Source organism: Zootoca vivipara, chromosome 2, assembly GCF_963506605.1.
Source record: "Zootoca vivipara chromosome 2, rZooViv1.1, whole genome shotgun sequence".
NCBI lineage: Eukaryota > Metazoa > Chordata > Lepidosauria > Squamata > Lacertidae > Zootoca > Zootoca vivipara.
This window is the reverse complement of record NC_083277.1, coordinates 106,368,553-106,492,655: the sequence shown is the minus strand read 5'-3', so window position 1 is coordinate 106,492,655 and position 124,103 is coordinate 106,368,553. Positions and strand designations below refer to the sequence as shown.

The following is a 124,103-nucleotide window of genomic DNA, read 5'->3' as shown; positions in this document are numbered from 1 at the left end:
GTGCCTGCTATACAGGGCTGCCTTCAGATGTCTTCTAAAGGTTGTATACCAGTAGTTACTTTTCTTCTTGGCTTGGGGAGTGGTACAACTCCAACATTTATCTGGTGAAAATAGGGAAGTCCTAAGAAAAAGTGGGACATTCCAGGATCAAATCAGAACCGGGACAGCACATCTGTAAGTCCAGGACTGTCCCTGGAAAATAGGGACACTTGGAGGGTCTGTCCCATTCATTTCCATGGAGGAGTAAATTACATGTTTTGATCTCTCCTACTAGAATAAATGGCAGTTTAAAGTACAGTGGCTGCAGAGTAGGTTCTCCAGATTCCACTGAACTCTGACCTGGGCTTGGACCTTCCAATCTCTCAAAACAAACTTTTATTGTAAGCACAACCCAATAATGTGGATTGAGCAAGACGCATTTCCTTGGCACTGTTTTCCTCCAGCAGATACCACTTAAGTCTGCCCCACTGGAACTGACACCACCGCCCTGTATTAAAATAGATATTAGCTAACTCAGATCTAAAGACTCCGGGCAGTTAATTTTTTTTGAAAGAAATCACCCTGTACAACTATGAAATATGACTTGAACAAAGGAGTTGGAAGAATTGTGGCATCACTGAGCATCACCTTAGGAACAATGATTTTCAATTAAATGCCAGCTCACATGCTAAGTAGGCAGCACAGTAGTCAAGTTTAGAAAAGAAAAGAAAAACAAATTAAGTTCATACAAATGTGAAGAAGTAGCTTCTAAACACTCCAAAAACTAACATCAATGGGACTTCAGCAGACATATATTAAGTACTAAGTCACCTTATTATGCTCACTAAAAGATATATAATCCGGACAAAACTTTTGAGCACGTAGCCCATAATGTCTTATTTAAAGGAAGGGCTGACACATGGTCAAGAAGTAGCTATGAAAACTTTCAGAGAGGCAGCCATGTTTCTCTGGCCATTGTGCCCAAAATCAAGAAAAGGTCATGTGCCACTTTAAATTATTATCAAATTTATTGTGGCACAAAGTGTCAGGGATTATTGGCCACTATATCAGATGCATGACATGTTGTCCCTTCAGTCAACAGTGCTCTCTCTCTCTCTCTCTCTCTCTCACACACACACACACACACACACACAATGTGGAAGAGCAAACCATTGTCTCAATTCGGGTCTAACTGAATGGAATAAAAACCATGTTAATTTGTTACCTGCTGGACAGCTCAGTTGGTTAGAGCATGGTGCTGATAATACCAAGGCCACAGGTTTGATCCAGTTGCATATTCTTACATTGCAGGGGGTTGGAGTAGATGATCCTCAGGGTCCCTTCCAGCTCTATGATTCTATCATTCTAATATTCTTATGTAAACTAATGGCTTCTTCTTCTTCTTCTTCTTCTTCTTCTTCTTCTTCTTCTTCTTCTTCTTCTTCTTCTTCTTCTTCTTCTTCTTCTTCAATACCTGGCTTGTCTATGTATAGATGCTGAAATCTATCTGAAACACTTTGAGTTGGAGAGGAGGGGCAGTGACAAATAAAAGTGGATAGATGTGTCCACTGGTCATTTTAAACCCTATTTCCATTTCAAGGCTAGGCAATCACATCTGCTTGTAATAGATGGAAGCATTCCCAAACTGGTTCCATTGAGCACTGACTTCAACTCAGTTTCTAATTGGATTGGAGCTGTCCCCAGTTTAAGGTGGCCAACAGTGAAAATGGAAGGAATCAATGGAAAACAACTGCAAGAATTAAAACAACTGGCACCAGGGTAAAAGGGTAAAGGACCCCTGGATGGTTAAGTCCTGTCGAAGGCAACTATGGGGTTGTGGCGCTCATCTTGCTTTCAGGCAAAGGGAGCCAGCGTTTGTCCACAGACAGCTTTCCGGGTTGTGCGGCCAGCATGACTAAACTGCTTCTGGCACAACAGGACACCATGACAAGTGCCAGAGCTTTCAAACTGCTAGGTTGGCAGGAGCTAGGACAGAGCAACGGGAGCTCACTCCATCGTGGGGATTCGAACCGCCGACCTTCAGATCAGCAAGCCCAAGAGGTTCAGTGGTTTAGACCACAGCATCACTGGCTCCCACAAACACACCTCATGACCCTGAGATGTGTGTTTTCAGGGGCCACCCTATTCTACAATTGCAATCTGTTTTATTTACTGTATTTATTTTAAATACTGAATTATGAATTGTAACACTCTGTGGGACCTTGCTGCTGAAAGGCAAGTAATAAATGGAACAAATGGGGAGTCACTACAGAGAAGGCCCATTCCCGTGTTGCCACCCTCCGGACCACGCGTTGAGGAGGCACATGAGGGCTTCAGATGATGAAGGCAGAGTCCGTGGTGGTTTATATGGGGAGAGGGGGTAATTGAAAATAAATGAATTCTGGGTTGACTTGACTGACGATCAAAATCCCAGATGAATAAGACTCCACCACTTGAGTCCGCCTTCTTTTTGAAGATATTTTAGAATGCAGTAATACCGGGTATATACAGGTAGGCTCTGGGCATGCATTCACACAACCTTTGTGCACGCCATAAACAAAAAGGGGGGGAGTGTCATATTGCACTGCGGTTCCCGTGGTTGTCTGTGCTTTAAAAACATGGTGCGTGAATCAATCGCACGATATAGATCGACTTTGCTACTGCTCAGAGGGCGGGGCACGCGATTCCGAGGAGAACCCTGGATCTCCGCAGCTTTTACCACTAGGAGGCAACCTCTCCCCTTTCTTGCAGCCGAAAGGCAGTGAGACCGAAGCGCGGGTGGGGAGGGTGTGTGGAGAGAGAATCACCCTGCTCTTGAATGCTCAGATGGCAGCAAAGGGGGGCGGGCGAGAGGCGAGAGCGGGGAATACTGGAAACACGAAGGTGGTGTCAAGATTCCGCCCGAGGGAGCGCGGCATTCCGACGCGACTGTCCTGCCGGATTCCTCGCGAGGACCCAGCCGTGTGTCTCATGGAGCGCGGCGCGCAGGGCGTGAGCGCAAAGAGGCGCTCGCTCCTTTTGGATGGCGGGCGGCTCCACTTTGCAAATGTGCCAGGCGGAATTGCACCATCGGAGCGGGCTCCCTGCAGGGGGGTGGGGACCCGAGGGCGCTTCCTTAAACAGGCACCAGAAGGAGAGCGGGCGGAGGGAGGCCAAGCACGCCGCGATCCTCCTTCCTCCTGGGCGGCTGCAGTCGCTGCCGCCGCTGGATTTGCTGCTGCCGCTGCTGCTGTCGCCCAGCCCTGCCCTGCCCAGCCCAGCTGCAGCTCAGGCTTCTCTGCATGTGTCATCGAACACGTGGGGCTCTTTTTGCGCCGCGGAAACTTTCGAGGGATACTTGCTTCCAACTTGGACTCGCGCACGGCGACATCGGAATGGGGAGGCGCGGGGGGAGAGAGAGAGAGCTCTTCGATCTACTGCACCGATCCAGACGCCTCTTTCCTTGACGTGGTCGCCTCGCTGCCTTCCCTTTCTGCTCGCGCTTGGAATTGCGCTCCCGCGTCTTGAAACCGCGTCTGGACACGCCAACCCGCTTCTTCCTCCTGTCCCTTGCCCTCTTCTTCACGTGTGGGAAACGTGGCGTGCGTGTGTTTGGAAGGAATGGGCTCTGGGTATTGGGGTTTTGCTGTCTGTTGTTTTTTTTACCCCGAGTGGTGAACCTCGCCCTCCCTGCACCTCCCTCCTTTAGTTCCTTCCCCGGTCCGTTTTATAGTTTCGAGAAGATCTGGAAGGCCATGCAATTGACGCCCAGGAGACCCACTTCGTTTGCTTCCACCCCCCGGACCTAAGGTAAGCGGCGAGGGCTGGGGTGGAGGGAGCGTGTTTTGCGTGCGCATGTCAACTTTTCAGCTGCGTTCGCTTCGAGACTAGGCGGTCGTTGTCACTGCCCCGTTTGATCCGTTTCCTCGCAGCAGACGGCGATTAGGGAGACCGGGTCCCTTGCGAAGGGTTGGGCGATCAAGCGTGCGCACGTTCCGACGACCGGGGCGTGAGGAGACGCGATCGAGGACCGGTGTCTCGTCGGAATGCTCAGGGCGTGCTCGGCGAACCTGGCGCGGACGCGGGTCCTCCTTTCGGAATTAAAAGGACACCAACACACGCCCCTCTCTGACTCTGTCGCAATAGTGCTCTGTTTTGGAGAGCTGCCCGTGCCAATTCAATTTTGCCCCAAACACGTTTCCTAAACGGGGAGATAGCGAGTTAAAAATTAACACGCGTTTGAAACAAACCGAAACGAAAACAGAGTTGACCCCCATAACATCAGTGAGTTGCGCGAGGCTGGAGTTTGTCTCAAGTTCTCCAGAACTTCCTGATCGAAATATCTGGAGTTGGCCTATTTGTTTTTCTGCCTTGACTATCTTTCAATCGTTTTTTTTATTTTAAAGAACAACAACAGCAACAAAATGTTTCAAGACCTCCTGAAGGTGCGTCACGTGTGAACGATCGAGCGGCGAGTGAAATGGGGAGTTTGGGGCTGGGTCTTTGCGGGCGAGATGAGAAGTTTCTGCCTTCAACTGGCCTACAAAGTCCCATTTCTCGGCTCCCAAGTCTGCGCTCTTGTCTGCTGCCAACCTGAGGTCCTCTTCCCTCAGCGGCTGAAAGTTTTAAACGTGGGGAGCTTCCTAATATTACAGGCCGGGGTGAGAGGTGTGGGGGGGGGGATCTAATGCATCTTTGCAAACGCAGATCCCCAAACGAGATCTCCCCTTCCTTCCCATCCAAAGCTGGCAATGGCTTGGCGTGCTTCTGCTCCAACCACCCTAACACTTGGGGCAGGGCATACAGTATTGATCAAGGACATGATCCAGCCACCGTGGAGCACTTTTAAGAGCACTTGCTAAGCTGTCAGTGGGTTTCCACTCCGCTTCGTTTTGACTCTAGTTTTAGCAAATGACCATAGCTGTAGTGACCGGCTCCAAACCAACATAGAAATCAAAGAAAGTATAAGAACAGATGCCAACGTTTCAGAGGTTACACTTAAAAAAAAAGTTTTAAAAAATATTTTAAATTAAACTTGCTCAGAGACCAGACTTGTTTTTTTTTTTTGCCCTGTAATTTGCTATTCAAAATATTAAGTACAGGACCAACAGGGTGTCGCTGTCAAATGAAAGTTCGAGGTTGTTTTCCGCTAAAACTGATTTCGCAGGCCCATGAGGAAAGATATTTATGTCTCCTCAATCTGCAAGTCATGCTAATCAAATCTGGTTCAAGGCCTTCATCTCTTTACCTATGCTTTTTTACTTTGTCTTTTAAAGAAACTCTTCTCCATATATATATATATATATGAAAATAGAAATTAATTACTACACATGTTGCCTCCATATAGTTCTTTTGGCTAAAAGCACAAATGAGCTGATGATCTCACTTTTACGCCTAGAAAAATTAGGCCATCAAAACTTTATATACTGCCTGCGACAATGAATATCTTTTTGCTTACATACATACTGTATAACGTAAGTATTTTAAAAACAGAAAACCTAACATCCGATCCTTAAAATAGTTAAATTGCTTATTTTAAAGATTGTCTTCTTTTTTTTAAGGTTGTCTTTTATCATTCCTATTAATAACATGAAGATGATTTTTTTAAAAAAATATGCGGCCTGTATTCATAATGATGGTGGCTGTTTCATTTACGTATGTTTGTGTATCTGGTGCAATTTGGAAAACCTTTCACTGAAATGAAGTTACAGGCAACACTTCATTGCTATGGAGGAAAGGCAAAGGCTGAGTCCATGTGTGTTACGCAGAAGTAAGCCTCTCTGAGTTCAGTAGGGAATAAGTAATTGTACGTACGACAGTAGCATTTAAAAGTCTCTCTCTGAATTTAAACCCTGAAGCAAAAGCTACAAATCAGCACGATAAATTATTCTTACCATAACTAATGTGCTCATTACGGTATACTTATCCAAAGTCCCATGACATGTAACTTACATTATGTACATTACTTTTGTACATAAACAGGTAGATAGATGGATAAATAAATAATTTTCCTCAGCCTGGGAGTATTCCCCTGCCCCAAACCCCATCCCATCTTCAGTTAAATATTTCAAATTCCTGCAGATTTATTCTAAAACAATCTTGATGATTTTTCCTTTTCTCCTGTATCTTTATGAGCAATGGAAAAAATCCTGGCCCAATTCCCCTAGATCTGAACTCGCATGTTCAGATGACGCAACCGATGAAATTTGTATCCGGCCTTTGCTAATTAGATTTAAACTGGTGCGTTATGAATTCACCCACACCCCAATTCACGAATAAAACAAAATTAATGTTTCCCCAGCTTTTTCAAAACTAGTCCTCCTATTTGGCCTTCGCTTACCGTGTGTGTGTGTGTGTGTGTGCCCCTGTTAATCTGTTGCAGTCACACATTTCTTTGGGTAAATATATTTTTTTTTCAAGTCCTACACAGTTCAAGAGAGCCATTTATTGTTATGATTATTTTGCTAGGAAACAGTTTATAAATGTAAATAATAAATAATATGAATAAGTTAGTTTGCAAAGGCTTTTAAAAAAACCGTTGGGAGCTTGGGATATGATATTAAGAGTGTCCCATCCTCTGCCCTCCCCCCAAAAAACATAAGGCCAAGGAGCCATAAACATACAGAACGCCCTCTTTAATTAGGAGGCCACCAATGTGACGTTAAGTGGACATGTTTGGAAGACTAGGCCATTGAAATCACAGCAATTCATTTCCAAGTGACACATCACCTTTAGGATCAAAGTGCCAGTTTTTGATCCACAGGATGGAATTTAACATTCTCGTAACGAAATTATGCCAAACGATTCAAAAGCTCTAGATTCAGGTAGGTAGCCGTGTTGGTTGGACGCAGTCAAAATATTAAAAATAAAAATAAAAAATGTCCAGTAGCACCTTAGAGACCAACTAAGTTCTTGGTACAGTATAAGCTTTTGTGTGCATGCACACTTCTTCAGATAACAGATTCAAAAGCGGACTTGGGATACAATTTCTACGCCGTTTCTTTTGGCTTCCAAAGAGCTCCATTTTTTTTTTTTGCAACTGTTTGTTTCAAGTAACTTCTACTAAGATACAAACCTTTTACAGTATATCTTGCCTGTCATTACCTTTTTCAGATGAAGAATGCCAGCTAGATGTGGCAAATACATGCTTGGAAGAAAATCCCACTTTAGTCAATGGGACTTGATTCTGAGTCCACTGCCACAGAACGGCAGGCATGAAGCCCAATTCTATACATTTTTACTCGGAAACTCCCATCGTAGGGCAAGGTGCTGTCAGCTGCATTTAGGCCGCAATTCTAACCCTCTTGCCTTGAAGAAAAACCCCTAAAAATTCAACAGGTCTTCAGTAGACATGGTTAAGATTGTGCTGTTCCTTTGGAATGAGCTGCACTGAATTTATTCAGAAGTTAATAGGCTGGAACGACATTAAAAACATTGCTAGCTCATATATGTTTTCATCCAGACCCAGCGATATAGGTGTGTTCTTGTTCGATGGCCTTTCTTGGACATCACCGGATTGAAAGGCAGGGTGTCAATTTACTTAAATAAATTATTTTTAAAAATCCGAGTTGTATACCAAAGCTAAAGCTACTCGGTTCCAGAGTGGTCTGGAAATCTGTATCTTATGATGTCCCAGACTTAAATTATTTCACGCAAGTCATCTTACAAACGGCAACCAAAACTTATTTTCAAAGCCGTTATCGGCATACTTTAGCGACATCTTATTGAAATAATGTGTGTTCGCGCAGAGTGTCAATGCACAGAGTTGCATACCGCAAACTTATTGCAAAAGGGTCGCCTAATATGGCCTATACAGGGATACATTCCAATGTGTATGAAATGTCGACTATTTCCATTCATAGGCCCCCAGCCTCTCCCTGTTGTATGGACTAGGCATACAGGAAAATGACAGGGATTTTTGCTGCTGTCCAAAATAGCCAGATAGCCTTGTAGCAAAATCATAATAATAATTTCGACTTTTAAAAATCTGTTTCTCTTGCTTTCTTTCCCCCTGATTTAAGTTTTGTTGCTTAACGCAGAAGTGTCGCAGATGTGCAGAAAGGCAGGGGGTGGGTGAGAGAGAAAACGACACGAACTTGGGACACTTTTGCTGAAACACTTCCAAAAGTGTGGATTATAAATTCTCTTTAAATCTATAAGAATGGGCACCATTTATTACATTAGGAATTCTGTTTGGTTCATGCTGTGGTCACAGAAAGGGGAAATGTGCAATGGATTGGGCTGTTGATTATTATTATTATTATTATTATTATTATTATTCATCAAAATAAGGGCATGATGCAGCACATAGTTTACCTGTGTTTAAGTTTCTTTTAAAATCGTCTGCAGCAAACAGTAGGATCACCAGGCCATGGTACTGTAAACCACCCTGTGAGGTACATACATTTAATACAAAATACAGTCATACTTTGGTTGCCGAACACCTTGGAACTCGTACGTTTCGGCTCCCGAACGATCGAAACCCAGAAATGAGTGTTCCGGTTTTCAAATGATTTTTGGAATGCCGAATGTCCAGCGTGGCTTCCAATTGGCTGCAGGACACTCTTGAGTCCAATCAGAAGCCGCGTCTTGGTTTTTTAATGGTTCCGGAAGTCGAACGGACTCCCGGAACACATTCTGTTCGAGGACCAAGGTATGACTGTAAAATAACAAATAATAGGGTAGTGCTCTGGAGCCCCACTCAGCAGAATGAGCAGGAGACACTCCCCCTCCTCTCCCACCACATACAAAACAAGTCATTTATGAACATTACCATCTGAAGAGGGGGAATCCTGACACCCAGAGTCGAAAATTGCCTAAGTGCATGATGGACATCAGAGCAGAGTTCTGTTTTGTTCACTGGCTGCCTGCTTACATGCAGGCCCACTGGTGTGGGGTTTAGGGCCAAAACAGACATGGGGGGTGGGATCTGCAACTAACAGAGCAATCCTATACATGCCTAACTCAGAAGTAAGCACTATTGACTTACTCCCAGTGTGGTGTAGTGGTTAAGAGTGGTAGACTTGTAATCTGGGGAACCGGGTTCGCATCTCCGCTCCTCCACCTGCAGCTGCTGGGTGACCTTGGGCTAGTCACACTTCTCTGAAGTCTCTCAGCCCCACTCACCTCACAGAGTGTTTTTTGTGGGGGAGGAAGGGAAAGGAGAATGTTAGCCGCTTTGAGACTCCTTCGGGTAGTGATAAAGCGGGATATCAAATCCAAACTCCCAGGTAAGTACGTCTAGGATTGCAGCCTGAGGCAGGCACATTTACTTGGGAGTAAACCCTTTTGAGTCCAGCGGGGCTTAACTTTGGAACAAACATGAACAGGATTTGACTATGCACCTCTTTTTTATTATTAACTTCAGTGGCGCGCGCGCGCGCACACACACACACACACACACACACACACACACACACACAGAACTTGCATTTCCAGAAGAGTCAGGAGACGTTTTGCCCCACCTATTTATTAGATTTCTGAAAGAAATAATGGCATTTCATTCCATTCCTATTTTTCTCGGAAGCCAGTCCCGTTGGTTTTGATGGAATGAACTACCGTAAGCATGCTTAGGTTTGCAGCCTTATTTTCATTTCCAGTTTATGAGTCAGTTATAATTTGTATGTGAAAAGTGCCTTTCCTTGAAGTCACCGCAGGAGTCCAGCAATGGAGGGGGGAGGAGTTGCTTGCTCACTCACTCCGTATGTGGCCCATGCTAAACTTTGCAGTAGCCTCTGGTGTTTATACCTTTCCCACCTATGTTGTTTCCCCAGTATAGATCACCCACCGCACCCACCCCCCAAAATTTATCAAATAGAAATACAGGGACGATATGTAGATTCCTCACTGTGAAAAAAATAAACATATTCATTTGGAGTGATGTTCCTGAGAATGAGAGGACTTTGTGCACATACCGTGTTTCTCCAAAAATAAGACACCGTCTTATATTTATTTTTCCTCAAAAAAACCCGTGGTGGCTTATTTTCAGGGGATGTCTTATATTTTTTATTAAGTAGGGTACAGTGTAACCTACAAGGTTAAACTGCCTATCACTATGGCTTATTTTCGGGGTATGGCTTATTTTCGGAGAAACACGGCACTATCACTGGATCAGGGCATTTAGGAAGAAGAAGAAGAAGAAGAAGAAGAAGAAGAAGAAGAAGAAGAAGAAGAAGAAGAAGAAGAAGAAGAAGAAGAGGAGGAGGAGTAGTAGTTTGGATTTGATATCCTGCTTTATCACTACCCAAAGGAGTCTCAAATCGGCTAACATTCTCCTTTCCCTTCCTCCCCCACAACAAACACTCTGTGAGGTGAGTGGGGCTGAGAGACTTCAGAGAAGTGTGACTAGCCCAAGGTCACCCAGCAGCTGCATGTGGAGAAGCGGAGACGCGAACCCGGTTCCCCAGATTAGGAGTCTACCGCTCTTAACCACTACACCACACTGGCTCTCTCAGGTAGATGGATGATCGATAGATATCACACATACACAGAAACATAATTATGACCACCGCTCCAATCAATGGGAAACTCTCTGATGGTCAAAATTACAGAAGATTTATCCATCCTCAGATCATCTTCTCCCGTAGAATAGAAGAGGATTCTCTCCCCTCTCTCAATTATTTCTTTGAAACATTACTTCTTTTCTCCCCTCCAGCCAAAAAGTCTCTCCCAAGCAGCTTACATGAAATCAATAACACTGTCTTGCTCCAGGCTGCTCTTCAGTGTTGGAATCCCTGCCTGGCAAATTTCTCCCTCTATCAGTTACACACAAGACTCTTAACTGGACTCTGGTGGGGGTTTTACTTTCTTTTATTTATTTTTTTAACTTCAGGCAGACGGGCCAAAGGCTTTCTTTATGGGGGTGACATTGCCTTTTGTCTGCTAATGCTGTTGGGCTTCATTCTCTTTCCGACAAACTGTATGTATAAGTTCTGCTTCGAAGTTCTCCATGTTATCGTTGTCATAGACATTGGTTGTAAATAAAACAGGCTGGTGAACCTGGTGGCACTTTGAAGACTAAGGGTGAGATCCAACGTTGTGCTAGTTGATCCCCCTCCCCTTCATCAACCCCTTGTGACTCCCCCCCCAATCTGTCGCAAAGAATGGCCCCCAACTCTCCGGACCAGATCTTGGGAGCGTAAGTCGTGTTTTTGTGCAAGTGAGATATTACAAATGGACATTGCCCTAACAAATTTTTAACATAGCACAAGCTTTGTCCATTTCATCAAATACAGGCAGGATTATACTTGCTTGCAAGTCCAGTGGTACCTTGTTTCTCAAATGCCTTGGTACTCAAACAGCTTGGAACCCAAGCACTGCAAACCCGGAAGTAAGTGTTCTGGTTTGGGAACTTTTTTCCGGAAACCGAACATGCTCCATTTTGAGAGTTGCGCTTCCGATTTGAGTGCCATACTTCCGTTTTGAGTGGTACGCTGAGGTATGTCTGGTTTTGCTTTTTATTTTGCGTTTTTGCTTTGGTGGCTTTTTTTTGTGACAGTGTGGAACGCAGTTCAGCTACTGATTGATTGTGTGACTGCAGTACATTGTTTACTGCTTTCATTTTATGGATCAATGGTTAAATTGCTGTTTTAGGGGGTTGTTTTTAAAAGTCTGGAACGGATTGATCCATTTTGCATTACTTTCTATGGGCAAGAGTGCCTTGGTTTTGGAACGCTTTGGTTTTGGAACGGACTTCCAGAACGGATTAAGTTTGAGAACCAAGGTACCACTGTATGTGGTTGCAGGAAAGGGGGGTTGTACAGAATAAGGTTTGAAGGAAATTAAATGTGGAAAAGGACAGAAGGTGATGTTTATGTCATTATCAATCATCATTGACAAAAGCCAGTTGCTGTTGATAACACAGGTATTCTGGCATCGGTATGCCCATTGACACATGCAGTATGCGATTTAAAAACAAACATAAAGCAACCCTTGTCACAGTTCTGTCCACAAGTGATAGAACTGAACTGCTTGACAAGTTATAGCGCAATAGTTTCATACAGTAGCCTCCCTTTGAAGTTTTGATGTACCAGTATAGCCATTTTAAGATCTGTTACAGGATGGGAGGCTGAAGTGTACGGTTCTGACACATCTTTTGATTCATGACATTTCTTTCTATTTCATACACAATATTCCTTTTGATTCAGATTTCTGGGGATAGTCAAGCTATTTTTATTCGTCGTGTAGTTTTCCACGGTATACTTGATTGCTTGTGGCACTTTGGAGTTGCCAAGGCCCAAATACTTTTAAGAAGTATTTTTATATCATGGGCTTCCATGTGTTCTGTATCACAAGCTGACTTGTCTGCGCGGACTGTGAATGTTTGGACAAAAGAGAAGGCTCTTACTATTAAGCGAGGTTTGCATGGGGGGAAGGTGCCAAAGGAGATCTGTAAACATACAGCGGGGGGCATGTTCCACACACTCTGCAGCAACAGTGCTTGCCATAGCTGAACGGGGGTTAAATTAGCATTTTCTGCAGCCAACCGGCAAAGTGTGAAAGGGAGAAGTGTGTTTCTGTACGACTATTGGACATGGCGGTTGGGGCAGATGGGAGACAGAGTTCATCTCAAACTAGAGGGCTATGGGATCTAGGGTTGCCAGACTCAATAGAGGACAGGACTTCTGTGCCTTTAATTGCCCTGCTCTCTTTTGAGTCTGGAAACCTTAAAGAGAAACCAGCAGACCCTTTGTATAATTTCCAAGCAAAGGGCCTGCTGGTTTCTCTAAGGTTTCCAGATTCAAAAGAGAGCAGGGCAATTAAAGGCACAGAAGTCCTGTCCTCTATTGAGTCTGGCAACCCTAATGGCAGGCACCCCCAAACTTCGGCCCTCCAGATGTTTTGGACTACAATTCCCATCTCCACCGACCACTGGTCCTGTTAGCAAGGAATCATGGGAGTTGTAGGCCAAAACATCTGGAGGGCCGCAGTTTGGGGGTGCCTGCCTAATGGGATCCTCAACCCTGCAGCTAGCAATACTAGGCTAGATCTGCTTTCCCCAAGGTGACTGTGTCCTCTGGGTGACATTGGACTCCAGGGTCCGTCAGCTCCAGCCAGCTCCAGCCAGTTTTAGAAACCCAGATATATAAGCCAGGTGCCAAATGGTGTTACAGTCACCAAAATGGAATGTCCAGTTGCCATTTGGGGGTAAGACAACGGGTAAGACAGCGGGTGGTGCTGTGGTCTAAACCACTGAGCCTCTTGAGCTTGCCGATCAGAAGGTTGGCAGTTCGAATCTGCGTGATGGGATGCAGCGGCGGAGCTTCATGCTCCGCCACCGGGGGCAGAGAGCAGGCGTGCTGCCCCAGGGGCGTGGAGTGCATTTTGGGGGCGGGGCAGGACGCACGATTTGGGGGCGGGGCGGGGAGCCGCCATGGCGCCGCTGGGATCGCGCCGCTCGGGGCAGCCCGCCCCCACCGCCCCTATCTTCCTACGCCCCTGATGGAGTGAGCTCCCGTTGCTCTGTCCCAGCTCCTGCCAACCTAGCAGTTCAAAAGCATGCCAGGGCAAGCAGATAAATTGGCACCGCTGCGGGGGCAAGGTAAACAGAGTTTCCATGCTCTCTGATATCTGTCACAGTGTTCTGTTGTGCCAGAAGCGGTTTAGTCCTGCTGGCCACATGACCTGAAAAGCTGTCTGTGGACAGACACCGGCTCCCTTGGCCTGAAAGTGAGATGAGCGCCGCAACACCATAGTCGCCTTTGACTGGACTTAACCGCCCAGGGGTCCTTTACCTTTTTTTTACCTTTAAGATGGCTCTAAAGTCTTTTTTCCCCAGCTGACTGTGATTGATTCTCAGTTAAGCATCTGGCTAGTTCAGATGAGAACCTTGAACTAGCTTAAGAGCTTTGAGAACTTAAAGGAGAAAAGTTGTTTGATCCAGGGTCGGCCACATATATATTGGCCTATTCCGACATCTTTTTCTTAATGGTGACATGGATCATTCATAACGTGAGAATATTCTTCACAACTGTGTGCAGGGGAGTGGGGTGGGGGAAGTGAAGACAAGTGACAACAATCAACGATAATATTATTCACCACTTCTGCTCAGGCTGCACAGAAAAAGCATTTTGGTTCCTGGAATTCTTTCTGATGGTGCAGATAAAATATAAGCGATAGAATTCTACAGGATGGGTTATTAGTGTGTAAAAACAACCGTGATCCAAGGATCCCCAGATGTTGGAGATACCTGGTGGCATCCTGGCACCTGGGCATCTTCACTTGGTTGCAAGTGGCTGATAGCCAGTTGCAAAATGTGCTTGGCACCTGGCTAATTTTGAACACTGGTCAGAGATGATGTGAATGCAAGGTCCACCACTATCTTGTGGGCACCAGGTTGGAGAACATTGGGCTACATAGACAAAAGGTCTGACAAATAGCTTATTGTCCCTATATCATTGAAGCAAGCCCCAAGTAAAGTTGGGGTAGCAGTTAATTTGTCTTTGGACTTTACAAGGCAAACGCAGATCAGGCCAGGCTTCCCAGATCTGTGTGTAAGAGGGGTTTGCCTAGGCATGTCTCTCACGATTTCTATATTATCTCTGAGAAATAGCAATATAACACCAGGATGCACGCAGCAGTCATGTCTGCCTTGTAAACGGCGGAGCCATTCTGGAGAGGTAGCTTTCCTTAGGTTTTCCATATGTCTGGAATTAGCGTCTGGGGGGAATTTTTTGAAAAATTGGCAAAATGTCTGGGTTTTTGGCAACAGAAACAGGTGTTTGACTCTTTGCCTTTGGGGGGCAATTCCCCCCAAAAATGCTCAACAAGTTTTTGAGTGATTCCCCCCCACCAAAAGCCCAACAACTTTTGTGTCCGGATTTTTAGTTCTTGAAATGTGGCAACCCTATCTCAGCATGCTAGATGCAGGCTTTTGAGTCACACAGGGCTCTTCCTCAAGTTGCATGCTTTTGAAAGGGGGAGCTCCAAAAGCACAGGCGAATAGTGGCGACAGTCCTGCTCAGCTATGCAGCAGGCATAGATCGGCAAGGACTCTTGTAGACTGTATAATGGAGAAGCAGCAGCCTAAAAAGAAAAAAAGTTATTCACTGGAGTCATTCAAGCCCTATCACCAGGGTTTCATTTAAAATGAAGTATATTATGACTCTAGGGTGGTGGAAGTTGCACCTTCTGATATGAATGCCTTTCTGCCTTAGGCTTTAGTTGAGACGATGTTTTGCAGGTAGAGGCTGGTTGCGATTTAGGATGGGCACTTTGATGCGTGAGCAGAAAAAAAGAAGGACGCCGATTTGCCTGAAATTTGAGCATGCTCGTTTGTAAGTACAGATGACACTTTATCAGTAATAATTACTATAATTGAATAGAAATAAGTCTCTTGCTGGGATGCCGTGAGCCATGTGTCTGCTCAATCTTGCTCTTTATTCCGCTGCTAACTGTGGACGGGTAACATAAAGACGTCCTCTGCTTCCTCGCTTCTGATGCTTCTTTAAGAGTAGACAGGGGCCAAAAAGTCCTGCAGATAGAGGGCGGTCTTTTGCAAAGGACGTCACAAGCCCCTCAGCCCCAGTTGTGGTTCTTCAGCAGGGCTACCAATTGACCAGAAAAGAAAGCCATACCTGGCTTTGTTCCTGTGCCTCTCGACAGCGTCTTGATGTGCAAAACTCAGCAGGGGGAAGCTTTTCACAGCGCAGAGACACACATTACCTACATCTGCACGCCAAGCTGCCGTTTTAAAAAAGCAGAAATTGCGAGGCGAGGGCCAGCTGAAAAATGGCCAGCCCTGTGACTTAGTTGGCACCAGTTCAGGTATATTAGAAAACTCCTTCAGAGATAGCCGGCTGAGCAGAGCCACAAAGCTCTGATGCGCAATGCGTGGATATCGAGAGGAGTGTGGATCGGTACACAAGATGTGGTCAATATAGGGGCTGTTTGAGCTCATGCAAGCGTGGCCTTTGGGTGGCGGTGCCCTTTGAAACTTGGCTGCATTAGAACAGAATGATGAGCCGCCTCTCCTCCTCCCAGTATTGTGCTTTCAGGTACAAAACGTTTCATCCTCCAAGGAATGCAGTCTGCACATGCTCAGAGTCACTTCCTATCATCTGATGAGGCTGCCATCTTCTGTTTCCAGAACTCCAGCCGTTTAGCTTGAATGCCTCGTCAAATGTGGGAACACTGGATAGTTCAGTTGGTTGGAGCATGATGCTGATAACGCCAAGGTTGTGGGTTCGATCCTCATATGGGACAGCTGCATAATCCAGCATTGCAGGGGGTTGGACTAGATGATCCTCCGGGTCCCTTCCAGCCCTGTAGTTGCATTTTTCCAAGTTGCCTTGTCCTTTTTGTGATTATAAAGAAGCAAACCAGCATTGAAGCCCAAGTGCCTGTAAGCTTGTGCAGGGCCTTTCCCCCTTCTGACAAGAAGCAGTTTAGCGCATGATGCATTTGAGCATGTGCAGAGTGCACCCTCAAGGTACCACATTTCTCTTTACTTTAAATGCATCTTGTGGTGGTGGTGGTGGGGAAAAAATAAAACCAGTAACCAAATTTCCCCCTGGTTCTTCATCCTCCTGGGCTGGCAATCAGACTAGACAACTGGGGGTATTGGCCTACTGGTGTTGAGCTGGGGATTTTGGAGTTGTTGCAGAGCAGGAGGAGAGGACACAAATATCCCCGACAGCATCCCCCCCCCCCCCGCTCCCATGGTGCAATGCCACTTTGGCCTTCTTGCCCTGCCTTTTCATTTCTCTACTTGTTAAACAGATTCCAGACCTCAGCCCCCTATCTCAGATTAATCCCCGTCATCCAGCTCGTACAACAAGGGATTCTTTCTCTTGAGATAAAGATGCAACCCGGAGTCCTTGGATTGGACCCGGAATGAAATCTAAATAAACAAATAACCTTGTGGTGCTGCAGTTCCCCCCACGTTAGAGCCCTTACGCAACCTGGTCCTAGTAACAATGTGGCCCCAGTAGCAGAATTAATACTGGCTGCTTAGCTCTCTAAACAACAACCAGGAGAATCAGGCTATTAGCTATGTTAAGTAAAATAAAAAAAAATCCTTCAGTAGCACCTTAAAGACCAACTAAGTTTATATTTTGGTATGAGCTTTCATGTGCATGCACACTTCTTCAGATACACTAGAAACAGAAGTGTCAGACCCTATATATATACAGAGGGTGGTGGGGGTGGTTGGGAATGGGTGATGGGCTGATGGGAGTGGTAAACCTGTAGATGGCTGTTAATGGCTGCTGATGGCTGCAATTAGTCCTGGGCTGAGGTGCTAAAGAAAGCTTGATCATGCATAATGAGATAAGAATCCGATGTCTCTATTCATCCCAAGTGCTTCCATGGTTTTAAGCTTGGTAATGATTTCCAATTCAGCAACTTCTCTTTCCAGTCTGTTCCTGAAATTTCTCTGTAATAAAACAGCTGCTTTGAGATCTAGAGCTATGTTAAGTGTTTCACAAAGGGAAGAATCCTAATTATTTATTTATTTATTTATTTATTTATTTATTTATTTATACCTCACCCATCTGGCTGGGTTTCCCCAGCCACTCTGGGCGGCTTCCAACAGAAAAAGGAAATAAAATAATCTATTAAACATTAAAAGCCTCCCTAAACAGGGCTGCCTTCAGATGTCTTCTAAAAATCTGGTAGCTGTTTTTCTCTTTGACATCTGATGGGAGGGCGTTCCACAGGGCGGGCGCCACCACCGAGAAGGCCCTCTGCCTGGTTCCCTGCAACTTGGCTTCTCGCAACGAGGGAACCGCCAGAAGGCCCTCGGTACTGGACCTCAGTGTCCGGGCAGAACAATGGGGGTGGAGACGCTCCTTCAGGTATACTGGACCGAGGCCATTTAGGGCTTTAAAGGTCAGCACCAATACTTTGAACTGTGCTCGGAAACGTACTGGGAGCCAATGTAGGTCTTTCAAGACCGGTGTTATGTGGTCTCGGCGGCCGCTCCCAGTCACCAGTCTAGCTGCCGCATTGTGGATTAGTTGTAGTTTCCGAGTCACCTTCAAAGGTAGCCCCACGTAGAGCGCATTGCAGTAGTCCAAGCGGGAGATAACCAGAGCATGCACCACTCTGGCAAGACAGTTTGCATATTTACTCAAAGAAGTAGGTCTCACTAATAAGCAGGGGTGTAGGAAGGGGGTGGGGGGGGGTGCGGGCCGCCCCGGGTGTCATCCCTGAGGGGTGGAAAAATGGCACACTGCAGGAGGTGGCACTTACTATGGGGCCTGCAGTGCACCCAAGCCACTCATCTCTCTTGGGAGTGACGCAGTGGCTCAGGGCCCCACACTGCCCGAAACAGCAGTGTGGGGCTTGCATCCGGCAGGCGGACTCCGTGGGCAGCTCGCCGCGTGCCCCTGGGTGGATCGCCGCCCCGCCCCCTGCACAGATCGCCCCGCCCCTGCCGCTCCGGGCGCCAGAGCAGTCAGCTACACCCCTGCTAATAAGCCATGCCGAAGCATTCAGGCATACTACTCTGGAAGTAAATGTCATTGAACTCTACATATTTTGGATATTAGCATTTTTTTTAAAAAAAAAAAAAGAGTAAAATGGACTGGCTTCTTGCACAGCAACTGTGGGAATGAATGGATTGCACAAACAAAAGTGTGAATGTTAAAAGATTTATAATTGATTGATTTAAATGCAAACAGGGCGTGTTCGCAATGCCTCGCTCTCCCTGCTTTTTTAGCCCAGCATGAGTCACCTGTCTGAGTGCTGTGAGTGAGGGATAAAAAGTAGAATTGATCCTTGTATGGATCAACTATTCAAGGGGCTGCCAACAGGATGAGTCCCAAATGTTGCTGGCCATTCTGGCTAGAAGGTAAAGGACCCCTGGACAGTTAGGTCCAGTCAAAGGTGACTGTGGGGTTGCGGCGCCCATCTCACTTTCAAGTCGAGGGAACCGGTGTTTGTGCACAGATAGCTTTCCAGGTCATGTGGCCAGCATGACTAAACCGCTTCTGGCGCAACGGGACACCCTGATGGAAACCAGAGCACAGAGAAACACCATTTACCTTCCCGCTGCTGCAGTCCCTATTTATCTACTTGCACTGGTGTGCTTTTGAATTGCTAGGTTGGCAGAAACTGGGACAGATCAATGGGAGTTCATCCCATTGCAGGGATTCGAACTGTCAACCTTCTGATTGGCAAGCCCAAGAGGCTCAGTGGTCTAGACCACAGTGCCACCTGTACCCCATGATTCTGGCTAGAGTCTAGGGCTGGGTGATATATCAATATATTGTCCAAAACCAGTTTGAAGTCCATACAGTAGTACCTTGTTTTGTGACCGGGCTCCGTTCGCTGGCTAAAAAGGACGCTGGACAAAGTGCTGTGTCTGCGCACTTGCACAGAGCGGTTTGTGCTTCTGCACATGCATGAGCGGTGAACCCAGAAGTTCCGGTACTTCCGGGTTTGCTCCGGACGTTCGATGGAATGGGCGCTCGACGAGGTACCACTGTATTGTGATATCACTTTCCTGATTTTTGACCTGGCAATATATCATGATTATTTTGTGTGTGTGTGCTATACAAAAATTACAATGCAGGAAAAACCATGAAGCCAGCCAATGCCGCTACGGAGCTCCATCCTTATTTCAGACATCGTGATATATCGGTATATCGCGATGTTTAGCTCGTGATGTATCACAATGTTGAAAACCAGATATCGCCTGGCCCTACTAGAGTCCAATAACATCTAGACGGTGCTATATTGGTTATAGACTAACCATTTAGAGTGGTGCCTTGGTTCTCAAACGCCTTGGTTCTCAAACGCCGAAAACTCGAAAGTAAGTGTTCTGGTTTTCAAATGTTTTTTGGAAGCCAAACATCCGATGTGGTTGTTGGCTATTGTTTCCGGGGTGTCTGAACCAATCAGAAGTCTTGCCTTGGTTTTCAAACATTTTGGAAGTCAAACAGACTTCCAGAGTGGATTAAGTTTGGCGCTTTTGTTTTTGCTATTTATTCTGCGTTTTTGTTTTTGAGGCTTTTTCGGTTAATTGGTTTTTGTGACTGTGTGGAACCCAGTTCATCGATTGATTGATTGATTGATTGGTTGGTTGATTGCGGAAATGGATTAAAAAAAAACCCATCCAAACAATGACTACCAGCATGCAGGTAAGGGGGGAAAAAGATTTTATCATCTACATTCTACAACACTGTCTTATTTATTTTATAGTACGGTACATTGATTATTGCTCTCATTTTATGGATCAATGGTCTCGTTAGATAGTAAAATTGATGCCAAATTCCTGTTTTGGGGGTTGTTTTTAAAAGTCTGGAACGAATTAATTCATTTTGCAGTACTTTCTATGGGAAAGCGCACCTTGGTTTTGGAACACTTTGGTTTTGGAACGGACTTCTGGACCGGATTAAGTTTGAGAACCAAGGTACCACTGTACAGTGGAATTGCAGATGCAGGGAATGCAAAATGTATGCAGCTGAACATTGCTTGTGAAACTGGCTGCCTGTCCAATGCCAGTGGCTCTGGTTGAATTGCGCTGCAGGCGGGACGAAACCGCCAATCACCTTTGATGGAGTATCTAAGAGTGTCTAAAACTAGCTCCCCCACCCAGTCCCGTTCTGAGCATCTAATTGGTGCTGCTGCTGATTAGTGGCCTGAGGCGATGCACATCTAGGTAGAAACGGAGAGATGCAGCGTGAATGAATGCCATTTCCAAATTGATGCATAAGCAGTAATTTATTCATGCTTATACTTCCAAACTGGCTCAGTACAAATAAATCTCAAAGGGTAATCTCCTCTCGTGACTGTTTTCCTAGACGTAGACAACCTTAGTGTACGGTAGGAAAAATGCATACTTTACTGATATTCAGCGTTTGCAGAACTGAGCACTTAGTTTCGCCATTTTAGCCATTAACGCTACTATAAAATACAGTGGTACCTCGCAAGATGAATGCCCTGCAAGACGAATTTTTCGCAAGATGAATGCATATTGCGATCTGACGGTGATTCGCCAGACGAATCCATCTTGCGGAAAAAATCGTCTTGCGAATTGCGGTTTCCCATAGGAATGCATTGAAATTTAATTAATGCATTCCTATGAGCAAAATAATAATAATTCAATGCACTCCTATGGAAAACCGCGATTCGCAAGATGGATTTTTCACAAAACGAATTGACTCGCGGAACGAATTAAATTAGTCTTGCGAGGCACCACTGTAAAAACAACCTACCCATCCATTGACAGCAGCTTAAAATCTAGTCCGTACAATCCATGATTACAAATCATCTTCCAGCTTCCCTGGAAAGGGCGATTCATGCAATTCATTTTTGGATCTTGCGAGCAGCCCTGGGCAAGCAGATTTTTTTACATGGTGAATTGTATTGTGAAGTAGGCACAATCGAGCTAAAGTCAGCGATTCGTAAAATCCCGTTGAAACCAGTGGGACTCAGATGAGTCCTCCTGACTATCTTTTCCCATGGCTTTCAGTGGACTCAGTCACAGCAAACTTTAGCTAGATGAGGGCTGTTCAGCAACAATTTCCATGTCATTTCCCCCCCAGCTTCCTCAATGTGTATTTCGGATGACCACCCACTTCACACAATTTATTTCCCAAGCACATGTAATACTCGGTTAGGGGATATGCAAGACACTTTGCACATTCCTCAAAATGAAGAATAAAATGTGTAGGGTAACCAAATGCGGGGAATAACCAATCAGTCATATGGCTTTATCCTGATCTATTGAAATAATAATAATAATAATAATAATAATAATAATAATAATAATAATAATACCCTGCCTATGTGGCCACACCTCCCCAGGTGATAGGACACAGCTCAGTCAGTAGAGCATGAGGTTCTTAATTTCAGGGTGGTGGGTTCGAGCCCCACATTGGGCAGAAACTCTGCAATTCTGTGATTCTAAGTCACTGGCTTAAATGTTGCCTGACAGTTATAGGATTGGCAAGATGACCTCCCTACCACTTCACAGCTATATACTTGAATGTTTTTAGCCCCTTAAACAGATGGCACACTGTTATTTGCACTTCGGGCGGCCTTTATTCAGCAAGCTTGCAATCTTCTTTGCCTTTTTTGCTGTCCATAAAGGAGTTTCGCTTTGTTTTCTCTTCAAAACATGACATTGCTTTTGCTAGTGAACAGGGAGGGAGGCTCCCTTCAGCAGCTGTGACAGACAGCTGCCACACCATAATGGTAAGACTTCGGGGGTGGGGGTGGGGTGGGTCAGCTCGTCCTCTTCTCCCTACCTCCAAAACTTAAAATCCTGCAAAGTTTTATTGTGCTGCAAAGGTGACATTTCCAACATTCTGAAAGGATTGGTAAATATTTGGCAGAGCTGGTTCACGGGATGCAGAGGGTGGAGTGGGGTACGGGGAAGGGTTGTATCTTATCTGCGATAAGAGCTGAAACAAAACTATCTGGAGTGATCCAGCGCTCAAATTGGCAACAGGACAGGGGGAGGAGAGGAAAGCTAGGGAATGAAATGTGTCAAGCTGCACAGCATCGATGGGAAAAAAAATTCAGGGGAAGAAAAACTATGGAACATGGAAGTTTTCAAATGCAGGAGAGCAATTTGTTGACTGTTGTGTTTGCTGTTTTTAAATCTCTCTCTCGTTCTCTTTCTCTTTCTCTCTCTCTCCTTCCACGCCTCCTCTTTTTTAAATATTAAGTTACCCTTGAACATTCTTCTGCTAAGTTCTGATATTTTAAAAAATTCCTTCAGTAGCACCTTAAAAGACCAACTAAGTTTTTATTTTGGTATGAGTTTTCGTGTGCATGCACACTTCTTCTGATTTTTAGAAAGTGAAAACAGCAGAGGGTTTATTTAGCCACAAGGTTTGAAACAGTTCCCCCGAGCAAGGGGGATTTGGGCCTCCTTTGGTATCTTTTGATGATACGGGTAAATCTTGAACAAGTCGCAGCTTCTGGCAGAGAAGCCCTAATTTTTTTTAAAAAAAGCTTTTGCATGAAAATAGCTCTTTATTTCAGGATCTCAAATATGTGTACGGCGTAAAATAATGGATGCCTCTCATATCGGGAAACGAAAAAGCAAAACAAAATCCCCATCGACCCCCCTTAGATTTTGAAACTTTGTTTTGGAAAACTTCACAGTAGGGATGCTTCCAGACAACCACTTGATTGAGAATTCATCCTGATTTGTTCTGACGGAGATTAGACAAGCATTTGTTCTGATTCGTTTTGGGGAGGTTAGACGATGATGCCTCTGAGCAACTTTCCCCGGGTACAGCTCCATCACTTTCACCACTGCGAAAAGTTCGGTATTCTAGGAAGCAGGTTTGTTGCACGAGGCCTTGCTATCGACTCTAAACGTGCAACCTGGATTGGCCAGTCTGTAAATCTATTGCAAATCTCAATGTTTTATTGGCAGGGCATGGGTCTGAAGCAGTGCTAGGCCAGCTGAATTTTGTGGGTTTCCACCTTTTTAAATAATGTTTCTTAGCTTTGAAAAAAACACACCCAAAAATGTCATTTATCCAAATGCTATCAATTCAGTTCATTTTCTGTCTGAAAATGAAATTGTAACAGAGTTCAAAAAGTTTTTGGAAGTTCAACAATGAGATTACACAGCTTTAAAATAACACACTGTACCACATATTAGTTAGATTTCAATGTTAATTTTCTCTCCCCATAGAAGAAGCTTCCTTTGAATATAGGATTTCAAATTCAGAGTATTTCTAAGATAGAAAAAAAGCTTTATTAAATTCAAAGTTAACTACAGGGTTAAATTCAAGTATGCAAGTGCAATAATGAAAGGAATAAATTCCAGAAACTGCTAAACCCTCGGCATTGTTACAGAACTGTGATGGGTTTGCCTTGTGCGGGAACATCTGGAATAATATTGTATTTCCACCAAGCGGAATTTTCTTCAAAAAGAGCAATGATGGGCTGAGATTTGAGGGATAAGAAATCCTGATTTATTACCCTTTTAAACTGAAGTACTTCAATTTATTCAGATTAAGGGTATATTCTCTAGCCCACCCTTGCATTCGTTACGTTCATTTTAGCACATTTTCATCACCCGTTTGTATTAACAATCCTGGTGATGCCTAAATAGTTGTGAAAGGGAACAGTAGTTATTCCAGACTACTAATTAAACCTGGCTAAATTAACATGGAGTTGAGGGCATTGTCTACGTCATGGCAGGAAAAAAACAACACAAGTATTTCTTCTTAATTAAGGCTGTGGGGTGATCTAGGAGTTGGGGAAAACCTTTTACATGCTATCAAGTATTGCACGATAGTGATGGTCTGATAAAATGCTCAGGAACGTTATTTTGTATTATTAAAAATGTGTTGCACATTGCCAAGACACCAATTTGGCAGAGAGCGTACCTCTCAAGTCTCCAAATCAGAACAAAATTAATTTGCACATAAAATCTCTTTGGTAACATCAGTGGATTCCAGGGCACGTTCCGACGTAGCAGCCCAAAGGAAGATAGTTTCATGACTCACAATTCAGCACTACTAAACCTAAAGTTTCACTCATTTCAGTCGCATTGCCCTTTTCCAAATCGTCCACTGGCCTGATGAAAGCACTGATGCAAGAATAATCAAACTTCCCCTGTGGCAGGGGTGCCAACTTGAATAAAATATTGGGGAGGGGGGCAGGTAAGCCCTGCCCGGTGTTGGATTAACGGATAAGCTAAACAAGTTATAGCTTAGAAGAAGAAGAAGAAGAAGAAGAAGAGGAGGAGGAGGAGTTTGGATTTGATATCCTGCTTTATCACTACCCAAAGGAGTCTCAAAGCGACTAACATTCTCCTTTCCCTTCCTCCCCCACAACAAACACTCTGTGAGGTGAGTGGGGCTGAGAGACTTCAAAGAAGTGTGACTAGCCCAAAGTCACCCAGCAGTTGCATGCGGAGGAGCGGAGACGCGAACCCGGTTCCCCAGATTACAAGTCTATCGCTCTTAACCACTACACCACACTGGCTCTCCAGTGTTATAGCTTAGGGTCCCACTCTCTTGCCCCCCCCCCAAAAAAAACTAAAGAAAAAAACCTGGATGTACATTTCCAAAATATAAGATAGAAAAAACAAATAAAGGTAAAATCAGCGTCTACTAGAAGGGATATCGGCTTTTGAATTGGCTGTTTCTTAGCTGGAATCTAGACACATACAGAAAAAACACTGTGAAAATGCTTTTTTTTAAGTGTTTGGGGGGGGGAATGAATTTGCCATAAGCTCACCATGGCCATCTGGAGTTATATTTGTATAATGCAATCAAAACGCCCTTAAAACATTATATTTGCAGCTTTATAGCTGAGTCATTACCTTCTGTTCCTTAGGAACGGTATTTAAGAGACACAGATTCCAGACTTAGAAGACTTTCTTACAGCCAGGCTACATGGTCCATTATTGGAATATCTCATTGCCGGCTGTAGGTGTGGGATTGAATGTGTGAAGGCCTGTTTCTCAGGGTAGTGCGCGCGCGCGCACACACACACACACACACACACGGCATGTCAGAGGAAAATCTCTGCCCTTTGCTTGTCTGTGCTTTGCTTAATGTACACATTTTTGTAAGCTTTATTTTTGTTCATTATTTGCACTGCTGTATGCGTAAAGGTAAAGGTACCCCTGACCGTTAGGTCCAGTCGTGTCCGACTCTGGGGTTGCACGCTCATCTCGCTCTATAGGCTGAGGGAGCCGGCGTTTGTCCGCAGACAGCTTCTGGGTCATGTGGCCAGCATGACTAAGCCGCTTCTGGGGAACCAGAGCAGCGCATGGAAACACCGTTTACCTTCCCGCTGTAGTGGTACCTATTTATCTACTTGCACTTGACGTGCTTTTGAACTGCTAGGTTGGCAGGAGCTGGGACCGAACAACAGGAGCTCACCCCGTCGCAGGGATTCGAACTGCCAACCTATGGATCAACAAGCCCTAGGCTCAGTGGTTTAGACCACAGCACCACCAGCTGTATGCGTACTTCCCCCTAATGTACATATTATTACAGTATAAATTTTATTGCACACTAAAATTCATCCCCATCTCTTCCTCCTCATACACCATTTTTTGGGGTGCTGTTTTCTCCCAGCATGCCTCCAAAACAACATGAGTGTGATAGGCTGAGAGGAAAAGTGCTGGCGCAAGGGCGAACAGATCTGAGAAAGGGGGTTCAGTTTCTTTCAACCATGCATTCTTTTTTGTGTGTTAAAAAAAAGAAAACCCGTCCTCGTTGCACTTCCCCAAAGGGGCAGGCATTGCTTGGTATGACCACATCTGTTGCTGCCATCCAGAATGCTGGATGTTGCCTGGGCAAACATGCAAACAAATTCCTGCATCATCAGCAAGCCATTTGTGTCACTGACACAATGAGAGTTAGTGTGGTCTAGTGGCTAGAGTGTTGGGCTGGGATCTGGGAGACCAGAGTTCAAATCCCCACTAGTAATAATAATAATAATATATTTATACCCTGCCCATCTGGCTGGGTTTCCCCAGCTATTATTTTGCTTCCAGCAAAATATTAAAATACAATAATTCATCAAATATTACAAGCTTCCCTAAACAGGGCTGTCTTCAGATGTGTTCTAAAAGTCAGATACCGTGTTTCCCACATTATAAGACACCGTCTTATGTTTATTTCACTCAAGAAAATAAGCCTATGGCTTATTTTCGGGGGGTGTCTTTTTTATTGTTTCTATAAGTACGGTACCTCCTTACTGGGTCCTGCTGGCTCAGGGCTCGGGACGCGCAGCAAGCCGCCTCCTGCTGCTGCCAGATCCCGGAGGCGGCCTACTGGGTCTGGTTGGCCTGCATGGCCCGAAGCTGAGTGGCGGCAGGAGGTCCGCGGGTCCTTCCCTGCCACCAGGGCGCCGGCGGAAGCGCTGCTGGTCCCTTCCGCGCCGCCGGAGCGTCGTGGGCTGCATGGCCCGAAGCTGAGTGGCGGCGGGAGGTCCGCGGGTCCTTCCCTGCCACCAGGGCGCCGGCGGAAGCGCTGCTGGTCCCTTCCGCGCCGCCGGAGCGTCGTGGGCTGCATGGCCCGAAGCTGAGTGGCGGCGGGAGGTCCGCGGGTCCTTCCGCGCCGCCGGGATGACGGATGGCAGTGGGAGCACTGCTGGCCCCTTCAGCCGGATGAAGGAAGCGGCCTGCCGGGTCGGTGCCCAGCAGCGCTGCGCGGAGCACCAGATCGAGTCAGTGCCCAGCAGCCCCGAGCTGGATTGAGGAGGCGGTGCTCTGTGCGGCGCTGCTGGGCGCTGACTCTGCAGGCCGCTTACTCGATCTGGTGCTCCGCGCGGTGCTGCTGGGCACCGACCCGGCAGGCCGCTTCCTTGATCCGGCGGAAGGGGCCAGCAGTGCTCTCGCCGCCCGTCACCCCGGTGGCGCGAAAGGACCTGCGGACCTCCCACCACTGCTCAGCTTTGGGCCATGCAGCCCACGACACTCCATCGGCACGGAAGGAGCCAGCAGCGCTCTCGCCGGCGTCCGTCGCCCCTGCGGGCCTCCCGCCGCCGCTCAGCTTTGGGCCATGCAGCCCACGACACTCCGTCGGCACGGAAGGAGCCAGCAGCGCTCTCGCCGGCGTCCGTCGCCCCTGCGGCGCGGAAGGACCTGCGGGCCTCCCGCCACCGCTCAGCTTTGGGCCATGCAGCCCACGACACTCCGTCGGCGCAGAAGGAGCCAGCAGCGCTCTCGCCGGCGTCCGTCGCCCCGGCGGCGCGGAAGGACCCGCGGGCCTCCCGCCGCCGCTCAGCCTCAGGACATGGAAACTGGCAGGGATGGGGGAGGGGGGAACGCTTTCCCTCCTCCGCATCCCTCCGTGTAACTCTACCCTGCCAGGCGAGCGCTTGCGCTCTAAAGGAACGCAACAAGGTATGGCTTATTTTCAGGGGGTGTCTTAGATTTCACAACTGCTTAAAAATCCTGCCCTGGCTTACTTTATGACTACGTATTAAAAAGGGGGAAACACGGTAGTTGTTTATTTCCTTGACATCTGATGGGAGGGCGCTCCACAGGGTGGGCGTCACCACCAAGAAGGCCCTCTGCCTGGTTCCCTGCAAACTCACTTCTCACAGTGAGGGAACCGCCAGAAGGCCCTCAGAGCTGGACCTCAGTGTCCGGGCTGATCAATGGGGGTGGAGATGCTCTTTCAGGTATACTGGACCAAGGCCGTTTAGGGCTTTAAAGGTCAGCACCAACACTTTGAATTCTGCTCAGAAATGTACTGGGAGCCAATGTAGGTCTTTCAGGACCGGTGTTATGTGGCGCTCCCAGTCACCAGTCTGGCTGCCGCATTCTGGATTAATTGTAGTTTCTGGGTCACCTTCAAAGGTAGCCCTGCATGTAGAGCGTGTTGCGGTAGTCCAAGCGGGAGATAACCAGAGCATGCACCAGTCTGGCAAGGCAGTCCGCGGGCAGGGAGGGTCTCATCCTGCGTACCAGATGGAGCTGGTAGACAGCTGCCCTGGACACAGAATTGACCTGCACCTCCATGGACAGCTGTGACCTTGGGCAGGTTACCACTTCTCATTTTCGTTGTCCCATTGTTAACTCCCATTCAACAGGTATATAGTTCAGACGAATATTCGCTGGAAATTTTAGCTTCGTCTGGACAGTTGTAATTATACAATCTGACACTTTCTCCCCAATCTTAGGAAGTATAGAGCACCGTACAAACGTATGTTTCAGGGAGGCACGAGTTGTGACGTCAGACCGACACAACCACCTTTGCTCTCTGCTTCAGTTTTGCCAAAGCACCAGCTCAAGTGATGAAAGCTGAAGCCCGTTTTCATTTGTCAATGGTCCAGCCACTGTGGTCTTTCTCTGGAGGAACCAGCTTCTCTATCCATCTCAGGAATCATAGGAGCAGCTGTTTCACTTATTAAAGCCTTAGCAAGCCAAGCATGGAGGGTTTGTGTGGGTTTTGTCAGAGAACATATCGAGGAGTTTCCTTTTTTGCCTGTTTTATTTTAGTAATGCAGCGTTGTCTATTTTATATTTTCTTAACGGATTGTTTCAGGAGTTCCGGTGGGAACATCACCACCCCAGATTTATTAGAGTGGTGTGTTGCATTGTTTCCATTTAATATAAAACTTAAATAAATAGAAAACAACCCTGTCGTGTGGGTGTGTTTGTGGGTGTGTTTGTAAGTGGCCCACTGCAAAGAAGGAATAATCTGCTGAAACAAACAGATCACTTCAGAATTTACTGGAGTGTACTAATATAGCTTCTAAAAATGGGGTGTGATCTGCTTCCTTTAACTTTCAAGTTTTCCTTTCTCCTTCCATAGCTGTTGCCTTCCACCAACACCCCGGCGGCTCAGGCAGTACAGGAAACAGTTCGCGAGAGTTAGTGAACCAAAGCTCATTTCCATATTATTTGCAAGAAATTGAGCTGCTTTATATAATTATTTGTGAGTAACTTCAGCAGGTGACATCCTGCCATTGATAGACATATTTGGCCTCTGTTTGTATAACCTGTACGAAAATGTTACCCTGAAAATATGACTCAGCCCTGGTAGAATCTTAACAGAATTTGTAAGAATAGAAAAACAATGGAAATATTTCGGCAAGGCCAGCTTTTAGGCAGCAATTTGTCATTTCAGGGAGATAGAAAGCGCAAAACCCCATTCTAAATCCAGAGTACAAGGTTTCGGTTGGGGTTGCAGATACAGGCAATGTAAAACAACGCTCTTTTTACTTTATTCTTCTTGGTTGCCTTTTAGTGCAGCGAATTTTGGAGGAATCATGGAGTTGTGGAGTTGGATGGGACCCTGAGGATCATCTACGGCAACCCCCTAGACCCCCATAGGACTATAACGTGGGCTGCCATTATGTTTGGAAACACCAAGTGGCAAAGTTATTTGAATGGACTTTGCCGCTTTTAGGTCAAATCATGGATGAAAGTATTGGTGCCTTCCGGCTGTTGGTTGCAACAGTGAGCAGCCTGTTGTTTCTGGGATTGGAAAGCCTACAAGCAGGAAGTTGAGGCAACAGCTATACCTTTTTGTTTATCCATCACAATTGCCCAGCGTATCTCTATGGTGTTTCTGGTCATGAGGACTAGAAACTTGGAGAAAGTTCAAAAATAGTGGCACTTTTTGTTTCCCTGGGGCTATATAGGTATGAACTGCAGAAACTCAAATGAGTTAGAGTGGAAAAAGAGCTGGGGGTTGCTACTTCTATGTCTTCTGGACCAAGGACATTGCAGTGTTGCTCAAGACTTGGACCACTGCAGTAATCTGAACTCTGCTGATAACCTAACAAGAGGCTACTTTGGTAGAAATATTAATTGTGTATACTGTATAACAAGAGGTCTTATGGAAGCAGACATAGGCATTTGGAGAGAGACTCTGGCCACGAGGTTATTCTGCTTTGAAGAGAGATTGTTGATCATATAATAAGCAATTTAGAAATTAGGAGAAAACATTAGGCTACAGTGAGCAATCTCTCTGGCAATGTGATCCCCCGCCCCCCGCTTTCTTGGCCTTAATTCTCTTCCATGACTAAAATGTGCCTTTTCATGAATTTATTGGCAACAAACAACATGTGATTGCTTGGGGGGATGGTTGTTTGAGGAGCAGCCACAATTTATCAATTATGTTCATTCACAACAGCCAGTTGTATTAAAAGATGCTACTTACCAGCCTAGGCAGTGTGTATATTGGTCCTGGGCTGCCCAGACAACAAGACTCTCAGCCTCATTGATGTGGTCTGAAGGAAAACAGAGCAATACATTTGGCACCAGCTGGGCTGCAGGAGTCGCTGGAAGGAGGTGTACAAGGTGCAATCCAACCGTCTTCGGAACTCCACTCTGGATGTGTGTAGGGTTTACACTTTAGGGACGCGGGTGGCGCTGTGGTCTAAACCACTGAGCCTCTTGGGCTTGCCGATCAGACGGTCAGTGGTTCGAATCCCCATGAGGGGGTGAGCTCCCGTTGCTTTGTCCCAGCTCCTGCCAACCTAGCAGTGCAAGTAGATAAATAGGTACCATTCTGGCGGGAAGGTAAACGGTGTTTCCGTGCGCTCTGGTTTCCATCATGGTGTTCTGTTGCGCCAGAAGCTGTTTAGTCACGCTGGCCACATGACCCAGAAAGCTGTCTGTGGACAAACGCTGACTACCTCAGCCTGAAGCGAGATGAGCGCCACAACCCCATAGTCGCCTTTGACTGGACTTAACCTTCCAGGGGTCCTTTACCTTTTTAACTCCTTAGCCTTTTCTACTCCCAAATATGTCCCATAGGTAGAGGGCACAGATTTTTCCTTGGGGTTTACTCCTGAAGCCTTTCTTGAGTATAGGCCCGAGGCAGCATTTTCCTCCTTCTAGTTGGGCTCCCTTCTCAGGTGGACGAGCCCCCACCTGCCCCTCACTTCCCTCTACAGCACGTGCAGTAACCACTTTCTATCTTGACCAGGCATCCCCAAACTTCGGCCCTCCAGATGTTTTGGACTACAATTCCCATCATCCCTGACCACTGGTCCTGTTAGCTAGGAATCATGGGAGTTATAGGCCAAAGCATGTGGAAGGCCACAGTTTGGGGATGCCTGATCTTGACGGTTGGATTCAGTCTTGGTCTCTTTTGCTCAATCCACCAGAGCCTGTCTTTGCATGCAGATCAAGCTGTTTTTTGTTGCTAAGGTGCAGAAGCGAGAGCCAGTAAAAATGTGGTCTAGTGTCTTCTGTCTTCCAGAGAAATGAGAGTAGCCAAAGAAGGCTTTCTCCATGTACCCCTTAGGAGAAGAGGCATTCTCCCCAGTGAATCTGAATTTTAGGTTCAGATGTTACTTTAGGACTTCTTTTTAATTTACCCAAGGATTTCAGTATGTTTTAAATTTCAAATTGAGCACAGGGATTCCAATTGTAAATTTCCCTGATAATACATTACTAAAATTAATAGTTAATGTGTGGGCCAACAAACAACATGTGATTTCTTGGGGGGATGGTTGTTTGAGGAGCAGCCACAATTTATCAATTATTTTCATTCACAACAGCCAGTTGTATTAAAGGAATGCTACTTACCAGCCTGGGCAGTGTGTATGGAGGTCCTGGGCTGCCCAGACGACAAGACTCTCATAAGAAAAGCATTTGAACGTAACTCATAAAATGAGATCAGCATCGGGATTAAAACCATGGCAAAATATGAAAAAGCAAAAACATCAAACAGAAGAAGGGTAAGAACAGCACTATAAAGAAGCGGGATAATGTCATTCAAAATAAACACCAGTTTGCCACCATGCAACAAAGCCAATAGTTAAAGTGTGGGCGGTCAGAATTAGTGGACACAAACTAGGATCAGAACCAAGTTGCACTATTTTTACACGCATAATTTTTAAAGATTCAGTTATGATTTACAAATATAAATTGAATCCTAATTTGAATACATAATATCATGATGTATGATATCGTAATGTGCCTTATTATATATTTGGATAATTTGAATTATACCTATTTTTGTATTTGTTTTGCTTATATATACCGTATAAGGTAAAGGGTAAAGGGAACCCTGACCATTAGGTACAGTCGCAGATGACTCTGGGGTTGCAGCGCTCATCTTGCTTTATTGGCCAAGGAAGCTGGAGTACATGGTCATGTGGCCAGCATGACTAAGCCGCTTCTGGCGAACCAGAGCAGCGATACCTATTTATCTACTTGCACTTTGACGTGCTTTCGAACTGCTAGGTTGGCAGGAGCTGGGACTGAGCAACAGGAGCTCACCCCGCCACGGGGATTTGAACCGCCAACCACACACACACACACACACACACACACACACACACACGGCCCCCTAAGAGGCAAAGCAGTTGTTTTATTTATGTTTCAGTTTTCTTTTTGCTGATAGCAGTGAAGTTAACACCCGGGCAGGAATCAGAAGAAGCTTTGCCTCCCACCGACTGGCTGTTCTGCTGGGTGTTTGTGTGGAATGACTACAAAGAGCCAGTGAAGATTTGCAAAGGCTTTTTGCTTTGCGTTTAAAACTAGGCCGCCTAGTTATGTGGTATCCCCATAAACTTCCCTGCCACCCTTTTACAGGAATCCCCTCATGGCAACCCCTTCGCACAACTGCGAGGTGGTGTTTAAAAAGTGTGGGACCACAACCTGTTAAAGTGTTAACTTCACTTTAGCCCATTTATTTGAGCCGGCCTTAAGCACGTTTCACGACTCTGCGGCTGGGGAATTTGGAAATGCAGCCAGCCATCTGCGGAATAGAAATCTATTAGTGGTTTAAAAGCAATTTTTGCAAAGAGCTCAAATAGAGGGGATGGTCTGTTTGAATGTACAGCTGCCACTATAGTGGAGAAAGAGGGGGGTAGACTTATTTTAAGTAAAATGGGGTTAACTTTCCCTGCCGCCACTTCCATGGGACATTCTATGAAAGTGAAGCAGGAAGATACTTAGTGTTTTTTTCAGGGGGGGTGGTTGAATTATAATATGGGGGGGGCAATCCATTGAATAAAAGCTATCAACCTGGGGTAGCTCAGTTGGTAAAGCATGAGACTCTGAAGCTCAGGGTTGTGGGTTCGAGCCCCATGTTGGGGAAAAGATTCCTGCATTGCAGGGGGTCGATGGCCATCACGGTTCCTTCCACCTCTGCAATTCCCTGCGAGAAGTGAGGTTACAGGGAACCAGGCAGAGGGCCTTCTTGGCAGTGGTGCCCTCCCTGTGGAACGCCCTCCCATCAGATGTCAAGGAAACAAACAACTATCTGACTTTTAGAAGACATCTGAAGGCAGCACTCTTTAGCGAGGTTTTTAATGTTTGGTGTTTTATCGCTTTTTCATTATTACTACTACTATTATTATTATTGCGTGTTTAGACCCTTAAAGCTCCCCCTTAAATAAATTCAGACAAGACTCAAATTTTGCTTTGGTTTTTGGCAGAATTTAGGCCACAACTTTATTGATTGCAGCAAGCGAGTGGTTGCATAGGCTCTGGTTCGACTAGCTCCCTGCACCATGGCAGATAGCCCTGACCTAGGTCAGCCTAGGGTGAGCACCCCGGATAGGCGGAAAGCCGGGAACAGGCTATGTCCACCACCCAGATGTCCCCCTGGACTCAGGCACTGGCACAACCCCCTCACAGGGTTGACCAAACCATAGAGTCCCTGGATTCCTTTAATGGAATACCCTTCACATACGGATGGCACGAGCGTTCCCCCCATCCCTATCACCTGAACCAGAGCCTATCTGCAACCTTACAAGTTGTGACATTTTGCTATGCAGCAGGCAAAACCCAAATGGCAACAGCCAATCAGCCAAGTGGGGGAAATTCCTGCCCTTCCCCTGTCCCAACGACAGACGACACACGACGGCATAGCAAGGTCAAGCGCAACAAAGCCCAAAAAGTAGGGAAAGGTGGGGGGCGGTGTTCCAATTCACGCACTGAAAGAGGAAGCTCTGGGTCACATGCATGGGTATATATAGGTCCCTTGATCCATTTTAGCCTGCGTCCCATTGGCCTGATTAAACCCTGCATCAAGGGACCTACCACTTGGGTGTTGTGGCTATTCAATCATACCCACCCACAACACAGGATTTGGTTGCCAGGTCTCACTGCAACATGTTCCCTCTTTAAGGGAGGACATGATTTATTAATATTCTGTTGGGAGAGGGTATAAATCAGGCATCCTCAAACTTCGGCCCTCCAGATGTTTTGGACTACAATTCCCATCTTCCCCGACCACTGGTCCTGTTAGCTAGGGATCATGGGAGTTGTAGGCCAAAACATCTGGAGGGCCGCAGTTTGGGGATGCCTGGTATAAATAATATAGTATTATTATTATTATTATTATTATTATTATTATTATTATTATTATTATTAAGTAGCACTGTTCCCAGAGGCATGAGGGAGAGATGGAAACCCTCTATTTTTCTGTTAAAGACTGAGACACACACGCAGAGAGCCTCTTTCTATGGGCTTGGTCAGTTTTGTGTTTAAACAGAGGGAATGTCTCTCCCATCCTTAATTTGGTCCTTCAGTAGCTTTGCTGTTCATTCTGAAGGGCAGGAGGACGCAATGACTTCCCCTGGACAATTAATGGGTGCTGTTTTGTTTAATGTAATCTGAGTCACACGGGTACAGTCTCTCCTTGATTTGTCCCTCCTCTCTTGGTCTGCGAATCCCCCTTGCACATAAATAACGGTGAGATAATCACAAAGGGGTTGAAAGACTTCAGCAAGTTGCTCTTTGAATGACTGGCTCCGTTTTACAGCTACATGGAAAATCTGTGTAGTGTGTTTGATTTGCCATTCCTTCCAGGTTCAGAGATGCACTCTGAAGGATAAAATCAGCCCTAAAGATAGAAAAAAAAAAACCAAATCAATCAATCAATAATTAGGGCTTTAAAGCTTTGCCAATGCTGGGCAAATGTGAATCTATTGAATCTGAAATTTTAAATTCGTTTCACAGGCTTTGTTGTGGTTGTTTAATTTGTTTAATTTACAAAACTACTGCATTATCTCTTTTCCCAGATTGTGAAGCCTTTTCTATGTTGTTGAAACTACTATATTTTCTCCTGAAATACTTCTGAAAGAAAATATTTTACCCCTTAAATGGTCCAGTTTGGCTTACCAAAAACAAATTAGTAACCATTATCAGTTACATATGGGTGTCCAAAGTTTACCAGTGTTGACTTGTTCTACAATCAAAATGCAACTTTTGTTTGTTTGTTTTATTTTTACTGTTTAAGTATTTTCTTGCAGAAGCTCCAAATCCAGCAAAACAACAACAAAACAACACCAAATGGTAGAGTTTTATTTAGAAATCTAAACGGCTTCCACTGTGTGTGTGTGTGTGTGTGTGTGTGTGTGTGTGTGAATGCAAGTTTCATGATTGAAAATGTTCAGAAACATCTACTGTGTCCAAGTGGTTTGCTGAGAATGCCATGAAACTGGAAGATTACTTCTAAATCACGAGCTATTTCCCGTTCCCCTTTTTAAAAAATTCTGTTTGTTTTTAAGCATAGTTAATGGGTTTTTTTCTGCACCTGAGTGGCCTAAAAATGTGATTTCAAATCTAACACATCTAAGATGGAGACAGAGATGAATTCATCGCCTATGATGAAATGTGAAGCATTGGCCAATTTGCAAGGAGCCCTTGGGTTGGGTGTGATTATTAATTTGGCCTTGAGAACTTGGTTTCGGCCCTCCTTAATGGGAGCCAGAGTTATAGGCTTTCTAGCAGTGATGGTGTCTTGCAGCATCCCAAGCAACTTTCAGTTGGAAGGATGCTATGCCTCTCCAGACGTCACTATTTTCATTGGAGAAATGCTCAAGGGAATGGTATATAAGAGTGTGCTCCCTTGACTTTCCTTCCAACCAGGAGTTGCAAAACTGCAATGGCTACTTCCTGTTTGTTTGGAATAAAATGTTGAGGAAGGCCAATATGACAAGTTGAAGGTTTGGGGAGAGGTTCAGATGAGCATGTGAGGGACGTGTGGATGGTGGGAAGCAGCTGCGGAGCACCTCTCACATGCAAGAGCTTTCGGAATACACTCGTACCTCGGAAGTCGAACAGAATCCGTTCAGGAAGCCCATTTGACTTCCAAAATGTTCGGGAACCAAGGCACGGCTTCTGATTGGCTCCTGCAGCCAATCAGAAGCCATGGCAGACGTTCGGGTTCCAAAGAACGTTCGCAAACCGGAACGGTCACTTCCGGGTTTGCGGTGTTTGGGAGCCAAAATGTTCGTCTCGCAAGGCTGATCGACTTCTGAGGTACGACTGTAATACTGGGGCTAAGCCTGACAACCTGGGCTGGGGGCTCTGGTGTAAATGTGTGGACTACCAACCAGCCAAACATGCACGCCGAGTGAAAAACATACCGCTCGCTTTGAATCAAAACAATTCTGGAATCCAAAGCAAACCTCTGGCTTTTGCACAATAAATTCTGGCAACTGGTCTGGAGAGCGGGGAAAAAATCCACTGGCTGCTTCTCTGTTATTCCCCCACCCCAGGCAGGGCTTGTTGGCAGGTCAGCTTGTTCATTCTGCCACTAGAAGCTACTCTTTTGCTTAGTGTGAAAATGTTGCTTGCTTGCTTTACTTGGACAAATCATGAAGGGATTGTTTGCAGATGTTTCTCTTTCCCCAAACCCAGCCCTAATATGGTTCAGCTCAAGAACTGGGCATTGAATACTCACCCTCTTGCTATGGATTTGGTGCAACAGCCTCTAGTGCAGTGGTAGCCAACAAGGTGCACACCAGATGTTGGAGCCATCCCTGACTGCTGGCCATGCAACAACATCTGGGGGGCACCATGTTGGCTGTTCCTGCTCTACTCGCTCCATAAGCCGTGGCTGTCGCAGACCAGAGCTAGCCGGGCAATGCTGTTCTTTAGACTGAATGCTGGTTTTAATGTTTCCTTGGAGATGTGCAGTATAATTTTTAAGATGATGAGCCTGATTGAGTTTTTAAAGAACAAATCTGAGACAAGGCTCTATTCATAAAAGAGAGTATGTTCTTCCAGAGGATAAATACCATAACTAACTGATGTTGGAATGCCTGCTTCACCACTGCCTCTCAGAATAGACACAAGAACTCTGAGCAGAAACCTGCACGGATTCTTTCTTTACGTGTGTGCATGCATGTGCACAACCACACTGTTTTGATTATACAGTGGTACCTTGGTTCTCAAACTTAATCCGTTCCGGGAGTCCATTCGACTCCCGAAACTGTTCAAAAACCAAGGCTCGGCTTCCGATTGGCTGCAGGAGCTTCCTGCACTCAAGCAGAAGCCACATTGGACGTTTGGCTTCCGAAAAACGTTCACAAACCGGAACACTTACTTCCGGGTTTGCAGCATCCGGGAGCCGATTTGTCCTACAACTAAATTGTTTGAGAACCAAGGTACAGTCATACCTCGTGTTGTGAACGTGATCCATGTGGGAGGCATGTTCGCAACCTGCAGCGTTCTCAGCCTGAAGCGATTTGGCACTTCTGCGCATGCTTATGATGTCATCTTTGAGTTTCTGCGCATGCGCGAGCGCCAAAACCCAGAAGTTACCCATTCCGGTACTTCCGGGTTCAGCGCGGTCCGCAACCCGAAAACGTGCAACCTGCAGCATTCGTAACCCGAGGTATGACTGTACCTCTGTATTCTGTCTTACTAGGGTTGCCATATTTCCAGAGGTAAATATCCAGAAAAAAAGAGTTGTTGAGCTTTTTGGGGGTTGATCTCTCTCCCCAAACCTGGACATTTGCTTAAAATTGTAAAAATCCCTCTGGATGGGCATGTAGAAGACCCCTCAAAAGAGGACATGTTCAGGATTTCCCGGACATATGGCAACCCTGGTCTTCCAGTCAGGTAACTCTCACTGATTCTGTAGTTCCTCCTCCTGTGTATTTTGTGGAGAACAATATAGTGTAGTCAGATATCTGTTCTGTGCCAATGTGTAAAAAAAATCAAGCGAGATGCAGCCGTCCAATACACCGCCTGGGATTGCTCCTATTTCTGGAGACCTTGCTGGAGTCAATTACAAAGTCTCAAAAGAAGTCAATGTGATCGAGCAGGTAATGAGCTGCGCTTGGGTCAGAGAGGCCTGGCCTCAGCTGGATGGCCTAGGGTGACCCCTTATTTGAGTTCCTTGTAGGCACAATTATATATGAAAGACTCGTTTTGCAGGGTTGTTTGGAGGGTTAATGCACCAGAATGATATCTATGAGATTCAGGGTCCAATCAGGCATGCCCACCCTGCCAAACACACCAGGATGTCTAAGTTCAGAGTTTCCCAAACTTGGGTCTCCAGCTGCTTTTGGACTGCAATTCCCATCATCCCTGACCACTGGTCCTGCTAGCAAGGGATGGTGGGAGTTGTGGTCCAAAAACAACTGGAGACCCAAGTTTGGGAAGCCCTGGGGTAGAACCTCAGCATGTGAAATGCAGTTCATGTAGGCAAAGCATGATTCCTGGCTTTTGCCTGGGAAGTTGGCTGTGGATTAGACATCCAAGGATGCCAGAGGTATGGAAGATAGTGGAGGGGAAATCTGAGCATGTGAAGCTGCCATAAACTGATTCGCACCATTGGTCCGTTTAGGATTCTCTACTCTGGATTTAAGAATTCAGACAGTGGGACTGATATTGTGGCAAACATTGTGGCAAAATCTAGCACCAGGGATACATGCAGACTGATGCACATTCATGTGCTAATGGGATCTACGTTGTTTGTGACTACCAAGGAAAGATGACATCAAACTAGAATTAACTGAAAACATCGACTCAGTTCCCTGCAATAACTGAAACAGGCCAAATGAGTGCTAAAAATTCTTACTAGGAGAGGAACCAAAAATAAGACAGCAGCAGCCAGTATAATCCAGTTCTTTACATATATGGTACACCCCAAATGTAGAATGCTCTGTTCAGTAGTGATCACCCCATTTGAAAACAGGTATCTTAAAGTTGTATATTACAGAAAAGGACAGGTTGATTTTTTTGGGCTATTATTTATTTATCATATGCATTGACACCCCATCATTAAAATAGATTTCCAAGGCACTGTGTCATTATCAATGAGCTGGACTGGCTTCCCTCTAGGAAAAGGCAAAAGAGCTTGGGAATCTTTAGTATGCAAATAGACATGGGATATAATCAGAATGTGCAATTTTCATTTTCATTTTGCAAATGTTAGGAATCAGACAGGAGAAGAAATCTTGCTTCCTGCTGCAGTTAACCTAGCTGCTAACGACCAAACCCAGATTTTTTTCATGGCTGTTGGGTGCTTGGATTTTACATCCTTGGCTGTACTAGAAATGCATAATATTATGAAAGATGTGCATAGACTTGATCAGACACCCCCAAACTTCGGCCCTCCAGATGTTTTGGACTACAATTCCCATCATCCCTGACCACTGGTCCTGTTAGCTAGGGATCATGGGAGTTGTTGGCCAAAACATCTGGAGGGCCACAGTTTGGGGATGCCTGGACTAGATGGAGACAAATATCCTTCTGCTATAGCACCAATTTACTTGCATGAGACAATTGGGCCAATGATCAGTAGGTTCAGATCAGACAGAAGGAAGCCCTTTTGCATACTGTATACAATGGGATGGGAGGAACTTTGGCCTTCTAGATGTTGGTACAACTCCCATTTATCCTAACTGTGAGTCATGCTGGTTGGGCGCTGACCAGAGTTGGGGTTCAACATTATCTGGTTTCCTGTCCCTGGAAACAACAGAGAGACCAGGTCCAGGACCCAAAGACCCTCATACCTTGGTGCCAGCTTCTGCTTACGGGTACAGAAGGATTCCCAATTTTGCGTTCCAAGCACAGCCTTTTATGCCACTTTGAATCCTGCTCCAAAGGACTTCTCAACCCTCAGCAGCTACATTTTGGTAGTTGCGAGGAGCTTCAGTGGGGAGGGGAGGCAAGAACGTCCCATCATGTGCCTAGAATTCTTTGGATCCAAGCCATAACGCATGTTTGTTTCGAAAATGTGGTAACGCTGCAGATTGGGTTGGCTTCTAAAAAAGGATTGGATACATCTACAGAGGGTAGGTCTAACAGTGGCTTGGTAGTGAAATAGGACCTCTGTGTTCAGAAGAAGTGGAACAGTGGCTGAAAATCACATGATTTTCTGCTTCTAAGCTTCCCAGAAACATCTGGCAAGGCACAGTTGGAAACAATGTGGATTGGATGGTTTCAGAATGATTGATCCAGGAAGCAGTTATGGCTTAATACGCTTTGTGCATTCAGAATGCTACAAAATTGTTTGATAGCAGCTCTGTCTGCAGTTACTGTTTTTGCAAGCTAGGGAGACTTGCTTGCCCTCCGTTTTGGGGTCACCACCTATTTTAGTGCATTCCTCATGTGTTCAGAACATTCTACCTGCTCCTGCAAATCTAAACCAGGGAACGGTGTTAAGTTTAACCAGGCATAGGCAAACTCGGCCCTCCAGATGTTTTGGGACTACAACTCGCACCATCCCAAAACATCTGGAGGGCCGAGTTTGCCTATGCCTGAGTGTTATGTACTGAGCTGAATCCTAGAACAATAGGATTCAGAATCAGCGGGAGCTACCCAATCCAACTCCAGGTGGAAGTGAATCCGCAACCTGATTGGCCTGCTGGAGCAGCCAATCAGGCGGCTGGCAGAAGTGAATCTGCTACCTGATTGGCCTGTAGGAGCAGCCAATCAGGCTGCAGGCAGAAGTCAATCCACAATATAATTGGCCCACAGGTGTAGCCCTGAAGTAGCCAATCACGCAAGGCCCATTGTGTAAATAATGTATATAAGCAGATGGTTTTGGGAAAAGAGCCATTCGTCTTCTCTTCTCCTCCTTGATGACTATGAGCTGAATAAAGAGCATGAAATTCACTCTCGACTCCGAGTATATTTCACTGGCGACGAGGGTGGGATCCTGCTGAGCTGACCGCCACCACGCACTGCACCGCAGCACCGCCACCTGCTGCACCGCTGCATCGCACCGTGCATCCAGGCTTCAGCTCCAGGACCCAAGGAACCCAGAATGGCAACCGACAGCAGCTTCTTGCCATTCAAACCAGCATCAGGAGACTGGGAAGGGTACGCCGCCCGTTTCAACTTCCTCCTGCAAGCGAAAGAAGTCACCAACGATGCCATGAAGAGGGCGACATTCTTCAGCGTCTGTGGAGAGGAGACGTTTGAAATCGCCCGGGCTCTCCTTGCACCTAGAGATGTCGCTACCGTCTCTTACAAAACAATAATGGAACGGCTGAAGGAGCACTTCTCACCACAGCCCTCGGTGGTAGCTTGCCGAAATGCCTTCTACGCAAAGCGGCAAGCCCCGGGGGAAACCATAACTGGGTTTGTGACCTCCCTCCGCCAAGCCGCCCGGTTATGCAACTTCTCAGAATTGGAGAACATGCTTCGTGACCGCCTCGTCGGTGGCCTGAGGGACGAGATGTTGCAACGACGCCTCTACGCCAAAAAAGACCTCACGTTCCAGATTGCTCTGGAGGAAGCCCTGGCAACCGAAGCCGCCGAGAGGTCAACGCAAGAGGCACGACCGGCCCCGCCATCCCAACCGAGGGTCTACCACGAAGACCTCACCGACGAATCCGAATCTGACAGGGAGGAAGTACACAGAGTACAGCGGCGCACTCAAGCAGCACACACACCACAGCAGCCTCGACGAGAAGGAGGGAACTGTGCAAGCTGCGGGGAGAACCACGAGAGGAGGACCTGTCGTTTCCGCAACGCAGAGTGCAGGCAGTGCAGAAAATTAGGACACATCGCCCGGGTGTGTCGGGCTCGACTCACACGTCGACAAGCATCAGATGACCAACCCAGGAGCCCCAGCTCACACGGCACCATGCACCAAGGCAACTCGACGGAGATCACGGACTACCAGGTATTCCAGTTGCCCCATCCCAGCACAGAGAAAATTTATATAGAGGTACAGATAGAGGGAGCCCCATGCCGCATGGAGCTGGACACGGGTTCAACTCTATCCATAATCTCGGCCCGAACATTAAGGGAACTGTGCCCTAATGGGGGTCCCAAACTAAGGCCGGCCCCATTCACCCTCCGGGACTTCCAGAAGCGTAAGGTCCCTACTATGGGGGTGGGGACCTTCAGGGTGCAATATCGAGGGCGAAAGCAACAATTGGACTTGCTGGTAGTTAAGGGCCCCTACGTTAGCTTACTGGGACTGGCATGGTTTGGACCTCTGGGGCTAGCCGTTACCGGGGTGAACCGCACTAGCTTACAAGTGGACGTGGACGCCATATGCAAAGAGTTTCCAGGGGTTTTCGATGGGGCATTGGGACGATATACAGGACCCCCCATTGCCCTACAGCTAGACCCCGCTGTACGACCCATCAGGCACAAGGCCCGCCGGGTCCCGTTCGCCCTGAAACCCCGCATAGACGAGGAATTGGACCGGCTCGTGGAGCAAGGAGTGCTGGAGCCGGTGCCCAACGCCCCCTGGGAAACTCCAATTGTCACACCCGTCAAGCCTAACGGTTCGGTCCGCATCTGTGCAGACTACAAATGCACCATAAACAAGGCTCTCACGGCCCATGCATACCCAGTGCCAGTGGTCAGCCATGTCCTCGCCACCCTGGCTGGGTCAAAAATCTTTGGCAAACTGGACTTGGCCCAAGCGTATCAACAGTTGCCTGTGGACGAAGCCACAGCAGAGGCTCAGACGATTGTGACGCACAGAGGGGCATTCAGAGTAAAGCGGCTGCAATTTGGCGTTAGCGTGGCACCAGGCATATTCCAGAATCTAATGGACTCTCTCCTTAAAGGGATTCCTGGCGTCACCCCCTTCTTCGATGATGTACTGATCGCCGGGCCCACACCAGAGGAATTTGAGGACCGCCTCCGCTCCGTCCTGCACCGTTTCCAGACGGCGGGCCTCAAGGTGAAGCGGGAAAAGTGTTTACTGGGAGTGCCGCAGGTGGACTTTCTGGGATTTAAGGTGGATGCAGAAGGGGTCCATCCAACCGGTGACAAGGTACGGGCCATTTGTGAGGCCCCAGCGCCCAAGAGCAAGCCCGAACTTCAGTCATTCTTGGGACTATTGAACTTTTACCATGCCTTCCTTCCCCATAAGGCAGCGGTAGCGGAGCCCCTACACAGACTCCTAGATAAAAGGGCCCCTTGGGTGTGGGGCCAGCGACAAAGGGCCGCATTCCAGGCAGTCAAGGACTTGCTCGTCTCGAACTCGGTCTTAGCACACTTCGACGAGAGGCTGCCAGCGGTGCTGGCATGCGACGCCTCTCCCTATGGCATCGGCGCTGTCCTGGGACACCAACTCCCGGATGGAAGAGAGGTGCCGGTGGCATACTTCTCCCAGACGCTTGCTGCAGCTGAACGAAACTACTCACAGATTGACAAGGAGGGTCTGGCAATCGTGAAGGGCGTAAAAAAATTCCATGATTTCTTGTACGGGCGGCCCTTTACCATAGTGACTGACCACAAGCCGTTGCTTGGCCTGTTTGCCCCTGAGAAGCAGACCCCCCAAGTGTTGTCTCCACGTGTCCTCAGGTGGTCAATTTTCCTTGCCGGCTACCAGTATGCACTAATCCACCGCCCTGGGAAGGCGATGGGCCACGCAGACGCCCTCAGCAGGCTACCACTACCAGAAACAGGCCCCGACCCAGCGCCTGCGCAAGAGGTTATGACCCTGGAGCTGCTTCCCGACCGACCCATTCAGGCACAAGAAGTTGCGCACCATTCCACAAAAGATAGGGTCATCTCCCGGGTCCTGGACTGGGTGTGGCGAGGATGGCCCAGCAGCAGCCCCGGGCCAGAATTCGCTGGCTACAGAAACCGCAAACATGAACTGTCGGCCCACAAGGGGTGCCTGTTATGGGGAAGCAGGGTTGTTGTTCCCCAGCCCCTCCGCAAAAGGGTCCTCACAGCCCTACATGAGACACACCCAGGGGTAGTGAGGATGAAGGCCCTTGCCAGGAGTTATGTGTGGTGGCCGGGGATTGACAGAGAGATAGAGGCCTGGGTCCAACACTGCCAGACCTGCCAAGAATCCCGCCCGGATCCCCCAAGGGCCCCAGTCCAGCCCTGGGAGTCCGCCCGACATCCATGGTCACGCTTGCACGTGGACTTCGCTGGCCCCTTCCAGGGAAAAACATTCTTCATAGTGGTGGATTCCTACACCAAATGGCTGGAGGTCGCACTGGTACCATCCACTTCTACGGCGGCAGCCATCCGGGTACTACGTAAGCTGTTTGCGACCCACGGGCTCCCTGACACCCTCGTCTCGGACAATGGAACCGCATTCACGTCAGAGGAGTTCCAGACCTTCACAGCGCAGAACGCCATCCGCCACATCCGCTCAGCACCATTCCACCCTGCCACCAATGGCCAAGCGGAGCGCATGGTGCGGACCACCAAGGACAGCCTCCGCCGCATGACACAAGGGGACTGGGAATACCGCCTTGCCGCATTTCTTCTAGCACAGCACAGCACCCCAAGCACAACGACGGGCCGGAGCCCAGCTGAATTACTAATGGGCCGGCGCCTTGCAACTAGACTGGACCGACTTCACCCCGACAGAGCTCAGGATGAGGTAGTGGTGGGGAAATGCAGGAACCCCCGGACATTTGTGGCCCAGGACCCAGTGTATGCAAAGAATTTTGGGGCAGGCCCAGCATGGGTACCCGCCACAGTCACCAAGGTGACCGGTCCCGTGTCGTACGAGGTACTAACGGAAGGGGGGCAATGTTGGCGCCGCCACTGCGACCAGCTACGGCGACGATTCCCAGGAGGAACCCGGGAGGAGAGCGGGACAGAGGGGTCCCAAGGGGACAGCAGGGCAGTGAGGCCTGTAGAGCGAGAGGGGTGGGCAGGGGAAGCAGAAGCAGTAGGCACAGAGGGGCGCCCCGAGGCTGGAAGGACACCGGAACCAGAGCTACAACCTAGTGGTTCAGTGGCGCCAGACCAGACAGCCCCGGCACAGCCGGCAGCCTCGGAACACGAGCCAGAACCAGAACCCCTGACCAAGGAACACCCCAGGCCACAACGCACACGGAGGCGGCCAGCAGACCTTGGGGACTACGAATGCAACTTCCCGGGCAGGACTGGAACTTAGAGGGGAGGGGTGTTATGTACTGAGCTGAATCCTAGAACAATAGGATTCAGAATCAGCGGGAGCTACCCAATCCAACTCCAGGTGGAAGTGAATCCGCAACCTGATTGGCCTGCTGGAGCAGCCAATCAGGCGGCTGGCAGAATTGAATCTGCTACCTGATTGGCCTGTAGGAGCAGCCAATCAGGCTGCAGGCAGAAGTCAATCCACAATATAATTGGCCCACAGGTGTAGCCCTGAAGTAGCCAATCACGCAAGGCCCATTGTGTAAATAATGTATATAAGCAGATGGTTTTGGGAAAAGAGCCATTCGTCTTCTCTTCTCCTCCTTGATGACTATGAGCTGAATAAAGAGCATGAAATTCACTCTCGACTCCGAGTATATTTCACTGAGTTTAACAAATCCCTAATCCAGGAGGGACGCGGGTGGCGCTTTGGGTTAAACCACAGAGCCTAGGGCTTGCCGATCAGAAGGTCGGCGGTTCGAATCCCCGTGGCGGGGTGAGCTCCTGTTTGAAAGCACGTCAAAGCACAAGTAGATAAATAGGTGCCGCTATAGCGGGAAGGTAAACGGCGTTTCTGTGTGCTGCTCTGATTCGCCAGAAGCGGCTTTGTCATGCTGGCCACATGACCTCGGCCACATGACCCTGGTTCCCTCGGCCAATAACGCGAGATGAGCGCCGCAACCCCAGAGTCAGTCACGACTGGACCTAATGGTCAGGGGTCCCTTTACCTAATCCAGGATAGCAAACAATAATTTGATTGCTGGGTTTGTAAGTATTAGTTAAATCTAACAGTTTCCTGGTTGTCACAGGAGAAAGTGGTTTAACAAACCTTAGAAGTACAGTGGAACCTTGTGTTACATACCGTCCTCCTTGCGAACGCTGCGGGTTATGAGCTCCCCTGACCCCGAAGTAGATGCCCCTTGTTGCGAACTTTGCCCCAGGATGTGAGCGGAAGTCGTGCGCTGGCAGCGCGACAGCAGCGGGAGGCGCCATTAGCAAAAGTGTGCCTCATGTTAACGAGCAGTTTTGGGTTACAAACAGACTTCCAGAATGGATTAAGTTCATAACCGGAGATACCACTGTACTGTGTTAAGGTGCAGAAGAGAACGTAGGCAGGGGAGGGAGGGAAGAGTAGGAAGCCTACACAAATCACATGGTTCATTCCTGGTCCACTAAACCGTAGTTTGTTGGACTGGGATTCATAGAATCGTAGAATTGGAAGGGTCCCTGAGTATCATCTAGTCCAACCCCCTGCAATGCAGGAATATGCAGCTGCCCCAAATGGAGATTGAACCTGCAACCTTGGCCTTATCAGCATCACAGTCTAACCAACTGAGCTACCCAGGCTGACAATTTGTTATGTCTGATCTGAACCAAAGTTTCATTCTTTATGAATCCGGTTATTCTGGTAGATGACAGCATTTTGTATTGCTTCTCTTCATATGGCCTTAAAATAAAATAAAAAGATAATATTCCACAGTGCATGGCTCAGACTGAAGTTCATAAAAATAACTTCATAGAAAATTCACACCACCACAAATTAATACTGATTTATACAACTATATAACTCTTATTTGTATCTTTCTAGTGGGTCTGCACGGCAGTAAAATACATCTAAACAATTCCATGATTACTTTGATGATTAAATATTGCTACTACAATCATTTATTTTTTTACAAGCATTATACTGCCCTGTCGTGGCACTTTTAAAGGACTGTTTTCTCTTTTGCCAGAAACAATATAAGTGAGGAATAGTGGTGATAATCATGGCAGCAGGAGATGTGGTGGGTGTTTTAAAATAATGTGGCCAGGAAAAGAACAATGGAAGCCAGAAGATGCAATTGCAGCTGTGGCATCCCATTTACTTGAGCATTTGAGTCTAGCCACGTCCTGCTGCTACGCATGCTGTTAAAAGTGTGTGGTGTTTAATGAAGCAAATTAAACTTGATAAAGCACAGGTGAGCTTGATTAATTGATTCAGATGGTGGCATTGCAGCGATGGGCAATGTAGGCTTTCCCCATGCCTCTTGACACTAGCTTATATAGTACATATGTAATTTCAATATGCGTGCTTGCAGGAAGGGGGAGGAAAAAAATCAATCTGCTCAGAGAGCAGTGATTAGCAAATACCCTTGACTGATTAGTACGCTCTTGAGCAAGAAACAAACAAACAAACAAAATCTTTAAATTTAACTACAGTTTTACACAGCTGATCAGCTCAGTCTTTCGTAACTCAGTCATAAATTGGCAAGCTGAGTGCTCCTTTCACCAAGAAAGAGATCTCCACTAAAAGGTCCACTATGTTATAGCTAGGGCAACAGTCTTCCTGGAGGCTGCAATTTAAAGCAATCTTTGCTTATAGAAGACGATAGACGGTGGTGGGTGCTTTGACAGAAATTCCCGTTGTTGTTGTTGTTGTTGTTGTTGTTGTTGTTGTTGTTGTTGTTGTTGTTGTTGTTGTTTGTGTACCACCCTATACCCGCAGGTCTCTGGGAGGTTTGCGAGATAAAATCACAATAAAAGGTAAAGGGACCCCTGACCATTAGGTCCAGTCGTGACCGACTCTGGGGTTGCGCGCTCATCTCGCATTATTGGCTGAGGGAGCCGGCGTATAGCTTCCAGGTCATGTGGCCAGCATGACAAAGCCGCTTCTGGCAAACCAGAGCAGCACATGGAAACGCCGTTTACCTTCCCGCTGTAGCGGTTCCTATTTATCTACTTGCATTTTGACGTGCTTTCGAACTGCTAGGTTGGCAGGAGCTGGGACCAAGCAACGGGAGCTCACCCCGTCACAGGGATTCGAACCGCCGACCTTCTGATCAGCAAGCCCTAGGCTCAGTGGTTTAACCACAGTGCCACCTGGGTCCCTAGCGCCACCTGGGTCCCTGGGAGGTTTGCGAGATAAAATCACAATATAAAACACAAAATCAATAATCAACATACAAATAAAAGCAACAAAATAACACCCCTTCTTCAAGCCTTTGGGCAAGCCCTGCTTTAAAATGTCTAGTTTTAGGGCAGACTGGAGTTGGGAAATCATATATCTTATATCAAAAATGAGATAAACATATGACAAAGAACCCAGATTTGAGGGCTGAGCCAAAATTGCTACAAAGAACTCCCAGCATGCCTGCAGTGGCGTGGTAATGGGGGTGGGTGGGGGGTGTGCCACCGCAGGGGCAGCAGGCTGGGCGGGGCTGACCACCGCCGCCGCCGCCGTGCAAAGCGGCCGCTGCCATCAAGGAGAAACCCCGATGCAAGCGAGACTGCCTCACTCTGTGGTTTGCTCGCGGGGTTTGCCATGTCGCTGCGTCGTATGCCTCCTGTGTGCGCATGCATTGTGACGCGCGACGCATGTGCGTGACTGACACCCCGCCCCTCGGCGGGGTGCCTTCAGGTTTAGCGGCTAGCTATGCAGCTGCATCCCTGACCACCGGTCCTGCTAGCTAGGGATGATGGGAGTTGTAGTCCAAAAACGGCTGGAGACCCAGGGTTGGGAAGAGGCAGCAGCAGCATCCCACCCGTCCCTTCCCCCACTGTCAGCAGGGCCGGCCCTACGGCCAGGCTTGGTGGCGCAGGGCACCACGGCGCCGGCCCGCCAGGAGGGCTCCGCGAGCTGCGCTGGCCCGCCGGTCCGCCGCGCAGCTGCGCCTGTGGCAGCGGTGCTGCACGCTGCACCCACCCGCCCACCGCGCTGGGAAACGGGGCGGGAGGGCGCCAGAGAGATCCGGCGCACCATGGCGCCAGGGGCGCTTAAGACGGCCCTGACTGTCAGGAGGGGCTCGAAGAGACAAGCACAGTGACTACTTACCTGTAGGAGAAGTTGCAGGTTTCTTACCATCAGACGAAGTTTGCGTGTGGCAGTGGCCACACTGTGGCTCCAACAGTTCAGCTCAGGGCGCAAGTCTGGGGAAGGGTGCCAGCTACCTAATCACCAGAAACATGTGTGTGCATATTTACATTCAGAGGCTCCTGTAAGTTCACGCTTTGTCAGTAAAGAATTAAACTACAGTATCGGCCGTTTGTCCTCCTTGGGCTGTTCAACACATCGCTGTTCCTTTGTTTTCCTGTCTGCAAACAACGTCGTGCATTTTCTCTGTTTGCATTTGCTTTGTTTTTGCGCTGAAACGAATGGTGCGGAATAATATATCAGCAATGTAACCAATTCAGTAGATAATTATGTAAAATGATGCCACAGTGAGACAAATAGTATAGCTCTTGTCGGAAGTGAAACTGCAGCGGAAAGGAAACAAAGGTTGGAACACAAACCAATACCTTCTTACATCCCTAGGACTGCTGGAAGTTACGTGCAATGTGCGCACTTTCAGCAATGTTTCGAATGTGTAGACTTGCATATGGTTTGGGCCTCTGGGAGGCTCACAGCAATGGCAACCAAGAGATTACATGGGCAGGAGAAAAGAGTGTAGTGTTTCGTAGGATAGCTCAGTCAGTAGAGCATGAGACACTTAATCTCAGGGTCCCATCTTGGGCAAAAGATTCCTGCATTACAGAGGGTTGGACTAGATAACTTGCATGGTCCCTTCCAACTCTATAATTCTATGATTCTAGTAGTCTACCTGTTTGTTTGCTTACTCCAAGGGACAAACAGAGATATCTGCCTTGAAATTAACTGGCTCAGTTGGGAAAGTGCAATAATTCTTAAAATAAAATAAAAAAGATCTTGAACTTTGCCTTGTTTCCCATGTTGCAGCTCATTGCTAAATTCTGATGCAGGCTGGCAATGTGCAAAATGGCTGGGTAAATACCAAGCTCGCGGTCTCGTCATTGGCATGCCAAAAGAAAGCAAAATCTTTCAGCACTCCTAGCTCCTAGGGACAGGACGGACGGATGGATGAGAGGCAGCAAGAAAAATGAGGGACTTTCAGGGGCAGCTGTGTTTTACTAACCCAGTCATAATGCCCCTAAAAATCCTTATTGTTCTTGCAATGTTCAGCTGTGATCGTCAGCAGAAAGAGGCTTTCAAAGGTGAGTATCCAATTTTGGTATTTTTTTTTTTAATCAAAGCTGGGCACTGGTTGGCCCCAGGAAGTCAAAGTGAAAAAGGAGCAGAAATCCTACCTTTAACAGCAAATAAAAGGCAAAAATGTCCCCCTTTAACTATGCCTTTGACTGATTGTGATCCAATGTGGGGGTTTTGGGGGGGGGGTTATTGAGTTGTTATTTTGAATATGCATATTGTGGTTTTATATTGCGATTTCAGTTTGTGAACCATCCTGAGACCTCTGGGTATAGGGCAGTATACAAATTTAATTAATAAAAAATAAATAAAGATAACAAAAAGCCTCGAGTTTTGTCTTTATGCTTTGCTGTACTTGTTGCAAATTTCCCACCCGCTCCCCAAATTGTTTCTCAAAACCTTTCAATGGTAGACAGATATAATATTGAAAGGAGTCCTCTTCTTCTTCTTCTTCTTCTTCTTCTTCTTCTTCTTCTTCTTCTTCTTCTTCTTCTTCTTCTTCTTCGGCGATCACTCAAGATTGTCTTCCATAAACACAGTTTTAACAATGAGTCCATAAGTGACTGTGGAGGCCAATTCTGGATCTACACGTCCTTCCACAGTGGGGACATAGGTTACTGGGTGGGAGTTGATCATGGTGTGGATTTGCCAAGCGTGCCTTCCTCTTAGCACGTTTCTCCCTTGTGTCCTAAGTTTGAGTGTCTTCAAAGTCCATGACACCTTTGGCAAAGGCTGTTCTCCAACTGGAGCACTCGCAGGCCAGTGTTTCCCAGTTGTCGGTGTTTATACTACATTTTTAAAGATTTGCTTTGAGACAGTCTTTAAACCTCTTTTGTTGACCACCAGCATTACGCTTTCCATTTTTAAGTTCAGAATTGAGTAGTTACTTTGGAAGACGATCATCAGGCATCCGCACAACATGACCAGTCCAGCAAAGTTGATGTTGAAGAATCATTGCTTCAACACTGGTGATCTTTGCTTCTTCCAGAACACTGATATTAGTTCGCCTATCCCACCCGCTCCCCAAATTGTTTCTCAAAACCTTTCAATTGTAGACAGATATACTTATGAAAGGAGTGTGGAGCTCACTCAGTAGCATTCTTGTTGGATTTCATGCAAATTAGTCCTTTTTCCCTTTCAGGCTCCAGATTCCTTTTCTTTCTTTTTTTCTTCCTAAAACCAGTTTTTCAGGTTTCAATACTCATCTTTGGATATTGATGGTTGGCACGCACTTGTGATACCCAAATCCCCAGAGCAATGTTGCATTTTTTGGAAAATGTTTCTGTGTTCTTTATTTAATAAGGCACAGAAGGACCGGAAAAATCTGCACATATAGTGTTGTGTTCTGTTTTTAAGGCTTGAAGACTGCCGAAAATGTGGGGAGGAGCTGACCAGGCCTGGCTCTAAGGGTAGTCTCGGTGGCGCGGGCCGGCAGGGCGCCAGGCCGGCAGGGGGTCGCTGCACGGTAAAGCCGCGTGGAAGCCGTGTTGCGCGCTGCGCCCGCCCACCAAATTAGAAAGCTGGGGGGAAGTTCATGTCGTAGATGAAGAAGAATTTGCTGTGATTTCTAAATATTACCCCTGCCTTCGCCCTTACCTTCTTTTCCTTTCAGCCAAACAACACTAATTTCATATTAATTTGGGTTGGTATAAAATGTGACCCTTGGAGATATATACACATACATACACACCTTTTCATACACATAATGCAGGAGACCACATTGATTGATTATCATCCTGGATTTCCCCAAAGCTTTTCACAGATTTCAAAATATTATGATGTGAGACCCCCCCCCCAGCTTTATTTCCGTGCTCACCAAGCTTTAAGTTTGCGAAGGGTGCTGCTAATCAAATAGTTACCCCGCTCATAAGGGGTTCTGATGCATACTTGGGCATCAATATATATATGCTGTGAAAATTGGTTTTTTGAAAAAAAAAGTTTTAAAATATATATGGAACTGCCAGTAGCTCACCAGCGCCACCTGGTGTCACATTTGTGTAATGCGCTTAAAACACACTTAAAATGTTATATTTGCAGCTGTATAGCTGAGTCGCAGGAGGTCCACAGGAGAGTGGGGGGGTGCCCTTTCCCCCTCTTCATATCCATCTTGGAGAATGCATCATGGAGCTCATCAGAAGTCCTTGTGTGCCTCATATCTACTGGGGATCGGGATTTGTCACTTGCTCATCATGGAAAGCTTCTACTAGTCATGAGGAGGGACAATGCAGGACATTGATGCCCTGCCCACTGACTGCTTAGAAATCACATGTCATTTCTTTCCTTGTGGCTTCTGCTTTTTGCCAGGCGGAGTCTGCATATTGTCATGCAATTTTGTAATCTTAAGGGCAAAGCCTTAGCATTTAAATTGTCAGATTCGTTATCCAGTACCATTTCTGGATTTGCATGGTGGTGATGCCTATAGCTTTGTTTATGATGTAATGTTAACAGGGAAGTCCCGGGAAATGCACATGATTTTGGGACTCTTCCTAGGCTTTTTCCAGAATCTAATCTGTTTTATCCTTTTTTTGGTCCACAGAGCCCATGAAACATTTATTGATGGTCAGTCTGGGAGATTATGCGGAGCATCGTGACTCACCTCCATGCCAGAGAAGTTACACTGCATGCGGGATGGTCTTTTTTGTATGCCATTGAATGTATATTGGGCTTTAATGTCTGAAAACTGGGTTTGGGTCCTGCAGTTACCTGCAATGAGGAAGCACCTGTAACAGAACGAATCCCGTGCTTCGTGGCTCATTCATCATTTAGCTGGCTATTAGCGGGAGATAGGGCATTCCTATTCCTGTTGCCAGCTCACAGATCAAAGTAGCTCTGTTCCAGAGGTATAAGGTCAAAACACTTCAGAACAGGTACTTTAGATTAGCCTAGAAAGCACTGTTGTCTTTGGCCACCACCACAAACTGTATGTGTATCATCTTGTCGGAGAAGTTGCTAAGCTGTTTAGGTTTTTATTTGGGAGAGGGGTATGGGAGGGAGCATGTTTCACCCCCCACCATTCCTACACAACTGATCTGGGGATGTGGGGATGCTGTGGTCTAAACCACTGAGCCTCTTGGGCTTGCCGATCGGAAGGTCGGCGGTTCGAATCCCCGCAACGGAGTGATCTCCGATTGCTCTGTCCCGGGTTCTGCCAACCTAGCAGTTCAAAAGCATACCAGTGCAAGTAGATAAATAGGTACCGCTGTGGCGGGAAGGTAAACGGTGTTTCCGTGCGCTCTGGTTTCTGTCACAGTGTCCCGTTGTGCCAGACGCGGTTTAGTCCTGCTGGCCACATGACCTGGATAGCTGTCTGTGGACAAACGCCGGCTCTCTCGTCCTGAAAGCGAGATGAGCACCACAACACCATAGTCACCTTTGACTGGACATAACCATCCAGGGGTCCTTTACCTTTACTATATCTGATTGTCTGATATGGCCAGACATGTACAGCCTTGGCTGCTGGAAAGGGACTTGAGAACCACTTATGCAACATGACTCCCTATCGACTCAGGACACATGTGCAGAAACCTACTTCCTGGCATGTCTGACCACTAGCCATAACAGGGCAATAGTGTTGGCAATTGTCATGTGCCAAATGGCTTGAAAAGTACAGCTGTCAAAATAACTCTTTACCTTTTATTTAAAATAAATTTTATTTATTTATGCCATTTTCCCTTGCATTTGTACCTTGATGTTCCTCCAAGAAGGTTGGGATCACATATTTGGGGTCATTTGGCTCCCCCCCCCATCGCAACAACTACCCTGTGAGGTAGATTGGGGTTGCCAAGCTTTTGGGGCCGGTGGAATTTTGAGAGAGCGCACCTCCTCTAGTTTCTTCTCTCGCTGCCCCTCAGTCCCTTTCAAACCCCCCATCTCACCCTTCTGACACAGAGAGAAAGAACATGCACACAAACACTGGTCCCATTTGCACGATGCATTTAAAGCAGGATCGTACCACTTTAAGCAGTCATGGCTTCCCCCAAAGCATTCTGGGAGCTGTAGTTGGTTAAGGGTTAAGGGCGCTAAGAGCTGTTAGGGGAGCCCTATTCCCATCACAGTGCTACACTTCCCAGAGTGGTTTAACATTCAATCCCTCTTTGCAGCACTCCTAACAACTGTGACACAGCATGTGATCCAATGGTGGTTTTGAGGGGTTCCCCTGTGAAAATTTCGAGACTCCATAAGGAGCTCTCTTTTGTTCTGGGTTCCTTCCTTGTTCTCCTGCGTGAGGGGAAGGACCCTGTTGCAACAGCAAAAATGAAGGCTTTGCTTCTCAAACATCTCTGGTTGGCCTCTGTTATATCCTCCGACCGATGGAGAACACAATAAGGGCTCTTGTGTACCCCATAATGGAATAAGGGCAGATTTTTGCTTATTACAGGGGGGAGGCAGGGAATTTTCCCCACCTGACTCTCTGCTGCATGAACCCTCTTGTACCTTGAGGGCACCTCCATATTTCCCCCTCAGCCTTCTGACAACACACCATGGGAACTCGCCCTATTGACCAAATGTTCTCACTCCTGAGAGCTTCTCCACCTACTACTGAATGGAAATATCTTCTCTTGGTGCAGAGGTGAGAGCCTGTTTTTCTTGGCAAGGCCAGTGGATATGATTAGCTTTATCTCTGTTTGGATTGTTGTCTTTAACACAGAGGAGAGGGCATTACCTCACCCTGGAGCAGGCTGCAGACCCAAAAGCGATTACGCCGGAATATTTTTAGTGCTCAAAACAGGAAAGGCCTGTTGTGGCTAAAAACATTTGGTGATTCCGCCCCCCTCCCCACTGCCCCTTTTCTTTCTCTCTCCGTGATCCCATTTTTATCCTCTTGTTCTAAGGCATCATAATGCCACGATGACTAGTTGTTTGGGGCGAGGGGGTTGAAAGAGGAAGTGCTTGTGTGCTGGTTTTTATGTGGGAATGATTTTCCTCGGCTTCCCCTTGACAATAAATCATGCACGGCTGTTAAGACGAGGAGGAATTCCTGTCATATCTCCTCTCAATCTAGAGCCTCGAGTTTCTCTCATGGCCTGTGTACTCAAGTCGCTGGTTTTTATCTCTGAAGTGTGGATCAGACACAGAAAAAAAAAACAGCAGACCTGGTGCATTCTTCCCTCCTGCCATGTCTCAGTAGCAAGTCCTCTTTTTCAAAAGCGTGTTTTCTTGTATATGGGCCCACTATAGGGTTGCCATATTTCGAAAAGTGAAAATCCGGAGCTTTTTCTTTTTCTTTTGCCAAAGTTGCTGAGATTTTTCTGGCAAAATCTCGAAAAAAGGGAGAAGTTTTGGAGCTATTTTTAAAGAACTTCGCCAAAATCTTGACTTCCGACATGGGTTGGCATACATCCAGATTTCTCCTGACTGCTTCCAGCTGCTGTATTCTGGCTATGTCCAGGTTATTCCAGACACATGGCACATAGCTGTCAACCCTCCTGTTTTTTGCGGGAAACCCCCTTATTTAAGTCCATTTCCCACTGTTACCCCGGATTGTAAAATCTCCCGTAAATCTCCTGGATTTTAAAGGAAATCACCAAGGTGGGAATGTCAGAGGGACGGGGTCTGAGGAAAATACAAGGGAAATAAGAGTGGTTCAAAGCAAAAATGGTACTTCCTATGAAATGATTTGGGAGGCTTTGACAGCTAAAAATGGTACCTCGTGTGAAATGATCGGGGAGGCTTTGAAAGTGATAGAGCAGAAATGAGAAGGGAGAATGTAAAATTATTTAAAAGGCCTGGAGGAAAACATATAAAGATTTGAAGAGAATGTGGGAAATGGCAGTTGTTAAAAAAATTGAAGTTATGGTTTTGAGATGTACAAGACTTGATGGACTTATGGAACGAAAGACTTGGTTCCTGTATTTGAGAGTGGATGCCAGGCCAAGACCTACTAGCCTATATAGAAGGAAGAAACCACCGCCAAAGAAGATAAAGAAGATTGGCAAAATAAAATAATGAACTGTGCAGGACAAATTAAATAATATGAAACCCAACAAAGAAAGAGGACTTTGAGCTCAAAAAAGGGACAACTGTTTAATGTATATCTTTTAAACCTTGTCTATAGATCTCTACATTAGTTTAACTTTTAAAAGTCACTTGTCATAAGATGAAGAAGGTTTTAAAATTGGATTGTTAAGAATGTAAGGTTTCATGGAAGTCTATGAACAAGCACAAACAATGGAACCGAAAGAAGGAGTGAAGTCAAGCACAGAATTATGGTTTAAAAATTTGTTAATTTTTTTTTCTTCCTTTTTTGTTATTTTGGAAAACCTCTGGAAAATTAATATGAAATTCACAGCAAATTACAATATTAGAGAAAATACGTTAAAAATGAACCACAGATGGTATCTCACACCTTCAAGGTTGTCCAAGATGTATAAGAACATTGCGAACGTATGCTGGAGGTGTGGGAGAAATAATGGGGATTTATTCCACATGCGGTGGTCATGTGAAAAGAAAAAATGGTTCTGGGATAAGACGAGATAAAAAAAATTCTGGGAATTACTTTCCAAAAAAGACCAGAGACTTTTTTGTTAAGCATCACAGGGAGAGATATCCCAACGCAGCAAAGATAAATCTTCCTGGGTGCTACAGCTGCGGCTCGAATACTTGTGGCCAAAGGGTGGAAAGAAAAGGAGGTACCGAAAATCACGGAATGGCAGAGTAAATTGCAGGATTTTGCTGAAATGGCACAACTAATGAATAGTCTTAGAGGCAATTCAAAAGTTGTTTTTTTAAAAAAATGGGAAAGGTATAAGAAATATGTTCAAAAATATAATAAAAATGTAATACCCATGACAGCTTTTGAGTGATACTAAAAGGAAATAGGGTTGAACTATAATTGTTAGGATGTAAAAGGAAATAAGAATGTATTAGAATAAGATCTTTAGAAGTTTGTACTACTGTAATGGTATTGACATTCAAATATAAAGATAAGTCCATACACGTGAAATTAACAGGAAGTCTAAACCCTTCCCCCCTTTTTTTCTCTTTCTTTTTTCTTCTTCTTTGTATCTTAATTTTATTTAAGGGTGGTAATAGCAGGGGGGAAAAAAGATAATCAATGATGGTTATTCCGTATTGTGTACGTCCTGCTGCGTATAATGTATGTGAGTTTATTGCATATTTTGTATGGTACGGTATGGGATGTTTTGTATGTTATATATATTTTGTATTTATGATGAATAAGCAATAAAAAGGACATTTTAAAAAAGGAAAATTAATAAAATGTTATAAAAAACAACAACAATAACAGCTTCCCCCAAAGAATTATGGGAGCTGTAGTTTGTTCAGGGTGCTGAGAGTTGTCAGGAGCCCCCTATTCCCCTTACGGAGCTACAATTACCAGAGTTCCTTGAGACAAAGGATTGTCTTCTAAACTATGGCAGGAATTTTAGTCAATAGAGATAACTGCAACACACACACACAGACACACCAACAAATCTCCAGTACAAAGTTTTGCAGCTGGAGTCAGTCAGGGCCCTGCCCTCCCAGGCCAGGTGGGAAAAGTCATACAGGAGAGGGAGTGGGTCTTCCAGGGCTCACAGCCAAGGTGGCATGTGCTTGCTAGTTCTCTCTAAGCCACTATCTTGCAGTGGGCTCGTTGAAACACATTTCCTTAGCTGCATGAGGATTTCAGCAATCATTCATAAGGCAGGGCTTTGAGTATTAAGCAACACCTTGCACAAGCAAGTCTGTAGGCTGCACACAGTGCTGATTAAATGATACGGAGGTGCCCTAATGTTCAGAACGTCATGTGAAATCATGGCATAGATGCCTTGCTCAAGCCTAGTGCTGATTTAATGATTTCTGTTTGAGGCCGACGGTGAAAACTGAAGGCGTCGATCTGCATGTCAACTAGCTCACCATCTGGGCTGAGCCTGTGCCCAACATCTTCTGATGCTCTTCCAAATGGTGAGGACAGGTCTGAGAAAGCAACAGCTCAAGGATTGCAAAGCTGACTGAGCCTTAGCTTCCACAGAGCATCTCTAAAATATGACCTGAAGCACTTGGGTTGCCTCTGTAGAAATGGTGTAGCAGCCATCAAGAACTCCCTGTTACAACTTGACCCCAGTGATCAGGACTACAGACCAGCCAACTGTCCTTATTTTCCAGGGACAGTCCTGGATTTACAGAAGCCATCCTGGTTTCTGATTTGATCCTGGAATGTCCCACTTTTCCTTAGGATGTCTTTATTTTCATCAGAGAAAGGGTGAAGGGCATAGGACCTCTGAGCCAAGGAGATAAGCAATGAACCAGCTTTTAGAAGACCTCTGAAAGTAGGGCTGCCATACACCTGGGATTATCCCAGACATTACCGGGATTTGTATGTCGGAAATAGCGTCTGGGTGAAATTTCAAAAATTGGTAAAAATGGGAAAACCCGGGCGTATGGCAGAAGTGTTGGTTTTTTGGTGAATTTCCCTTAACAATAGCTCACCTCCCAGCCCCCCAAAAACTCAACAACATTTGTGTCCAGATTTTCACATTTTGAAATATGGCAACCCTATCTGAAGGCAGCCCTATATAGGGAAGTTTTTTTATGTTTAATGTTTTATTTATTTTATTAATATGTTGGAAGCCGCTCAGAGTGGCTGGGGCAACCCAGTCAGCTGAGCAGGTTATTGTTGTTGTTGTTGTTGTTGTTGTTGTTGTTGTTGTTGTTATTATCATTGTTGTTGAATAGGACATCCCCATTTTCACAGGAGAAATGTTGGAGGGTGTGGGACTACATAATAAGAAATGCAACAGGTGTGTTCTGCTGCCAATGTATACGTGCCAGAAAGTCTTTGTCAAACCCACATTTGCAAATATTTATGTACTGCATTAAAACGCCACATGATTCCCAACCCCTTGCATCTTGCCCTTTGAAATGTAATAGGTGAAGCTTTTTCACCAGAACATTAAAGCAAAACCAAAGCACCTCACCCTTTCATTGATTTAAGGCAGGGATGTCCAACAGGTCGATTGCAATCTACTGGTAGATCCCTGGGAGGTTTTGGTAGATCGCAGTTGATTGCTGGGTTCCTTTCCTTAGTGTTGGTAATATTGAATCCAGTCCCACCCCATCGCCCCGCCCTCCATTGTCGCACGATCTGCAGAATGGAGGGCAGAGTTTTCTCAGAGAGGCTGTTTGTTTCCCCAGCAATCTGTTGGTCAGTGTCTGTTCCTCCTTCTCCCCCAAAACCCTTAAAATTGGGGCTTTCTTCCTCCCAAAACAAAGCTCAACAACTTTGACTTGAACCCCCCCAAAAGGGGGTAGATCACTGCCAGTTTTTAATTCTGTAAGTAGATTGCAGTCTTTTGGGAGTTGGCCACCCCTGATTTAAGGGAAAGGAATGAATGGTGAACGGACTGAAATTTATCCAGTCGTGGAGTGAATCATTGAAGAAAGCAAAGTCCGTGGCCTGGGGCCCTTAACATCAATGAAGAGGCAATTTGTGTATTTGAGCACGATGGTTACTGATGACAGTTAAACCCAAATAAAGGCATGAAAAGCATTGTTCTTCGATTTGATCAGAAGCCCAGCGCTATCGTTCCCTTTCATGACATTTCAGGTTATTCATCCAGTCAAAGGGGAAACGCTCACGATGCCACATGATTTAAATTAATCCAGTGAGTGGAAATATCCAAATTTCACAGCAGAGACGGCTGGTTATTTCAAAGGAGCTCTTTATGATGAGGGCTCCAGCATATGGTTACACGACAGAGGAAATGAGCTTCTTTAGGAAGATTTAATATCATTAGCAGCTTAGGCACTTCTTTCCTTAGGAGAGGGATGAAATCCCAGTTGCTTAATCCGTTGTCACTTAACTGCCGCTGAGCTTCATCTCTTCATTTTTAAAATTGAAGCAGGCGTGGATGCTCCTGAAAACAAAACGATTGGATTCGATTCACAATGTGAGCATGGGAGAAGTGGGCCGGCCCTACCGTTGGGCTGGGTGAGATAGCTGCCTCAAGGAGAAGGTTTTGGGTGCTGTGCCACTGGCCAATAGTCCTTCCTGACAGGAAGGAAGAATAGCAATGGCAATCAATCCCAGGAGCTGCATGCTCCCTAAGGTAATTCCACCTCTACACCGGATAAATTGTAAATATGCAAAGCACATTTATTGGAGAGTAGATAATACTGCTTGATTAGCGACTAGGTGTTTCTAAAATGCGCTCAGTGAAATTAAGAGGCTGTGGCAAACAATCCACTTATTTTGAAGCACAGGTAATACTACTCTGGAGCAAACAGATTGAATATTGCAGCCACAGGCGATTATGGACAGGGCCGTCTTTACCGGGGGTGCAAGGGATGCAGTGCACCCGGGCATCGAATTCTGGAGGGCACCAAATGGATCGGCAGCAGTGAAAAGCAATGGAGCGGAAGTCCCCCCCCCCCCGGTCGTTCTGTTATTCTGTAGCGTCAAATATTACAGACAAGTCAGGAAACAAAAGCAGCTATTTCCACTGCGTCGTCGTTACAGGTGAACTAAATTTGTGGGCGCTGGGCAGATCTTTGCACCCCGGCGGCACATATGATAAAGACGGCCCTGATTATGGACTTCGGCAATAACACCTTCATCTATCTCTATCTGTATTAATATGATCTCTGGGTTAAAGTAGGGAAGGGGGGAGGAGGAGAAATTCCTGAGCAAGGACAATTTTGTGCACTTTGGGTTGGTTTACAAGTGCATGTGTGCTATCATCGGCATAGCCAAGTCAGGTAGGGGGGCAGCTGCCCCCCCCAATCAAGTAAAACAATAGAAATACTAACTGACCAATAACGTCAGTTCTGCCTCCCGCCGCCCCCCCCCCAACTAAACTCCTGGCTATGCCCATGTGTGCTATGATAGAATTTCAAAGCTTATAATATATCCAAATACTTTGAAAGTCATGGAGATTTCAATGTGGGATGTCATCCTTGTAGCAGTCAAATACAACATTCCTTGTTTGCCTAGAGTGGAAACATATAGGGGGATGTTGATACAGCCAGTTGAACTTCCTGTTCCACCTGGTCTGGAGCATCCTCCCCCTGCAGGTGGAACAGGGAGGTATGTGGACTTGAGCCTTGCAGACCTAACAAAAGGCCCAGTCATGCAGCCATCTCTCTTTTTGATGCCGTTTCTTCTCTTGAACTACACTGCTGGCTCTCTGCCAGCAGCGCATGGGCCCATCCTTACAAGGATGTAAGCCACACTGTATCTGTAACCGCAAGCTAAAGCCTGCCTTCAGGGATCATACTGTGAACTGAACATGAGTAAACTGTTCATTACTTATAAGGAAGACTCTTGTGTCTTTATTCTTTTAGGAGGGAATCAAAGGGGTCTTACCAGGAATATACTCCAATCTGGGCATGCCCGATTGAATTGCTTAACTAAAGAGATTCAAACGAATCTGCAACTAGCTTCTTGCTATGTAAAAGGGGAATAAGCTCTGCTATGCAGTGGTACCTCGACTTACGAACGACTCGACAACTGAATTTTTCGACTTACGAGTGGGGCAAATGGCCGCACGCTTACAAATTTCTCGACATCTGAACGGAAACAGCGGCGGTTTTAGATAGGGTTTTTTCGACATACGAATTTTTAGATGGGGTTGCTTCAACTTACGGATTTTTCCATTTCCAATGCATTCCTATGGGAAATCGTGTTTCCAATGGCACTTTTCGACACGAATTTTTCGACCTACGAAGGTGCCTTCAAAACAGATTAAATTCGTAAGTCGAGGCACCACTGTATATAACTCACTAGCATGAGTTAGGAAGAATGATATTTAATCAATATATCCTCGCCTACTATCCACAACATTGCCCCATTCGGGAGATTGCACAGAAACTCGAGTGATTGATGGGAAATCTGGATGCTTTTGCTGCAGACGGGTCCAGCGGTGAGTTAAGGTGATCCCTGGCTCAAAGTAAGCCTTGCCTTCCCAAGAGCTCTATCCTCCAGAAATGTGCAACATGTTGTTATAAGAATTTTGAGGTCATATCTATATATATATAATAATTGTTCATAAAACATGTACATGAATGTACAGGCACATGTCTGAAGCAGCACAGGAAGACAGGCCTTTCTGACACCATTTTGACTCTCTCTCTGACCAGGTGTTCCTCTGCAAGGAAGAAGTGGGGTGGGGGGAACCTTCTCATTGTCTCAGGAATTAAAGTGATAATCCCTGGCATCCTGATACCTGACTGCCAGACAAAAGGGTGTGATTAACTTGGCTGGGAAACAGGGAAATGTAAATATCTCTCAATTTTGTTGATTAGGTTTTGGGGGGCAGGGGGCAGGGTCCAGACTGCTCAGATTACTGCCACCAGACCTCCCCTTTCATGATGTACCTATGATGAATCTAGGGAGGGGGGTCTTGGGCTACACCCCTTCTGTGACATATGGATGATGCTTCTGGGGGGTGGGCTGAAACCAATTTCAAATTTCTTTTTAAGGGCAAGACATCTTTGTTTGGGGTTCCTTCCTTGTTCTCCTGTGTGAGAGGAAGGACCCTGTTGCAACAGTTAAAATAAAAGTGCCTTGCTTCGTACGTCCTGGTTTGGTCTCTGTTATTTGGTGGGCAGGAGACGCTTAAATTCGTCTGCTTGCCTGGATCCTTGAGCTCTCCCTGGGTCAAGATCCATTTCTCTGGGTTCATAGGAACCAGCTTAAATTTTACAACAATTTGGCGACCACTTCGGGGACCCAGTTTTGCCTTGAGCTCCGGGTTCACTGAGGAAGGGGAGCCCAGCGCGCCCTTGCCTCTTTTGCAGGGGGGTAAACCAACCTCAGGACCCGAGGCACTTGGTAGTAATTGAGAGTCCAAGCGGGACCCCCAGGACGAAGCAACGTTTAAAGGGACAAGGCTGTTTTTTTTTCAGGAACCAGTTGGAAGCTGGAGACAACGGGATTCGACTGAAAGGATCGGTCGTGAGTATTAAAAGGGGACACCTTGGGTGAGCTAAGAACCACAGCAACTAAAAATCTATTTCTCCACTTGGACTATCCTTTTCTACTCTCCTCTTTGGACCTTAGTTGCAGCAAGGCTGCCAGGCACAGTTACAAGGTAGAACTGAGGTCCAGGGCAACAGTCTTTACGTTAAACGCAGAGCTCAGAAAGACTGTCCCAGCTCCCTTCTGCCAAACTGAGCAGAAGTCTGAGCAAACTGTCGCTTTTCTACCAATCTGGGAATCTGGCTATCCCAGCTCTGTTTCCTATTCCTCTGCTCTTAATCTTCGGGTGAAGACGCCCCCCTGCCATGGCGACCTTTGTTAGGTATGACCCATGACCAGAGATTGCAAGTGCGCCCGTTCCTTTCCTACTACTCTGTATCTCTGTATTCCTCAGTTCCGACCTGACATTGCGTAGGCAAGCGTTCAGTAGGATATGAGTCTAGTGTGTAAGAGGCAGGGAAGTTGCTGTGGAACCCTCAGGCAATTGATGACCAGTGGGAGGGTTCCAATAGGGTTTTAGCTGCACCAGGCCGCCTAGTAGTTAGTGCACGCGAACGGCAGGCAGGAACACCACTAGGACGTGGGGGTGAGTCATAGACTCGGGAAGTTAAGAGTGTCCAGGAACAGGGTCGGGGACCCGAACTGCAGTATAAAAAGGCTTAAGTAAAATGGGTGCAACCCACTCTAAGGAATTCCTTTCCCAGACTCCCAACCGAGGCAAAGCACAACTGAGGCTTGGCTCCGGTAAGGACTTTGAGGATGAAAGTCCACTCCAATTCGTTCTCTTAAATTGGCACGAAATCCCCGGGGCGGACAAGCTTGAAGGGAACCAATTGCAAAAACTTTGTAAGAAAAAAACACTGGGTCCGCTTTACTATGGACCACCCAGATGAGGGGAAATGGCTACCAGGAGGTTCCTTTAACATACAGTGAATCTCCGCTTTAAAATTAACCCTGGTGAACTCTGAATGGGAAAAGTTTTGTGAGGAATCCTGCAAAGTATGTTATGGTATAAAATTATATATGTTTGCATGTTACATGTTGTCTGTGTTGTCTGTGAAGTGTATGTGCGTCTGATCCTTGTGTCTGCTATAGTTCATTGTTCCCCTTAAAGTAAATGAGAGATATAATCCAGGTTTAGGAAATTAGGGGTTTGTGTAAAATTTGGCCATGACACCCACAGACTGCCTTTTTTAAAGCATGCATAGTTTAAAATAATATAATAATAAGGCAAGCTTGCTTAAATAATCTTATGTAAGGGCTTGATCAACCCAAAAACAATGGCAAATATTTAAAAGAGTGGAGGTAGTGTGTAAAGGTTTGTTTTAAAGAGGCTGTAGAAGGCCATTTTTTCCTCTCCAAAAGTAAAAAGAGGGGGCAGGATGAAGGAAAATAAGAGTAGTAAGTTTGAAAATGCTTGCTCAATGCTTTGAAAATATTTTGAAACTTGAAAATGTTCACTTCATGAGGTGTGCAAATGTTTGTTATTGAGAGAGGCTCTAAAAGGGAGTCTTCCTCCAAGTGACTAGAGGAATATTGACTAAAGGAAAATTGAACAGCTATTCCTATAAAGGTGAATTGTTTGTCAAAAGTAGAGCTTCCTTAGCCAGGAATTGTCTATCTGAGTCTAGTTTTAACTTCAATTGTGTTGGGCTCCTGATATCACCTCTTAAGGAAAAAAACTCATCTGCTAAAGGGTTCTATATAAAGTTGGTATTTTCATTCAAATCTTGTGAATCCTGTATCTTAGAGGGTTAGACTAAATGACCTCAGGGTCCCTTCTAACCCCCATTTTAGAGCTATGTGAAAGGCAATGTGTCTGATGTGGTGATGGGTTGAAATTCAGCCCAGCTCTGCTTTCTGGCAAGGAAAGATTATTGGTTTTCAGAGTTGGAACAAGAGTGTAATTGTTGTTTTTGTGGAGTGATTATATAAGTTTTTATCACTTTCTCTATTAAGGGTTAAAGTTTAAGCACATATGAAAGTCTTGAACATTTCCCAATCTTTCTCTAGAGAGTAAAAGTGGGGTGTATGTGCATACCTACCCCTTTCTGTACAGAAAGGGGGAGCGGGAAGGGAAAAGGGAGATTGTAACCTTGAAAATGTTTGTTTGTGAACTCACAATATTTAAGGTCTGTGTCACAAGGGAGCCATGTGCTCTGTATGTAATGTTTCACCATGTGACTATGGAATATGGTGTTCCTTCTAGGGAAATGTTATTAAAAGTAGAGGATCCATAGCCAGCAAATGTCTATCTGAGTCACTTTAACCTTGATTCAAATGGACAGAATGGTTTTAGTAAGGAAGTAAATTCCCTCTTAAACTGTTTATCCAATCTTAAGGTTTGCTAAAGGCTTCTATATAACGTTGGTACTTTTAATCTTCCCCTTCCTTATTTTTCCCTTAGTACACACATGTGCTTCCGTGATAGGGCATAGCCTGTGTTTCCTTCCCAGTCAGGCGTCTGTACTCAAATGTATGTGTATCCTAAGGGCAGTGATAGTGTTGAGATCCCCATATTTCAGAAGGGGTGGACTAGATTACTCAAGATCCCTTCCAACCCTTTCCAAACTTGCAAAAAGGAGGGAGAGAAAATGTGTTTGTAAGCACTGAAAAGTGAGTTTCTGTGTAAAATCTAACCCTATTTTAAAATCTACTCTTTCCCCTTCCCTTCCTTTATTCAGATGGTAATTTTGTCAAGAGGTGCAGCACTTTAAAAAATGGTACAATAGACTGCCGAATCATGAACTCTGTACATGCACAGAGGCTATGTCAGCTTGAAGAGGAAAATAGAGGAGAAAAATGAGGTTTTAACTAAGGGGCAAAAAGGTTATAATCTGCTCATGAAATATTATTCAAATTTCTTAATGTAAAGCTTTGAACCACTGAGGGAAAACAACCTCATGTGTGTTACTGGTCCATCAAGGTTAAGTGGTTGCCAAGTTCCAAAAATCTTAACATGCCAGATTCTTTCCACAGGTATAAATAGCAGAGTACTACTATAAGTCTGTCTCTTGAGTAGTTTATAAATTAATTAAGAGGTTCAAGGTTATGCTTTGCACATGAAACTTAAATTTAAATTTCCTTATGTAAAAATAAATAGATAAAGAACCATTGAGAACCATCAACTGTTTAGAAGCTGCCAATTCCAGTTCAACATGCAAAACTCTGTACATTTTAGGAACATTTCCTGACTGATTTTCACATGAAATAATTTTCCCTTTCCAGCAGAATACTGAGATTCAGGGTGTGGAGAAATTCTTTCAGAACCTTAATGCAAAATTATCTCCCAATGGGGGGGGGGACGCCACCTAAACAAGCCCCTCCACACTTGGAAATTCATAGAAAATTGCTGTCTACCAGTTGACAGACTATGCAAACAAAAGGCTCCATTTCTTTCCTAGCAGGTACTCAGGATGGATACTTATCTCTCATTTGCATTTCACCCCGAAGCATTACCCTATGTTAATATAACCCTCCCTTTTCTAATGTAGCAATGATTGAGTGTTTTGCCAATTCTTTTCTTCCACAGCAAAAAAAAAAAAAAAAAAAAGTGAGGAGTGAGGAGATACAAACAGTAATTTCATTTCTCTTTGGCGCTTCTCTTTAGCTTATAAATAATCTGCTTCCATTTATTATATCAGTTTTTCCATTATGTCTATGAAATTATTCTAACAATAACCAGGTAAAAATTGTTGTGTGAGTGGTAATCTAAATTTTATTTTGTTTTATTTTTGTATCTTTTTTTTTTTGGTATTTCTACTTTTTCTTTCTGTACATACAAATGTAGCATCTAAGTCATTCTTTCCTGTAAATAATAATAATAATAATCCCTTTCAAACAAGATACATGAACCTCAAAGAGAATTCAGAACCACATAAGGAAAATGTTAATAACTTATCGATTGTGTCCTAATTAACAAAATTTTTGTCCTTTGTTTCCTCCACAGCCAAACTAGGTGAAGTAAATTAAACTGACTGAGTAGACAATAACAGCAGTAATTAAATAACTATGATCTTATATTATTTGCAGCTCCCCAAGAAGAAATTTCTAGAATATTCTCCCCTTTCTTGACTATTTATCACTATTATTTTTTAACTAATTATATCTTCAGGCCCCAACCCCCTGCAGGCCTATTTTCAAAAGGATGTTTTACAGGAAACCAAATTGACATTTTATCTCTTTGATCACAACCTAAGAAGGAGGACCTAGAAAGCTATAACGTTTCAGCAAGGTTTAGAAGTGCTGTTATAGAAGTACTGTTAACTTCCTCCCAGTGACTCGAAGGCAGACAAGAAAACCCCCTTGTTGGAGATACATGCAAAAGCAGCAAGAATTATCTCAAGTTCACCTGATTGCCTCAAGATATACAAATGGCGTATAATTAATAATTTGAAGGTTTTGTGCATTATGTGTTATATAGGAATACTGAAATGTGTCAAATGACTTTGGGACAAAGGGGGAAAGTGAATTGCAAGGACATTCTCTCTCCTTGACCTCAAGACTCTGTGCCCTAGGATTTAAAAGCAGCCGGAATTGTCTCAAGATCATGATGGCCTCAAGACATACAACTGATATATAATTATTAGGTCTTATGTTGCGTGATATTCGACAGAAACATTGAACTATGTCTGACAGTATGTTATTTCCACAAGGAGGGGGAGGTGAACCAATTTTGTGTTTAATTGTTGGGTTTTTTTTAAAAAAAAAAAATGTATAGTGTCCCAATGTTTTTTTTTTTGTATTATTGCCATGCATTGTATGCCTTTTAAAGGATCAGGATATTGCATAGTTCAGTATTTAGATTAGATCAACTTATGACCACATTTTCTTGTCCCACCTGGCACTCTGCAGTGTGCCAACCTTCTCTACACATTTTTTAAATTTGTTTTTACTCATTTTACCAAGAATAAGCTCCAAGATCCATGAAACACCAGATAAATGAAGGTATTTATGTCTTGATTTAACAGGAATGATCCCTTTTAGAGTTAAATTTGACTAATTTGGACATGTTTTATGGGGCTGTATAAATTTTAATTTGGCTTCAGTTCTAATTGGGCAAGTGTATCCAAGGTGCAAGTAGCTTTCTTCCTTTAAGAGCAACTGGGCAACTCCCTACAGTGCAAGGCCAGAGCCTATAATAAAGGCCCATAGAAAGCCCAAGGCAAAGGCATCTCTCTCATGACATGTCCAAACCTGTGGCAGCTATGGTGAGTGCCAGGCGACATGGTCAATATGAAAGCCCTAAGGGGATTCACCAGGGATTGTTGCTGTTGTGCCACGTTGGAGGTGTGCAACCAGAGGAGAGCTAGCTTTTGACACCTGAGAACACACAAAAGGGTAAACAAGCAAACTGCACTTTCCAGTCAATATTGGTGGACCATCCTGTTAAGTGTAATACATAGACCATTTTTGAGAAATGCTTCTCCCAAAGTACTAAAACAACACATCTGGTTATTCTTTTGTGGGGCAACAATTTTTAAGAAAAATTATAGCCCCAAATGGGGAATTGTTATAAGAATTTTGAGGTCATATCTATATATATATAATAATTGTTCATAAAACATGTACATGAATGTACAGGCACATGTCTGAAGCAGCACAGGAAGACAGGCCTTTCTGACACCATTTTGACTCTCTCTCTGACCAGGTGTTCCTCTGCAAGGAAGAAGTGGGGTGGGGGGAACCTTCTCATTGTCTCAGGAATTAAAGTGATAATCCCTGGCATCCTGATACCTGACTGCCAGACAAAAGGGTGTGATTAACTTGGCTGGGAAACAGGGAAATGTAAATATCTCTCAATTTTGTTGATTAGGTTTTGGGGGGCAGGGGGCAGGGTCCAGACTGCTCAGATTACTGCCACCAGACCTCCCCTTTCATGATGTACCTATGATGAATCTAGGGAGGGGGGTCTTGGGCTACACCCCTTCTGTGACATATGGATGATGCTTCTGGGGGGTGGGCTGAAACCAATTTCAAATTTCTTTTTAAGGGCAAGACATCTTTGTTTGGGGTTCCTTCCTTGTTCTCCTGTGTGAGAGGAAGGACCCTGTTGCAACAGTTAAAATAAAAGTGCCTTGCTTCGTACGTCCTGGTTTGGTCTCTGTTATTTGGTGGGCAGGAGACGCTTAAATTCGTCTGCTTGCCTGGATCCTTGAGCTCTCCCTGGGTCAAGATCCATTTCTCTGGGTTCATAGGAACCAGCTTAAATTTTACAACAATGTCATTGCAACGTGATGATATTGTTTCCTGCTTGCTAACAACCCCTAAATATACTCGGAGGTGCTGACAATTGATCAGTGGCTGGTGTGTGCTCGTCTGTCACCAAGCTCAAGTCTTTGTTCTGCAAATATGACACTGCCGGTGGTGTCAAGCACACATTGCTACTGAAAAGAGAGATTAATATTTAAGTGTGTATCCATATCCACACAGGGCCGACGGCCAAAATCTTTCCTTTAAACTCTAATCCGGAGGATCTGTCATGATGGCCCTGGTATATGAGCAGACCATTTTGCCTTCCCTTTTTTCTTGTGCGAATTCCCAAACCTCATTCAAAAAGTTAAGAATCATTAGATGGGGCTGGAAGTGTGAGAATGGGGTCACTCCAGGTCACTTTCGATTGGGCGTCTGCATACCTAACAAATCCTTAATATGAAATCGAATGCGGGTTGTTGTTTTTTTTACACCTGAGGCTTAAAGCATCTCTACATTTGCCCCAATGCTTCTTCACCTGAAAAATGCCCCTTTCCCATGGATTTCTTTGCATTGACAATGCTAAGGTATTGGTATACAGCCGTACCTCGGCTCCTGAACACCCTGGGAATCAAATGTTCCATCTCCCAAATGATCGAAAACCGGAAGTGAGTGTTCCAGTTTTCGAACTTTTTGTGGAAGGCGGACATCCGGTGCGCCTGCGCAATCGGAAACCAATCTGAAGCCACGGCTTGGTTTCTGAACGTTTCAGAAGTCAAACAGACTTCCGGAACGGATTCCGTTCGACTTCCGAGGTATGACTGTACTGTTATAGATTTGGGAGGGTGGACCCCCACCAAAAAAAAAAAACCCATTAGGAATTAATAAATGGTAGGATTTGGGTTATTTGGGATGTGAAGGGAGAATTACAAGCTGCAGAGAAATTCCTGGGCTAAGCCTATGCAAAACAACCTGGCCAAGCTAGGGCCATTAAGAAACAATACAGGGCGATTGGCAATGCAAGAGAATTGTCCTCCCCTCTGGCCTGAGGTGTGAACAGAGGGGGTGGGTGTTGGAAGGTTGCCATGGTAACTGGATGTGAGGTGACACGTAGGAAAAGAGAGTCTTGAGCAAGGGTTGCTGGGAAGAAAAAGAAGGAAGGAAGATGAAATCCATCTGGCTGCAGGCTAGACTTGGATTCCAGGGTTGCACTGCTGTGGTGTGGGACAAGCCCCTCTTGAAATGACTGTGCTGTGAGATCTGGACTCCCTCCATTTAGGCTGAAGGTGTAAATCAGGGGTCAGCAAAGTTTTTCAGCAGGGGACTGGTCCACTGTCCCTCAGACCTTGTGGGGGGCCAGACTATATTTTTTGGGGGGGGGAATGAACAAATTCCTATGCCCCACAAATAACCCAGAGATGCATTTTAAATAAAAGGACACATTCTACTCATGTAAAAACACCAGGCAGGCCCCACAAAAAACCCAGAGATGCATTTTAAATAAAAGGACACATTCTACTCATGTAAAAACATGCTGATTCCCGGACCATCCGCGGGCCGGATCGAGAAGGCGTTTGGGCTGCATCCGGCCCCCGGGCCTTAATTTTGGGACCCCTGGTGTAAATAGCTGAATGAACTATAATCTCTGCCAATCGCCAGAGCAATTTTTCAGCTCTTTCCTGAAAAGGGGACAATGTGCTTGAAGATTGGGGGAGCAGCAAGACAGACAGTGGAGATCAGTGTTCAAACCACATCACTGATGCCGGCATCGAAGTGCATTGTGAAGCTGGGCTCACATGTTACAATGGGAGTTCTGTTAGTTAAAGGAAAAGAGAGTCTGCTATCTGTTAAAGGATAGCAGTGGGTGCTTAAGGAACCGAAACTTTGCAAATTCCTGCTGGAAATCATCTGACCTACACCTCTTGGACGAACGTGCAGAACAGAGCTTTCATACCCTCCAACATTTCTCTGATGAAAATAGGGACATGGGACCCAGGTGGCACTGTGCGTTAAACCACTGAGCCTAGGACTTGCCGATCAGAAGGTCGGCAGTTCGAATCCCTGTGACGGGGTGAGCTCCCAGCTCCTGCCAACCTAGCAGTTCGAAAGCACGTCAAAATGCAAGTAGATAAATAGGAACCGCTACAGCAGAAAGGTAAACGGCGTTTTCGTGTGCTGCTGTGGTTCGCCAGAAGCGGCTTTGTCATGCTGGCCACATGACCTGGAAGCTATACGCCGGCTCCCTCGGCCAATAATGCGAGATGAGCGCACAACCCCAGAGTCGGTCACGACTGGACCTAATGGTCAGGGGTCCCTTTACCTTTACTTTATTTTTATTATTACTACCGTATTTTCTCAAGTCTAAGGCAGCATCGAATCTAATGCGCACCTCGATTTTCAGAATCTCAAAGCCAAAAAAAGTATTTGCTGCCAAATGTAAATGTGCCATCAAATCTAATGTGCACCTTAATTTTCCACATAATTTGGCCAAAAAAGGTGAGCATTAGATTTGAGTAAATATGGTATATCATCATCATCATCATCATCATCATCATCATCATCATCATATACTCTGGGCAGCTTCCAACATATGAACATAATAAAACATTAAACATAAAAAAACACCTTCCCCTATACAGGGCTGCCTTCTTCTAAAGGTTGTATGGTCACTTATCTCCTTGGCTCGGGGGTCGCATAATTCCATCCTCTCCAACATTTCTCTGGTGAAAATAAGGACATCCTAAGGAAAAGTGGGACATTCCGGGATCAAACTAGAAACAGGGACGGCTTCTGTGAATCCAAGACTGTCCCTGGAAAATAGGGACACTTGGAGGGTTTTAGCTTTGCCGTCGATCCCATTTGGCACTTCTCTGTAAGACATAGTTTGACAATATGAATGCATCACAACACACATTTCAGGGAGGTATTTTAACAACAACAACAACAACAACAAATAAATAAATAAATAAATTTTTATTTATACTCCGCCCTTCCCAGTTTAAAAACCAGGCTCAGGGAGGCTAACAGCAAACGTAAAACATTGATTAAAATGCAACTTAAAAACAGCATGAAACAGCATAAAATACTTGGCGAGAGCGCTTATTTAAACTCGCACCCCAAACTCTTTGTTTAAAATATTCATTTGCAGAATTAAGTAGAAACAGAACAGAATGCTGGGTAAAAAAAAACATGCACCAGTGATGTGGCCCAGAAGCAGACAGATCTGTAGAAACCCATAGCTATCCCAAGTTCCCCGACCCCTTTCTAGAGAATTCCTCCTCATCTTCCAGATGTTTTCTAGTGGAACAAAACTGTTTTGATTAGAAGCGCTGAAGCATCTCTGGATTAATCAGAGTTATTTCGGCTTTGGGGAAAGTGTAGCTATCTTGGACGGCAATGCGCTCACCCAGACGGTAATATTACAGTACAAAGCAGGCTAATGCCACATCATGTTTTGCACATCTTGCTGCTGTGGCTTTTAGCGGATGTCTTGGATTTATCCTACTGGGGAGGAAAAGGAATGTGTGAGAGCAGGCCTTTCTAGTTGAAGCTTTGTGCAAATAATGTCCTGGCATGGAATCGATGGCATGCTCAATTTTGTGGCAAAAGACTAGAAACCGATATTATTATTATTATTACTATTTTTCTCATGTTAAAGTCTTTGAGGAACGGAAAAAAAGCAAAATCAGCCTTAGCACGGGTTCTAAAATATGACAAAGGTCATTGCAGGCTCTCTCCTTTACCCAACAATATCTCAAAGGACCTTTAATATACTTTATATTTTAGCCACTACCTATGTCAAACAGCTATTTCCTCAACCTATTTTCAGAGCCTCTTTTTTTTTTTAAACGGGTTGGCACAATGTGCTGCTGGGAAAGGGAAATGCCAGTGGAATAGCTTTCAACTTCAGCCAATCCCCGACAATTCACTGGATGTGTTAAAGTTTCCTTTGAGACCAATGACGGTGTAAGTAACACAGCACGGAACCCCTGTGACTCAGCAAGGCAAAAGGGAGGGTGTGAGAATTACTCACTGGGACGAAAGAGGGTTCGTTGCATTTAGCTATTTATAGGCAAAGGCAGCAAAAGGACCAATTGGATCCTGTACTTTCCACCCATGATTAATCCAGCCTGTAGATCCCTCTCAGAACCATTTTGCTTCCTGAATCCACAAACTGTGGATGTCTTGCATGGAGTTTAGGTTGGAGGAGGAGGAGGAGGAGGAGGAGGAGGAGGAGGAGGAGGAGGAGGAGGAGGAGGAGGAGGAGGAGGAGGAGGAGGAAGAAGAAGAAGAAGAAGAAGAAGAAGAGGAGGAGGAGGAGGAGGAGGAGGAGGAGGAGGAGGAAGAAGAAGAAGAAGAAGAGGAGGAGGAGGAGGAGGAGGAGGAGGAGGAGGAGGAGGAGGAGGAGGAGGAGGAGGAGGAGGAGGAGTTTGGATTTGATATCCCGCTTATCACTATCCAAAGGAATCTCAAAGACGCTAACATTCTCCTTTCCCTTCCTCCCCCACAACAAACACTCTGTGAGGTGAGTGGGGCTGAGAGACTTCAAAGAAGTGTGACTAGCCCAAGGTCACCCAGCAGCTGCATGTGGAGGAGCAGAGATGTGAACCCGGTTCACCAGATTACGAGTCTACCGCTCTTAACCACTACACCATACTGGCTGCTGGAGCTATATGGTGGAGGCATTTTCTGCAGCAGGGGTCAGAGCAGTGGCGTAAATGTGGGGGGGGGCATGAGGGCCATGGCCCTGGGCGCAAAATTCTGGGGGGTGCGCAAGCAGAGGCCCCCACACTGGCACCAGCTTCCACAGGGTTCCCCGCCCTGGCAAAGGTGGCAGAGTTTGGATTTGGATTTGATATCCCGCTTTATCACTACCCGAAGGAGTCTCAAAGTGGCTTACATTCTCCTTTCCCTTCCTCCCCCACAACAAACACTCTGTGAGGTGAGTGGGGCTGAGAGACTTCAAAGAAGTGTGACTAGCCCAAGGTCACCCAGCAGCTGCATGTGGAGGAGCGGCGACGCGAACCCGGTTCCCCAGAACCTGGTACCGCTCTTAACCACTACACCATGCTGGCTCTCATGGCCCACAGTGAGCAGGCACAGACAGAAGGGGGTGGGCAAGGGGCAACCCCAGCATGGCCCAGCCCAGTTCTGCTCTCCATGGATGTCAGAGGAATTTGCCTTTCAAGAGCCACATCGACCAATCAGGTTCCCCCTTGTGTGGGCAGGCAGGTGGTGCCGCACAACCCCACTTGGCTCCGGGGAGCCAGCAACCTAAGCTACACCACTGGGTCACAGCATATGAGGAGGTGAAAGTTAACCCCTGTAGGGAAGGGGCTTTCTGTTGTGATCCCTCCCCTCCCCAAATTCTCCACTCACACCAATTTGGCTTGGCTCCTATTGGCTCCAGTTGGCTCTAAGCCAAATGTTTGGGGTGTGTAGGATGTGAGGCAGGCGGTTTCTTCAGAGGGTGGTGGGAATTGTGGGGAAATTGAGCAGAGGCGTGACTGCTCCCCATCCCAGCCAACGAGTTTTGAATGCTATATATACAGTGGTACCTCTACTTACGAATTTAATGCGTTCCGAACGCACATTCGTAAGTCGAAAAAAATTGTAAGTCGAATCCCATAGGAATGCATTGGGAGAAAAAAATGTAAGTAGAAGCAACCCTATCTAAAATTTCGTAAGTAGATAAAATCCTATCTAGACCGCATCCAAGATGGCGGACAGAGCTCCGTTCGTAAGTAGAAACGTTTGTTAGTAGAGTTATTCGTAAGTAGAGGTACCACTGTATATAAAAAGAACAATATAAGGCGATGTAGTGAAATTTGCAAATAACTCTTTAGAACTATTATAATCACTTGTCAAACAAATAGATGTGCAGAGGAAGGAATTTCACTGGGGACTGCTTCCCTCTCTCCTCTTGCCATCTGCATAACATTATCATTATTTCGACTACTCACCCACCCTTCACTAGAAGGTCCCAGGTCAGGTTACAGCAATTTAAAAAGACATTATTAAAATCAGATGAGGACAAATTACAGTGAAGAGAATAGGGTGTCCAACGATAAAAAGAGACAAGCCTTTTGAAATTCCTTCTTCTACCCTGTTCCTTTGCCTCAAGATAATTTCTGGGTTCCCTTCCAGCTCTGTAATTCTGTGTTTCTAAGTCACCCTAATGTCGGCCTCCGATACAGAGTAAATAGTAGCCTTTTGGGGGGAACGTTAACTGGGAAAAGCAGCGACTCTGTTGTTGCAGTCCTAAGCACACCAACCAGGGAGCAAACCTCATAGGATACAATAGGGCTTCCTTCTGAATCAACAAGCAGAGGATTGGGTGGCCCATCTCATAAAGACTCGGTTTTTCAGGGCTCATCTGTCAAATGCAGCTGGCGCTGTTAATGCCCAACCTGTCTCGCTTGGACATGGCCCTGCCCTTGGATTTTATAATAAGAGAGTTCTGAATGGGGATCCTGTTCTCTTGCCAAGAGCAGCACACACCCAGCTCTGCTTAAGAGTTGCAGCTGGGGACCATTAATTTAAAACTCCATCTATGGTGACCAAAGTGGCAAATACCCAACCCACTGAAGGAGAGGGGCTGTTCACATGTCACGTCCGACATGTGCCCAACTTTCCTAGGGCTGTGATATCAGTGAGAGGTCCGGCCGCCAGCAGTACTTCCTTCATCATTAAATGCTTTTATAAGTTTACATAAAATGTAAATGACCCACGCCTGGATTAAGATGCACAAGAACATAGATATGTTCAAATATATATGTATAAAGGCAGAGAGAACTTAATAACAGAAGAAAGCAATAAATATTGTTTATTTAAATTTCACTTTTGCAGAAGAGGTATAGTAAGTTAGATGTACTGATAAAGGAAAACGGTATCAAAATGAATGGAAGTTGTTGTTTTTTAATTTTTATTTTCCTTTTTCTGATCCCCTTTTTATTCTTTGTAAATCTTTTTTCTTTCTTTTTCCAATTTGTTTCTCTTTTTTGTTTGTTTAGGTGTGATTGTGTAAGGAAATTCATGATTTTCTGATTTCTGATTTTCTGATTTGGATATGAATTGTGTGTGTGTATGTATGTATTTTTTGGATTTATGATTTATGATTTTTTGATTTTGATATGAATTGTGTATGGGCATGAATGTATGTAAGCATTTTCTCTGGATTTATGTTGTTCCTTTGCTTTTTGGGGTGAGATAAAAAAAAATAAAAAAAATAAAAAATGACCCACACCTTCATACCTTCTAACATTTCTTCAATGAAATTAGGGATGTCCTATTATTATTATTATTATTATTATTATTATTATTATTATTATTATTATTATTATTATATTCATACCCTGAATATCTGACGGACTGGGTTGCCCCAGCCACTCTGGGCTGCTTCCAACATATACAGTACCGTATAAAAAACATAAAAAAACATTAAACCTTAAAGAACTTCCCTATACTGGGCTGCCTTCAGATGTCTTCTAAAGGTTGCATAGTTACTTATTTCCTTGGCTCAGGGGTCGCATAACTCCATGCCCTCCAACATTTCTCTGATGAAAATAGGGGTGTCCTAAATAAAAGCAGGACATTCCGGGATCAAATCAGAAACTAGGGTGGCTTCTGCAAATCCGGGACTGTCCCTGGAAAATAGGGACACTTGCAGCTTTTCAAATGCTCCAGAAGTAATAAAACTTAAGTCAAGTCATTCTCTTTTTACTGGAATTCCATTATTATTATTTTCAAAACAGGCCGTCCTTTAAATCCAAACATTCTCATGGAGACTGGCCAAAAGTGCCATCTTTTATGGGCTTCCTATAGGTATCTGGTGAGCCAATGTGGCTAGATAGGTCTTTGGTCTCGATCTTGGTAGGTTTGCAACCATGGTTAGGAGCACTCAACTGCATCCTCCCTGCCCCATACTATCATTTGGACATCATTCTGCTTACTTTTCAGTCTGGAAGTTAAATTATGGTTTATCGGTTAATACAGTGGTACCTCGACTTCCGAAGGTTTTGACTTACGAAGTCGGCAAACCCGGAAGTATTTTTGCAGCGCCTGTGTTCTGCGCAAGCGCAAAATGGACGCTTCGACATCCGAAGGTTTCGACTTACGAAGAGCGCCGCGGAACGGATCGCCTTCGTAAGTCGAGGTACCACTGTACAGTGGAACCTCAGTTATCGAACGTAATCCGTTCTGGAAGACTTTTTGACTTCCAAAACGTTTGGCAACTGAGGCGCAATGGGCGGTTGGCAAATTCCATTGAGAAAAATGGAGAAATGCGCCTTGGAAGCGGTTCAACTTCCGATGCGCGTTTGGAAACGGAAACGGAAAATGGTACTCTCATTTTGACTCGAGAAAATCACCAGGAAAGGAATGAAGCTGCCATCGGAGGTGGCAACAACGAAACTGACCAATCACTGTGCTAGATTCCAACTCCTACTTCACACATTAAACGCTCGCTTCCGTCTGAGACTCAGGAAACACCGTGACAGGAAATGGGGCCGCCATTGGGGGTAGCAATGGAACTGACGATTCGCCATGCTAGAGAAGAAACTATTTTATTTTATTTTAAAAATAAATAAATTTATTCTCCCGTTAGATTCACAAAATGTTTAGGGGTATGTGTACCCCTGTGCCCGCCCCCCCAGAGAAAAAGCACTGGATCCAGCTGCCCAGCCTATCAGCTGTTGGGGAGGGTAAATATATCCCCACTTTTGGGTTTCACTATAATCCTGTCTAACGTTGGTGTCCTTAAATGAGTTCATATCACTCCCAAGGGCTTAGCTCAGTTTAACTTATTGCTCAATAAATCAGACTGGGTAGAATTCTGGATCTGAGTTTTCCTTCTTATTTTAGGATTGGGACAATTGGGCTGGGGGAATACTCCCCCACAGAAAGGGAAGGCTGCCATTGGAAGACAAAGAAGCTCATTCATTTCTATAAGCCTTTTATTTATTTATTTTTTAAAATATTTTTAAATTACGTTTCCATTTTGTCATATTTAAACACAACCTTATTATATCCCTTACTTATTTGCTCACTCGAGCTTCAACTTCCCTCCCTCCCGGTTTGTGGTTTTCCTAATTCCTTTTTACTTCATAGCATTTATACATTTTCCCATTTACTTTTCACTGCTTCTATTTATCACAAACTTTTAAATAAAGATAAAAAAGGTACCTATCTTTAACATTGCAAGTTTTCTTACAACAACCCTGGTAGTTTTGTTATTTGTTTACAATTCTCCTCCACTACAGTCTTTTTTGGAAAGCTTGATCACACTGGTTTCCGATTTTCCCAGTCAGCTTTGCCCAATTCTGCATTGTCCACCATCTTCTAACGATGGAATTTCCCGTTGCTTCCATTTTGGGGCTAAAAGAGTTCTTGCTGTAGTTGTCGCATAAATTTTAACAGTTTTAAAACTTTATCAGGCTGGACGGTGGTTAATGGATTGAATACCAAAAAGACAGAAGTACTGTTTCGGGGAGACAGGGGATACGTAGTTGTGGGGGACTCACTGGTCCTGAATGGGGAAAGTGTGCCCCTAAAGGACCATGTGTACAGCCTGGGAGTCTTTCTGGACTCACAGCTGTCCATGGAGGCACAGGTCAATTCTGTGTTCAGGGCAGCTGTCTACCAGCTCCATTCGGTACACCGGCTGACACCCTTACCTGCCAGCACATTGTCTCGCTGGTACCTGCTCTGGTTATCTCCCGCATGGAGTAATGCAATGCCCTCTATGTGGGGCTACCTTTGATGGTGACTTGGAAATGACAACTAATCCAGAATGCAGTAGCTAGACTGGTGACCAGGGGCGGCCACTGGGACCATGTAACACTGTAGTCCTAAAAGAACTACATTGGTTCCCAGTACGTTTCTGAGCACAATTGAAAGTGTTGGTGTTGACCATGGGTAGGCAAACTAAGTCGCCTTCTAAATCCGGCCAACGGACAGTCTGGGAACCAACGTGTTTTTACATGAGTAGAATGTGTCCTTTTATTTAAAATGCATCTCTGGGTTATTTGTGGGGCATAGGAATTCGTTCCCCCCCCCTCTAAATATAGTCCGGCCCTCCACAAGGTCTGAGGGACAGTGGACCGGCCCCCTGCTGAAAAAGTTTGCTGACCCCTGGTGTTGACCTTTAAAGCCCTAAACAGCTTTGGCCCCTGTATACCTGAAGGAGCATCTACACTCCCATCGTTCAGCCCAGACACTGAGGTCCAGCTCTGAGGGCCTTCTGGTGGCACCCTCATTGCGAGAGGAGAAATTACAGGGAACCAGGCAGAGGGCCTTTTCAGTAGTCACACCCCCACCCCCTGTGGAATGCCCCCCCCCCCAGCAGATGTCAAGGAGATAAATAGCTCCGTGATTTTTAACAGACATCTGAAGGCAGCCCTGTTCAGGGAAATTTTTAGTGGGCGGTGTTATATTGTATTTTTACTGTGTTTTGTTGGGATCCGCCCAGAGTGGCTGGGGCAACCCAGTCAGATGGGGAGCATATAAATGATATTATTATTATTATTATTATTATTATTATTATTATTATTATTATTGGTTTAGGTCTTCGGAAAGGTAGAAGCTGGGGGGGGGGCATTACACATTCTTTCTGATACAATGTGAGTGAAGCCACTTCGCTGACACTCACAACTACTGAATCACTTTGGTGGGCAATGGAATGACAAACCTTTTCAGAGGCTCCTGGAAGAAAGCACAACGCCCCCCCCCAAGTTGGATTGAACTCTTTGTCAATGGGGCACCGCCAGCTGAAAAACATTATGTGGATTTTACTGATCAGTAACAGAGCAGTGTCAATGGGTAAAAATCAGAACAGAACCAAACTTCCACCCACATTTCTGGGCTTCTTTCCAGTTATTTCCAATCACCCCTGGAAGCCCTTTCATAGAAGTCCTTTGGGGCATGAATCAGAAACACCTTCTTTGATATTTTCAGGATTTTTCCTTGACCCTAAACTTAAACTGCCTACAGGAACAGTACAAACCACTCCCAGGAACTTTACGTGAAAGATGTAAAAGTTCTCCGCAGATGATATTGTGAACCATTTTGAAACTACAGTGGTACCTCGGTTTAAGTACACAATTGGTTCCGGAAGTCTGTACCGGTACTTAACCTGAAGCGTACTTAACCTGAAGCGAACTTTCCCATTGAAAGTAATGGAAAGTGAATTAATCCGTTCCAGACGGGTCCGCGGAGTACTTAAACTGAAAGTACTCAAACCGAAGCGTACTTAAACCAAGGTATGACTGTATTTCAAAGAACTTACGGATGCTTCCAAAGGGTCTAGCACCTCCATGGAGATAGATGATTCCTCTCCTGTTCCCGGCAGGTGATGTCTTGGGCCAGTACACCCTCACAGGCACCTCATTTGAAAACCAGGTCCTTTATGATCAACTTTGAGTTCTTTATTGTTGGCATTGCATTGTACACAGCCCTCCAGATGATATACCTATGGCAAATGCCCAGTTTTTCCAGAAGCACTCCCTGTTTAAACCAAAACATTCAGAATTTGTTACCAGCCCTCAACCTTTGATATTTTTGCAGCAGCAGCAGCAGCAGCAACAACAACAACAACAACAACAACAACAACAACAACAACAATTTATTATTATTATTTATACCCCGCCCATCTGGCTGGGTTTCCCCAGCCACTCTGGGAGGCTCCCAACAGAATATTAAAAACATGATCAAACATCAAACATTAAAAACTTCCCTAAGATGCCTTCAGATGTCTTCTAAAAGTCAGATATTTGTTTATTTCCTTGACATCTGATGGGAAGGCGTTCCACAGGACAAGGCACCACTACTGAGAAAGCTCTCTGCCTGGTTCCCTGTAACCTCACTTCTCGCAGTGAGGGAACCGCCAAAGCCTCTCCCAATCTGCCATTTGTTTCTTATGTCTCAAATCCTTTGCCCAGTGTATCATAAACGATTTAAATTATACATTTTTTGACAGATTTTCAATCTTACTTTCGCAAAGTTCTTTTTGAAATTTTGAACTAAAACCTTTCTTTTTATCTGTCTGAAAGATATCATTTGATTGTTGATACTGTAACCCAGGGGTGGCCAACTCCCAAGAGACTGCGATCTACTCACAGAGTTAAAAACTGGCAGTGATCTACCCCCTTTGGGGAGGTTCAGGTCAAAGTTGTTGAGGGTTTTTTAAGGTAGGAAATCCCTGTTTTGGGGGGTTCACGTAAAAGTTCTTGAGCTTCTTTAGGAAGGAGGAAAGCGACTGAGCTTTTTTTTTTACGAAGGAAAGCCCTGTTTTCGGTGGTTCAGGTCATTTTAGGGGTGCAGGACAAAGGTGTTGTGTTTTTTTAGGGGAACCAAAGTTTTTTAGCTTCTTTGGGGGGCAGCCACTGATCCACTAGTGATCTACCACAGACGTCCAGTGATCTACCGGTAGATCACGATCTACCTGTTGGACATGCCTGCTGTAACCGATCAGTTATACAGGTGCCTTTATCTCTTCAAATTCTTTTAGTTTTAACTCATTTTCAACTTCGATTAGCAGCTCTTTATAGGTCAGCCAATTACTTCTCGTATTGCTGGCCCTGCAAGACATCTTCATTTTTGTGATGCTCCCACGCAAAACACTTCTGCCACTCCCCCCCCTTGTGAGTTGGTTTGTTGTTGTTGTTGTTTAGTCATTTAGTCGTGTCCGACTCTTTGTGACCCCGTGGACCAGAGCACGCCAATATTACCAATGGGATGCTAGCCAAAATGGATCAAGGGACCTATATATGCCTATGCATGTGACCCTGAGCTTTCTCTCTTGGTCAGTGCATCAGAACACCCGCCCACCTCTCCCTATACAGTGGTACCTCTACTTACGAATTTAATGCGTTCCAAACGCACATTTGTAAGTAGAAAAAAAGTGTAAGTTGAATCCCATAGGAATGTATTGGGAGAAAAAAATTGTAAGTAGAAAAATCCTATCTAAAAATTCGTAAGTAGAAAAAATCCTATCTAAACCGCATCCAAGATGGCGGACGGAGCTCCATTCGTAAGTAGAAACATTCGTAAGTAGAGTTATTCGTAAGTAGAGGTACCACTGTATTTAGGGCTTGCACGCTTGACCTTGCTATGCCATCGTGTGTCATCTGTTGTTGGGATAGGGGCACGGCAGGAATTTTCCCCACTTGGCTGATTGGCTGTTGCCATTTGGGTTTCGCCTGCTGCGTAGCAAATCGTCACAACTTGTAAGGTTGCGGATAGGCTCTGCTTCAGGTGATAGCGACGGGGGAATGCTCTTGCCATCCCTATGTGAAGGGTATTCCGTTAAAGGAATCCAGGGACTCAATGGTTTGGTCAACCCTGCGAGGGGTTGTGCCCGTGCCTGAGTCCAGGGGGACATCTGGGTGGTGGACATAGCATGTCCCCAGATTTCCGCCATCCCAGGTGTTCACCCTAGGCTGACCTGTGATGGAGCTCTGGGTCAGGGCTACCTGCCACGGTGCAGGGAGCTAGTCGAACCAGAGCCTATGCAACCACTCACTTGCTGTAATCAATAAAGTTGTGCCCTAAATTCTGCCAAACACCAAAGCAAAATTTGAGTCTTGTCTGAATTTATTTAAGGGGGAGGTTTAAAGGTCTAAACACACAACTAAGAGGACCAAAACGTTAATAAAGAATGGGAATTTTAATTTTTTTTTATCTTGGAGACCTCTGTAAGCAGATGAAAACATAGCAGGATTGCAATAACACTCGTAATGTAGCAAATATTATGGACAAAACGGAGTGTTATAAAAGATGGACTATTGAATAATATGCAGTTTAAAAGGTTAACAATAGGACCCATGGAGGGAAAGGTGGAAAGTCCAGAGATTCGGAGGAATCTACAAAAGTGGATGCATATGGTTGTACTGCTATAATTTTATACTTGTAAAATCAAATAAAAAGAAAGAAAAGAAAGCTTGGCTTTTATATTGTCCCCCCTCCCTGACCCCCCCCCCAATTCCTCTGCTCCACGCCCCCACCTTCTGCTTTTGTAGGCTTTGCTGTTTTCTACTACCTGGAGAGCCTCCCAGAAAAACATGGCATGGAGCCAAGACTCTGAAAACCTGGTATTTTCCAAGTATTTCCAGAATCTGGATAACTCATGCTTCAGAGTTCTCTCAGTTTACATAGAGGGAAGAGAAAGGGAAAAAAGAACCGAGCTGAGGTCATGCTTGACACTGGGTGGCTGGCAACCCTGCAGACTGGGAAGCTGAAGGAAAGCTGTGCTATTTCTTAGAGAAGAGACTTAGTCTCCTGATATTATTATATAGCAGAGTGTATCGATCACCATGAGCATTCATAGTTTATGCACCACTTATTAACTGGCAGGCACCGCAGGTTTCTGGACCTCATTGTTTGAAAAGCATGTCTGCCTCCAGCCACTCTGGATAGCGTCCAACATATATAAAAACATAATAAAACAGTAAAGATTAAAAAAACAAAAACCCTTCCCTATACAGGTCTGACTTCAGATGTCTTCTAAAGGCTGTATCTCCTTGGCTCAAGGGTCACATAACTCCGCACCCTCCAATATTTCTCTGGTGGAAATAGGGACGCCCTATTCCATACCTTCCAATATCCTAAGGACATTCAAGGGGTCAAATCAGAAACCAGGATGCCTTCTGTAAATTCAGGAGTGTCCCTGGAAAATAGGGTCTGATTATCTGCAGCTATTGCTAGTGCAGTGTTTCTCAACCAGTGTGCCTCCAGATGTTTTGGGACTACAACTCCCATCATTCCTGACCACTGGTCTTGCTAGCTAGGGATGATGGGAGTTGTAGTCCCGAAACATCCAGAGGCACACTGGTTGAGAAGCACTGTGCTAGTGGATCCCAGTGGATCCCAGTCATCGTTTCATTTTGTGGATGCAAGTGAATTTAATTTACATTATCTGTTTCAGTAGTATTTCTCTCTCTCTCTCTCTCTCTCTCTCTCTCTCTCTCTCTCTAGCACAGAATTAATTTTTATTTCTTCAAAATGTTGGCCTCAAGTACAGTGGCAATCGATTTGATTGAGGAAATCGCACTGCCAGCTGCATCACTCCAACAACTGTTCTTTCTGAGCTCCGTTGTACAGTGATTTCCCCTCCCTTTTTCTTTGCACGGATATAAAAACCTAATAAGACTGTGCTTACCGTAGATTATTCCTTTTTGATTCCACTAGCCCTGTGCTCTCCAGCACAGGATCAAAACTGGGGGGGGGGGCAAGAGAGGGGAAGAGAGAGGGAAGGAGGGAGGGAGGGAGAGAGAGAGAAAAAGGAAGAAAGAAAGAGGGGGGAAGGAAGGATGGAAGGAAGGGTGGAGCTCCCGTCCGCCCATCCGCCCAGCTCAGGTTGCTCCTCCCCCCTCCCATGTTCCTGTCGCTGGCTACAGCCGTGGAGGGGGTGAAAACAGCCCGATTTCAGGCTGCTTCTCCCCCCCCCCACGTTCCTGTCGCTGGCTGCAGCCATGGAGGGGGCGAAAAGAGCCCGATTTCCATGACCCGCATGGAAACTTTTTTGGAGGGAAAAAGTGTGGGTTATGGTCCGTAAAATAGGGTTTTGTTTGTTTGTTTTTGCTTCTGGGGGGGCAGCTGCCCCCCGCCCCTCGCTGGGTACGCCCATGCACCCAATCAGTGGGTCACTTTCGGGTGGCGGGATGAGGTCGCTTCATTTTTGCTGCTCACTTTGGACAAAAGCAGTTTCAGATGAGTCAAGGCCTGGTGGCAGGTATTGCTATGTGGAAAATATAGCCTGCGAACGAGCCCTGCATTCTTTTAAAGGAGTTTTGGCAATAGGATCATATCTTTTGGGGGGTTAAAATCATAGAATCATACTGCTGAAAAAGACAATTAACTCCCAGAATAGGATTGGTATAGTAGCTAGGCACAACAAAGAGAGTAGTCCAGACTGAATCAGTTTCCGATCCTAACTGTGAGCCTGTTCACACCTGCGGGTTTATTACTTTTACAGGTACGAACGCTGCCTAACCCACGCAACTGAGATTACACAGAGTTTAGGGAAGCTTTTAATGTTTAATAAATTATTGTATTTTAATACTTCTGTTGGAAGCCGCCCAGAGTGGCTGGGAAAACCCAGCCAGATGGGTGGGGTATAAATAAATAAATTATTATTATTATTATTATTATTATTTAAAACTAGTGATGGGGAGAATTTACTCCATCAGAAATAGTCATTAGCAGGGCCGGATTTAGGTTTGATGAGGCCCTAAGCTACTGAAGGTAATGGGGCCCTTTATATGTCCAGCTGTCCTTTGTCAACAGCAAATCGCTGTTTGTCGCTGTTTTTTGTGTTGAATATATGCTATTTGGTAATTTATGGACCAAATAGGTATTTAAAGCCATTTGCACATTACAAATAGGAGCCTACACAACACAAAACACTGTTGCTGTATGTAGGTTTTATTTTATTTGTTATTTTATCTTATATTTTGGAAATGTACCTCCAGTGTTTTCCCCCTCTTTATATTTTTTTTGGGGGGGGCAAGAGAGCGGGGCCCTAAGCTATAGCTTGTTTAGCTTATATGTAAATCCGGCACTGCCCAAGGGTCATCTAGTCCAACCCCCTGCCATGCAGGACCTTGTGACAAAATGATGTACATGTTCATGTTTTCCTTCCCCACTTGGCTCTATTCACAATCCCAGGGTTTACAGTCAAGTTGACGTGGAACTACTGTGGGCAGCAGTGCAAGCTGGAAGGGCAGCAGCGGCAACGGCAAGATCATAAAGGAAGATGCCTAGCAGGACTTAGGCAGTTCTTCAAAAAGATGTGTTTGCTGGGGGATTTCAGATCCAAATTGTTCAATTGGTGGGTTTGGTAATGAGTTATTTAAAGGGTCAAAGCACAGCCATCCCATAAGCATGTGAACCAGAGACGGGCCTTCTGCAGTTCTTTCAGAAAGCAAAGAGTGTGGGAATCAACATCTGTGCATGCGTAAAGATGGCAGAATCATAGAATCAAGAGTTGGAAGGGATCCCAAGGGTCATTTAGTCCAACCCCCTGCAATGCAGGAAATCTGCCCTCAGCCGTCTCTGGGTAGACGTTGGATGTTTAGTTATGCTGTGTGTGCTATGACAGAAGCCTATACAGTGGTACCTCTACTTACGAATTTAATGCGTTCCGAATGCACATTTGTAAGTCGAATCCCATAGGAATGCATTGGGAGAAAAAATTCATAAGTAGAGGCAACCCTATCTAAAAATTCGTAAGTAGGAAAAATCCCATCTAAACTGCATCCAAGATGGCGGATGGAGCTCCATTCATAAGTAGAAACATTCGTAAGTGGAGTTATTCGTAAGTAGAGGTACCACTGTATATTGGACCTTTTAAAAGTTAAATGAGCGTACCTTTGGTGTGTCTGGATTGGTGTACAGAAATCATGGGAACAACATCATCAAACGCCTTGGCGCACCATTATCTAGGTGCCTCTGCCTTTTATCTGAAGCTCTGTTTTAAGTAGAAAATAACAGCCATTTAGAAAATATAAATCTTGTGAGCTAGCCTTGTGAAGTTCTCCAGTGCATACAAAGTTCTCTCTCTGTGTGTTTGTGTGGCTGGTTTTTTCCTCTTTCTTTTCAATTAACAACAAAGGAAACCCGCTGACACAGTGAATTTTGATCTGGAAAATGAAACTTGACATAACAGGTAGTTAGCTACATTTTTCTTAATCTCTGGTAGTTGCCCAGAGGCTGCTTTTAATAAATCTCTCTCCGTCTGCACCTCCAAAGAAACAATCTGACCGCATTCACATTAATAAAAGAGCATCTATAATAACCCTCCCAAGTCTTATAATGTTGCCAATCCACATTCTGTGGTTTTGAAAAAAACAAACCAAAAACCGAAGGCTTAGATATTGAATGAAAAGTATATATGTTTTGCCATTGGCTTCGGTGGGATCAGGAGCACTCTATTTTTGTTTCAAACTAGAATTGTGTAACTTCCGGCACTTGATGGCTGAAAGTAGATTCACTCTTGCTACATCCAGAGCAGAGAGGGCTGCAAGTTTTTTAAGTATTCCCCCACCCTTCTGATAGTCAGAGGGTGCAACCAGGCAGGTAGAGAAGGGCAGATCTTGGAAGGGTATGTGTGCACTGAAACAAGATAGAATTTGGTGGGACCTGGCAAAGAGGGACACTATGAAATTTGGTGGAGCCTAGGGCGACAATAAGACACCATTTCCTACTCTGCCCTGCATTGGTTTTGTGCAGTGCTGTTTCCATTCTGCTGCAGTTCATCTTCTACATTATTGGTCTCCCTGCCCACTGTGGTGAATTCATGCAACTTATGTACTTTACGTAATTAATTATCTAAATCGTGTAACCGCATTGTCGTTGTGACGAACCCAGCATCCTGCTCTCACAGTAGCTAACAAGATGGCCTATGGAAACCCCGAAAGTTGGACCTGAGAGCACCAGCCCTCTTTCCTCCTGTGGCTTCTGTAATTCAGAAGCATATGGCCTCCAACAGTGGAGACCAAACATAGACACCATGGCTAGGGGCAAATGAGACCTTTATTGCCCATAAATTTGCCCAGTCCTCTTTTAAAACCATCCAGTTGGGCGGCAATCATCACCTCTTGTGGCAGTGAGTTCCATTGTCCAACGATGCACTGCGTGAAGAAGTCCTTCTTTTTGTCTAAAATCTTCCAACATTCAGGTTGATTGGATGCAGAAGCTTCTCTCTGGGTACCTAATGTTGGGTCTGCTGTCTTGTACAACTGCCTACCTAAATAAAGCAAATACTGCAAAAACTCAATAACAACAGCAGCAGCATCCCACCACCGTGGGTCTCCTCCAAAGGAAACCAGAACCTATAGCATGGTCCCTCGAGGAAGTGGTGAGCACACAGCGCTGCAACAAAATGAAATACCCTCTATGTTCTGCTCTGGCTCCCACATTCCATTGCTTGAGCAGAAGATAACCATCTTGTGTGAGCGAATAAAAGGTCGAAGCAAATGGATGAGCTCAATCCTTAGAGCAGGACTCTCCACCACAAAAAGGCAAAGCTGAAACAGACACACACACCCCACCAGAAAAAGGGGTGGTGGTGAGTGCAACTTGCTGGAGGCCATGGAAGAGCTAGGGTTGGAACGCAAGTGCTTCTACTGGAAGGTCATATGCAGGGAGAGATAACTAGGCCATTCCTGTCTGTCCATCCACACCCTCGATGGGCATTTTATAGAGTCACAAACAGATAGGAATTCCTGAGACTCTGCATCTCTAGGTATTTATGATGCTAATCGCTTTAGCATATGACTGCTTCAGGGCAATGATATGCCTGCTTTGAGCAGCATTAAGAGACACGGCGCAGCACCTTAAAAAGACAGAAATTGAATCGGACAGAAGTTTCCATAGACTAGAATCCGTGTAATCAGATGCACAAAAATATACCTTTGTGTTTGTTGGGCATGAGGGAGGAATTGTAAGAGACGGCGCTGCAAGGATAATCCGGTAATGCCGTTCAATTGAAGCCTAAGATTGACGTAGATGTTTTATGTTATTAAGGGGAAAGCAACTGGGAAACCTCATATTTACTTTCATATAAGTGGGTGGGTGGGTGTCTCCTTGTGTTTAATGTATAGCTGCCTTCAATGTAGAAATATATATTCCCAGGGCAGCTTATATAACAGACCCTCGAAAGTGCTGCTATTTTCCAGGGACGGTCCCAGATTTACAGAAGCCGTCCCAATTTCTGATTTGATTCAGGAATGTCCTGCTTTTCACTGGAGAAATGTTGGAGGGTATGGAGTTATCCGATCCCTGAGCTGCAGAGATAAGTAACTATACAACCTTTAGAAGACACCTGAAGGCAGCCCTGTATAGGGAAGTTTTAAAATGTTTTATTATGGTTTTTTTATATGTTCGAAGCTGCCCAGTCAGGTGGGTGGTAAATAATAATAATAATAATAATAATAATAATAATAATAATAATAATAATAATAATGGAATAGGACGTCCCTGTTTTCATCGGAGAAATGTTGGTGGGTATGATCTAAATCAAGTTACAACAGCAGAATTCCAGTATACATCCTTTGAAAAAATGCCCAGATTTGGTGAATGTTGTGGTTAAACCACTGAGCCTAGGGCTTGCTGATCAGAAGGTCGGCGGTTCGAATCCCTGTGATGGGGTGAGCTCCCGTTGCTTGGTCCCAGCTCCTGCCAACCTAGCAGTTCGAAAGCACGTCAAAATGCAAGTAGACAAATAGGAACCGCTACAGTGGGAAGGTAAACGGCGTTTCCATGTGCTGCTCTGGTTTGCCCGAAGCAGCTTTGTCATGCTGGCCACATGACCTGGAAGCTATACGCCGGCTCCCTCGGCCAATAATGCGAGATAAGCGCGCAACCCCAGAGTCGGTCACGACTGGACCTAATGGTCAGGGGTCCCTTTACCTTTACCTTTACCATCACTTGGACTGCTTATTGTTGCTTTTAAAACATGATGTTGGGGGGGGGGGATGGGATAAAAATGACATGGGCTAATGGAGCACTTGCTTGAAGACAATTTCAAAAGAAGAAAGAATCTAACCTGTGACTAGGTTGAGACATTATTATTATTATTATTATTAGGCGATCACTTGTAGCCAAGTAAGATTGTCTTCCATAAACACGGTTTTAACAATGGGTCCGTAAGTGACTGTGGAGGCCATTCTGGATCCACACGTCCTTCCACAGTGGGGACATTGGTTCCCGGGCAGGAGTTGATCACGGTGTGGATTTGCCAAGCGTGTCTTCCTCTTAGCACGTTTCTCCCTTGCATTCTGAGTTCGAGTGTCTTCAAATATTATTATTATTATTGTTACTATTATTATTATTATTATTATTATTATTATTATTATTATTATTCCACCCTATACCCACACAGAGGTCTCAGGGTGATTCTGGACGGCAAGGACAATGTCACCCAGTGAGGCGTGTGGCTGAGTGAGGACTTGAATGAAGGATCACCTCAGCCCAAGCACAACACTACAACCACTACACCACACAGCTTCTCACATCTCTTTCCCTCAGCCCTCTGCTTCCTCGGCCTATTCTTTCCTCAAGCCCCTTCCTTCTACTACTGTATCCCATGGCTTACATTTCCCTCTCAGCTTCTCTGCCTCTGCCTCTCCTTTCGGAGGCCCTTCAGGCGTGTGATCCTTGAAGATGCCAAGGCTGCATCTTGTTGGAATTCAGTGAAAACTGAATGTGGGGAGTTTCAGGGCAGAGAAAAGAAGGAACTGCTTTGCAGGGGCGGAACGAGGCTTTATTTCACCTGGGTCAAAGACCCAGTTTGGCAGCTCTCCATGCCCATTTGTGTACATACAGAGTAGGCTAGGTGCCTCAATGGTGCCCCTCTGGAGGCTTTTACCCAGAGCAAAAACCCCAGCTAGCCCCCTCCTCCCCCGTAGCTACTGGTCTTCTGCTTCACACAGCGCATAGTTGAGCTATGGAACTGCCTCCCAGTGATGACCACCAGACTTAATGGCTTTAAAAGAGGACTGAAAGATAAATTCATGGAGGAAGGGCTGTCAGCGGCTACTAGCCTTGATGGCTGTGCTCTGCCTCCACAAACAGAGTCAGCAATGCTTCTGAATCCCAGTTGCTGTCGTCCACAGGAGGGGAGAGGGGGGAGAACAGGCTGGTAGAAATCTCATGAAGGGTTGAGCCAGTGGACACAAGTTCTGGGTCTCGGGTGCCTGCCTCTCCACCCCCTCCAACGTAATACATGTATATTGTTGATTAAGGTAAAGGTATAGGGACGTGGGTGGTGCTGTGGTCTAAACCACTGAGCCTCTTGGGTTTGCCGATCGAAGGTCGGCGGTTCGAATCCCCACAATGGAGTGAGCTCCCGTTGCTCGGTCCCAGCTCCTGCCAACCTAGCAGTTCAAAAGCATACCAGTCCAAGTAGATAAATAGGTACCGCCGCAGCAGTACCTATTTATCTACTGGCGCCGGTGTGCTTTCGAACTGCTAAGTTGGCAGGAGCTGGGACAGAGCAAAATGTACACCATCCTTCCTGCCTTTAGACCTTATTCCTTCTCTCTCTGCTGTAAATCAATACTGCACGACAGGTTTTCTCTACCCCCACCCTCCCATTCCAGCCATAAGTAGCCTCCTTTAGAAAGCAGCCATGTATTTTGAAATCTACTGGTGCCATCTTGTCTGTTTGACAGCTTTTGCTTTCCTGGAATTTTTCCTGCGCTCGCCGCCAATTCTGAGACACAAGTTGAGTCATAACGATGGAACGGCCAGCCAACTCTCCTCCTGCTCCCCACACAGTCCAATTCAAGGTGAATCCTGATAGCTGGTGCATGAGAAGACTGGCCACATGCTGGAAATTCCTTGCTAAATTAAGTTGCTAGTTCATCAAAAACATCCTCCCAAGCATGCACAGGATGTATTAAGTTATGGTGGGGTAAGGGGTCATCTTGTCACCCTGACATTTCGGCTCCTTGGCAGAAAGGGCTGAATCTGGTTATCTCTTTCAAGAAACTGGATCTGCAAAGGGTCACGCTGCAATAAACTGGTGTAACTAGAAACCTCTCTCCAGGCCTATGGGTGTCTGATGATAACTTTGCTGTATGCCCCCCTGGCCAGAAACAGCGACATATAAAATACGCATTCTGTGCTGGCAAGCAGCAACGAGTCTCAGCTTAATCGGGTCCTCCCTAACAAGAGGGCATGTGCTGCGGTGCGACCTGGCAACCAGACCCTGTGTTGTGGGTGGGACAGTTTGGATAGCCACAACACCCTATCGGTGGTCCCTCGATCTTGGGAGCAATTGGCCAGAGGGACGCCAGTCAAAGCGATCGACTATTTAACCTGATGCACGTGTCCCTGAGCTTCCTCTTTCGGGCTCAGTGCATCGGAACACCCGCCCACCTCTCCCTATATTTAGGGATTGCGCTTGACCTTGCTATGCTGTCATATGTCGCCTGTCGTTGGGACAGGGGCATGGCAGGAATTTCCCCCATTTGGCTGATTGGCTGGTGCCATTTGGGTTTCGCCTGCCGCGTAGCAAATCGCCACAACTTTTATGGTTGCGGATAGGCTCTGGTTCAGGTAATAGAGGTGGCAGGATGCCTAGCCAACCCTATGCTTGGGTATTTCAATAAAGGAATCCACGGACTCATGGTTGGTCTTCCCTGTGAGGGGTTGTGCCCGGAGCCTGAGTCCAGGGGACATCTGGGTGGAGGCCTAGCAGGGCTCCTGCTTGCCGTCTGTCCCAGGTGTTCACCCAAGGCTGACCAATGGTTGGTGCCCAGGGTTAGCGCTGCCTGCAAGGGTGCAGGGAGCTAGTCAAACCAGAGCCTATGCAACCACTCACTTGATTTGTAATCAATAAAGTTGTGGCCTAAATTCTGCCAAAAACCAAACCAAAATTTGAGTCTTGTCTGAATTTATTTCTTGGGGGTGGTTAAAAGATCTCCACACGCAAATAAAATCAATCAGAAGAGGGGGAAAGTGTTGCATGCTTGCTGGTTTCAGGGAAAGTATCTAAGACGCTGTGATATTGGCAGCGACTAGTCATTCAGTGTGCACTTTTAAGCCCCTGTGGTGGCATGTATAATTCACTGGCTCAAGCTGTGGCATAATTTTAAGCTTGCGTGTGTGTTTGTTGATACTGGCTCTGCCTCCTGGCCCTATAAAACCACACCCACTGAAGAGGAAGACTCCATCCCTTGAGCAAAATGTACACTATCAAACAGGAAAACACTTCGTCCATTAGAAGCCCTCCCGTGCGGAATTCCTGTGATAAAGCATACAAACGAGTAGCTATGCAGAAAACGTATTTATTTGATGAGTTAAAAAAATGTTTCTAGGCTGCCTTTAAGGGTAAAAAAAACCCTTTCAAGCCAGCTTACAAATAAAATAGAATAAAATGCAGCTGCAAAACTTTTTTGTGCTCATAGAATCATAGAGTTGGAAGGGACCAAGAGGATCATCTAGTCCAACCCCTGAAATGCAGGAATCTTTTGCCCATGACCCTGAAAATGAGAGCGGAAGGCATGGTGTTTCACATGTGGTGGAACTGTAAAAGAATTGAGGAATTCTGGTAGGCAATTTATAAGGAGCCCAAAAAAGATGTTTAAGATCTTCTTTGCAAAAAAAAACCAACAACCCTGAAGCATATTCTCTTTCATTGCCCATTGTACAGTACGCTCCGTCAACACGTGCTCTCCCCTCTTTTGGGTGGTCTGGAACCCCAGCAAGGTGAAAGTGTGGGATTCTGCCTATCTGACGTTGACCAAAGGGTAACGGCGGGGGTAGCCGAGTTTTTGGTAGCAGTCCTCCAAGGAGCAGGTTAACAAGGAAAACCACTGATTCTGTATGTATATATATATATGTATGTAGCCAACTGCTGCCTTTTTATATATATTTCAAGGCTTTTATATGTTATTTTCTCTTTTATGGTTTTATTTGCATAATGCCTAATAAAGGTTTGATAAGTAAGCCTTTCTTTTGGGCATAATGGGCTTGGATATTCCTGAACAGGTGAGGAAGATATTTTTATATGCTACTGTAGCAGCAAGAATGCCAATAGACAGAAATTGGAAAGGTGATTCAATTCCGACTAAACTGAAATGGCAATCGAAACTGCTAGAATATGCAGAACTAGCAAGGATGACGCGGAAACTAAGAGACCAGACTGAGCAAACATTTATTAAAGAATGGGACATGTACAAAAAATATCTTAGGGAGCATGGTAAAAATCTGAAGTCGTTGGCAGGCCTAGAATGACTTCTGTGGAATAGTAGAAAATCTTAGGAAAATAAGACAATTGTGATATGTTATGATTGAAAATGAAAAGTGTGTTATATCAAATATGTTGTGGACCCATGATGGGGTGACTGGAAGTCGCTATTGAAATTATGTAATAAATTTTTGATAAGGTGTTTTTATTCTTCTGGTGACTGTTTGTTTGCTTTTTAATCTCAATAAAGCATAAAATAAAATGAAATAAAATGAGAGTTTCATGTTCTACAGACCAAGCTATCCACTAGCTGTTAAAAAAAAAAAAAGACGAAAGAAAACTAGTCATAAATACAACAAACATCTGGCACATAAATTTACGAAAAATCCATTTCATGACTTTGAACAAACCCACCAGATGAAGAATCAAATCAGGGGGAAGCAGATAGCAACAACAACAACAACAAAGCCTTTGCCAACATGGTGACCCCCTAAGATGCTACCAGGCTCCAACGTCAACCCAAGCCAGCATGGTGAATGATCAAAGATTATGGGAGTTCGAATCAAAGCACCTGGGAGGATGCTGGACTAGATGAGGATGCTAGACAGGATGCTGGACTAGATGAGACAATCGGACTGTTCCAGCATGCTCTTCTCACATCCTTATAAGGGCATCAGGTTGGCAAAATCTGCTTTGGGACTTCCGTAAACAACTGGAGTGATAGGGTTGGTTGGAGCTCAGCTGGCAACACCTCCCAGAGAACACAGGGCATATTGTTTTCTCCATGAAATCAGATGCAAGTGACCAGGGTCACCATTACCTTTGGTGAATGTGTAGACTCCTTACAAAACAGACGGGAAGAACCTACTCATGTCTTATCCATTTCTGCAGCTTGACGGAAATGCACCCTACATCATTGGATAGCTCAGCTGGTTAGAGCGTGGTGCTGATCATACCAAGGTCGCGGGTTTGATCCCCATATGGGACAGTGGCATTTCCCTCATTGCAGGGCGTTGGACTTGATGATCCTCGGGGTCCCTTCCGACTCCCCAATTCTATGATTCTATGATCTCCCCTGTAACAGCAGCCATACTCCATGCTGGCATAAATGCTCATTAACTGGGTCCTTTTCTGTGCATCATCCTGAAAAGCACTGGCCATACAGCCTTCTGACTCGATGAAAGGTTTATTGTGCACACCTGTGGATTATCCCTGAGCTATTACCAGTTTCAGGGACACGGGTGGCGCTGTGGTCTAAACCACTGAGCCTAGGGCTTGCCGATCGGAAGGTTGGTGGTTCGAATCCCCGCAACGGGGTGAGCTCCCATTGCTCGGTCCCAGCTCCTGCCCACCTAGCAGTTTGAAAGCACATCAAAGTGCAAGTAGTGGTACCTCTGGTTAAGAACTTCGTTACGGAGGTCCGCTCTTAACCTGAAACTGTTCTTAACCTGAAGCACCACTTTAGCTAATGGGGCCTCCTGCTGCCGTTGCGCCGCCGGAGCATGATTTCTGTTCTCAAGTTCTTAACCCGAGGTACTATTTCTGGGTTAGCGGAGTCTGTAACCTGAAGCATTTGTAACCTGAAGTGTTTGTAACCCGAGGTACCACTGTAGATAAATAGGTACCGCTCCGGCGGGAAGGTAAACGGTGTTTCCGTGCGCTGCTCTGGTTTCGCCAGAAGAGGCATATTCATGCTGGCCACATGACCCGGAAAAACTGTCTGTGGAAGCGGACAAACGCCGGCTCCCTCGGCCTGTAAAGCGAGATGAGCGCCACAACCCCAGAGTCGTTCGTGACTGGTCTTACATGTCAGGGGTCCTTTACCTTTTTTATTAGCTGTTTCGGTGGCTTGTAGCAATCATGGTTCCTCCACACAGCCGTTCTGTGCACCACAGCAGTTGATTTACCACCAGAGACCTGCTTTATGTTTATAATGCCTCCCTCCATTTCCAGCAGCTTTGCTGAAGCATCATCCATGATCAGTCACGTGTCCCCGAGCCTCACACGGGAAGGCCGGAAAAGCTTCCTTCAAGAGGCTTAGTAAGTACCTTTCAGGGGGAGTATTGGGAGCCATTTGCTGTAAAGATGCCGTGGGTGTTTGTTGCATGCTAATTGTCAAAGCCTCCTCTTCCTTAATGTCGGTGGAGAAAGAAGCATGGGTCCTTCAGCCCTGGAGAGGGGAAGAAGCACTCCTCTCAGCTCAGCAACTCTTCTGCGCAAATATAGGAAAGCGTTCTTAGCATGCAGCACTCACGGTGTTATGTACTGTACTGAGCTGAATCCTAGAACAGCAGGATCCAGAATGCAGCAGTCTGGTTGGTCGGCAGGAGCCACCCAATCCAGCTCCAGGTGGAAGTGAATCAGCGACCTGATTGGTCTGCAGGAGCAGCCAATCAGGCTCCTGGATGAAGTGAATCTGCTACCTGATTGGCCTGCAGGAGCAGCCAATCAGGCTTCTGGAGGAAGTGAATCCACCACCTGATTGGCCTACAGGAGCAGCCCGAAATTAGCCAATCACGCGGGGCCCATTGTGTAAATAATGTATATATAGCAGACGTTTGGGGGGAAGTTTCTTTCACTGTTTTACAAGCTGCAATAAAGAGCATGAAATCACATACAGGACTCCGAGTGCATTTCACGTGGTATCAACCATCTCTGAAGTGAGAGGGAAAGAACAAAGGGCCCATCTAAACAAAGAGCTTTTTGTAGATCTTCAATGTACTGAATCGGTGTACGACACACACTCACAGATTATGGTGCTGCTGATCTCCTGGCTTATGCTAGTTCAGACAAGGTATCATGAGCTCCAGTGGTGGTCCAGTGATTTTTCCCCCCCATAGGGGAACAGTTACACAGGGAACTTTGCCCAGCGCGGGCAAAACGCTAGAAAGATTGTGACGCTTGGACAAGTTAAAGAGCAAAATGAAAGGGACTGGCCCTTCCGTTCCTCCCAGGGGCACTGACCATATGGAAGCATTTACGTTCGAAAACCGAGGTACCACTGTACAGTATATAGTTATGAGGTTCCTAGTGGCAATATTTGGTATTACAGTGGCACATCTTTAAAGCTATAATGTGCATGTCATCCTGCCATTTTATCTGTGGAGAGGATGGTTCACCTTCTCTCTGTGAATGTGTTTCTAGGGCCAGACATGTAACATTCTTCTGTGATGTGTGAACTCAGGATAGGAGAAGGAAGCTAGAGTCGACCTTGAACCAAATTTCCCATAAATTTCTTGTCAACAAGAATAGAGCAGTGCTTCATAGATTTCCCCTGCTGTGTGTCAGTTTAAGAAATTAAACACACCATGGCATTTATTTGCCAGAGCAATCAATTCCCAATTATCCGTTCTCATTAGCAGGAGCGACCCTGGTGATTAAATGTTAGGATAAGCCAAACATTTAGAAAACTTGGGTACATAATTCTAATTTGGAGTGTGCTAGGTTCATTAATAGTGTTTAAAAGCTGGATATTATTTAAATTGAAAGGGTTGGTGTTTTGTTTTGTTTGTTCTTTTTACTACTCGTGCATAATAAAAACCGTATAGTGATTACATATTTCACCATTAAAATTTAATTCCACTTTTTAAAGTGTTTCGTAAGTTGAGCCAAATGCTCCAGCCTATAAATCGCAAGGAGAACTCCTAAGCTTGGCTTTTAGTTGGTATAATTCGAGTTACAGAGTGTGCTGGGACTTGATTGGTGATAATCCTGGCAAAACAGAACCAGCTTTGAGAGTATTGAAGGAGAGAGGGGGAGAGAGAAGGAATATTAAAAGGTCTGGCTACCGAGTTCTTCCTGGAGTTGCAGGTGGCTGCTGAACATCTACATGAAACTGCTGGGTGGGGTTATCCAGAGGTTTGGAGTACGTTGCCTTCAGTATGCTGATGACACTCGGCTCTATTTCTCCTTTGCGTCTGTAGGTGAGGCAGTGGAAGTGCTGGACCAATATCTTGCCTCGGTAATGGACTGGATGAGAGCCAACAAACAAACTCAATCCAGATAAGACCGAGGCACTGATAGTGGGTGGTTCCCTAGACCGGATGGGTGGGAGATCGCCTGGTCTCCCTCTGAAAGAGCAGGTTTATAGCTTGGGGGCACGCCTGGATCCTTTGCTGTCCCAAAGTAGGTGTTCAACATGCTAAAGCAAGTTGCTCCTTCTTCCGCGTAGCTTATTTGGTGGGCTTCGGGCTGAGAAAAGCTCATTTGGAATGCAGAGGATTGGCAAATAGCACTCCAGGCAATCCACTCATTGAAGATCCCTGGCTTAAGTCCGAGAAGCCTTAAGCCAGTAGCTTCTGCTCCCTTCTGCTCTGTTTGGCTACCACTTGAAAACTCTGATCTGTTTCATACAGCTGGCCGCCTCGAAATACTGTCCCTCTGCATGCACACCTATTGCCAGGTGTACCCTATGTACCATATGGTTTATACAGACCCACCAAGTGCCCCTATTTCCCAGGGACATTCCTGGATTTACAGAAGCTGTCCCAGTTTCTGATCTGATCCTGGAATGTCCCGCTTTTCCTTTGGGTGTCCCTATTTTCGTCGGAGAAATGTTGGACTCCCCCCCCCCCCAAGCAGGGCCGGTGCGTCCATTTAGGCAAACTAGGCAGTTGCCTAGAGCGCGTAAATGGAGGGGGCGCAAAACCCCCGAGCCGCCTCTGCCCTCCCACGGCGCGCACTCACGCTCCTCCCGCCTATGGAGGAGCAACGAGCGAGCGGTGGCGGTGGCGGCGGCAGTGCCCGTAGCTGAAGCCTTCAGCTATGGGTGCTGTTGCTGCCGCGGCCGCCGCTCGCTCGCTGCAGCCGCCGCTGAGGAGCTCACATGCCCTCCATAGGCGGTAGGCGCGCGTGCCAAAAGGAGAGCTCAGCGCCCTCCCGCCTATGGATGGGACGCAGGGGCGTCAGCGGTGTTGTGCATGCGTCATGACGCATGCATCATGATGCATGTGCCGGGGGGGGTGCCAGAAGGTGATTTTGCCTAGGGCGCAAAAACCCCTAGCACTGGCCCTGCCCCCAAGCCAAGGAGATAAGTAACTATATACCCTTTAGAAGACCCTTGAGTGTGTGTGTGTGTTGGAAGCTGCCCAGAGTGGCTGGGGCAACCCAGTCAGATGGGTGGGGAAATAATAATAATAATAATAATAATAATAATTATTATTATTATTATTATTATTTTCCCCCAGCCACTCTGGGCGGCTTCCAACAAAATATTAAAATACGGAAATCCATCAAACATTAAAAGCTTCCCTAAACAGGGCTGCCTTAAGATGCCTTCTAAAGGTCTGGTAATTGTTGTTCTCTTTGACCTCTGGTGGGAGTGCATTCCACAGGGTGGGTGCCACTACCGAGAAGGCCCTCTGCCTGGTTCCCTGTAACTTGGCTTCTCGTAGCAAGGGAAGGCCCTCGGCGCTGGACCTCAGTGTCTGGGCAGAACGATGGGGGTGGAGGTTAATAATAATAATAATAATAATAATAATAATAATAATAATAATAGCATTGAACATCCTTAATTTCATCAGAGAAATGTTGGAGGGTATGCTATTCAGACTGATTGTTTTAGCATTGTAAACCAGCTTTGGCTCTGAATATACTGTAGAGTCTGCACATTGTAAAGTAAGGCAGCTGGAGCTCATGAAGATACCCAGTAAAATGTTGTGTTTTATGGCTTTTCTCTGGCAATAATAGTTTCTGGCCAAATGTCCCATTCTGGCACTATTGAGTGCAGCACCATCATATAGATCCATCAGCACATAGATCTGTGCTGGACTCAATTGCAAGTCAAGAGAGGAAGACAGGCTATGATAAGTCATTGTTAAGATTACGGGGCTACGTTTTGACCTGGAGCCTGCTACGGAATGTTGTAAAGTAATACAATAGTTTCTGGTTAACCATAGCACTGTCTTGGGATGTTCAGCTGCTCATACAACACAGCAGATAACCGGACTGCAGAACCCCCAGGTGGTATCTTTGCTTTATAGGCAATCAGCTATTGGCATCTTTCCACATTCAAATGGAAGGAAGAGGCGGTGTGTGTGTGTTTAAGAACTGCTATGAGATTTTTCTATTCTTCCAACTCAGCATGAAAAGCCTAGAATAGTCAACACACTTAAATCAGTTGGGGGGTGGGTGGGTGGGGGAGGGACGGACCAGAATAATGGTTGCCAGATCGTAATTTTTAGAAGGTTAGGCTATTGTGCAGCTGGAGATCTTTTTATATTTTATTTTACTTTAATGTTTCTCAAATCATATAAGGGGCTATTTGGCAGGCTTAGGAACCTCCAAAGCCTTCTACTCGCTTGAGCAGTGGGAAGGCTTCTAAAGGAACTCAAGGATGTTTAAAAACCAAGCTCCTCAATTTGCAGATCACCATTAAAACTGGGGGCAATGAGGATGGGGCGGTCAAGAGGATCTGAGTTAATTTCCCAAGGTTAGACATGAAACAAGGAAGAAATGGTAACCTTGAGTTTTGAGTCTCCTGGCTGAAGAGGATTTGCAAGGCTCCGGGAAAATTGAGAACAGGCTTGCGTTGCTGGAAAAATGTCTGCTCCTTTGCAGAAGATTTAATATCTCCTTCACCTCCAGTGTAAATTAGCTCTGGGCACCTCAGGTGCAGCCAAGGAAATGTTTTCTGGCACTGATTTGTTGTACGTTACATCTCTGTCCTGCTTGGAGGAAGACCAGAGCAGACAGATAAATCTATCATTTAAAAGCTTGTGGGAGAGTGAAAAATATGTTTTGCCTTCTCCTGTTTTATTGAGAAGAGTACAGTATTTTCAGGCTATATCTAGTGCCTTCTCCTGTAAATTCACTTGTAGCTCTAACACGGTGCTGGAGAACTTCAAGCTTTTTAGGGGAGGGAGTTTGTGGTGTGGAGGCCTGCAGCTACATTCTCAAATGGTCCAGCCCCAATGAAATCTGTGCCACTCACTTCTTTCTGGCTGTGTGGCTCGACCGTGGGAAAAGCCAGTGTGTCAGACCCCACCCATATGCTTGTGCAAGTCATACACAGCCTCCAGCTGTGTGGGATCACACCACGGGCAGAGGGCTTCCATGTGGCTGTGGCCGCGTTCAAAGAGCACTGACATCGGTAGTCCATTGATATATTGCTAAGGCATCTTCATTGCACTACAACTGTCGAGGCTGCCGCTGCTATCCTAATCGTGTCTCCAAAATGATTGGCATGCTGTTGCCATGTTTCTTTCTCTGCTACCAGATTTTCTCCCGAAAGTTGGCTGGAATCTAAGTTCTCTCTAAAAAATTCAAAAGCAGGCTTGACCTTTGCGTTTCCTGTTTTTGGCTTGCTCCAGTGAGGGCCCTGTCCGGAATCCACTGAAATGAGCGAAAAATAAAAAATAATAAAGCTCCCAGTGGGTTTTGGCGGATTCGAGCCAGGCTTTATATAATTTGAGGGTGGATGTAAATTAAACCAAAGTGGTGATTGTTTGCATATGTGCGCATGGTACTTATTTTGAGAAGCTGTTTGAATAGAGTTCAGAAACGTCACCGCAACGCTGCCTTAGTGTCAGGTTCTTACGCACGGGTTCCCTGATTTAGGTGCCCTGGGTGTGCCGAGATCTGCCCACAAATCTCTTGCTTTCTTGCAGGGGTGTCTGCAAGGATTGTGTCATCCTGCAGCTTAGTCACTCGGTAGTATGCGGTGGAGCCCTGTTGCTGGTCTGTTCTCATTTAAGAGCGACAATGAAAATACAGTAAAACAAAATACAGTAAAAATACAGTTAAACACCAGAGATTAAAAACTTCCCTAAACAGGGCTGCCTTCAGGTGCCTTCTAAAAGTCAGATAGTTGTTTATTTCCTTGACATCTGGAGGGAAGGCGTTCCACAGGGCAAGTGCCACTACCGAGAAGGCCCTCTGCCTGGTTCCCTGCAACCTCACTTCTTGCAGGGAGGGAACTGCCAGAAGGCCCTCGGAGCTGGACCTCAGTGTCCGGGCAGAAAGATGGGGGTGGAGACGCTTCTTCAGGTATACTGAGCTGAGGCAATTTAGGGCTTTAAAGGTCAGCACTAACACTTTGAATTGTGCTCAGAAACGTACTGGGAAACTCTTGCTTCCTGACTGACGTGTCCTTTAAGCCTTCCATGACGTTGCCCATTAATTTAAATTGAAGGAGCTGCTCTGTGCATGCAGAGGGATGTTCACGCACTGCGACTTCATTGAAACAAATAGGTGGCCAGTCCAAGAAAGGGAGCTTGGTAGCTCCTGTGCATACAACATATCATTGGGAAGTGGTGGGCAATGATGTATGCAACATTTCAGATCAATTGCCAGAGTTTTTAGAAGACACCCCAGTGTATAAAGGCATTGGGTATCCAAATTCCAGAGATTCTCCGGCTGCCTGTACCAGAGTTACTTTGTTTCCAGCTTATAATAGTTCATTGCAGTTTGTTGTATACAATACAATCTAGAGATGGAAAAATCTTTTTCAGTTTCTCTTAGTTCATTTTTTTCCAGGAGATCTGATTTCTATATCAGTTTGCACCTCCCCCAGTTATCGTGGATATTAATATGCATTTTCTTGCATGTCTCCTCCAATATTTGTATGCAATTTTGCCTAACATGTGGATTTTATTTACAATAAATTGGGGGGGGGGGCGCTGCACTCAAAAAGGTGACACAGCTGCAAGTATTCCTGGGGGAAACTGGTCGCCTTTAAATCCCCTGGGAGTGGCCCCGCTTCCAAGCCCACTCGCGATTGACCAATTGTGTGAGCGGGCTGAATCCACTTCCTGAGCGGCAAGCTCAGTCCTAGCACATCCTTTGCTGCCCAGGAAGTGGCCGAGGAGATGGGACTTCCGCCACAAGAATTGTGACAGGCACCCACAACGGCACCCACCACAGAGGGTCAGCAGATTGGATTTTTGTACATATTGCTCGGCTGGAGAACTGCTTTGGATTGTTCCTCCTATCGTTCTGGAAAGTGCGAATTGGTATAGTGTTCAGGTGGAACTGAACTGCTTTGAGATTTTGTTTTAACAAGTGGTGTATGAATTTTATGAAATAAACAAATACAGTCATACCTCGGCTCCCGAATGCCTTGCAAGTCGAACGTTCCGGCTCCTGAACGATCGAAAACCGGAAGTGAGTGTTCCGGTTTCTGAACGTTCTTTCGGAAGCTGAACGTCCGACGGGGCTTCCGATTGACTGCAGGAGCTTCCTGCAGCCAATCACAAGCCGTGCTTTGGAAATCAAAACATTTTGGAAGTCAAATGGACTTCTAAAACGGATTATGTTCAGCTTCCGAGGTACCGTCCCTTTTTTCTCACACACTTCTCCCCGAACCATCCATACACCCGCTCTCCCCAACCATATCTTCACTGTTGTTGTTGTTTAGTCGTTTAGTCATGTCCGACTCCTTGTGACCCCATGGACCAGAGCACGCCAGGCACTCCTGTCCAGGGCCGGCTCTAAGGCAAGGCTGGGTGGCGCAATGCACCAGGCTGCCAGGCCGCCAGGGGGGCGTCGTGCAGCTGCGCCTGCCGGACAGCCGCACTGGGAAATGGGGCAGGGGGGGGGGCAGAGGGATCTTCGCACCAGGGCGCCAGATACGCTTAAGACGGCCTTGCTACTGTCTTCCACTGCCTCCCACAGTTTGGTCAGACTCATGTTCATAGCTTCGAGAACACTGTCCAACCATCTCGTCCTTTGTCGTCCCCTTATCCTAGTGCCCTCAATCTTTCCCAGCATCACTATTGCCACACAATACACTGGGGGAAGAGAGGTGCCCCTCTTATTCAAGTCATTCATCACAATTCACTCATTCCTAGCATGTTTGGGAAACTTGAACATGGTTTAGATGCTTAACCTGGAGGCACTTGTATTGCTCTTGTAAAGGAAACAAAGCAAGGACATTTCAGACTATGGTTCAGAGTGCTCTAAAAGTTCCTGGCTATAATGCTATGTTGTCATCTGCCGCTATCTGAGCCCTGCAAGAATACAGAGCCCTTGTGAAGTCAAAGAGAGTGCTAAACCCTTTTGGCACAGGCCGAAGGTTCATGCACTGTGGACTTTGCTTAATGCACCCAGTGCCAGCCTTTAAATGATACCTGTCAACTGAGCACATCTCAAAAGGGTAGAGTATGCTATTCTCTTTGAACTGCTTTTCACCCTCTCGAGCAGCCCATGTGAAATGTGAAGTGCCAAAGGGGCTCCAAAAAGCTTTTTTTTTTAATTGCAGGAAAGTTGTTACGTCTTTCTTTTTTAAAGGGTCAACATTCCAAGGGAAGGAATGTAGTGCTGTTGACATCAATGCAAGCATGCCACTGGAGAAGACTCATAATACTTGGCACTGCTTTGTATGATGCTGGATCAATTATTTTTGTCTATGTGAAAGTTTGCTTGGTCTCCGGTACACACATGTCTCTTTTCCCTTTTGACCTTTCAAGGGGAGATTCACACAGGAGCCTTCTGGGTGGGCAAGTGATTGCTGAATCGTCACTCTATTGTGTGCCCTGATTGATCTTCAAGGCATGATGCGCGGAGTGAAGAAATTCACCAGCTTAATGGCGATATGTAACCACATTCCCCTTTGCATATACAGTCATACCTCGGTTTAAGTACGCCTCGGTTTGAGTATTTTCAGTTTAAGTACTCCGCGGACCTGTCTGGAATGGATTAATCCACTTTCCATTACTTTCAATGGGAAAGTTTGCTTCAGGTTAAGTACGCTTCAGGTTAAGCATGGACTTCCGGAACCAATTACACTCATACCTTGGGTTAAGTACGCTTCAGGTTGAGTACTCCGCAGACCCGTCTGGAACAGATTAATCCACTTTCCATTACTTTCAATGGGAAAGTTTGCTTCATGTTAAGTACGCTTCAGTTTAAGTACTCCACGGACCGTCTGGAACGGATTAATCCACTTTCCATTACTTTCAATGGGAAAGTTCGCTTCAGGTTAAGTACGCTTCAGGTTCAGTACAGACTTCCGGAACCAATTGTGTTTGTAAACCGAGGTACCACTGTATATCCCGTTACTCTTCCCTGATCACATCTAAACTTCGTTATCTCTCGCCACTTCAACTTTTAAAATTCATTGTCATCTCTTTGTGGCAGAGGACTGCCTTTTCTTGATGTTACTCTATAAAGCACCAGGAACATTGATGGCACAATACAACCTACCGGTACTTTGTCAACATTGTCATTTACAACAGAGTGGTTAAATGAATATCTATAGCCAGGGCTCCCCCCCCTCCAGCCAGAACATGATGGAACTCAGTTCTAGCACCTCTCAGGTGAGTGCCATTGTTGAGGGAGGGAGGTGTTCATGGTGATTTCTGGCACCTCTTTTTCTAGAAAAATAACTTTGGCCGTAGCCATATACCTGCTTAGGAAACATGTCTAGTTTCCCTGAATTCAACATCTACCCACTGACTGCTGCAATTTGGCTGTGAAAACCACACACACACACACACACACACACACACACACACACACCCCTATTATTATTATTATTATTATTATTATTATTATTATTATTAGAATTTATATATGTGGGTGGCACTGTGGCTTAAACCACTGACCTAGGGCTTGCCGATCAGAAGGTTGGCGGTTCGAATCCCTGTGACGGGGTGAGCTCCCGTTGCTCGGTCCCTGCTCCTGCCAACCTAGCAGTTCGAAAGCATGTCAAAGTGCAAGTAGATAAATAGGTACTGCTACAGCGGGAAGGTAAACGGCATTTCCGTGTGCTGCTCTGGTTCGCCAGAAGCAGCTTTGTCATGCTGGCCACATGACCTGGAAGCTGTACGCCGGCTCCCTCGGCCAATAACGCGTGATGAGCACCGCAACCCCAGAGTCGGTCATGACTGGACTTAATGACCAGAATAAACCGGGGGAAAACAAAAAAATCCGTTTTTTCGGCTGGGGACAGCTGGAAAAACGGGGGTTTCCCGGGGAAAACGGGAGACTTGGCAGCTATGCTGGGTGTACATCTGATTTCTGTGACTGTACCCATTTTCTGCCATCCAATTCCTGTTCAGATCAGAAGGTGCCTCCCAAAATCTGCAAACAGCAGATGAAAGAAGCAGTTGGGGGATTTGCCACAAGAACATTTCAAATGTTTAGAGAATCTGCTGCTGGGTCTTGCCTGATTATCTCTCCTCACCCAATATTTCACTTAAACCTACTCTCATGCCAAACCCACCCCCAGTCGCTTTTTGAACTTGGAGGCGAGTGAAGAGAAATTTGAGGGAATCTTGAGCGGAGCAACTTCCAAAGAGAAAAAAGCAGGGGGAGATAAATATATATGTCCACAGAACGTGTGCTTTTAAACCCCTTTGGATCCTAGCCTTTGGATATTCAGCAGATAACACTGGTAACGTGTTGGTAAATAAATGTTGATATGTTTATAAAGTATGCTTTCGTACCAGGCCAAGCAAAGCTCTAGCCCAGCTTGGGTGAGGGCCATTTAATGAACGAATAGCACATCATTTCCTGTACAGTACTAATAAGAATAGGAATATAATTAAAATTGTGTGTTCTAAATATTTGCTTGTGGTGAAAAATATGTAATTTTACTGCCTGGGAAACTGTTGGAATAGCTGTTTCACTCTGGATAATGTTCAGTTCCCAAGGGGGGGGGATAACTAGCCACAGACCTGCAAAGTTTACATATGCACCTTTGATTAGACCTATTGGTTTTACAGGGATCACAATGCATGCAATTCTGGTTCATTCTGGCACAACATGCAGAGGAGAACTTCCTAGCAGATTTTGTCCTTTCGGCGTGCACAATATAAGCAAGACACTTCGTTTTTTGCCAGATCAGGGACGAAACTGGCGTGCTATGAAAAGGATTGATTATCACTTTAAAGCAATTAGATGTCACAAGAGAACAGAAAAAGTATGAAACATTTATATGCAGGAATCAGCCCAGGAACGGAGATGAAACGCTCCCTTCAAACACAGCCTTTGCCCAATGTGTCAAATGTGCAAGACTGCGGCTTGGTTTTCATCATTGCAGAGAGTGACTCTTTAACAACCTTCTTAATGAGAGAGTGGAATAGATTGTGGCTGGTACCACATGCATGGTTTAGGAAAGACTTGAGGGGTGATGTACTGTACTTAGAGCCAGCCGTCTGAATATCAAGAGAGAGATGGGGAGGGGCCGCGTTCTGTCTGAGCAATGGCAAGGATGCAGCCCAGGAAGGAGGGAGGGGTAGATTGTAGAAGGGTACTGGACATTTAGGGGACAACCATGTGCTCAGTTCTCTCGGCAGTTTCTGAACTGGTGGAATATTGCTGCTGAGACATGAAGCTATCATTTACTGAAATCCAAATTCTCACGGCAATTTTCTATGTCACGCGACTCAGTTGGTAGAGCTGATTTTTTTTATATCGCTGCAGAATATGGAGCACTGAATTTTAGATTGACAAAATGAGAAGCAAAATGGGCAGACCTTTCCGTCTCCTTCTGGAAGTGATCAAAAATTACTCTCCGTGTTCATAGCTACAGTATTTGTGCCATTAATTTATCTGCGAAGCAACCCAGATCATGACGCCGACAGACTTTTGTGAAAATAAAATTAAAAGACAAAGAAAGGAAACTGCTAGGATTATGACAGTACTGCTCGAATGGTTCGGGAACAGAAAGCATAAAATGCCCTTTACTGTAGGGTTAACCAGGGAGCCTACATTTGTGTGTGATACTGAGAGGGAGTGGTGAGTTATATTAAAAGGTTTTTTTATGTTTAATCAAAGCAGACAGTTGGGTAATTAAAGCTATTAAAATTGATAGGGCACTAGGCCTAGATAAATTACATCCTAGCATTCAGGCAGTTAGGAGGGCCTCTGGCAATTATTTGGGTGGGAAGAGGAAAGTGTAGAACAGAATTCGAAGCGCGGATAAGCGGCAAAGTACATGTTCAGATATATCACACAAAGCACTTAATTTATAGTTGTTGTTGGGTTTTTTTAAAAAAAGTAGCGGTGGAGGACGATGGTATATCCCCCAAAGGAAGAAGCATAAAAAACTGAAAGTCTTTCCCCCACCCCACAGATCTCCCCGCTTGGCATTTATTATCGAAATTACATAGCACCCTCAGCAGGGAAGGTGCTTGAAACTAGCATCAGGGTGGGGAAGACATATTGCGGCCCTGAGGCCTTACAATCCCAAGGTTTTTAAAAAAATAAAAATCAAAAGAAACAATAGAAGAAGAGAAGGAAGGAGAGACGAGAGGGACAAAGGAGGAAGATAAACAGGTTTAGGGGCATCTCCACAGGCTTCGGGCCAAACCATGTGCATGTTTGGTTATAAAGTGGGTGCAGGTTTCAATTTTTTAACCTTTCTTTTATTGGAGCAGGTAGGGAAGAGCCGCAAAACCCTCCACAGACTTACTTCACTGTGCTCAACTGCTTTTATGTGTGTTTCCCCCAGCCCAGTTCACTGAGCTGGGTTGCGTCTCTGTGCGGGTGAATGTCTTACAGCAATCGAGTTTGGACAGGCAGGGCAGGGAAGGGAGTGGGTTTCACTCTCCTGGCTTCTGTGCTCCTTTTAGTACGAAAAGTCCATTTAGGCGGACTAGGCAGTCGCCTAGGGCGCGTAAATGGAGGGGGCGCTGGCCAGCCTGCCCCTCAAAACCCCTGCGCCACCGCCACCCTCCCACAGCGCGCGCTCGTGCTCCTCCCGCCTATGGAGGGAACGCTCAGCGGCTGCAGCAAGTGAGCGGCAGCAGCGCCCGTAGCTGAAACCTTCAGCTATGGGCGCTGCTGCTGCTGCTGCTGCCGCCGCTCGCTCACTGCAGCCACCGAGGAGCTCACAGCGTCCCCTCCATAGGTGGGAGGGCGCTGAGCTCTCCTTTTGGCTTGCACTCCTCCCGCCTATGGAGGGGACGCAGGGGCGTCAGCAGCGTTGTGCGTGGGGCATGACGCATGTGCCGGGGGGGGGCGCCAGAAGGTTATTTTGCCTAGGGCGCAAAAAGCCCTAGCACCGGCCCTGACAAAAAGTTCACCTCACCCCTGCTGAATAGTTGAAAAAGCTGTGTAATAAACACATTCACCTGTCTGGCTTGGGGCTCAGTAAGAGCTACGGGGACAGCAATTTGGTAAGGTACGTTCTGATTACAATCCCCGTACTGCAAGTAACTGGAATGGGAATCAAAATGGAAGTTCCGCACAAGCATTGGAGCCAACTCCTAGGGGCTGAGGGGTCTTCAGACCCCCAATAAAATATTGGAAGGGGCCAGCCCCACCTCCCAAGTTGATGGGCATTGCCATTCGAATGATGTGTGTGTGCTGTGTCATTTGATTGATTATGTGGGGCGAGGCTTACCTGACATTCCCCCTTCCAATATTTTATTCATGTTGGCACCCCTGCACACAAGAAGTATACTGCTATATTGTCCAACAGCGACTCACAGATAAGTCACACTAAGCAGAGGTCCCCAACAATGTTAATTAAAGGTTTCCCACTTGAAAAGACAGCTTGTTCTGCTGCTTTCTGATGAATGTGGGTGTGAAATTAGTGAAGACTGGTTTATTAGTTGCCTCTTTAATAGCCTATATTATCCTGTGACCTGCCCTGAGATGATGATGATGATGATGATGATGATGATTATGTAATTGCCTTTGGGTCAGTCTTTGTTCTGGGTGGAGGGGCTAATTTTTGATTTCCTCTCAACCTCCCCCCCCCCCCGCTCTTAACTGGGGATAGGGTAGCTGCAGTGAAGCAGCAACCATTTAAAAAAAGACTGTGTGCCTCCTTCACTGCAACTGAGCCTGAGAAATAGAAGATGCTGAAATATGCTTTAGCATTAGCCAGGCCATATTCACGGCTGCTCTCCATTAATTCAGTCATATTAAAAAGCAAATTGGCACCCAAAGAAACTCGACACAAACAACCAAATGGCAGAGCCTCTTTTCCCAAGCTTCTGTTCCGGTAAACACTGAGATCTACGTACAAACCAGGAATGACTCCCTGGACTTCAGGCTGTGGCCAGAATGTATTTTTAGATCACAATTATTCAGGGGTGGTGGCTCAAGTTCGTGTTTAGGCAAGTCACGGAGGAACCACGCGGAGGCTGACAAGCCCAGTTGACTTGGCGTGGGGTGCAAACTCCGCCAGGTGCTAAATGCTAGCAACCTTTTATGAACCACCATGAGCTGTGAGAGTGTAAACAGACTGCTGACAGACACAGATGTAATTTTTGAGATTATTCATGTTTTAAATTTCCTAAAGCAGTGTTCAATGCCACAGTAGGACGTTTAGGTCTTATGAGAGAAAGATCTTGCTGAGATACTGTTACATTCTGCAACATTCCTTTTAAACTTACTGGATTCACCACCCACAGGGATAGAAAACTTGAATGCATAAGAGAGAATGGCTGGATCTGTTTCCTAGGTTTCCAATCCAAAATTCATTTTTCTACCTTTCCACATTAGTTCATGTATTTCTTTTAAAAAAATAAAATAGTTCCAATTGAAATTTATCAGGTTAGTCTTAATTTATCCTAATACAGACATTTCTGTATGCAATTTTGCCTAATAGACAGTTTTGCCAAGCAATTTCCCTGAATATGATGCTTTTCTTGGTATGTTATTTTCACCGATGTCTGCATGCCTATGCACACTTTATTTCAGTTTATCTTGCCCCCCTTTTACACAATTGTTGGCTGGAGCACTGCATTGCAAATAATAATAATAGTACAGTGGTACCTCTACTTACGAATGACTCAACTTACAAATGTTTCTACTTACGAATGGAGCTCCGTCCGCCATTTTGGATGCTGTTTAGATAGGAATTTTCCTACTTACGAATTTTTAGATAGGGTTGCTTTGACTTACGAATTTTTTCTCCCAATGCATTCCTATGGGATTCGACTTACAATTTTTTTCAACTTACGAATGTGCGTTTGGAACGCATTAAATTCGTAAGTAGAGGTACCACTGTAATAATAATAATAATAATAATAATAATAATAATAATAATAATAAATAAATAAATAAATTTATACCACGCCCATCTGGCTGAGTTTCCCCAGCCACTCTGGGTGGTTCCCAACAGAATATTAAAAATACTATCAAACATTAAAAACTTCCCTGAACAGGAATGCCTTCAGATGTCTTCTAAAAGTCAGATAGTTGTTTATTTCCTTGACATCTGATGGGAGGGCATTCCACAGGGCGGACGCCACTACCAAGAAGACCCTCTGCCTGGTTCCCTGTAACCTCACTTCTCGCAGGGAGGGAACCGCCAGAAGGCCCTCGGAGCTGGACTTCAGTGTCCGGGCTGAACGATGGGGGTGGAGACGCTCCTTCAGGTATACTGGGCCGAGGCCGTTTAGGGCTTTTAAAGGTCAGCACCAACACTTTGAATTGTGCCCGGAAATGTAGTGGGAGCCAATGTAGGTCTTTCAGGACCGGTGTTATGTGGTCTCTGCGGCCGCTCCCAGCCACCAGTCTAGCTGCTGCAAAATTCGGAGACTTGCGAATTTTGAAGACTGGCTGAGTTTTGGTTCATTTAATTGTTTTCAGAAAGTATGAATTTGGGGAGTTTGCCTTTCAATTGAACTGAACTGAATTTCTCCCCCATCCCTATTGCATGAGGAGCACTGAACCTACAATAAGCAGCCCTCTGGAGTGCTCTCAGTAGCAAATCCCACTCTCCCCATAGCTCCTCACTTCTCTCTCTCTCTCTCTCTCTCTCTTTCTCTCCTTTTGCTGGAGTTTCTATACAGTAGCAGAAGCTGCCAGTGTGCATAGCCTCCCTGTGTAGCTCGCTCATATGCTGGTGCCAGCTGGAGAGCCCCTGCTGACTTTTTGCTGACACACCAGAAATATATATATGTTAGGAGGCTTTCACTATTATTATCACATTATAGCTCTCTCTGGCTTTCTTGCAGAATGGTAAACAATAGCAGGGCTTCTTGGAGGTCATGAATCCATAAATACACACACCTCTGTGTGTGGTCTTTGCCAACAACCCTTGAGAGAGAGAGAGAGAGAGAGAGAGAGAGAGAGAGAGAGAGAGAGAGAGAGAGAGAGAGAAAGAAAGAAAGAAAGAAAGAAAGAAAGAAAGAAAGAAAGAAAGAAAGAAAGAAAGAAAGAAGAGTAAATGTGAATCCAAGCAACATGTGGACATGTTTTGACACCATGACCGGTCGATATTCTGTTTACCATAATTTCCTAGAGTCGCACATCGGAATTCTGCTACTGTAAGAGTACATCCATTGTGCGGTGCAGGGTGTTTTTGGAGACATTTGAGTCAGTTTGGCATAACTTTCTTTCTTTTTTCTCTCCGTTGAGGAATGCATGTGGAAAATGTTAGTCTGGAATGCAAAAGTCCATACGTATTTTGCAGGAACGCTCGAGAACTGGGGACTTGCTTCCCGCCGACTCCTGTTCATGGATATTCTCTGAGCAAAAAAAAAACACACACACCATCTACAAATGAAATTATTTCTTTATTCTGACATAATGCTTTGTAAGCAGATTCCTCGACATGCTTTCTTGCGCGGAGGAAAACTGCTACATATAGGAACCGGCTCTTTGGGAGAAACCAGATGTAAAAGTTTAACAGCAGTCGCTGCAGGTTTATTTTGGGAGAGGGGATGTAGTTCTGTAGCAGGGCACATACTTTGTGTGCAAAAGGTCCCTGGTTCAATCCTGGGTGTTTCTAGGTAGGGCGGGGGAAGCCTCCTCTCTGGAACCCTGCAGCGCAGCTGCCAGTCAGTGTAAACACTACTAAGCTAGATGGGCCAAGAGTTAGATATGGCAGAAGGCAACTTCCTGTGCTCTCTTTGTCTTATAAGCCTGGTTTTTCATTGCACTGACCTGACTGCAGCAAGTGGGATGTCTGATCAGCTCCTGTCACTCCTTCCCTTCTTTCTGTGCAGACTTCGCCAACCTGGTGCCCTCCAGATGTTGTGGACTACAAAGCCCATGCCGACTGAGGCTGATGGTGCTCATCTCGCTTTCAGGCCGAGGGAGCCGGCGTTTGTCCACAGACGGCCTTTCTGGGTCTTATGGCCAGCATGACTAAACCGCTTCTGGCGCAATGGAAAACTGTGACGGAAACCAGAGCGCACGGAAATAATGTTTACCTTCCCGCCAGAGCAGTACCTATTTATCTACTTGCACTTTGACATGTTTTCGAACTGCTAGGTTGGCAGGAGCTGGGACCGAGCAACGGGAGCTCACCCCGTCGCGGGGGTTCGAGCCACCGACCTTCCGATCGGAAAGCCCCAAGCTCAGTGGTTTAGAGCACAGCACCACCCGCATACTAGAAAATGATAGGTATGGTATTTCTAAGACAGGTGTGGGGAAACTGTGGCGGTCCTACAGCTCCCATCATCCCTCACCATTGGTCTTGCTGGCTGGGACTGATGGGAATTGGAGTCCAAGAACAACTAGAGACTCAACGGTTCCCCACCTCACCCGCAGTCTAAGTGAACGATAACACTAACACCAGAATTTGTGTGTAATGATTTGATCATGTAGTGACAAGAAAGCACTCGAGTCTTTCTTTTTGACAGCACAGCAGCACTCTGGTTTGGCCCTCCTGGCTAAACCTGAGCTCGGCAGCGGTCTTTATATAGAACACACATTTTGGCTGCATCATCTCCGTTTGTTTGTTTCTGTGCTTTACAGCTGCTGCCCTGTCCGTTATTCTTAATGCAATTTCTAGCATTTCGTATGTTTTTATGGCTGGCTCTAAGAACAACAACAGCTTCATCTCCAGACCCAAGCTAAACAAACCAGGTTGGAAAAGTTCAAAACCAAACACTTTGCTCCTCTTGATGAACTGGAGGCTAAACAAAAAACAAAAAAAAACCCTGCTTAAGCTCGTAAATCAAAAAAGGCATTTGCCTGCTTCTTAGAAGAAAGCAAAACAAACAGCACTTCAGATCCTTAGAGGGCCACCAACGGCTGGGATGCCGAAACGGCTACAGATCGAAAGGAAAAGAAGTTTTGCCACAGCAGCTCTTATCAGAGAGGTGTAAGAGGGCGTGTGGCTGTAAACAGCTGCTCTGGTGGCATGTAAGCTCCACATTCCCCATAAGTTTCAACCTTAAGGATGGGCTTTCAATTTCAAGCTTTCAATTTCCATTGCTTTCTATTTCTGTTTTTCCCAGTCTCAGATTCACTTCTCCAGGCAAACAACACTTCTCTCCCCCACCCCACCCCACCCCGTTGGGAAGACAACATTTTTGTTCAGTTAGCGTGCTGCTTTTTAAAAGTCCTCACAAACACCCACCGGCACTTGGGTGTGAATTTCTCACAATACACGCGTGCTTGCATGTAATTTTGCCTAACGCACACACACTTTTGCCAAGCAATTTTTCCTAATATGAGGCATTGGTTTTCACCGATAACATATGGATTTTTAGGCACACCTTACCGCAGGGTATGCCTTTTTGTATACGTTCTTTGGCTGGAGGACTGCACTGCAAAATATGGAGGTGTGCACATTGCGAAGGATGGCTGGGTTTTGGTTCAAATTTGACAGATTCTCATGTGGACGACTGGCAGATGAAGCTGATAGAATTCATAGAACTGTCTGAGTTGACTGGGAGACTCCAGGATCAGGGGGAAGAATCGGTGGAAGAAGATCGGAAGAAATTTAAAGTTTATTTAGAAAAGAATTTTAAGATTAGTAGCTTTTAGCAAAAGATTTGAAAGTAAAAGGAGGTTGTAGAAGAGTGTTAGTTAAGCTTATTTGGTATTAAGATTTAGTTAAGAGCCATTATTGTATGGAATTTTAAGATTTACTAGTATAGAATTGTGTTTGAAGATAAGTATAAGAGATGTATAGTATGGATAAGTCATTAAGAGTGATAAAAGGATTGTAAATTAAGATTTGGAAAGTATTAAGGAAGTAAGATAATGAAGCGTAGTTGGGAGGGAATGGAGGAAGTCAAACAAGAATGGTGAAATAAGACCTATTTGATATTTCTTTTTATTGTAATGTTGTGTTGTGTTTTGTTATGTATATTCTGTGTGGTTTTTTCCTGTTTTTATGTTGTGTTTTTTTTGTTTGTTTTTTACAGATTCTCCTTTAAAGGTAAACTGAATCCAATTTCTCCCCATCCAAAGCAAGAGAAGGCTTGAATTACCCCACACAGAAATTATTTTCTTTCTCTTTTAGAATAGAAATAGAATAGAATAGAATAGAATAGTAATTTATTTGCCAAGTACTTAGATACTTGGAATTTGCTTTGGCTAATTTTACAATGTAAACGTACTTTATACAAAATATCTATTAAATATCGGTGTGAGGATCGGAGTGTGCAGAACACTATTTCAAGCAAAGAGGAGCCACTCCGACTGCGCCTGGAGCTTTTGCCTTCTGTCCCTGTGACTTCAGAACAGGTTGAGGTGGTTGTTGGTGCCTCTGGCTCCGAGTGAATTGCTCTAGTCTAGTTGATAATGCTCAACTTTGCTATAAAACTGATTCAGGTCGTTTGCCAATTTTTGACTCTCCGGAGCAGAAGAATATGTTCTCTTATATTCTGTAAAAGAAGATGTTCTCTTATATTCAGAAATGTTCTGTAAATTCTTCCAAAGAGTAGCCGAGACACGTTTGAGAACTGAGTCTGAATCATAGGTTCGTTTTGCCACTATAATCTCCTTCATCAGTGCGCTCCTAGCTTGGTTGTACAAATTTCTGTCTCCTTTCCTCGAACCCTCCTCTTTAGCATATCTGAGTTTCCTTGCGTTTTCTTGATTAATAAGGTGCAGATCATCCTCGCTTCTCACCAAGTTTTAAAGCCTAATGTTTCCTCACAATTTCATCACGTCTTGGACTGACACTGGTGTATGGAGAAGCCTTGTATTTGGGACTGTTTATTATTAGGGGTGTTAATAGTTGCTGTGCTGAGGAGATGTGCTTGGAGGTATAGCGTTCATTGCCCAAGAGCTTAATAGTTGGGCCAATGGAAGGTATCAGCTTACCTGTTTTGTGGCTCTCATTCTCCTGGATCAACGTCATCAACAGGTGGAGTGGGCAACTGGTTCAGCACTGAAGGTCATGTCAGAAGTATATCACTGAGTTTCGGATGGCCCATCACAGCTGATTGATGTATTTTAGATGCCTGTGGGCTGGCACAGTCCTCCTCAGTTTGTGTACCAGAGTGCTGTAGTGTGCCATAAGAGAACAGCTGTTAGTGTGCTGTAATAAGCAAGCAAGCAAGCAAAATAAACGGAGGTTCCTTCAAGTCCAAGCACAAACATCCAGAGGAGGATGCCTGCTGCAGCTCTGTATGATTTATCTTTCTGGTCTCGCCTCCTCCTCTCCCTCCTCGGCAACCTCTGCTGCATGGGATCGATTCTTCTGCATGTCTGGATCATTCAATTGCTCCCAATGTCAGGGATGCAGCAGGGTACCTACCCTCGGAAGATAACGCCCGTTACTCTTTCTTTTGGGGCCAATAGACACACAATCAGAAAAGGATTATGGAAGATTGCACCAATATATGATTATAGCAGCGAGATTGCTCAATGCACCAAGATGGAAAGACACAACCCTACCCACTATAGAAGAATGGCTGATAAAACTATTGGACTTGGCTGAGGTGGCAGAGTTAACATGTTTAATTAGAGAAAAATCATTACTGACATTTGTTAAGGGTTGGAAATTTCTTACCAACTTTTTTTACATGAAAGAGAAAATGATCTTATTGTTGTGTATTGAGTCAAAGGATTTTAGATCTGTATTACTATTGTATGTATTTGCATTAGGGTAAAGTAACTGCCTTTTGGTTCCAGAAGGTACAGCTACTATTGGTTCATTTAAGCTGCTGTATTTGGATCCTCTGTCTTATTGGTTTCCAGCGCAGGGGCGTAGGAAGATAGGGGCGATGGGGGCGACGCCCCCCGAGTGACGCAATCCCAGGGGCGCCATTGCCGCTGCCCGCCCCACCCCAAAACGCGCGCCTCGCCCCTGCACACGGCGCGCCCCACCCCAAAAATGTGCCGCTATGTCACTGCGCATGACGTGCCCAGCCCCAAAACACGCACCACGTTACTGCGCATGGCGCGCCCCATCCCAAAACGTGCCGCGCCCCGCCTCCAGAACGCGTGCCACGTCACTGGGAGGCAGCACGCCTGCTCCAGCATATTATGTCAAGAGAGCTGAAATCACGAACCCCACGTCACAACACTTATAATATTTGGATTTGAAGACTGAAAAAATAGTGGGTTCTAGAAGATAGAATGGTTGGATCTTACGGAGTGAATATCATATGTAGCAGCAGGACAGAGACCCGAAAGTCCTTTTCTTATTTTCTAATTTACCTTTATTTCATGTTTTCTTTCTTTCTTTTCCTTTTTTCTCACTTTCTCTTTCTTTTGGTTTCTCTTTTCCTTGCATTTTCTTCCTTTTGACATTGTTCTCTTATAGACTAAGTAGCTGGTTTATCTCAGTATGTCATAAAAAGATACTTTGTAATGGATGTCTATTTCGTATATCTTTAAATAAATCCCTTTTAAAAAAGAAGACAATAGTGCCTGTTGCATATCTGTATGAGTCACTGCTCTGATCCTCATCCTGGAGAGTAGTGACTAGTGGGGTGCCACAGGGTTCTGTCTTGGGCCCAGTCTTATTCAACATGTTTATCAATGACTTGGATGATGGGCTTTAGGGCATCCTGAGCAAGTTTGCAGATGACACCAAATTGGGAGGGGTGGGTAATACCCCAGAGGACAGGATCACACTTCAAAATGACCTTAACAGATTAGACAACTGGGCCAAAGCAAACAAGATGAATTTTAACAAGGAGAAATGTAAAGTACTACACTTGGGCAAAAAAAATGAAAGGCACAAATACAGGATGGGAGACACCTGGCTTGTGAAAAGGATCTAGGAGTCTTGGTAGACCACAAACTTGACATGAGTCAGCAGTGTGATGCAGCAGCTAAAAAATCCAATGCAATTCTGGGCTGCATCAATAGGAGTATAGCATCTAGATGAAGGGGAGTAATAGTACCACTGTATTCTGCTCTGGTCAGACCTCACCTGGAGTACTGTGTCCAGGTTCCGGTTTCCGCCTGCAGGAATGGCGGACCTGTTTTCCATCTCTCTGACCTTCGTAAGGAATTTGGCGGTTGCTAGGGGAGTAAATGGCAACCCCCTACCCTCTCCGGGGGTTACGGAGAGGGGCCGCTGGCCCGCGATGCCCCCAGACCCACTCCGACTGTTTTTGGAGTGGGGGGAGCTTGGGCTGAGCACTTACGAGGGCCAGGACTCCCGGACGCTAATCTGCATGGCGGGGATTTCCATGGTTAAAGAAGATAATTAGGCTTAAATCTATGGACATACTTCAGAAGGAGGGGAAGAAGCGCTGTTTACTGCTGAGAAATTTATGCTGCTGAGGGAGAGGAGTCAAAGATTGTACAGCATCTGGAAGAAGGATTGATGGGGACGGAGCGATAAGGGAAGTGAGTTTTTATTTTTTTTCTTCATATTGTTGCCTCGTACCTTCCCGGACGCGATGTCCTGGCTTGTTTGGAATGAAAGAGAAGCAAAAGACTGTGTGAGTTGAACTTTATAACTGTTGTTACTGAGCATATTTTTTAAAGATGTGGAGCTGCCGATGAGAAAAGCCCCCCCCCCTAGTCGGACGGAATGAGTTCTGGACGCGTTCGGAGGATTTATGAGCTGTGACGCACTTTAAATCGGAGCAGCGACCTGAAGCTAAGTTCAGCTATAGGGCAAGGAGATCCATTAATTTACCAAGAGTTTATGGTTTGATGTTTGGGTCTCCTGCCTGGAAAAGCTGTAAATTTTATAATGATCGTAAATCTTCATGGCTATGAGAGAAAACGAAAGTGATTTGAGCTTTTTAAGATGGCGCTGCTTCGTGCTGCTTCGACGCAACAGGGAGCTCCATTAAGAAGATTTATGGGGAGGCTGGACTGATTAACTCACACAGGAGAAAGAACATCTGTGAAACTTTGTTTGATATTTATCTCAGCAGCTGGGAAACAATCGGATGAAAGTGGAAAACATCTATGTGACTGTAAGGGGAAGATCTGGATTATTATGAACTTGGAGGACGATTTGAACTTTAGAAAAAAGACGGCAGTGGACAGTTGCGAGGAATGCCCAATTTCTTGAAGCATGGGAACCCAAATAAAAAATTCTTTAGATGATTTGGCATAACATTCGGTTTGATTGATATATATATGTGTATAATTTGAAATATTGAATGTGATATAATTGGTTTTAATTGGAAAATTAATAAAAATATTTTTTTAAAAAAATAAAAAATAATAAAATAAAAAAAAATGGAGTACTGTGTCCAGTTCTGGGCACCACAGTTCAAGAAGGATACAGACAAGCTGGAACGTGTCCAGAAGAGGGCAACCAAAATGGTCAAAGGCCTGGAAACGATGCCTTATGAGGAACGGTTTAGGGAACTGGGTATTTTTAGCCTGGAGAAGAGAACGTTAAGGGGTGATATGATAGCCATGTTAAAATATATAAAAGGATGTCATACAGAGGAGGGAGAAAGATTGTTTTCTGCTGCTCCAGAGAAGCGGACACGGAGCAATGGATTCAAACTACAAGAAAGAAGATTCCACCTAAACATTAGGAAGAACTTCCTGACAGTAAGAGCTGTTCGGCAGTGGAATTTGCTCCCAAGGAGTGTGGTGGATTCTCCTTCTTTGGAGGTCTTTAAGCAGAGGCTTGACAGGCATATGTCAAGAATGCTTTGATGGTGTTTCCTGCTTGGCAGGGGGTTGGACTGGATGGCCCTTGTGGTCTCTTCCAACTTTATGATTCTATGATCCGGCTCCCTTAAACCCAGGAGATGCTGAGAATGTTGAACACAGGGACTGAGAACACTGATGCATCACTCTAAATGTAAAACTTATGGAAGCGTAAGAGCGCATTGTGCCTGAAATTCTCATACGGAAAAAAGTGTGCATCTGGTACCAGAAGTTTGGGAAACGAATGATACATCAGGGATGTGGAACTGCTAACCTGTTGATTTCATTTGGCCTTCTGCATCTTTTCCTGCCCATTGGCGGTGGGGAGCAGCAGCAACGAGGGAAGGTTTTTGTGAGGGCTTCCACTAGTGGGATTAATCAGTTGAATTTGGCACGTAAACTTCTATATACATATACTGATGAAATGTCCATAAGAAAATTATAAACTTTCCTTGGATCACCAGTTAGATGATTGCAATGCGTTATACAAAGGGCTGCCTTTGAAGATGGTTCGGAAACTTCAGCTGGTGCAGAATTCAGCAGCCAGGCTGATCACCGGAGCAAGATGCCTTGAGCATATTACACCAATCATGGTCCAACTGTACCGGCTACCGATTAGTTTCCGGGCCCAATTCAAAGTGCTGCTGGTTTTGACCTATAAAGCCTTAAATGGCTCAGGACCACAATACCTCAAGGACCGCCTCTTTCCATATGAACCTACCTGGACCCTGAGATCATCGTCTGAGGCCCTCCTTCGCATGCCTCCTCTGTGAGAGGTCAGGTGGGTGACAACACGAGGACAGGCCTTCTCTGCAGTGGTTCCCTGTCTGTGGAATCCCTCCCCAGGGAAGTTCGCCTGGTGCCTTCACTATACACCTTGAAATGTTTCTTTTCAACCAGGCCTTTGCCTGACTTGATCTATCGTATACCCTTTTTAAAAATGCTGGCTCTTTGGGTTTTTTTTTAATTGAGTTGTTGGTTTTGTTTTGATTTTATGTATTTGATATTTTATGTGAACCGCCCTGAGACCTTCAGGTATAGGACGGTATAGAAATCTGCAGAAAAGCTACACTCCTAAGCATTCCAATAATGTTCAACCATCCATCCGCTTTTTAGTTTCCCACTTCTCCCCACCCCTCCATTTTCTTTTGCTCATGATTGTTTTCTTTTCCAACAGCAGTGACAATTTTTTAAAAAAGAAATTAATTTGTTTTGATTAGAATGCAGGCACCTTGTACAAAACCATAAACAGGAAGTGTGCAATTAGTAGCCATTTTGCTCTGGTAATTTTGCGGCTGGCAGTGCAATCCTACGCACCGCCACGCAAAATCCCCTCTAAATCCAGTAGGGTTCACCCCTAGATAAGTGTGCGGTTGAAGACGGAGTTTTCATGCGAGCCAACAATTCCGATCCACGCAAGGAGTCCTTACCTTGCTGCATTGCACCGAACAGTTCAGACAACGGCTCTGCGATTATTCTAAGCAGGGCATAAAATCCGTTCTGTTTGTTAAAGTGCCAACTTAAATCAACTTTAAGCACAGTACTTGCCACTGGGAAATGTTCCTTTGAGGGGTAAATACCATGTTAAATCTGCAGAAAGGAGCTCGTGTAAACGGCACCCGCGATCCCCAGCATGCTCCAGTAGCTGTGGAAGTGCCGTATATTTACTCAGCATGTTAACAAAGTTCATCTCCAACAAATTACCTGCCAGGCATCTGAAAGCTTTCATTGCTGATTGATTTTTACAATGTGGTTTAAAGGACATCGTTAACATACAGCACCTCATCCTGCAGGGGGAGAAAAAGATGAAAGAGGTATTTAAAAATTCCACTTCACTTCCACTGGTTGCTATGGGTCTTCCCTGCTTCAATAATGTAAGAGAGAGGGCTTGCAGAGAGCAGCCCACTCTGCTTACTTCCACCAGCTGGGAGAGCAGCAGCGAGAGCAGCAAGTCTGGGAGGGAAAACCAGGAGCAGGAAGTGGTAAAGGGGGCGCCAGAGGGATCCGTCACACCACGGTGCCAGGGCACCAGGTATGCTTAAGACGGCCCTGCTCTGAAAACACCGCTCCCATCCATTTACGGCTAGCCACCCCCCTGAAAAACCCCTTTGGGCCCCGCTTTCCCTCCTCCAGGTCGCCCCGAAGCCTTGCCAGTTCCCACCCTATATATCTGGGATGGGGAAGGAGCTCAGAGGTATATAGCATGCACAATAAAACTCTGAAAATCCAGAGGAGGTGTGGAGTGCTTACTCGGGAGTAGCCAACACCCATCTGTGACAAATAATATTTAGCTTAGCCTTTTCCTCATCCTAAAAATGAAGGTTATACAAAACATTGATCTACAAGATGTGCTTGTATTCAGGGGAATTTGATTCCGATTCTGTTAATACTAGGAAAAAGCCAAAACAGTCTAGTAAATTAAGAGGGAGCTGAATCGGACCTGCTATTTCTGATGGGAAACGGTGGTGGGAGGGGGGGAGGGCAGATCCGAATGATTAAGATGCTGACAGAAACTTGAAATGAGAATTGTCTATTGTAGACAACCAATTTTCACTAATGGACTGCTCTCCATTTCATTATCATTACAATGACTGCATTGCCTTTCAGTGCATGAATTAAATGTGGCATTATGGCTCATCCTCAGTGGAACATGCCTGCCTCACAAGAAATGGGAAGGGAGAGATAGGTTGCGTGTCACTCTCCAGCAAAAGGAACTCCACCCTGAGCCATTTCTCCCAGTAGTCAAGGCGTTTTTACAGCTGAAACACACACATCCCGTAACATTAAATGGGTAGGATTTAGGTTTGGCAGCACTTACAAAAACAACACAACAAGACCTGGGACTGTTGACAGAATATTTGGGTGTGTTAGAGCCAGAAATGTGAGCCTCCTGCCAGAACTGAGGAAAGCCAGACTTTGGTATGTAAAAAAACACACAAAACCAGCAGCAGGATTTTCACTTGGTGTGCATGTGTTAAAACATGCAGGCTACACATGCATCCTGAGGTCCCAGGTTGCTGAGCTTGTTGTCCCCTGTATGCTATTGTCACATCTACTTTTACTACACTCTTAGGCTGAACAAGTCCAGACCCTCAAAGTATCCCTACTTTCCAGGGACGTCCCTGATTTAGATAAGCCGCCCCGGTTTCTGATTTGATCCCGGAATGTGCCACTTTTCCTTAGGTAAAGGTAAAGGGATCCCTGACCATTAGGTCCAATTATTAATCTGTTCCAGACGGTCCGCGGAGTACTTTAAACTGAACCGTTCATAAACTGAAGCGAACTTTCCCACTGAAAGTAATGGAAAGTGGATTAAGCCGTTCCAGATGGGTCCGCGGCGTTTGTAAACCGAAAATTCGTAAACTGAGGTGTTCATAAACCGAGGTTCCACTGTATAGGGAAGTTTCATGGTTTTTTATGTTTTTATATATGTTGGAAGCTGCCCAGAGTGGCTAGGGCAACCCAGTAAAATGTGTGGGCTATAAATAGTAAAATGATCATTCTGGAATGGGATGTCCCTATTTTCATAAGAGAAATGTTGGAGGGTATGCAAGTCTCCCAGAGCAATAGGACAGATTTTGTTCTCAAGACACAACACAAAAGCAAAAAAAAAAATTGATGGAGTGGGCCAGAAAGCAAACAAACACACTGGATATTAGTTACACACTTCAGAAATATGGCAATGGTTTCTTGTTTGAAAACCCCCAAATCCTGAAGCATGCCCAAAACCAAGTGGACATTTAAAAACCTCAATTGCAACGTATTTAAATCTTTCCTAATACATAAACTATGCTTGGAATAGAAATCTGAAAAGCAGGGGAGACAAACCATTCCTTAAACACTCCCTAGTAGGGCTGAGTGAAAATGGCCTCCTATTAGTCTCCACACTGTTTGTGGTTGGAAAATGGAGGAGGCATTTAAAAATAAAAATAAAAAATTCTGGATGTGAAATTCTCCAGCAGTTTTTTCCTCAGAAAATGCTCCTGTGAGAAATTTCAGCTCATTTAATGTTTACTGAAGGAAGCAACAAGCTAAGTACTTGTGTTATATATGAAGCACTGCTATGAGTTGTTTCTTTTTGTTTTCCAATGTATTTTTTATTGATAAAAAATTTGGTGTGGCGCGAGCAATTTTTCCCCCTGCAAGTGTGGCCCGGAGGGAAGAAAAATGAGAACCACTGGTGTTAGACCAGTGTTTCCCAAACTTGGGTCTCCAGCTGCTTTTGGACTAGAATTCCCATCATCCCTGATGACTGGTCCTG

At 45.4% G+C, this 124,103-nt stretch overlaps 1 long non-coding RNA gene across 1 annotated transcript; it reads left to right on the top strand.

The window, feature by feature from the left end:
• Window positions 1-2,631: 2,631 nt before the first annotated feature.
• Window positions 2,632-66,543, top strand: LOC132591761 (uncharacterized). Its single transcript, XR_009557219.1, has 2 exons — window positions 2,632-3,768; window positions 52,909-66,543. It is a non-coding gene; the product is annotated as an uncharacterized LOC132591761 (long non-coding RNA).
• Window positions 66,544-124,103: the final 57,560 nt, after the last annotated feature.